The 111495-nt window shown below is 34.5% G+C and overlaps 7 protein-coding genes, 2 long non-coding RNA genes and 1 pseudogene across 9 annotated transcripts; 5 read left to right on the forward strand and 5 right to left on the reverse strand.

The window, feature by feature from the left end:
• Positions 1-3476: 3476 nt before the first annotated feature.
• On the reverse strand, positions 3477-4205 carry LOC106373156. Its single transcript, XM_013813373.1, has one exon. It carries the CDS (start codon positions 4203-4205, stop codon positions 3477-3479), a length of 729 nt encoding a protein of 242 aa, XP_013668827.1.
• A 19342-nt stretch (positions 4206-23547) lies between these two features.
• On the reverse strand, positions 23548-25174 carry LOC106374462. The gene is made up of 3 exons (XR_001274960.3): positions 24049-25174; positions 23913-23969; positions 23548-23832 (listed from the first exon to the last, which is right to left on the reverse strand). It is a non-coding gene; the product is annotated as an uncharacterized LOC106374462 (long non-coding RNA).
• Positions 25175-32585: 7411 nt separating this feature from the next.
• On the forward strand, positions 32586-35945 carry LOC106374463 (indole glucosinolate O-methyltransferase 1-like). Its single transcript, XM_013814481.3, has 4 exons — positions 32586-33352; positions 33445-33817; positions 33908-35321; positions 35382-35945. Exons 1-3 carry the CDS (start codon positions 32904-32906, stop codon positions 34205-34207), a joined length of 1122 nt encoding a protein of 373 aa, XP_013669935.1. The 5' UTR covers positions 32586-32903; the 3' UTR covers positions 34208-35321; positions 35382-35945.
• A 221-nt stretch (positions 35946-36166) lies between these two features.
• On the forward strand, positions 36167-47379 carry LOC106376053 (annotated as a pseudogene).
• On the forward strand, positions 38234-39622 carry LOC106376052 (indole glucosinolate O-methyltransferase 1). The gene is made up of 3 exons (XM_013816093.3): positions 38234-38676; positions 38765-39137; positions 39232-39622. Exons 1-3 carry the CDS (start codon positions 38240-38242, stop codon positions 39529-39531), a joined length of 1110 nt encoding a protein of 369 aa, XP_013671547.2. The 5' UTR covers positions 38234-38239; the 3' UTR covers positions 39532-39622.
• Positions 47380-48545: 1166 nt separating the features above from the next.
• LOC106374464 lies at positions 48546-50499 on the reverse strand. The gene is made up of 4 exons (XM_013814482.3): positions 49991-50499; positions 49793-49908; positions 48907-49302; positions 48546-48804 (listed from the first exon to the last, which is right to left on the reverse strand). The coding sequence occupies exons 1-4, from the start codon at positions 50151-50153 to the stop codon at positions 48739-48741; spliced, it is 741 nt and encodes a 246-aa protein (XP_013669936.1). The 5' UTR covers positions 50154-50499; the 3' UTR covers positions 48546-48738.
• Positions 50500-70262: 19763 nt separating this feature from the next.
• On the reverse strand, positions 70263-71455 carry LOC106374465 (protein MIZU-KUSSEI 1-like). Its single transcript, XM_013814483.3, has one exon. It carries the CDS (start codon positions 71185-71187, stop codon positions 70435-70437), a length of 753 nt encoding a protein of 250 aa, XP_013669937.2. The 5' UTR covers positions 71188-71455; the 3' UTR covers positions 70263-70434.
• Positions 71456-78374: 6919 nt separating this feature from the next.
• LOC125589911 lies at positions 78375-80938 on the forward strand. The gene is made up of 2 exons (XR_007326095.1): positions 78375-80533; positions 80610-80938. It is a non-coding gene; the product is annotated as an uncharacterized LOC125589911 (long non-coding RNA).
• Positions 80939-96449: 15511 nt separating this feature from the next.
• Positions 96450-97348, reverse strand: BNAC07G14690D. Its single transcript, XM_013814484.3, has one exon. It carries the CDS (start codon positions 97249-97251, stop codon positions 96628-96630), a length of 624 nt encoding a protein of 207 aa, XP_013669938.1. The 5' UTR covers positions 97252-97348; the 3' UTR covers positions 96450-96627.
• A 10213-nt stretch (positions 97349-107561) lies between these two features.
• Positions 107562-110774, forward strand: LOC106375193. Its single transcript, XM_048762595.1, has 3 exons — positions 107562-108318; positions 108405-108542; positions 108637-110774. Exons 1-3 carry the CDS (start codon positions 108109-108111, stop codon positions 108736-108738), a joined length of 450 nt encoding a protein of 149 aa, XP_048618552.1. The 5' UTR covers positions 107562-108108; the 3' UTR covers positions 108739-110774.
• Positions 110775-111495: the final 721 nt, after the last annotated feature.

Below are 111495 nucleotides of genomic sequence, written 5' to 3' on the forward strand. Positions count from 1 at the left end.
CTAGTAAATTGATCATAACTCCTTCATTACATCTCCAAATGACTTGAAACCACTTCCATTAGAAAGCTAACTCAATTTTCTGTGTCTCCACAAAATCTTAGCAACAGGAAATTTCTCTAAAGGCTCCATCCATGCTCATCTTTCACCTCCTTTTGGATCACAATGCTCCCAAACATCTCAAATCACTCCATGGCACACTCCAACACCTAATAAGGACAATGAATGCAAAATGCAACCTAGACATGGCTAAATCCTAATCTATATGATGAAAATGCTCATGGATGAATGGATAAAACAATGTAAATATGCAAAATATCAAACTGTGAAGAAGAAATTTGTTCTTCAGTATCCCTAAAGGCCTAAGACCATCTCCAACCCATCTCTATAATAGAGATCTCTAAAATAGAAGAAAAAATAGAGATAGTGTTTTTGCTCCAAATGTGTTCCTCTATAATAGAGGAAAACTATATTTGCCTCAATAAATAGAGGAATGCTATTTTTTTCCATATTTAGGGGAAAAAAATAGCATTCCTCTATTTATAGAGTCAAATATAGCATTCCTCTATTATAGAGGAACGCATTAGAGCATCTCTAATGTACACCTCTATATTTTCCTCTAAAATAGAGATCTCTATTATAGAGCTGAAAATGCTCCAATGTATGCCTCTATAATAGAGTTCCTCTATTTTAGAGGAAAATATAGAGGAAAATTATTTTTTGCCTCTATATTTAGAGGTAGAAATATCATATCTCTATATTTTCCCCTATAAATAGAAGAATTCTATTATAGAGACATACATTGGAGCATTTTCAGCTCTATAATAGAGTTTCTCTGTTTTAGAGGAAAATATAAAGATAGAAATATGGGTGGGTTGGAGATGGTCTTAGAGCAAAAACACTATCTCTATTTTTTCCTCTATTTTAGAGATCTCTATTATAGAGATGGGTTGGAGATGCTCTAAGAATACAATTTATACATTTTCTATATAGAATAAGACATTTTCTTTAACAAAAAATAGATTGGCACATTTCTTATCTTGTGAAACTGAGTTTCTTTGTTACGGTTAGAGCGACATGTACACCGACGAATTATGAACTCTATTCGAAAAATGAATTTGAAAAATATATCGTGTCTTAAATATAATTAGAAACACTATATAAAATGGAATTAGCGTAATGATGGTACCTTCGTGAATACTAGTATTACTATTGATATTCTTATTCTCACTGCTGTCTTGTATGCATAGACATTGCATAGAATATAAAATTAGTGTAATGATGGTACTTTAGCATTCTATATTTTTTATTTATTTTTCAAGCACTAGAATATTGAATTTAGGAAAGACCTAACCATTTTGGCACTGTGATTACATGTTTGAAATGAACAAATAAAGCTGTAGACGTAAAATTAAAGTGGATTTTCGCGCACGATCGGTAAAGTTAAAGCATTCGATACTTGGCATAAATATACCCTAAAACCGATCTCAATTGAAACTAACTACTTTTCTAGCAAAAAAACATAATCAATACAATACTGAAAAACAAATATAAGCCATAGAGGGGTCCACGTAGGATAGGAAAATAAACTAATCAGAAACTCCAAAGTTGCCATAAATATAGAGAGAGCAGTTACCACTAAACCATTGAAACTTTCTTGGACACATATACAAGAATCAGTAAGTATGTAATCACAAACTCTTATGTACAGTTATAATAATATGAATTCAACTTTCAAGACTCTGATACTTTGTTTTGTAAAAAAAAAAAAAGTAAGTGATTAAGCTAATATATTCTTTGAAAATGTGAGAACATTGATAAATATGAAAAATCATAGATTTTTGTTTTCGTGACAAAGTTACGAATTTTGTAAAAGTAAGTTTAACATATAAATTTTCGTGACAAATATGAAAAATCATAGATTTTTGTACAATTTTGACAAAACAATTCAAAACATAGTTCTCTAATGTCTTAATAAAATATTATTTAAGGGTGCAATAATTAAATATATCAATTCAATAACTTTGTAATTTATAGACAAAACAATAAAACAACAAATTTTGAGACATTTGTTTAACCTATTGATTTCTTTTCATGAGAATCCAACTAAACAAGATAAAAAAATAATTAGATTTACAAATATTTAATTACCATTTTATTCAATTTTGATTAATTTCAAATTGTAATAATGTATCTTTTTGAAGTTACAAAAAAATACTGTTCTTTCTTTATTATACTAGCATTATATATAGATTCTATATACACAAATAAATATAATATAACAACATAAGCTTGCTTTCCTCGATTCATATGAAATTTTTTTAAGTTATCCACCAAAGAAAATTAATTAAATCAATCAAATTGTTAGAATACAACAAATTAATATATAATTTTATTTTAAATTAAATTATTTAAAAAGTATATTTTCATTAAAAACAAAATAATAAATAAGTAAAACTGATTTGATGATAATTCTTATAACATAGATATATATATCAATTCTGTGAAAGAAATAGAAGCTTAATATGGAAAAAAATCTTAAATACAAAAAACTCTAAAAATTAACAAAAAAACTAATAAAAATTAAACTATGATATCACAGCTTCTTAGACAATATTAATAAAATATTTAAGCGATAATTAGACAAATTTGATTTTTTTTGCCTGCCAAAAGTTTATTATTAATTAGCATCAGTTATTTCAAGATGTTTAAGAAAGGATGGACAAAAAAATAGGATGGACATAAATGATATAAGAACTATGAATAGTACTTTGTAAAGCTGACTTAGATAACATATCGGCACATCTATTTCTAGTCCTTTTTTATGCCTAAATTCAATTTATTCAGAGCGGTTATTCCACAAAGAAATCGTATGATATATTGTTTTGATATTCAGATTTGTTTCTTGACTGTTAAGAAGATTGATAACTGTAAAAATGTCTCCTTCGAATATGATATGTCTATAACCGAATCCCCAACATGAGACAAGTTTGTTTAAAAAGTAAATAATTTCATTTTTCTTATATTATATAATAAATATATATTATTTATTGATATAAAAAATATAGTTATTCATCTATCACAAATATCTATGCAAATATGTGAATCAAGTACAACAATCAAACAACATAATGAATTCCACAAAGAAAATTTTAAAAATATATTTATGTTATGTAGTCTTATTTTATATTCTTTAAATAATATAATACAATATAATACATTATTTTTTTAGAATTGAGAAATAGATATAATATCTTATCCGCAGTTAAAAAATCTAGTATTAATAATAATTGAAATACAACGGAAAAGAAATATGAAACCACGCACTTTTTTTTTTCTGGTTTATCCTTTTTTTTTTTTTTTCGCTAAACTGTTAATATTCAAATTAATGAAAGAGTTAGATTTACAAAATCAGAGAGCACCACTATGGCAAAAAAAGGAAAAACATAATGGAGCTAGGAAAGATCTGAGAAGATCAGTTATCGCAGCCAACTCGACATGAGAGAGGCAAAATTCTTTCGTTGACGCTTTGCAGTGATGATAGTCCGAACGTCACGGTCAACAAGACGGAAGACTACAGCTGTGGAAAGGGAAATTTGGTTATGAATGACGTTATTACGCTGTTTCCACAGATGAAAAATGATGGCTTGTACTGAGATGCGACGAAGAGTGACAGCAGGTGATGTCTGCGGTCCTCTGATCCATGAAAGAAGCTCAGTCCAAGAGAACAGACCACGGTGGGCTGGATCCAGCCGTTCAAACAACAGCTGCCAAACCGCCTTCGAGTAATCACAGTTAATAAGAAGGTGGTCTCTGGTCTCTTGAAAACAAGAGCAAAGGGGGCAAGAAGTCGAGATGTTTAAGCCCCACGATGCCAGGCGTGTGCGGGTTGGGAGGCGATCCGCATTAGCAATCCACATGTTGAAAGCATGATTAGGAACAGCGCCTTTGAACCAAATAAGATCAGCCCACTGCTTCTTTGTACTCTGAGGCCTGAGAATCTCCCAAGTGTGAGAAGCTGAAAAAGATCCATCAGAGATGCCATTTGCTTCCCATGTGAATTCATCACCATTAACAGATAACCCTTGGAGAGGCAGAGTTGTGAGATGAATGTGGAGATCTAGTTCATGTTGAGAACGAGGCCCTCCAACACACCAGCCTGAAGTGCTAGCGGCCTGATTAACAGTGGCATTAATGGGAATACGCATGTTCCTTGGACCATTAGCGCCAATATGAGAAATGAGCTGGCCTAGCGGGGTTCAAACATCATACCAAAAACTTATTCTTGAGCCATCTCCAAGGTGAGCTCGCAAAAACCGTACAGCGACTGGTCTCAGTTTCAGCAAGCGTTTCCACATCCATGAGTCTTGTTGAGATTCTTGAACTGCCCAAAAACTATTCCGGGCGAGAGAGTAATGCCGGTGCCAGTCAGCCCAGAGAGACGATTTGTTTGAGAAAAGAAGCCAAATGAACCGAAGGCACAGAACCTGATTCCAGACCATAAAGTTTCTGAGGCCTAGGCCACCTTCATCCTTGGGGAGACAGACAGTGGACCAAGCTACCTTAGCAGTTTTTCTCAGCTCAATATTTCCAGACCAAAGAAATTTAGTACAAAGCGATTCAATTTGCTTAATACAGCCCTTAGGCAGGATGAAGCAAGAGAACCAGAAGTTAACCATTCCAGCAATAACAGTGGAGAGGAGCTGGAGCCGGCCCGCAAAAGAGAGTGTTTTGGTGGCCCACATCTTGAAGCTGGCCGAGATCTTTGCAATAAGGGGAGTGTACTCTGATATTTTTAGCTTCCTTGACATGAGGGGAAGACCAAGATACCTAATAGGTAGAGAACCCGAAGAGAATCCCAACCTAGAGATGGCAAAAAATTCCTGTTGATCCAACTCTGCAGTGAATAGCTCAGTTTTCTCCTTGTTCATTTCCAGACCAGACCAGCTTGCAAAGTCATCAAGACACTCGGAAATTCCGTGCAACGAGTTGCAACTTCCATCAAAGAAGATCATGACATCATCAGCAAACATGAGATGGGAAATCAGAAGCTCAGCTGTTTTAGGATGATAAGAGATCCTGTCTGCTTGGTATCTGGAGTGAAGCAGTCTCGATAGAGCTTCCATAGCTAAGACAAAAAGGTAGGGAGAAAGGGGATCTCCCTATCTCACTCCTCTGGTACTCCTAAAGTAGCCGCTAGAAACACCATTGACGGAGACAGAGAATGAAGGTGTAGTAATGCATTCCCTGATCCACATGATAAATTGTTCTGGTATAGAGAGAGCACGCAGGCCAGCAATGATGAAATCCCATCTAACCGTGTCAAATGCCTTGCGAATGTCGACTTTAAGCATTGCTCTTGGCTCTGAAACCTTAGATTTATAGCCCTTGACTAAGTCCGTAGCGAGAAGGACGTTTTCAGCTAGTAACCTTCCGGGAAGAAAAGCGGACTGAGCATTAGAGATAACACTGGGAAGGATTGCCTTTAATCTGCTTGCCAAAAGCTTAGATATGACCTTATACACCGTGTTGAGGCAAGAGATTGGTCTGAAATCAGTGGTCCTTGACTCATTGGTAATTTTAGGGATGAGGACCAGCGAGGTTGCATTTCATTGCTGTAGAATTGAGCCTGAAGCGAAGAATTCCAATACTGCCTCAGTAACTTCCGTTCCCACAACAGACCAACATGCTTTGAAAAAACTCCGGAGAGAAACCATCGGGGCCACAAGTTTTGTTTTTTGGAAGCGAGAAGAACGCCGCTTTGATCTCCTCGGCTGTGAAACGCATAGTGAATTTTTATGAGACCTCAGCTGAGCAGTGGAACCCGTAGAGAATATCCAGATCAGACTGAGCAAACAAGGGAGGATTAACAGGCTTGCCCAGTAGATTAGTGAAGTAATTGATACAATGCTGCTAAATCCCATCTTGTGAGTCATAGCGAACACCTGAGTCATATGTGAGATAATGGATGTGGTTTGAGGCTCTTCTTGTTTCCACCATTCGGTGGAAGAACCGTGTGCTACTGTCGCCTAGGCCCTTCCATTGAACTCTAGAGCGCTGGAGAAAAAAAGCCTCTTCAGCTTGTGAGAGAATGACCCATTTCCGCATAGCTTCAAGCTCAGCCTCTGCATTAGTAGAGTTAGGAGATGCAAGCATAAGGGTTTGAGCTGAGCAAAAAGCCTCATGAGCTTCACTGGCGCTTTTCTCGATACCAGAGTAATTTCCTTTACTGAATTCTCTAATATCTTTCTTTAGAAACTTAAGCTTCCGTGACACGCGAAACATAGCTGATCCAAAAACACAGTAAGTATGCCATTGTAGCGTGACCATTGGGAGGAAGCCAGGGTTTTGGAGGAGGAAATTGAAGAACTTGAACGGCCTCTTCTTGGAAACCAACTGCGCATTAAGAACCACCTTCATACTTGCGTGATCTGAGAAATCTGGCGAGTCAAAGAAAGCCACAGAGTTTGGAAACAGATCGCTCCAGCCGTCATTAACGAGGATTCTATCCAATTTTTTAGCAAGAGGAGTGCTCTTCTGTTTATTCCACCAAGTGAATAAATTGCCCCTATAGTTCAGATCATTTAAACCCGACTCCAGCAAACAGTCATTTAATAAACGAGAGTGAGCATCAACATTCAGAGAGGTTGGTGCAGAATGTTCACTAGGCAGGGATGTTTAGTTGAAATCTCCAAGAACGATCCACGGCACGTTTAGGACATTTTGATCTTCCGCAAGAGAGACGAGCTCCGACCATAATTCAGTCCTCTCCTCATGACAGTTTGAGGCGTAGACTATAGAAACAAAAATCGTATAGAGGGAGTCAGGAAGAGAACGTCAGGTGGCCTAGCGGCAGTACTGAACGTTTCTCACACACGACTACCCGAGGTCGCCAGTTCGATACTCGGGGAAAGCGGGGTGGTACTGGGTTAGCTAAAAAATCCCTACGGGGATTTTTGGCGAGGTGGCCCTTCGGGGTGAGCCCAGTCACTATAAAAAGTTCAACCTATACAGTTTATAAGAAGAGAAGTGGGTTCACAGTGACTCTCTCAGCGGAAGCGATATTAAGCGACAGTGACTCTCTCAGCGGCAGATCGGCGCCGGAAGCTCCGGCGTCAATTCCTTCTGACCTCTCCCCCGAAAGGTTCTCCTCCCATGGGAAAGAGGAAGCCGTCCTCTCGTTCTCCACCAAAACCCTCCCCTTCGACCAGCTCCGGGAATCATGCTAAAGCTCCTCCTGCAAAGGATCTGTCTCCAGCAACGTCTACGCCGGCTTCTGATGCGTCAATCGTGAACCCCATTTCCGATTTGGCTGCTCAGCTAGCGTCCTCCGTCCCCTGCTCGTCGACGGAAACCCTAATTCTTAAGACCGCGGCACCAGAGTTCGCTGCTCCTGCAGCTGAACCTGCGAGCACTCCGGTCATCAAATCAGCAACCTTTAAGGCTCCTGCTTCAATCGCCCAGACCTCTCGCTCTGGCACTAACGGCGGCGACCTTCCCGTAACTGACAAACCGGAGTTCGCGCTTGCTGAACCCGGTGTCTCTCTGGTTCTTGAACCTGCTATGAAGCTTGGTGTGCCCGTAGATGATAAAGCTGGTGAACTCGTGGACAAACCAGTAAACTCAATCACTGACAATCAGGTCCCTCGGTCTTCCCCGACTTGGTGTGACAGAGCTAAAGGATCAACCAAGCCACTGCAGAAAAAGGGAGAACCTTTTGTCCTCCCTTCAGGCGAGGCTTGTATCAAAATTCCCAATTCGGTTATCGAAAAAAATCGAAAGTCTTGGGATTGTTTTGTCCTTGGACAGTTCTATCATGACCCTCCTTCACAAAGTACCATCTTCAGCATAGTGAATGGAATTTGGAGTAGGAGATTCAAAGATATCTCTGTATCCAAGATGGAAGGAAACTCTTTCCTTTTCAGGATTCCAAACGCGACTACTAGACACATGGTTATCCAGCAAAAGCTATGGCAGATTGGAGGTCGTACGATGTTTGTGGATAAATGGGAGCCTGGTGTTGTTCCTCTAGAGCCGGAGCTTTCCTCTGTCCCTATTTGGTTAGAACTTCGGAAGGTTCCGTTCCAGTTCTTTAATGAAGACGGCTTAGAGAGAATTGCCGGTCTGGTCGGAGACCCCAAATTCCTCCACCCCTCGACAGCTAGCAAGACTGATTTGGAGGTGGCAAAAGTCTGGACTATCATCTATCCTCGGAAGCCTCTGCCTGAGGCAGTAAATGTTCAGTTTGAATCAGGTGAAATTTGCAGGGTCTTAGTATCCAGCCCATGGATGCCACCAATTTGTGAGCATTGTAAAGAAGTGGGCCACTCCATTAATAGATGCAAGACAGCTCCGATAACGTGCACGCCTTGTAACTCCTCTGGTCATCTCGAAAAGGACTGCCCCAAAACCAGAACGGCTACGGGGAAGGCTAAGAAAACTCGTCGTGGGAGATCTAAATCAAAGGAGAAGTATTGGAAGGTTGTTTCACCATCCTCCTCTCAGCCTCCCAAGAATTCTCGATCTGAGCTGATTGCCTACCCCAACTCTTCTCTTGGCAATGCAAAAGACTTTGAGAAAGGTTGCACTAGCTTCCAGCCTCCTACAGTTTCCGAGAATCCTTCTAAGCAGCCTTCGGATGAACCTGAATCTTCGGGCGTTGAGAGGGATTCCTCAGATGTGGTATCTTCAGATTTTGAGTTTGAAGAGGGCCAGCTTATACCTGACTTCGGTGATTTCACGCTTGTCAAGCCTAGGAAATCTTTTCGCAAGAGTAAATCTAGGGGCAGCGGCCCCTCCCTTCAATAATATTTATGTTGAGTAACATTTTTTGTTGGAACGTTCGCGGATTTAATAAATATAGCCACCGCAACGGTTTCAAGAAGTGGTTTAAGGTAAACAAACCTATTTTCGGAGGTCTTATTGAGACTCATGTCAAGCAACCCAAAGGCAATAAATTTATTAGCGAAATTATGCCGGACTGGTCTTTTGAAGATAACTACGCGTTCTCGGAGTTAGGGAAAATCTGGTTCTTGTGGCATCCCTCAGTTAAGGTGGTGGTCGTTGGGAAGAGTCTTCAGATGATATCCTGTTTATCCTTTTCTTAGGGATTTGTGTGTTTTGCCACTTTATTTTATTCGCGAAGGTCAAAAATAAAAAGACACGTGAGACCGAAATGGGTATGCATACGTACAATATGAATTGTTCTAGCGTCTTCATGATTCATAGCCATGCACATGTTTCTTGAGAGAAAATAAGATACAGATTAAATAAAAATGAAATCCCAACTTCTTAAACGGTGACCTACCGGTGGTATTAAATAAGATACGAAGTCTGCTGACCACCTATTCAAAGTTTTGTTAAACTTATAAGGATTTAGTTCTTCATCTTTCCATATACTACCAATACAAATATGACACTTTTTTTTTTTTTTTTATAATCCAGGTATCCGGACCTCTCACTTAGTCCGATTATCCCACCGCGTCCAACCGGAACTGGCGAGGAAAGTCCTGGAGGCCAAACAGAAACCATGTTAAATCCGGTGTGGCCGGGGCTCGAACTCGTGATGGCGGGCACCTCAGCCGAGGTTCCTTTACCACCAGACCACGAGGCCAGGTTAAAACTATTGTGGGTAAACTTTTTATAGTGACTGACCCCACCCCGAAAGTCTCCACATCCAGGAAAACCCCGTAAGATTTTTTTGGAGAGGTTTCAGTACCACCCCGCCGACAGAGTGTTGAACTTTTTATAGTGAATGAGCTCACCCCGAAGGGCCACCTCGCCAGAAATCCCCGTAGGAATTTTTTAGCTAACCCAGTACCACCCTGCTGTCCCTGAGTATCGAACTGGCGACCTCGGATAGACGTGTGTGAGAAACATTCAGTACTGTCGCTATGCCACCTGACGTTCTCGAAAACTGTATAGGTTGAACTTTTTATAGTGACTGGGCTTACTCCGAAGGTCCACCTCGCGGTATATATTATCATATTGACACATTAGGTTTTCTTTTTGGCAGTACATATTATCATATTGACTCAGAGTACCATATTCAATTCGAAAATACTTTAATTAATTAATTTTTAAGAGATTAATTGAGCAAAAAGATTCAGCAAGTGTGTATCAACGTAAAATAAAAGAGCTTCGTATTAAAGTTCTTACTTTGTTTTAAACTGTAGAATTTCAGTCGGGGGTTTGATTGGTGGTTAATCCATTTCTGCCTAAAATAAATAAAGAGCTTTCTCAAAGTTTCAGATTTTCTCATAGTTTAGTAAATAAAACAAGTGCTAACATTTTATTCCTTCGTTGTTTAATTCTTAGATTATTCATTGTGATGCTTAATTAATACAAACTTAAAAAAAAATAAGTGGTCGGCTGATTTATTTTCTTCTATTATTCTTTTTATTCCTTTTTCTTACTACACGGAACCTGTGAAAGCGTTTTTCTATTAAAGAGAAAATAAAAAGAACTGTCTTTTTTTCTTTTTTTTTGCTAAAAATAAAACAACTCTGTCTTCCTTTTACTTTCTGTTGGTTGATTATACTTTTGTTCTCGACTAAGAAATGACCCAAACAAAAAGAGATAAAATATCAAGCACGCATACTCTCTGTATTATTTTTTAACCGTTCTCTGTAAGTTTCTTAGTGTTTGACCAAATTTAATCAATGGATAATATACACATACATTTTGATAGGGCGCTGGTTGATAAGTGTAATCATTATCTGAATCTTCTGTTCATTATATATTTAATAAAAGATGGATTCATTAGGATAAATGGATTAATATATACTGCACCACTACTTAAAGACGGACACATAATGGACAATTTAAATATTAAACAGTATAATCCAACTAGCTTATGTATACGAAGGGGATCAAAGTTGAATCAGATGCTTTTCACATTATCATTCTTAAACCCAGAGAGCCGTCTGCAAGCTAAAATCATAAACAACAAATTGATAGTAGATAATGAACAAAAAGATTACTTTTTCTTGATTATATAAAATAAATAAAATAGATGGATTGATGAATTGGAGAGCACTGAGAAATACATTTTATATGGGGATAAAATAATGGAAAGAGTTGGATATATAACATAAAGAAAGAGGGAGAGTGTGGTTGCCACACGAATAGCACTACACATCACCATCATCATCACTTGTTACAAATCTACGTATTATGTTTCTTCAGATGAATGCATGCATACGTAGTCGCCTACGTACATATATGCCAGCTCATTTAAACATTCACGAATATTGAATTTGTATAACCCAAAGTATATAATACTAGTATTGCCTCCCGTGCTATGCACGGGTAAACTCCACTATCATCTAATTATTTGATTATAAAGTTTTAGTCAGATATCTTCTAAACCTACATAGCACATTGGTACATAAATTTAAAAGTATATGCATTTAGTTTCTGTGATTCTTTTTCTTTGAGAAAAGGAATACATCATCATACATGTTGGAAAGCTTGTTTTTACTAAAAAATTAAGACATATATTAACTCACAAAATATGGTATAAATATTATATTTGATATGGTTACTTTTAATTTTGTAAATAATACTTCTTTAAATATAAGTCTCTTTATGTATACCATAGAAAGACATAAAACAATGAAATTATTGACCAAATTGAAACAAAAGAAACAATAAAATTATGATAACTTCTGAAAAAATCCCAATTTAACTGAAAATATTTTAATATCAACAGAAAGATAAAAGTAAAAAATTACAATGTTAACAAAACCATGAAAAAATTGAATTATATTTGACATACGCTTGAATTTATCCCCTTGTTATATAAGAAATAGCCACAAAGCTCAGTTTCATTTATTTTAACAGATATTTTTTTTGAACTGAGGCTTTTTAACAGATTTATAGATATCATGGTTTTAAATATAAATGTGTTTACCTTTTTCCACAAAATTAACTTTTCAGGCCGAGACTGATTTCTGAGAGTTATTTTGTGAACAAAACTCTATTTTCAATCTTTTGTAAAAATTAATCTGCAAAATAGAAGTTCACTATGATAAAATCTTCTACTTGAATGCAAAAAAAAAATCATAGAAAATTATTAAGAAAAAGAGAATAATAACTTTTTTTTTGACACAGAGAAGTACAACTCGTAGTCGTTGCAATGCTCAAAATCAGATAAAACTAAAAATGAAACTATTGAGAAGAAGAAGACAAAGAGAAAATATAGAGTAAGATAAAAAAAATTGATCGAATGCAGGAAATGGAACAGTTGATATTGGAAGTCACTGATCGTGTTATTGAACGTGTGCATGAGTCATGTTGATAGTTTGAGAAAATATAGGAACTTGTTTTTTTCTACGGTTATAAAATAATTTGAAACGAATAGAACGTCCTTTAATATTCATTTTTAGGTTTCAATTTTTTTTTTAAACTGCAGAACAATGACACATGTCAAAATTTAATTGGTAAAATGGCTTGTGTTTTACTATATAAGGGATATATATATCAAGGAACCCAACGGCTAATGGTAGTTGATTTGATAAGAGGACAACGCGGTAAACTCATTCAACTACTACTGAATACAAAAACACGCTAGCCCTTTCTAAAAAACGTTGTGGGCATATATTCATAAATCTTGTTATGTTAAAGAATATATAGATATTCATATCATCATTTACCTATGTGAGCAGTAATTTGTTATTTATTTTCTCTCACATACCGCGCGCATTCCAATTAATTGTGGATAATTTTCGATATATATGGTAAAAACCACTAAATCATAAAACTGCAAGATTGCATATTTTTATTTGAATCTGAATTAGGACGATTTTTATACTTTTAAGTGTTATTAAAAGAAATGTTGAAAATCACGTACAGTATGTACCAATATGGAAAATATGAAACATACCGATCCAAAATAAACATAATGTGAACCTGTACTGATTCCTTAGAGCCGTTATAAACCATATGATGGATGTTCATAATCGACCTGGTCCATAAGCCGGCCCAATACCTAGAGAGAGAGAGGCGGCCGCAGCAAGAGGAGAGAGAGAGAGGCGGGTAGGAGAGACAGCAAACCCTAGTTTCTTTTTACTTGTATTTGTATACTTTCCATATTTGTATCTTTCCATTTATCTCTTTTGTAATTCTCATATATAAGGGCATCTTATGTTATAAATAATAATAAGAACTTAAAGATTCTAAATCCTTAAGTTTACAACATATCAGCACGAAACTCTAAACACCCTGAGCCAAAACCAAAATCGCAAAACCCTAAACCTAGCTGCGACCCGACAAACCCTAATCATCCGATCGCGTCTCTTGTTCCAGTTCACTTCCCCGACCAGCTCCAGCCCAAGACGTTCCTGATCCTAGACGAACTCAGCCTCAGCTACCATCCAGGACAGCTCGCGTTCCCGGACAGCAAGCGTCCTGTTCGCACCAGACGATCAAGCCGTTCACGATCCGACATCAAACAGCTCGCGTCCCCGATCAGCCGCTCGCGACCTCAGCCTCAATCCGTTTGCAGTCAGCTCGCGTCCAGGCCAGCTCGAGGTTCATTCTTTGGTGGTCCGGTTTCAACAATCAACTAAGCTAAAAGGTAATTCGAAATCTAAGAACATATGAAGCGAATTTGGATTGTTTGATAAAGAATGAAACCATAAAACTTAATCTTTATGATAAAAGCCATAGGATAATAGATCAAACCCTAATGAGTACATCGAAGCTCTAAAGTTCGATACCCTAAACCCTAAATCATGTTCCTACATGATTAAAACCCCAAATCGGATTTTACAAGTTAAAATCCGATAAACCCTAACTCTATATCTATAAACCCTAAATAATATAACTATCAGAATTAATTATACTATAATTATCAAATCACATATTAAAACCCTAATCGAATATTTTTGAAATCGAAACTGTTTTCGGTTTTGATCATTGAGGTTTTAAATCTGATTGAATTTGATGTTATGTTGCTAGAATTGTTTGACAGTTAAGTTGCTAGATTTATATTCTCATCCTGCTAGTTTAATAATTCTGATATGTTTAAGTTTTGATTAAATCCGACATGCTTGTTTTTATTAATGTTTTGATCACAGTTAGGATTGATAGATTTATTTTCTCATCCTGCTTGGTTAATTGTTCATCTGATTTTAAACTGATTAAACCGACCAGCCTGTTAAAGCATTGATTGAATCCGATAGGTTGCTAGCTTGCTTTGCTTATATAATCCGATAGGTTGATAGATTCATGATAAAATCTAATGTCTTAAGGTTCAAGATTGTATGCTAGGTTCGATTTTATTGATTGATTTGATTAAAAATCATGAAACCCTACTTCTAGTCCTAACCTTAATCCTCATATCTGAAACTTGAAACCCTAAATTCATTATGCTTATGAGTTCTATTAAATTGATTGATCTGATTATATGTTTTTGAGGTTTAATAAATTCGGATACTAGATAGATTATTTACACACGGTTTATGCTAAATACCAATCAGCCTTGAAACTAATTCATTGAAATTCATGCTTGAAATCTATATTCTAGTATTGCTAAAATCAGCCTTGAAACTGATTGAGTGATTAATTGAATCCGTTTTTGCTAGTCTTAATAAACCATAATATTATGAGCACATAGAAATAGTATTGCTGAGACTTGCTAGAAATTGACTGATTGATTAAATACTTTTAAGATTGATAGTTTCATTGTTCTCACAATATTGAAATCCAAATTGATTGTTTTTAAGAATAAGGCCGCATGAAAAATTATACCTAAATATTGAGTGATATATGATTTGAGATGTCGAAAATCAACCTGGATTTTGCTGCCCTAAATCTCTCTGGGGATAATTATTTACAGTGGGCATTGGATACAAAGATTATCCTAAAGTCAAAAAGACTTGGTGAATGTATCATAGAAGGCAATAATGCAAATGAGAAAGATTGATACAAGGCAATATTAATTATTCGCCATCATCTTATTGAGAGTCTCAAAGATCAGTATTTAACAATTGAGAATCCTCTAGACCTTTGGACAGAATTCAAATCGAGATATGACCACCAAAGAAAGGTGTTATTACCAAAAGCTATGGAGGAATCTCATAATCCAGGACTACAAGTCTGTGGATGAGTCTATTGCTAGCTAAGCCTCCAATACTGATGCGAAACAATGAATTGAGACCTCCTGGATCAACCCTAGCCAATAAGGCCGCAAAGGAATAGAAGGAATCCAAAGAATCTAACCACGTCCAGGATGATAGACCACACGGACATGGCCGTGGAGGGTAGAAAGAACGTGGCCATGGCCACTATTATACATTTGGCCATGGAAACCACTATGGCAAATGCCGTGGGTATCAACCTAATTTGATACCATGGCCAAGGCAGAGACCGTGGTATATCCTTTAAACCACAAAGCTCGACCAAATCAGTGTGCCATAGATGTGGAATGAGGAACCATTGGGCTAAGATATGTAGGACTCCCAAACATCTTTGTGACCTCTATCAAGAGAGTCTGAAAGGCAAGAATCCTGAGGCCCACTTGGTATATAAAGATGGTAAAGATGATTTTGATCATGAAAGAGATGATCCTACGGAATATGAAATTTCTGATTGCCTAAAAGAATAATGTTGATTTCGATTTCTGTGTTTGTTTTGCTTTTATACTTGCTTTGTTTTATCACTTTGAATTTATTTTATTGCTTTGTTTGCTCCGAACTTAATAAAAGGAATGAATGGTTTTTTCAAATATATAAGTTTATAAGAAATATAGTTGCGGGTATAGTCACTCTCATGATAACTACAACCAGACTAAAGAAATTTAATGATTTATATTCACTCATAGAAGCCCATTGAGTTTAAAAGATATAACAATGGTTTCCATATTGAAACAATGGGCAAAGGAAATAAAAAAGTTCTTTTTAGATATATAAAATTCGCCCAAGACAATAGAAAAATGGTCGAAACTATACCTGCATTCTCTACTGGTCTTTACTATGCCAAGATCAGGATGATAGAGGCTAAATGCCTGCGAAAAATATTCACTTTATGGCATAACCGGATTGGCCATCCTGGTTCAAACATGATGCGAAATTGATATACAAATGGGCACACATTGAAAGAAAGAAAGAGTTATCCCAAAGAATCTCACGTGTGTAGCATGTACACAAGGGAAACTCATTGATAGGCCATCACCAGTCAAAGAGACTAAGTAAATAATAAACTGGTGAATACATGTCTCAAGCGTTTAAATGATTATGGTATGTCCATGGGGGTAAGTGTGGACAATTCCGTGATATATGTCTATATCAAGTACGGCTTGGCCAAAATCTTTTATCAAACGCATACATGTGATTGCTAGACCATTACTTATGAGGTCAAAACTCCCAGTCAAAGCTTGGGCCACACAAAATTTACATGCATCTAAATTAATACAGATCAGGCCATTTAGTGAGCATAGATATTTCCCATCGATCAGATAACGGGTCAAGAGCCAGAAATATCTCATCGTAAGACATGTGGATGTGCCGTCTATATACAAATTACTCCACCACAGAGAACTAAGATGGGACCTCAAAAGAGGATGAAGATATATGTTGGATATGATTCTCCCACGATTATTAAGTACCTTGAGCCAAATATGGGTGATCAATTTGAGGCCAGGTACACGGATTAGGGGGGAGAAAGTAATAAGCTGGTAAAAGAGTAAAAGAAATTACATGGAATCATACATCCTTATATTGGCAAGATCCTCGGACTCAAGAATGAGATTTAGAAGTCCAAAAGATTATACAAAAGCTAGCTTAAACAATTGCCAGATTCCGTTACTGACCCGAATAGAATGACTAAGTCATATATACCAGCTGTAAATGCACCAAATTCGAATTGATGTTCAAGAAGGACACAATCAAGTTGCTACTGAGTCTAAGGCACGTTTGAAACATGGTAGACCAATAAAGTTTCAAAGATAAGATCCCTCGGATATTAAAGAAAGGTGCTAATGAATCCGTGGACGAGGGAATCCTAGACATGGTCGATCCTAAGATGGCCAAACTTAAAAGCCACGGTCGTGGATGAGGAAACCATAAACATGGTTGTACCTAAGGTGCCTAACAATGAGGCTTGGGACGCCAAGCTTCAGGGTACTGAAGGTCATAATGAAACCTCAATAAGTTATGTCATGTCCAGGGCACAAATGGAACAAGAGAAAGAAAGTCGACACTGATGATATATTTGCATGCAGTATAGCACTTGAGATTATGAAATGAATGAGGATCATGAACCCACGTCCATGCATGAGTGCACTCAACAAATCAGATTAGATCAAATGGAAAGGGGGCGTGGAGTTAAGTTCATTAAGAAAAGAGAGGTTTTGGTCCCATAGTTCGGACACCTCTAGATGTGAAACTAGTTGAACAAAAATGAGTCTTTGTGAAAGAAATGATACATGGCGAGATAGCAAGATATAAGGCACGGCCATATGCACAAGGATTCCACAAAGACCAGAAATCAATTATGAGGAGACATACTCCCCTGTGGTGGATGCAACAAACATTTAGATTCCTAACAAGTCTGGCCATAAAAGAAGAAAAATAAACTTGCGGTTAAAGGATGTAGAAATCGCCTACTTGTATGGTCCACTAGATAATACGATATATATAAAAGTCCCAGAGGGTATTGAGTTGTCAAATGCAACAGGTTCTCGAGAACTAAAGTATACAAGTATATGTTAATGATCTAAAATATCGTAGGAACCTCTGGAGAGACTTTCAAACGATTATCTAAAGAAAGAGATTGAAATGAAAATTTGGGACAAACAAAGTTTTGTTTAGGATTACAAATTGAACATCTTAAAAGATGGAATCCTTGTGCATCAAAGAACTTATAGAAAGGTATTCAAACGGTTTTAACATGGACCAAAGCTCGCCCATTGAGTTGTCCCATAAGGTCCCTTGGTCCGGACACAAACCCATTGTAAGTCCCAAGAAGGACATGGTCGTGAGTACCCCTGACTTGGACACGGATCCTTTCGTCCCAAGAAGGACAAGAAATATGTCCTTGGTCCCGTAAAGCCCCTTACCCAAGTGCCATTGGCGCCTTGATGTAATAGGCAAGCCATACTAGGCCGGACATGTGTTCTTGCCGTGAATCTCTTATATATGTTTAGCTCATGTTCGGCAATGAAGCACTGGAAATAAAGACATACACGTCCCTTACCTTAAGTACTATTGGCGCCTTGCCTTGATGTATTTGTCATGTCATACACATCCGGACATGAGTATTGATGTAAACCTATTGTCTAGGTTTAGGTCATGTCCGAACATAAGGGACTGGGACAGGATAAAATACATCCTATGTTACCTACAAGGAACTAAGAATTTGAGATTACATTATACTAACCAAAACCCAAAGAAGGGTTAATATGTTTTGATTGATACATGTTATCTCTCGGATCCACAATGATAGATCCCATGCAAGTTATGTCTTTGCAATGCGGTAGCACTACTTTACTTGGTATTGAGACCATTAGTCATTGGCGTCCATGAAGCTCAACCATCAGGTTGGGATGCGCCAACTTGAAGGACATATACGGAGGTACACATCAGGAGAGTAATACGTGTTGTACTTTTTTTTTCTTTCATCATGGTTTTGTCCCACTGGGTTTTCCTGATAAGGTTTTAATGAGGCAACATCCAAAGCGTATTACAAACTCTGAATGGTTATGACATCCAAGGGGGAGTGTTATAAACCATATGATGGATGTCCATAACCGGCCTGGTCCATAAGCCGGCCCAATACCTAGAGAGAGAGAGAGAGGCGGCCGCAGCAAGAGGAGAGAGAGAGAGAGAGAGGCGGCCGCATCAATAGGGAGAGAGAGAGAGGCGGCCGCAGCAATAGGAGAGAGAGAGAGGCGCCTAGGAGAGACATCAAACCCTAGTTTCCTTTTACTTGTTTTTGTATACTTTCTATATTTGTATCTTTCCATTTATCTCTTTATAATTCTCATATATAAAGGCACCTTATGTTATGAATAATAATAAGAACTTACAGATTCTAAATCCTTAAGTTTACAATAAGAGCATGATTAATGGATGGGTTCTTAGAGTGGAGTTCTTAACGGAATATAAAAAAAACTTCTCTTAACTTTTAAATAAAAAAGTTAAGAACCAGCTCTTAAATAAGAACCAGCTCTTAAATAAGAACCAGCTTAACTTTTAAATATCTTATTTAAGAGCCGGTTCTTAACTTTTTTAGTTAAAAGTTAAGAGACGGTTTTTTATATTCCATTAAAAACCCCACTCTAAAAACTCTTCTATTAATCATGCTCATAGAGCATTATTAATAGAGAATTCTTAGGGTGGGCTTTTAGCGGCATATAAGAATCCCCCGAAAACTCCCCGTTAATCATGCTTTTAGTCCCTCCGAGGTAGTGAAAAAAATGATGTCATTGGGCATGCCTTTAATATTGATGCCGATGGATATGGATTCCAATTTTACTCGTGTGGTCCTTCCGAGCTTACTCATGAGACGCTAAATAATCACATAAATCTGTATATTTATTGTTATTAGTTAAGACGACACTAATTAAGTTGCGTTTAAGTCAATAGTTAATACTCCCTCCGTTTCATATTAAGTGTCGTTTTAGAGAATTTTTTTAGTTACAAAATAAGTGTCGTTTTCGATTTTCAATGCAAAATTTATTAATTTTATGTAAAATTTATTTTTTTATTGGTTGAAATATAGTTAGGTGTATAGTTAATAGTGTTTTTTTTTATAGGAAATGTACAAAATTAATTGTTTCCTTAATCCGTGTGTCGAAACCTAAAACGACACTTATAATGAAACATAGATAGTATGTGCTTCACATATATGAGAATTGAATAGATCAAAATTGTAGGCTTGAAAGGAGTTTTTGCAATGATTAACAACATTTCTATTAGATCTTAACTAATCAAATTTACAGTTCTTCTCTGTCATTTCATGTCGACAGAACACTTGAAACTTATTTGGGACTAACACAAATGAGCTTTATTATAAATGGGCTGAACTTATTAGGGGGCCGATAATATACGAGCATAAATTAAGCAACGGGCTATATTACTATTTCTACAAGATTGACTAATCGAATGAGATAATCATTAAGGTATCTTTCATACTTAAAACTAAATAAATAAAACAAGGGTTGCCGGCCTATTCCCCCCTAGACACATTAACCCTACTTATTCCCCCCCCCCCCCCCCCCGAAAAAAAAACTATCAAGCTCTTCATAAACCCACCCAAACATAGACTTTTTCTTTAAATCTCCCCCTAAACTTTTTTTTACCGCCCTCTCTGATCAATTTCGAAATCAAAATTAAAAGAATTAAAAATGCTACCCAATTAAGAAAACCAGACCCGATCTGACGTTTGAAAACCCGACCCAGACTTAACTTTAAAAAAAAATGGAGATCCTCCTATACATTAAAAGAGAAGTCACTTTAGTGATTTCTGCTGACATGGCATTAATATAGAACTTTTCAGAAAAATTGTTATAATTCTATTGGATGGTCGATTTTTTTGAATTTTATTTTTCATTTATTTTAATCAATCACTTATGTAGACAAGCCCAAAACTATTGTCGATTTCGTTAAGCCCATATATAGCTAAGGAATAATAATTATCGATTTCGTTAAGCCCATATATAGCTAAGGAATAATAATTATCGATTTAGTTTAGCATTGGCAAGATTTAGAACTAAGACAAATATTAAAAACTTTCCTTATTATTCAAATAGTAAACTTGCGCATGTTGATATCATATTAATTACATTTCCTTATTATTCATTATAATGTTTCTAATTAGTAGGGGTGGGCTTTCGGGTACCCGTTCGTGTTCGGGTCTGGTATTTTGGATTTTCGAGTATTTCGGTATAGAGGTGTAGAACCCGTTCGGGTATTTCTGTACTTCGGGTCGGGTTCGGGTATTTTTAGTTCGGATTCGGTTATTTCAGATCGGGTTCGAATATTTAGATTTTGAAAAAAAAATTAAAATTTTCATTTCTCAAGTTTCTTATATTTAAAAATATAACTTTCAGTTAACTAATTTTTTATTTTTAATAGATTGAATGGTTAATAGATTTAGACATAAAAATTTAAAACTAAAAAGGCATAATTTAGTTATTTTTTTAAAAAAATTGGATGTAATTTTTTGTTAATTTTTTAAATAAAAAACTTGACATGCATTTTCGGATCGGGTTCGGGTGCCACTTCGGATATCGGGTAAAGTGCCCACCCCTACTAATTAGGTTGTTTGTTTTTAATAACTTACCTTTTTAATATGGATTACTTGCGCAAGTTGAAATCATTAAATATGCAAATAACTTATTGACAAAATTTGTTTTTAATAACTTACTTTTCTAATATGGATTACTTGCACAAGTTGAAATCATTAAATATGCAAATCACTTATTCACAATATGGATTACTTGCGCAAGTTGAAATCATTAAATATTATCGATTTAGTTTACCCTTGAGCAAGATTTAGAATTAAGACAAATATTAAAAACTTTCATTATTATTCAAACGGTAAACTTGCGCATGTTAATGTCATATTTATTACATTGCTTACAAAATATTTTAATGTTTCTAATTAGTTTGTTTGTTTTTAATAACTTACCTTTCTAATATGGATTACTTGCGCAAGTTAAAATCATATCATATGCAAATCATTTTTTGATAATACACATTTAATATCTTTCTTTAAACGATTTCATTATTTATTGTGCAAAATATTGTGCGTCAATAATATGAAAAATAAATCGACTGTATATATATATGAAACACCCAAGGTCTTAAAATACAAACATTCTCTTTTTATTTTTTAAAGTATTATTCACAAATTTCTCCTCTCATACTATTAAGGTATTACGACGATGCTGCTTGTGTGCTAAGAAAAATGTGTTTAGACCCAAAGGCTCCTCATCTTTCATCGACTCTGCCACCCACTTTGCCTTGGAAGTATTATATGCTACTTGATGAATCGACTCTGCCACCCACTTTCATCGACTCTGCCACCCACTTTACCTTAGAAGTATTATAGAAAGATTAATAATGTTTTATTTATTACTTTTAATATTTATAAACTATAAAATACAATGAACGAAATTTTATATAAGATAATTATAATAGTTTTATACTCGACTTGATGAATTATGTTCGAATATAATTATATAATAACTATTTTAAATATTACAAAATCCAAAAATATTTATTTATATTATTTTTAAATTATTTATCGTTGTTTAAAGAATAAATTTATCATAATTTTAAAATAATTTATAAAATGCTTACAAAATGCAAGATAAAGTTTCACTTTCAAGAGTTAAGTCGAGATCTGGATTAAAAATCCTAATAACTGGTAAAGAAGGGAAGCCGGAGACAAAAATATTGAATGTTGTCTACAAACAAGTTTTTCAGAATATTTCGTAGTCACGGTACGTAATTTTAATCTATTTTTTTTTTCAAATACAAATTTTATAATGAATAAACTGTTGCAATTATTTATTTTTTTTGTATTTGCTAGATGGGTTGTGATGAGTTAGGAGACCGATGACTATATGTCAATTTAATATTATTTCATGTTCAATAAAATTTAGAAATGTATAAATCTATCAAATAATGTTAACCCGTCAAATTGCTTACAAAATTTATTTAATTTTTTGCAAGTTTCTAATTGAATTTGCTTTCTTTATCGAGAAATGTACTTCATAATTTATATTATTTATGGATAATATATTGATTTTTATTATATTTTCTTTTAATATGTCTACATAAATGTTTGTTTATAATTTATGGAAAAATAATATTATTCACCTAAAATAAAGAATTACGAAACATATACAATACAATTCTAATTAATGATAATATAAAATCTGTTACTTCTAAAACTATACACTATTTATTCTATTTTTTGAATGAAAGTATCTTCGTAAACACACAAAATATTTTGTGACGTTGCAATTATTCATACACACAATATCTGCCTCTTCGTACTGACGTTACTGTGTTCCCTCTCGTGAAGTACGGGCCGAAAAGAACATAGGGTGCGGACCGATCATGTTCTTATGCCCGCATAGGGGTGCGGACCGGTCACCTAGTTTAATTAAAATCAGAATCAAATTGGAGCTTACTGTTTTTTTCTATTTTTTGCCCCGACACAGAACAACGACTGGAGAGACAAATTGGGGATACTGAAATTAGGGTTTGTTGCAGTACTCACGACACAAACGAAGAAGATGACAGAGAAAGAGAAGAGAGAGACAGTGAGGAACGACGATGTTGAAGGGGCTGTTGTTTTTAATGTGTTTTGTACTCATGTTTGGTTTTGTGGCAGGGCACTTCTTCTCATGTCCATGAAGAGATCAGACTTACACAACCTACTCAATCTACTCAAGCTCAAGACTAGTAGTTCTTTTGTTGTAGTTTAAAACTCGAAAATTCCTTTTTAATGTACTTTGTGGCTTTTCTTGTTCTTTAAATCTCTTGGTCGAATGTACTTGGTGTCTTTTCTTGTGGTTAAAACTTGTCCTACTTACGAGTTAACTATGAATATACAAACTTCAACAGAAAACAGTAGAAGAAAAGACATCTCAAAAATGAAGAGACAGGAGAAAAGAAAAATAAAAAACAGAACACAATTACATAAGCAAGCAAATAAAATATTTGATATCTTCCAAACCAAACTTACGAACACCTTTCAACTATGTACCTTGAACAAGCATTCAAACCAAAAAAAAAAGAGTTGATTGAGATGTGAAAACGCTTCTCTGTTCTTCATTCAAACTTGGATTTCTTCTCCTGCACCAGCAGCAACAACCTGCAATGAACAAGCTCGTCTTAGTCTCTTTTAGTTACAGAAGCGATTCGATCCTCTGAACTAAAAGAGAGTTTACTCACCGTGTTTTCTTTGTTTTCCATTTTTTGCAGCTGCTTCAGAGATTTTAACTTCTTCACCTATACAAAAAAAACATTTAACACCGTATAGATGAGCAACGCAACCTTTCAAAAACACTGAATAATATAATTATGTTACCTTCTTTAGCAACAAGTTACTTGGTGGACTTCTTAGTCTCTTCTTGAATTTTCTTAGTCCTTGGCTTACTGGTACTTTCAGGTTTCTTCGGAGACTTAATGTCCTTGTTTTCTGGAACTGTTCTCCGATTGACAGAGTTGGTTGCTACTGCTTTCTTCCTCCTCACGGGCAAACTATTCTTAGAAACAGTCTCCTTTCTATTTGCACGTTTCTTCTCTGGAGGTTGAGCAACAATTATCATTGGAGTCCATCTTCTGATCCTTGAACAACCTCTGGAACATCAGCTTGGTTCACATCCAAAGACCTCCTGGTTCTATGCTGTTGGATGCTTTCTGAGACCTCTTCCGCCTTGGCTTCTTCTGTGACAGCTGAATCTTGCGAAACATCCTCTTTCATAATCTCTGATATGATCTTCGAATCTACAGGAGTGGAGAGTGAACTCTGGACATCATCGTCGTCTTCGTCTCTCTCGGTTCTTCGTCATCGTCTCTATCTGTTCCTCATCGTCATTGTCTCTCTCTGTGTTCCTTGTCGTCTCTTTCTCTGCGTTCCCAGTCATCTGTTCTTAGTCGTCGTCTGATCCCCAATTTGTTTTTTTTTTAAGTTAAGTCGGGTCGGATTTGTTTTAATTTCGGGTCGGATTTGGTTTTTAAACGCGTTTTTGTTTAAACGGTAAAATCACTGTTTTCTAAACGCGTTTTTGTTTTTTTTAATTGCGATTTGAAAATTGATTAGGGAGGGGGATTAAAAAAGTTTAGGGAGAGATCTAAAGAGAAAGTCTATCATTGGGTAGATTTATGAAGAGTTTGATGGTTTAGGGAGGAATAAGTAGGGTGTGTGAGTTTACAGGGTTTTAGGCAGCCAACCCAAGACAATTCCAGTTGACAATTCCCAATATAAATCCAGTTTGAGTGAATTTTTCGTGAAAATACATTCTATGTGTAAATTTCGGCTTGCCATGGCTATGACTGTCTTGAGTCTCTCGACTACGCAGATACTTGCGCGGTCAAAATGGACACAACCATAAGAAACATCCCCTAGTGGTACATTTATACGAAAATAATGAACAACATTTAAATAAAACACATCTCAGATTCTCTATATTAGTAGGAAATATTTCTCTTACAGAATATTTATGAGAGAAGAAGATGAGAAGTTTTTTTTTTTGTATTTAATTGATACTCCCTCCGTTTCATATTAAGTGTCGTTTTAGAGAATTTTTTTCGTTACAAAATAAATGTCGTTTTCGACAATGCAAAATTTATTAATTTTATTCAAAATTTATTTTTCTATTGGTTGAAATATGGTTAGGTATATAGGTAATAGTTTTTTTTATAGGAAATATACAAAATTAATCTTATATATTAAAAGAGAAGTCACAACCTTGATTCATGTGTGATTTTTTTTTTAAATGGACATTCACTAGAAATCAGTTATCATTCATTTATTACTAATAATAAGGATTAATAATATATCATTCCTAATATAACATCGACTCCTAAAAACCCGGATTGGTTAACAAACTCACCTTGATTCATGTGTGATATTTTTATTTGGATCATCATTTAAATTTTTTATTAAATGTATTTCATTAATGCTAATATATAATCTTTTAACTACTTAAATCATAATATAATTTGATATATTTTAATTTAAAATATAAATATATATATTTAATTTTCTTAACAAATGTGTTGAAAAACATTATAAAAATATCTTAATTATCAAAAATTGTATATAAATATTTTCACTAATTTTTTAATGAGTGATGAAATTAATGTTATTATACATTAATATATATACTCAGTTATCTTTTATAAAATGAAAAAATCATATCAAATTTTACTATTTTATAGTTATATCTATCATTTTAAAATAAAACATTGTATTTAACTAAATATGATAAAATTATTTTAAACTGATAAATTAATATATTTTATTTTCACAAACATTAAAAATTTATGTTAGAAATATAATATGTTGGTAGAACGGGTTAACATTAGTAAATTAGATAATTCGTGTATAAAATTAACTTATCTTAAACTTTTATATATATATATATATAGTTATTATCTTAAATGAATAAACATAAAAAATATGGATAAAGGAAATCTAACGCTTTGAATTACGGATCATGACCATAATAATTGAATAAAAAATAATTTAAAAAAATATATACCAAATATATGTGATGATTTGAAATAATCAATTAACTTACAGCATGAAAACTATCAAGTTGTTATATTTAAAATATTTATATATAAACATTTAAATATATAAGTAACTTTAAAAATATATTCTAATTATGTAAAATATATATAAACATGAAAATTAATATCCGCACGGTTATGCGGGTCCAAATCGTTGTTTTCTTAATTCGTGTGCCGAAACTTAAAACAATACTTATAATGAAACAGAGGGAGTATATCTGAAAGGTTTGAAACGATTTAAAAATAATAATGGATGTTCGAAATATGCAGGGCGTATACGTTAGAGCTTGTGTCAAAGGACCTGTTTTTAAGAAATATTTTTTTATTTAATTTTTAGAAATATTTTCTTATATTTATTCGTGAGATTGAAGGGAAATAACACAAAAATAGGAATAATAGAAGAAAATAATTAATAAATTAATTTAGTATCCAAGAAGAACTGGTCTTTTGCTAATCTCACTCCGTAGTTGTCGTGATCAAGTGGTTGCTATAATATGCACCGTTGTAGTATTAAAATTAATTGATAAGATCACCATGTCGATCAAATTGAATAAATACACAAACAACAAAGCAGATAATTAATTTAGAATAATTGCTGTTTATAAGAACTAGTTTGTAGACTTGGAACAGATGATTTAGAAAGGATATATTTTTAATAGCCCGCCAATGGTAGTAAATTTTAATTGAATCTCAGCTTTGAACTCTGACTAAATCCACTGACTTGAAAGTTGACACAAGATATCACAACCAGAACTGGTTATTAGACCATCATTATCGCGGTTCCTTAATGACGTCTCATAGGGTTAATTTAATTTTAAAAAAAAACAGGAGATACGGCTCTTAAGTAAGGCCACGAAGGAACGCCTCTTAGTGGACATGTGTCAACAAGTGAGAGGGTCTTGGTTCGGTTACGCGTTAAACGCGATCAATCTTGGCTCTCTCTCTCTCTCTCTCTCTCTCTCTCTCTCTCTCTCTAATCCTCTATTCGACGAAAGACAATTTGTATCCTCACGGTTTCTCTGATCTAGTCGGCGATGTTTCCCTCGGTGGCTCGAGTCGGCGACCTCTCTCGGTGGTTCTCCTCGACGGCGACGGACCTCTATCGCGGTGGCTCTCCTCAAATCGAAAGGGAAGCGGTTGTTGTGTTCTTCGATTCTGCATTGTCTTTGATTATGCATCTTCTGGTTCTGATCGGTTGTTTTTCTATGTTATCTGTTGGTTCTCGTCGAATATGTGTCTCGGTGGGTCTCGTCGACGGCGACCGAGCTTTCCCTCGTTGCCTCTCCTCCAATCGAAAGGTAAACCGGTTCTTCTGTTGTTTCATTACGCATGTGCTTGATTATTTGTTTGTTTCTGTGTTTGTTGTGTTCTCGTCGAATCTTTGTCTTGTAAACCGGTTCTTCTGTTGTTTGTTTCCGGTTATCTGTTGGTTCTCGTCGAATCTGTGTCTTTTTTTGTTTCTGTGTTTGTTGTAAGATCGATGTTCTGTCTTTGATATAAAGCAAAGCTTGTTTCAATTTGTTTTTGATATGTTCGGACTTTCTGTTTCAATTAAAGCAATGGATCATTTTTGATATGTTATGGCTTTCTGTTTGTTTGTATGTTTCAATCTTTGCAAATCGTTTCTTTCTTCTCTTTCTTAATCATGTGATTGCATCTGTTTCATTTTGTTTATGTGCTATGTTTCAATCATGTGATTGCTTCCGTGATAAATATATTAATCATGTGATTGCTTCTGTGTGTTTCAAATATAAAGCAATGCTTGTTTCATTTTGCATATGTGCTATGTTTCAATCCTGGCTCTGTTTCCTTTCTATGATTTATTTTCGGTTTTGATTCTCGTGAATCATAAACTAATTTACTGATATGTGCATGTGTGTTTGTGTGTTTAACTGTGAGGGTCGTGAACGGAACAAGACGAAGGAACCTCAAAGCAGAGGAGTACATTTGGTATCGCAATAGAGGTAAATGTCTTCAACTTTTGAATTGATTGATAGCTTTATGGTTGAGTTAGGTAGTTAATGTTTTGCTTAGTGTTAGATTGTGGTTGTGTGAGTAATAAATACGTGTAATGGTTAGATAGAAAGCGCTGTTGGAGTGTGATGAATGTGTTAGGTTGATGTCAACTCCATTTGGTTGGTTGCGATGAATGCTTTGATGAATTTAAGACCATGTTCTTCTCTTTGTAGATAAATGTCAACTCGTTTTAGTTGGTTGTGATGAATGCATCTAAACTTCGTTTCTTTTCTTCCTTCTCTGACGATATAAACACACTTCTTTCTTCTCTTCCATCAAGTAAATACATTCTTGTCTTTTAATCTTCTTTCTTCTCCCCCATCTTGTAAAGACATTCTTGTCTTTTATTCTTCTTTCTTCTCTTCCATCTTGTAAAGACATTCTTGTCTTTTAAACTTCTTTCTTCTCTTCTATGACATTTGCGGATATGGATTATAATCCATATACGCAGACACCAAGGTTTGTTGAGCTTCTAAATAGTCAACAAGACAGTGTGTTTCGTTTAGTTGAAGAGAGTCAAGGTACTGAAGCTTCATCACAGTTACGTTTAGTAGAAGAGAGTCAAGCCACTCCTGCAGAGCGTAGAGAACGAAGGAAATGGACTCCAACAGATGACATTGTGCTCATCAGCTCGTAGTTAAACACGAGCAAGGACCCTGTTGTGGGGAATGAGCAACGATCCGGTTCTTTCTGGAAGAGGATTGCGGCATACTTTGCGGCCAGTCCCAAAATTGCAAGCCTTAAACAGAGAGAAGCTAGCCACTGTAAGCAGCGATGACACAAGATCAATGATCTTGTCTCCAAGTTTTGTGGATGTTATAAAGCGGCAACAAGGGAGAAAAGTAGTGGGCAAAATGAGAATGATATTCTCAAATTAGCCCATGAAATCTTCTACAACAACCATAAAAAAAAATCACCCTCGAACATGCGTGGAAGGAGCTTCGGAATGATCAGAAATGGTGTGACCTTTCTACCTCTAAAACCGATGGCATCTCCAAAAATAGAAAGTGTGAGGACAGTACACAATCATCAAGCTCACACGCCACAGGTGAAGCTGATCAAGGTACCATTCACCCCCTGGTGTTAAGGCAGTAAAGGGTTCTGGTAAGAAGACTGCGTTGGAGGGCAAAGCGCTGTCTGAGTTTCAGTGCATGTGGTCGATCAAACAGCAGGACTTGGCTATCAAAGAGAGGCTTTCCAAGATGAGTCTACTAGCCAAAAAGGAACCTCTAGCTGATTACGAAGAAGCTCTTAAAAAGAAGCTGATTAATGACTTTTTGTCTAGTTAGTTTTAAGGTCTCAAGGTCGTGTTGTTTGTTTTCTGTTTCTGTTTCAAGTTATTGTGCTTGCGTCTGTATCAGTTTCATTTTCATGTTCATCTTCTGTTTCAGTAATGATAATGATATGCTGTTCTGTTTCGTGATTCGTGTTGTAATTGACTCATGTTGTTGTTATTAACTCATGTTGTTGAGATGGAACTTGTGTTTGATCTTGTGGTTATTGACTCATGTTGTTGTTTGTTTCAGGCTTGGACTCTCGGATTGTAGACACACAAGTCACATATCTTGGGAGCATCAGTGACACGGACTCACGGATTGTAGACACACAAGTTTGTTGTTTGTTTCAGGCTTAGCCTCTGTCAACACACGTCTAGTTTGTACTCTAGTGTCTTGTAGTCTCATGTCACAAGGTCTTGTATTTTACTGTCTTGTTTGTACTCTACTGTCTTGTAGTCTCATGTCACAAGGTCTTGTATTTTACTCTCTTGTTTGTACTCTATTGTCACTGACTCATGTTATTAGAAAGTTGTATAAATGGAAGTGTTTTCACGATTGTAGAATTCACCAAACGATCAAACACTAGTTCCATCTTCATATTTCACCAAACTATCAAACACAAGTTCCATCACAAGTTCTTTATCTCAAGTTCTTTTATCTGAAGTTCTTTTATCTCAACTTCTCAAGTTCTTTACCAAACCACAAGATCAAACACAAGTTCCATCTCAAGCTATTTCTTCAATCTCAAGTTCTTTAACTAAACACAACTTCCATCTCAAGCTATTTCTTCCATCTCAAGTTTAAAACAAAAATTTCATCTCTTGGTTTCTTCTTCCCATACCAGTTTTGAGGGAGTAGATGATGAAGCTTTTGATCAATATTTTGATCAACATTTTGATCAAACATTCGAGAATATTTTTGTTGATTATGGTGGTCAAGAAGAAGAAACGAAGAGATGGAAAAAATGAGTTTATATTGAGAGAAATCGTGAACAAGGCCACACACGGTTATGGAATGGTTATTTCAGTGATACTCCAACATATCCTGAAATTTTTTTCCGACGCCGTTTTAGATAGAACAAGCCATTGTTCATGCGCATTGTTGATCGTCTCTCCAATGAAGTTAAATACTTTCAGCAAAAGGAAGATGGTCTTGGAAGGCTTGGTCTCTCTACACTCCAAAAATGTACAGCATCTATTCATGTCTTGGCGTATGGTCATGCGGCTGACACGGTCGACGAATACCTCTGGCTCGGTGAAACTACAACTCGGTTATGTGTGGAAAATTTTTTGGAAGGAATAATAAATTTATTCAGCGATGAGTACCTAAGAAGACCAACACCGGCTGATCTTCAACGTCTACTTGGTATTGGAGAGCATCGTGGATTTCCCGGGATGATAGGAAGCATCGACTGTATGCATTGGGAGTGGAAGAATTGTCCCACCGCTTGGAAAGGGAAATATTCTCGTGGTTCGGGTAAACCAACAATCGTTTTAGAGGCGGTTGCTTTATATGTTCTCTGTATATGGCATGCGTTTTTTGGACCTTCAGTACCTTAAACGATATCAGTGTTCTTGATCGCTCCCCTGTTTTTGATGATATAATAAGGGGTCAAGCTCCGCAAGTCACTTACTATGTTAATGGAAGAGAGTATCATTTGGCTTACTATCTCACCAATGGTATTTATCCGAAATGGGCAACATTTATCCAATCTATTCTAATACCACAAGGACCGAAAGCACAATTATTTGCTCAACATCAAGAAGCTGTCCGAAAAGATGTCGAGCGTGCTTTTCGAGTCTTGCAAGCTCGCTTTGCCGTTGTTAAAAATCCAGCACTTTTTTAGGTTAAAGTCAAAATTGGGAAGATTATGAGAGCATGTATCATACTCCATAATATGATAGTAGAAGACGAACGAGATGGATACACGCAATTTGATGTTTCCGAGTTCCAACAAGGAGAAGACAACGGAAGTTCGCATGTGGATCTCAAGTATTCTACAGATATCCCTACAAATATCGCCAATATGATGGGTGTTCAAACTAGAATTCGTGATAGACAAATGCATGAACAACTGAAAGATGATTTGGTTGAATATGTATGGCGTAAATTTGGACGTGATGAACACAACAATTGAGCTCGGATGTTTCTTTAAAATTATTCTCTTTTTTTTACTAATCTTTGTTTTTATGTTTTTTTTTAAATTCCATGTTTTAAATGTTATCTTTAAATATGTATTATATAATAAATAAATTTTATCTTAAATCAGAAAATATTTATTTATTTTTTTTATTTTAAGAACTCCTAACTAAGATACTTGCAATGGAGGTCAAAAGATTATAGGTCTCTTACATAAAGTTCTTAACATAATTTTTTACTAAAAAAGTATTAAAAAATGATTAAGAGCCCCTAAGTGTCTCTTAGGGATAATGATACTCTTAGTTTTCTAACAGAGACTATTCAGGGCCCAAGATGGCCGGCGAGCCAACAATAATTTATATGAAATTAAATAAATAGAAAAAAAATATCTAAGCTTTAGCTATAAAAGGAGAATCCAAGATGCATCAGAAATATACTAAATCATTATATCCTGACTAGGCCTAGGCATTTCGGGTATCGGTTTGGTTCGGTTCGGGTATTTCGGGTTTCGGGTAGTTCGGATAGGGGCTAGAGGATCCATTTAGTACTTGACATATTTTCGGTTCGGTTCGGTTCAGATAGTTTCGGGTTCGGTTCGGTTCGGATAGTAAATGTAGGAACCGGAAAATATCCGGAAAAAGTTCGGTTCTCATTTGGATCCGGTTCGGGTTCGGATAGTTCGGGTAGTTCGGATAATTTGGATAAAAATATCGGTTATTTAGGTAAAATATCAAATAATTAGGATGATTTGGATAAAAAATTTGGACATTTCGGATTACTTTGTATATTTCGGATAAAACTATCTGGATAGTTTCGGATACTTTCGGGTAGTTTGGATACTTTATAATAATTTAGTTATCCTCAACTATTTTCAGATACTTTTAATAGAATTTTAAATTAAAAATATATATTTAGTGATGTTATATGTATATATAATTAATATTTTTATATATTCGGGTACCTGTTCGGTTCTCGGTTCGTTCGGTTATTTCGGATATAAAAATATAGGAACCGTTCGAGTATTTGAGAGTATTGGTCCGTTTCCGGTTTCAGGTATTTCGGTTCGGTTCCGGTTCCAGTTCGGTTCTTCAGTTCCGATTATTTTGCCCAGGCCTAATCCTGACGTTACAAAACAGACACACACAAACACATACTCTCCTTCTCTCTCTGCTTCTCATCAGTGTACGGTGCCTTGAAAGAGAAGAAAGAAACAATGGGGTTCCCTTTTGAAGAAACCTTAAGCTCTAACCCTAAAATCCAAACTGTTATTGATGATGATAATGAGTTGGGTTTGATGGCCGTGAGACTATCCAATGCCGCAGCCTTTCCCATGGTTCTCAAGGCCTCCCTCGAACTCGGTGTCTTTGACACTCTCTACGCCGATGCCGCTCGCACCGACTCGTTCCTCTCACCATCTGACATAGCGAGTAGGCTACCAACTACGCCACGTAACCCTGAGGCACCGGTTTTGTTGGACCGTATGCTCCGTCTACTCGCTAGCTACTCCATGGTCAAGTGCAGTAAGGTCTCATCCGTGAAAGGCGAGAGAGTCTATAGAGCAGAGCCAATTTGTAGGTTCTTCTTGAAAGATAACATTCAGGATATTGGATCCCTTGCTTCACAAGTCATCATTAATTTTGACAGCGTCTTCTTCAATACATGGTAATTTTCAAAATTAAATGAGTAACAATTTTCATGTCATCAATGTTAGAATCGTTATTTATACGGTTATAATCTTATCAATATGTGTATAGGGTACAATTGAAAGATGTGGTGCTTGAAGGAGGAGATGCATTTGGCCGTGCACATGGTGGCATGAAACTCTTCGACTATATGGGAACTGATGAGAGATTCAGCAAGCTCTTTAACCAGACCGGATTCACAATTGCGGTTGTGAAGAATGCTCTTGACGTCTATGAAGGCTTCAAAGATGTGAAAGTGTTGGTTGATGTGGGAGGAGGAGTAGGTAACACCCTTGGTGTTGTTACTTCCAAGTATCCTCATATTAAGGGTATCAACTTTGATCTGACTTGTGCCTTGGCACAAGCACCCTCTTATCCTGGGGTGAAACATGTCGCCGGAGATATGTTTGTTGATGTTCCAACCGGAGATACCATGATTTTGAAAGTAAGTTCATCAACTTATCATTCATATTTATTGACAGCGTATGTATACTAGTATTTTGTACTTACTAATGGTATTATTTTTGTATTACAGCGCATACTTCATGATTGGACAGACGAAGACTGCGTGAAGATTCTTAAAAATTGTTGGACATCACTACCAAACAACGGTAAAATTGTTGTCACAGAATTAGTCACTCCTGATGACGCAGAGAATGGTGACATCAACGCAAACATTGCCTTTGATATGGATATGTTGATGTTCACACAATGTTCTGGTGAAATAGAGAGGTCACGTGCGGAGTTTAAAGCTTTAGCTGCAGCTGCTGGCTTCAACCAGTGCAAATTCGTTTGCCAGGCATATCACTGTTGGATTATTGAGTTTTGTAAATAAGATGTGTAAAATATAAAACTTACTCTTCAAATGTTATCATCTTGGTTCCAATTCTTTGTTTGTGATGATCATACATTTGTGTGTGTGTGTATGTTCAAGAAATGTTAAATAATAATAAGCTTTTTGTTTACTTTGTACTCTTTAAGAACCAACTTTGTCTAGTTAATTAGCCACATGAAATTCTTTTTGGAGAGCTCACAAGACTCACACAAAGGCTACTTCTCTAATTTAATGTTTAATTTTTCTAGTATTGTAAAAAAAACATGAGATAATATTTTTTGGTTTACTTAAATTAAAAAAAATATTTACATATTAGAAGTAGATGTTATCTTCTTGTTATTTCATAAATTTAAGGATATATATACACATATATATGTTTTTTTTTAACTGAATCATATATATGTTTTTTGACTAAAGGCATTCATATTTAATTACAGAAAGAAATAAAAAGTTTTACAAGCTTATAGCTATAGTCCACCCAACATATGACAATCCAGCCCATAGTTTTAAAACCCATAATTGAGATCAGAATTATAATGAAATATGGTAGATGGTAGAGAGCAAAGCCCAGCCTAGTTAGATGAAAAGTCAGGAAACGAAGGAGTTCTCGTTTACTCCGTTAAGAGCCACAGCTGCATGAGGGAGGAGGAGAGCGCAGGAGAGGAAGGTCTGAAGCTCAGTAATCGATCATTGACTAGCCGATTCAAGGAGGAAATGATGGAATCCGCAGATTGATAACGCTGGGAGTGAAGCCGCTGATTTCTTTCACGCCACAAGGAGTAGATCACCGATTGCCAGCAGAGAAGAATGAGGCGCTTACTCAGTTTGTTGCCTGTGAGAGTAATCAACTGGTCCATTACATCTAGCCAAATCGGAGACGGGGTAAATGAGCATCTACGTGCAATCTCCGGCCATATCCTCCAGGAGAAGGGACATCTGAAGAATAAGTGATCTCTTGATTCAGCCTCTCGATTACAGAGCAAGCAGTTTGCATCGACAGACAACCCCCAAGAAAGTAGACGATCTCTTGTAGAACACCTATTCAACACAAAGAGCCAGACAAGAAAGTTATGTTTCGGAATATCTCGCGATGTCCAAACAATTTTCGCCCAAGGTACTCTTTGCTCTTCCAGTTTTAGTTTTCAGTATACTAAGGAAGTTTTGTATTTTATAGTTGGTGCTCCTGTAACATTCCATTCATAGGCGTCCGCAACCTCATCTTCCAGCGTTATGGAGGTTAGGAAAGTTTGAACCAGCACCATAGCATCAGAGCGGTCCTGAGGAAGCACTCAGTTACCTGAGCGATGAAGGTCAGCTAAGGTAGAGTCAAGAGATATTCCTTGCCTAGATGATGAGGAAGCAGCAAAGTAGTCTTTAAGAGAACCCAAGGGTGACCAGTTGTCAATCCAGAAGCGGCAGCTAGCTCCATTTCCTACTCGCAATTTGATCCAGATAAACATTTCTCCTCGCATCATAATTAGTTTGTTTGCCAACCAAGAATTAGATGCACTTGTTTTCACTGTCCAGTAGTTAGATAGGGAACCATGTAGGCATGGTATATATGAAACCTTCTTATAAACCGTATATACTACACATGCCTTTGTTTTTCTTCTTAAGAAAAATAGAGTCAATATCGTTTGGACATTTACCAACTTAATTTGTTATTTTATACTATGTTTTTTCTTTGGTGAAATCTTTTTATATGGTTACTTCAAACAAAATAGTTCAGTTTTGTACATGCTGACTGAGTCCAACATGGCATAATTAATGAAGTTTGACAGCAATTTGTGAACTTCCTCGAAGGATAGACAAATTAAGATGTAGGCCATAAAGGACACTTGTGATGTTACACTCACTTCGATGGACCAAATGGTTGTCCCCTTCCTTAGTCACACTCGTCCTCGTCCTGATAAAGTTGGAGTCATGCATAGTTGCATACGCATGTCTCGAGTATTATAATATTATCATGTTGATCAAATTGAAGAACGAAATACTTAGCAAACTGGAGATTTCCCAAGATTTTCTTCTATAGGTTAATGTTAATCTGCAAACATGTATAAGATGAACTTATATAGTCACTTGGTTGTAGTGGTAGACACGAATCAAATATCTAAATTTCTGGAAGTATACATGATTTGATTCGTTCTATTTGAATAATCAGTTATTTGATTGGATCCTATCTGATTTGTAAATACACAAATATTTAGTGTCCGGATATAAAAACATCTGATTTGATCCTTATAATAAAAACAGAGGAGGAGAAGGAAGTCCTAGAACCGAGTATCACAAAGCTTCAAGCCTTCGCTTGGAAATTAAAAGCACCTTCGAAGATATGTCATCGTATATGGCAGTTGTTAACCGGTCATGTGGCAGTGACGAGGAACTTAGCAAGACGTAATATGAGGTGTGATAACTACTGCCCAAGATGTGGAGAGCTAGAAGAATCTGTAACCCATGCTATATTCGAGTGTCCGCCAGCTCTACAAGTCTGGCCCTTATCATCAACTCCGTCAAGCCCAGACTTATTTCCAGTACCAAGCGTTTACGCAAACATGAATTACCTATTCTGGAGAAAGAACAGCATTATCGAGCCGGAACATGACATGGGTCCTTATCCCTGGATAATTTGGTACATTTGGAAGGCTAGGAATGACAAACTTTTCAGGGGGATAGACAGAGATCCTTTGGAGCTAGTTCGATATGCAGAATGTGAATGTCAAGCCTGGTTTAATGCGAACGAAGTGGTACAACCTGTGGTACAAGAAATCATTTCTGAGGAGCCCCAAGTCATAAGTTTGGGTAATATTTGCTTGCTAGATGGATCTTGGACAGCCTCGGCTCCGTTTAGTGGATGTGGATGGGTCTGGTGGAACAGTGGAGGAAACATTCAATTGCTGGGGTCAAGAAATTTTAATCGACGGGAATCAGCTTTGCATTCGGAAGTAGAAGCTCTGCGGTGGACAATGGAGAACATGCTTCAACACTCAACCTGCCAGAGCTGTTGGACAGAATGCAAGGAGCTTATAGCAATGATAAAGGAAGCTCATGTCTGGCCTAGCTTTGCGACGGAATTGGAAAGGATAGAGACGCTGATGATTTGCTTTACGGATTTCAACATCATTCATGTTCCACGAGCGCGCAATCAGTTTTCAGATTTTTTAGCTAAGACTGCTAGATCATTTCATAGGAAGTTACATTTTATTGGTTGTTCTATTCCGGTCTGGTTACCCAGTCCACCTCAAGCTTGAGTAATAGAATGGCCGTTTGACGTCAAAAAAAAAAATTTATAAAACTAAAAATAAATAAATAATCCTGAAATAAGCTAAAATAATAATATGCTATTGCTAAACGAAAATTATATTTTTTTAAACTCTAATATCTAAAATAATCATTTTAATAAATATAACTATTCTAAAACTTATATAAATATAGTAACTATATAATTTTATATATAATTATATATATATACATATAACGAATAGGATCGGATATCTATTTTAAAAAATATCAGTATTTATTATTTGCTTCATTTTTAATAAATATTACATATTAGTATTTGATTTGCTTCATAGAATTATGGATATCCATATTTTTTTGTTCGAGTCAAAACAAATAACAAATTAAATGGATATTTTACTTATCCCGACTTGGTTGCATCATAGTGTTGAAATTAAGATGCCTTGACATCTACTACAAAAATGCCAACTAACTTAAAACAAAATCTAATTGTTTCAGCCGCCAAAACTGGCTCTTACTTTTCTACATAAGACTCAGACTATTCAGCCAGCCAAATGGATCGGCAAGCCGACGATATAATAAAATAAATTATTATAAAATAAATTAAAGAAAGAAAGAGGAGGCTGAGCCTTTAGCTATAAAAAGGAGAAACCAAGATCCATCATTTCATCATCCTCAACACTACACATAAGAAACAAATACACACACTCTCTATCTCTCTGTTCCCTTGCTTCTGATCAGTGTAATCACCAAGGTACCTTGAAGGAGAAGAAAGAAAGATCATAAAGAAAAAAAATGGGAATCCTTTTTGAAGAAACCTTAAGCTCTAACCCCACAATCCAAATTGCTACCGATGATGATAATGAGTTGGGATTAATGGCCGTAAGAATAGCCAACGCTGCAGCCTTTCCCATGGTTCTCAAAGCTACCCTTGAACTCGGTGTCTTTGACACTCTCTATGCCGCCTCTGTGTTCCTCTCACCATCTGAGATAGCAAGTAGGCTACCAACTGCACCACGTAACCCGGAGGCGCCAGCTTTGTTGGACCGAATGCTTCGTCTACTCGCTAGCTATTCCATGGTCAAGTGCGGTACAGACCAAGCTGGAAAAGGCGAGAGGGTCTACAGAGCCGAGCCAATTTGTAGGTTTTTCTTGAAAGATAACATTCAAGACATTGGATCCCTTGCTTCCCAAGTCACTGTCAATTTTGACAGCGTCTTCCTTAATACCTGGTAATTTTTTATTCATAGATTGAAAGTTATTACAACATTCAGTTTAAATATAATAAATCTTACCCTTATTGATACGCATTTTTCTCAGGGCCCAATTGAAAGATGTGGTGCTAGAAGGAGGAGATGCATTTGGCCGTGCACATGGTGGCATGAAACTCTTCGACTATATGGGAACAGATGAGAGATTCAGCAAGCTCTTTAACCAGACCGGATTTACCATCGCTGTCGTAAAGAAGGCTCTTGAAGTTTACCAAGGCTTCAACGGTGTAAATGTTTTAGTTGATGTGGGAGGAGGAGTTGGTAACACTCTTGGTGTTGTTACTTCCAAGTACCCCAATATTAAAGGTATTAATTTTGATCTGACATGTGCCTTGGCACAAGCACCTTCATACCCTGGGGTGGAACATATCGCCGGAGATATGTTTGTGGATGTTCCAACCGGAGACGCCATGATCTTGAAAGTATGTTTAGTAACTCTCTTATCATAACACATATTCAAGTACGTATGTATGTAGTACTTTGTACTTATTTCTTTTGATTGTTTTTGAATTACAGCGTATACTTCATGATTGGACTGACGAGGACTGCGTGAAGATTCTTAAAAAATGCTGGAAATCACTTCCTGAAAATGGTAAAGTAGTTGTCATAGAGCTAGTCACTCCTGATAGTGCTGAGAGTGGAGATATCAACTCGAACATTGCTTTTGATATGGATATGTTGATGTTCACACAATGTTCCGGTGGAAAAGAGAGGTCTCGAGCTGAGTTTGAAGCGTTAGCCGCAGAATCTGGCTTCACCCATTGCAAATTCGTTTGCCAAGCTTACCACTGCTGGGTTATTGAGTTCTGTAAATAAAATGTTTAAATTAATGATTAATCCCATGTAATGTCTCAATTCGTCTTTTGATGCAATACAGCTTCAAGCAATAAAAATATTTAATTTATCATTGTCTCTCTACTCTCTAGGAACTAGTTCTAATTAACTGAATTCAGATTTACCCACCTTTTACTCTTACAAATGTATAAACAATCATCGTCCTCAAAAGCAATGCAAAGCTAGTTTTTCTCCACATATACTATTCAGCCACCGAGCTGGACCCACGAGCCAGTGATATACTTAAATTGAATATTACAGAATAAAAATTAATAAATTAAAAAGAGAAGAATCTAAGCTTAATGAACCTATAAAATGACAAAACACTAAGACCACCTCCAATGGTGGGTTTAGGGTGAGGTTCTTAAGAAAAAAAGGGAAAAAAAAAATCAAAAATGATAAAATTAGACAGAACCGCTTCTTAATTAAGGGGATATAGAATCGGTTGAAACCCCAAATGTGGCACATGTGTATTGGGTCGTTGCTTTCACACGAAAGGGAAAAAAAATTTGTCTCTTCTCTTTCTTCGTTAATCTCACTTCTTCGTCATTATCAAATCCTGTCGTCGATGTTGTCGAAATCTCCAAAGGAGATGATGTTTGATCTGATTCTTTCATCGTCGATATTCTCCTCCAAATCCGTCCATGCAATCACCATGAAGGGTCGGATTCTTTTATTTTTAGAAAAGCTTTGTTTTCTGAAGAGAGAGAGAGAGGAAGAAAAAGAAGAAACAGCAGCCATGTTTTATGGGTTGTGGTTGTCCGCGATGTTCCGTACGTCCTCTCGTATTTCTCCGATTCCAAGGATGAGCTCAAGCTCGACTTCTAAGACTTGATTTTCAGGTCAATGGAAAACTTGATCCGACGATTCCTATCAAATTGTGTCTCCGATTGATGTAATATTTAGCAAGATCTCCGCTGATAACGATTATAATCTGATTGGATCCTGGTTCGAGCTAATGTTCTAGGATCGAGTTTTGGTACTTACTTGAGTTTGATCACAATTGTAAACTTTAAAGTTTCAATTTTTATTTATGATTGATCTTTTAACGTAGGTTTCACAAGGCTTGTTCATGTGATTATGTTGAGAATACTTTCATTATGAAGAAGCTATCTTTGTAAATGAGGTATTGACTATATATACTTAGGCAAGCTAGTTTGCACCTTTTGTGTGCTGGCATGAGAGTCTTCTTGAGGAGAGCCTGTTAAATGCATCATAGCTTCTCTGTTCAATGCAAATGTGTTGTTGTCTCTGATCATTTTTTTTTTGTGTGTATTGTGTCTGATCATTTTCTGTTCTCTTTTTTCATTTTGTTTCTTTCTGTTGCTTCTCCTCTGATCTAGCTTAGGTGATGAACCCCAAATAACATGATACAGAACAGGCTTTGTATCCTCATAACGTCAAATATTTGGGATGCTTTTTAGTACATCTAATGTTGCATTTCACATTATAAACTGTTGATCATGTGTACTGTATTTGCAATAACTATAGAACTAGCTTCTTTTTCATGAGTTTTATATGCATGTTAGTGAGCTCTGCACTGACCAAAGACGTGGTTTTGATATTGATTATGGTTTATAACCAATTGATCCTTGTAAAGTTATGTGATTTCCTCAGACCTCCTTGAACAGGATTTTACCTCCCATGGAAGGGAACTTCTTCAGGCCTGATGCTCAACAAGCGCATGAGGACGGCTTCTTAGTTAGACAAGAAGACATCTCTGGAGCTAAGGCTGACTTGAAGATCAATGAACCGGACTAAAGCTGCAGTGGTGACAGGAACATAAGCTGAATGATATTTTAGAATACATAAACCATACGGTTAACATGTGACACAAGAAGACATGGGAGTAGACACAACTGTATTAAGTTTAGATCAGTACTGTGATTGCATTATATGAGTATTGTATATCTTAACTTGGTCCTTTTTTTCAAATTGAAGATGCTTGATCCTTTTTTTCAAATTGCCATGTTTTTTTTCCAAATCCTCGTTATAACACAACACCTTTCTTTATTTGGTTACTAGTCTTCCATGTGACACAAATACAAGTCTTTCATGTGACATAAGAAGACACTTGGGATGACAACTAATCAGTTTTTTCTCGTTTATGATTTGTATTTGTATCTTTTAATATGTTTTTATGTCATTTTTATTTAAATTTTTATGTTATGAAATGCAATCATTGAACTTCTAAAAAAAAAAAAAAATTTAAGAACCTCTGAGAAGTTCTGATCCCATTGGACCATGAAAAAATAAATTACACTAACAAGGGTTCTAAACTTTTCAAATCACACAATTAACTATTAAATTAGTCATTAGAACCCTTAATGGGTTCTTACCATTGGAGTTGCTCTAAATCCTGGAAATTTTCTATTATTGAAAATGGTTGAAGAATCTAAAGCTTGTTCATAATCATAGAATGTTATCAAAAAAAAAATATCTGACCAAAGATATATTTAAGTTAATCATTGTTAGCCAATTTCAAGAACAATCTCTTTGGAAACAAAGGTTGTACCAAAGAAAAAGAGCATATACAATTCTCATACAATCTATATTTATGAACCGAACGTTTTATTATGCACCACATACACAATATAGTTAAGAGATCTCGAAATTATGAAATCACGTGGAATATATTTCATTGTAATTATTAGGAAAATTAATATTTGTGTGTAAATTAGATTTTTATTCTAAAAACTATTTAGATAATTATACAGTTAGTATAAATAACTCTATTCGTTCGCTAATGAATAAATCTGCAAAACAGTTATGTTTCCTCCATACTTATCATTTTATTATTTTGGCTTCTATGTTCGTAGCATGAATCTTCTTATGTTCATAACGAAATAATTTAGGATGTGTATCATGTCTTTAAGTTAGTTGATAAGGTTGAGTTATATAAGTTGAAATTAATTAAGATAATTAAAAATTAAGTATATTAAATCATATGTTTAAATATGAAACAAAACCACTAACTAAATACCATGCTCGCATGTGGTTTTGGAGGAAAATAAAAATTAAAGTTTGTTTTGGTGTGATGTCATTTATTTGAATTATTATCTTTTTGCAAAAAAAAAATGCAACTCATTGCCTCCCTTACCACCACCATATATAACCATGCGAAAATAAAGGCAGTTTCGGTCGCACACGTAACGTTAACACCTTTGTAATTTATTTATTTTTGAGTAATATGTTAAATTTATTCAAAAAAAAAGCTTTGGTACATCATGTGTAACTTGATTTTGTTTAACTGAACCTTCTAACTAAAAGATAACCTTACACCCGACAATTTTTTTTGAAATTTATGCCTGTGAAGCAAACCATCGCTGCAAAAGAGCTCGATGCTTTTTGACTCCCCATTGCTGAGATAGACAGACAATTGTTCTTGACGCGGTCAATAAACCGGACCAGGGATGCGACTGGCACTGGTACTGAACCATTGTAATTTAATAAGGCTGCTTTTAGAAGAAAAAAAAACTCTAGTATCTTATGATTAATTGGTGTAACTAATCCTATTATGTTCTGATCATTGAGTCCTAGATAATATAGTTAATGAAGCTTGACAATCCAAATTCTTGTGACCTTCCTGGAAGGACAACTCATGATGGAGGCCATAAAGGTCAACGTAATGTTACACTCACAAACTGAATAATCAATATTTATATTGCCTTCCTATGTCGCAATCGTTCTAATCAAGTGGCAGCTTGCGTATTCTCGAGTATATTATAATACTAGGATAAGACATGCATCTTGCGCAGGGTAAATTTATTTTTATATATTATCGATAGTTTCTTTTATATATTTGATCATTTTATTTATATATAAAAAATATTTTTTGTTGTTATTATATAATTTTTTTCCGATGGATCGGATCAATTTTTATAAAAATAATGGAACAAAACTATAATTAATACATCATGGGTTAATCGGAGTGGACATTAAACAAATTATGACATAAAAACCTTATTTTTTCCATCGAACACATTCTTGAAAAAAGTGAACAGTATTGTTTTCACATTTGAATTATTTTGACTTTTATCTTCCATATGGTTTTGAAAGCTTTCAAATCAACCATCGAATTGATACATGTCATTTTAATGTTTTAGTCGTATACTTAAGGAAAACTTACATTTTTGTAATTTAAAGTCGTTTTAAAAAAAATCAAAATATAACATATAAGAAAAAATCTAACATATAAGAAAAATATAACATATAAGGTGTCCTCATTTTTGTATTTTAAAGTCGTTTTTAAAAAAAATATATAACATATAAGGTTTCCTCATTTTTATAATTTAAAGTCATTTTAAAAAATTCAAAATATAACATATAAGAAAAAATTCAATTTTTTTATTATATGGTTAATGTGATTGTTTATTTTTTTTAATAATATAAAATTAAACAAAATGAATAAGGATGCAAAAGTTGTTATCAAATCTTTATTATTCGTAATCATTAATTGTCATATATATGTAAATCATATTAGGTAATTTTGTAGCTTTTATTTAGGAAAATAATACACACTTCTTATATTTTAGATTAATATAATGTTCTCAAGGGGACATTAAACAAATTATGACATAAAAACTTTATTTTTTTCCCTCGAACACATTCTTAAAAAAGTGAACAGTATTGTTTTCACAGTTAAATTATTTTGACTTTTATCTTACATATGGTTTTGAAAGCTTTCAAATCAACCATCGAACTTATACATGCTATTTTAATGTTTTAGTCGTATACTTAAGGAAAACTTACATTTTTGTAATTTAAAGTCGTTTTAAAAAATTCAAAATATAACATATATGAAAAAATCTAACATATAAGAAAAATGTAACATATAATGTGTCCTCATTTTTGTATTTTAAAGTCATTTAAAAAAAAAAAATATAACATATAAGGTTTCCTCATTTTTGTAATTTAAAGTCATTTTAAAAAATTCAAAATATAACATATAAGAAAAAATCTATTTTTTTATTATATGGTTCATGTGATTGTTTATTTTTTTAATAATATAAAATTAAACAAAAATAAAGAAGGATGCAAAAATTGTGATCAAATATTTATTATTCATAATCATTAATTATCATATATATATATGTAAATCATATTAGGTAATTCTGTAGCTTTTATTTATGAAAAGAATACACACTTCTTATATTTTAGGTTAATATAATGTTCTCTAGTGGACATTAAACAAATTATGACATACAAACCTTATTTTTTCCATCGAATACATTCTTGAAAAAAGTGAATAGTATTGTTTCCACAGTTAAATTATTTTGACTTTTATCATCCATATGGTTCAAATCAAACATCGAATTGATACATGTCATTTTAATGTTTTTAGTCGTATACTTAAGGAAAACTTACATTTTTGTAATTTAAAGTCGTTTTTAAAAAATTCAAAATATAACATATAAAAAAATTCTAACATATAAGAAAAATATAACATATAAGATGTCTTTATTTTTGTATTTTAAAGTCGTTTTAAAAAATTCAAAATATAACATATAAGAAAAAATCTAATTTTTTTATTATATAGTTAATGTGGTTGTTTGATTTTTTAATAATATAAATTTAAACAAAAATGAAGAAGGATGCAAAAATTGTTATTAAATCTATATTATTCATAATCATTAATTGTCATATATATGTAAATCATATTAGGTAATTTTGTAGCTTTTATTTAAGGAAAGAATACACACTTCCTATATTTTAGGTTAATATAATGTTCTCTAGTGTTATATAATTATGGAATAATGTGACACTATTAGATTAAACTATACTTTATATTAGATGCTCTAGAATTCTTTGAAATAGAATTTAGAATGCATTTAGAGTGTCACCTAGGATTTGAGGTTTTTTTTAATTAATACAAAACTAAAGTTCTAATTTTTTAAATGCTTCTCAATTAATATATAGGGGATTATGTCTATCAAATTGAAGAACAAAAAAAGATACATAGATACATGTAAAGATTGGGTTGACAAGAAAAAAAGATACATGTAAAGATTGTTGTCCAAAAAAAAAAGATACATGTAAATTTTTTTGCTACAATTAACGACCTACCATTCGAAGCCTAAAACATACTCTTTGGTTGACCACAGTGATTAATTTAAGTAAATCTCTCCTTTGAACATTGACTTTATAAACCAACTGACTTGAAACAAAGACTGGTTCTTACCTGTTTCAGACGCTAAGAATGGTTCTTAGTTAGAGAGACTATTCAGCCAGCCAAATGGACCGACACACCACCAGTACTATTAATTGAAATTAAATAAGTAAGAAGAGGCTAAGCCTTGGTTATAAAAAGAAGTAACAAAGATCCATCAAATCATCATCATACTCAAACACTACATAGAACAAAACACACAACATCGGCCTCTCTCTCTCAATATATTTGCTTCTAATCAGTGTGGTAACTGACGGTGAAAGAAAGATCATAAAGAAAAAAATGGGAATCCTTTTTGAAGAAACCTTAAGCTCTAACCCCACAATCCAAATTGCTACCGATGATGATAATGAGTTGGGATTAATGGCCGTGAGAATAGCCAACGCTGCAGCCTTGCCCATGGTTCTCAAAGCTGCCCTTGAACTCGGTGTCTTTGACACTCTCTATGCCGCCTCTGTGTTCCTCTCACCATCTGAGATAGCAAGTAGGCTACCAACTGCACCACGTAACCCGGAGGCGCCAGCTTTGTTGGACCGAATGCTTCGTCTACTCGCTAGCTATTCCATGGTCAAGTGCGGTACGGACCAAGCTGGAAAAGGCGAGAGGGACTACAGAGCCGAGCCAATTTGTAGGTTTTTCTTGAAAGATAACATTCAAGACATTGGATCCCTTGCTTCCCAAGTCATTGTCAATTTTGACAGCGTCTTCCTTAATACCTGGTAGTTTTCTATTCATAGATTGAAAGTAACTATAACATTCAGTTTAAATACAATAAATCTTACCCTTATTGATACGCTTTTTTCACAGGGCTCAATTGAAAGATGTGGTGCTAGAAGGAGGAAATGCATTTGGCCGTGCACATGGTGGCATGAAACTCTTCGACTATATGGGAACAGATGATGAGAGATTTAGCAAGCTCTTTAACCAGACCGGATTCACAATTGCGGTTGTGAAGAAGGCTCTTGAAGTTTACGAAGGCTTCAAAGATGTGAAAGTGTTGGTTGATGTAGGAGGAGGAGTTGGCAAAACCCTTGGTGTTGTTACTTCTAAGTATCCTCATATTAAGGGTATTAATTTTGATCTGACTTGTGCCTTGGCACAAGCACCTTCTTACCATGGTGTAGAACATGTGGCCGGAGATATGTTTGTGGATGTTCCAACTGGAGATGCCATGATCTTGAAAGTAAGTGTTCAACAACTCTTTTATCTTAAAACTTTTTTATTACTTTGTACTTACTTTGGGGTTTTTAATTGTTTTACAGCGTATACTTCATGATTGGACTGACGAGGACTGTGTAAAAATTCTTAAAAACTGTTGGAAATCACTACCAGAAAACGGTAAAGTTGTTGTGATAGAATTAGTCACTCCTGATGACGCTGAGAATGGTGACATCAACGCAAACATTGCCTTTGACATGGACATGTTAATGTTCACCCAATGTTCCGGTGGGAAAGAGAGGTACGAGCTGAGTTTGAAGCTTTGGCTGCAGCTTCTGGCTTCTACCATTGCAAATTCGGTTGCCAGGCTTATCACTGCTGGATTATTGAGTTCTGTAAATAAAATGTATAAGAATACAAACCTAAATCTACATAATAACCAAGTTCCATCTTTGTTTCAATTATTTGTTTGTAATGAATAATAAGCATATACCCTTTTGCCTTTTGTATTCTAGCAATTTCATACAAAAATGAAGCTTCTTATCTTATCTCATTGTACTCTTTAAGGACAAAATTTAATTAAATTTTGCACATAAAATTCAAATGGTTTCCTTTTAAAGAGCTCACAAGTCACAAGTGCATATTCATTACTCAACGGTCGGCTACTTCCATTTGTTTCCTTCCTCTTTGTCCTGCGTCAACTGCTTGTCGTCTGCATATTCACGAAATATAACGGCTATTTCTCTAATTTAATGTCTTATCCATCCCGTTATTGCAAAAGATCAATAGAATCTTGTTCACATTAATCTTCATATGATTTTAAATCTAATTTCCCTCTATATCTGTCTATATTCTATAGTCTGAAATTAAAATTCAAACTAAAAGGAAATGTTAGTGTATAGTATAGCTCGACTAGCCTTGATTGGTAGAGCATTAGCATTGGCGGTAGCAGTATGCTATAGAAGCAATATGCTGCAGGAGCTGTATGTTTTTTCTAAACTGTTTAATAAGATGATTGGTAGAGCAGTATGAGTATGCTATTTAAAATTATTATAAAAATTAGTATATAATATATAATATATTTATTTTTAATGAATATATTTCTAATATATATATAAATATATTTAACATATAAAATTAAAAAGATATATAATTAATTTATTTTATTTAATAATTTTTAAATTATGCTTATATCGAAAAATATTATTTTAAAATAAGTTTTATAATTAAAATATATATTTTTAAAAATAATATTTCACATTTAAAATAAATTAAATTATATTTTTAATGTGAAATACTCTTTTTTTTGTAAATATATATTTTTATTATAAATTAATTTTAGAAATCAAAATTTTATTTTCTAGATATAAAAATAATTTTATGATATTATTAAATAAGATAAATGAATTAATTATATATTTTATTTAATTTTATAAATTTTAAATGCAAATGTTCTTCTAAAAGTTTCATATGAGAGCATTGGCCAGAGAGAATTTGTAGAGCATTAGCATTTAGTAAATGCTTTTTTTAATATTTTTCTAACAATTGTTGATTGGATAATGTAGAGCATAATGCTAATGCTCTACCAATCAAAGCCTAAAGCAAGCTATGCATTCTGAAAAGAAATCTGAGACATTTTAGTGAGTAGCTAGTGGAGACCACAAAGAGATTAGAAAGAAACAACATTGATTTATAATAGCACATCGCCCTAAGATTCTCACAAGAGACCACCTAACCATAAGAGCAAAAAGGAGAATGCATGATTACAAGATTAACCTTGAGTTGTAATTAGCAATTAAGATCAGAAAACGTAATCATTCCTCCCTTGTAAAGCTACTGCTACAGAAAACCTTCTTCTCTCTCTAGAATAGATAAAACATGGCTACACAGGACAAAACTAGCTTCAGCTTTACTGTGATCATCATCACCTGCACACACACAACATCAAACATTCCTATAAATAAATTCAATTCGTATTGAAAAGAAAATATAGTATTTATGTGTGTTTATTGTTGTTGCACTGAGTGTACCTGACGTGCTGAATTTGTGGAAGTGGTGGTGGGCAAAGGGTTAATGGAAGTAGAGTCGACATCTCCGGTGGGAAGTGGCACAGCCGGATTACTGTTGATGAACGGAACTCCGTCTCCTGGTACCGAGACCGACGTGATCTCTGACGGAGATGGTCCCGGAGAGATAGCTGAACCTTCCCTTGGACCTAATGGCCATGGGTAAGAAGGAGAAGATGAGACCACTCCTCCTTCCGAGACAGGAACAGGAGCCACTGCTGGTGTTGGTGGCTGCGACGGCGGAGATGCATTGGCGAGAATGACTTGAACTGAGAGCTTCTGGTTGAGTTGGCAGGTCTTGAGGTGAGATGTGTTGTTTTTGAAAGAAAAGTAGTAAGAGCCTGTTCTTGATGGGTACCACTGCGTTTGAATTAAGGGACAATAAAAAGATTACTAGAGTGAAAGTTAACATGTTTAGGTTTGAAACTTCGAAATTTAAGAATGTAAAAGGAAGATTTGATTATCATTGAGCCTTGAACATATGACTTTTTGCGTCTAAAACTATGACTTTAATCAATTTAACGGTGTGTTAAAAAAAAAATCAATTTAACTTTTTTTTGTGAGAACGAAGCATCGGATTTAAGTTATATTTAATACTAATCCACTTAAACTATTAAATTAATAATGAAAAGAGGGTTTCAGACATAAAACAGAGGAAAACAGAGGAATAGTCTTTCTTTGTCAATCTCAAGAACAGAGAGGAAAAAGGCGAACTTGTAAATATCAAAACTTTATGAAATTTCAGAGAAACCCATATGAATTTCAGACCCTCTCAAGCAATTAACCAGATTATTTTCAAAATTTGTAACGAATTAAGAGAAATGTGAATGTGAAAAAGAAATATATATACCGTGAAGGAGGTGGAGTTATGTTTTGTAAGAAGAGTGGCTTGAGGGAAGTTGCAGACATTGAATGCATCTTTAGTCCTGAAGATGTAGAGATCGTATCCGTACTTGTGTCTGAAAACTGGGGGAAAAGAACAAATTAATTAAGAGAAAATCTAGCAAAATAGGAGAAATAAAAGGACTGTACTTGAAAATACACTTACTAACGGAGTCGCCGACATGGACAACAGGAGTTTTCCAGACAGAGATACCATCGACGAGAAAAGTGGCGGAGAGAGAAGGACGAAAGAAGAGAGAGAGGAAGCAGAAGAAGAAGAAGACCAGCATTAAGGAGGAGAAAGAGAGATGTTTCTGATATGAAACCATTATTTTTTGCTTGAAATGGGGAGAAGCCTAGGTTAAGAGATTGTGAAAAAAAAAGAGGTAAAGAACTTCAATGATGCCTTCCCTTTTTATCTTTGCAGGCAGGCTTCTCTCTCACTCGCAGTAGGTCAAAAGAGAGGTTAGTGTGCCTATGGAGCTTAGGGAGAAGAGATGAAAGAAAGAGAAGAGTATTTTGAAAAGTGTGCAGTGAGTGTCTGTCTGTTTTACGTTTATGTGTCTGTGTTGAATAAATAGAGAAGATTGAGAATTTTGAGGAGTGTTTTTTTATTTGTGAAAATTTTCCATCACTATACTGAATTAACAATGAAAATGAAAATTATTTGAGTTTGAATTATGAGTACCAGGTACAAGTTTGCATATAAAAAAAACATTTGACTAGTTAAAGTCTATAACTACTTTTCTTTCTTGGATTTGTTTAACTAGACTCTTACACTTATCTTCTATCTTGTATGCTTCAAGAAATTAATATAAAAACAGTATTCTTACATATCTAGATTTTTTTTTTTTTTTTTGTCAACTTCGGGCCACAACGGGCCGGCCCGTTAGCCCATTGGAGCAGAGGAGGGATTGAACCCTTGATGCCAAGGTGAACTTTTGTCACAAGGCATGGCCACTGGGCCATGACCATCTCGGCTTGATCAGATTGATTAATCTCTTGTTTGAACCAAACTTATATTGGAAGAAGGAAATTTATAGAAGAGAGGTATAAATCTCATGGTTTATTAGTTCAAGAATAAGATTGGAAGACAGCTGATCTATAGAAAGAGAGGTTTCTCTGTAAGCAAATAAGCAACTATAGTAAATGGTTTAAGAAATATAGGTGCCATCATTTTTATCACGGGAAATAATGCTGTACCGATAGAAATCTGACAAAAGAGTGTGAACCATAAAAAAAAAACTTACAAGTATAAAGAGGCATATAAATAACAAAGAGTAAAAGCAATAAAGAGAGAATTATATAACGAGATAATGATGGTGATTGTGATTCTTAAATCATTAAGCCTGTGATTTAACCCCCAACATGTTTCTGATGATCCCTAATTTCCCTTTGATCAAAACGAATAAACTCCAAACATAACTGTTCCAAAATCCAACATTCTGCTCAAAAACAAACAAAACAACAAACTTAACTATTGGTTTATATAGCTTTTACATTGTATTTGGTTTAGTTAGTTTCACTTATCACACCCGATTTGTTCCGGTTAACTGATTCTATCAAGTGTATATAGTGACTCATTTGTCAAAACGTTAATACTAACAGAAAAGTATTTCTATCTTGGCTTCTTCTTCCTCTCTCATGAACGTCCTTTTTTCCCATGTTTACTTGAAGAAGAATCCATATTTTCTGTTCATTTGATTCACTAAAATGGTATCAGAGCGTTGAGCTCAGCTCAACATTGTTTCCTTCTCACGATTTGTGTTCGATCGAGCTTAGTTTTGGATTTTCCCCTTCGGTTCTCTGTTCGTTCGAGCTTTGTCGTTTTCTGGGTTTTCTTTTCCGATCATCGATTCTATCGCGATGGTGGTCAATCTTCGTCGCAGTCGTCGTTCTGGTCGTTTTACACGTGCTGGTAGCTCGAATCATCCTCCTGGTGGCTCCGCTTCTCCTGCTGAAGCCGTTGCAGCCCCATCTCTCGGAGATTCGTTCGCTCTCTCCGCCGTGATGAACCCCGACAACGTTCACTCTCCGCTGTTCCTTCATCATGCGGATCATCCAGGCTTGCAGATCGTTTCCGTACAGCTGGATGGATCCAACTACACTCAGTGGTGCTCTGCCATGAAGATCGCTCTTGACGCGAAGAACAAGATCTCATTCGTTGATGGATCTTTGCCTCGTCCTGACTTAGGTAATCCTCTGTTCAGAATATGGTCTCGCTGTAACAGCATGGTTAAGTCATGGTTGCTTAACTCTGTCACCAAACAGATCTATGGTAGTATCTTAACGTTTGCTGACGCCACTGAGATTTGGGATGATTTGCACAATCGTTTTCACAAGACAAACCTTCCCCGAACCTTTCAACTGATACAACAAATCCAAGACCTTTGCCAAGGTTCTATGGATCTCTCTAGCTACTACACAACCCTCAAAACACTTTGGGACAATCTCGATGGTGCTGAACCCTCAGAGATGTGCTTGTGTTGTAACACATTCAACTGTGTCAGTCAACGTTCTGCTAAGGTAAAGGTTGAGAGGGGACGAATCATAAAGTTCTTATCTGGCTTGAATGAGAAGTATTCTATCATTCGCATTCAGATAATCATGAAGAAGCCCCTCCCTGATCTTGCTGAGATTTGCAACATCCTTGATCAAGATGACAGTCAACGTCAGTTTAGCTCTGTGATCACTCCTACCGCGTTTCATGTTAGCCATGACTCCTCTCAGTCTTCCGTACTGACCTCGTCTGCTAACACACCGGCTCCTAGTGATCAAAGCAACCCCTCATCTGGTGTGTTGAACGCCTTTCACAAGAAGTCTACTGCAATTTGTTCTCACAGTGGTAACACCGGTCATGTCATCGATCGTTGCTACAAATTGCACGGCTACCCTGTTGGTTGGAAGAAAGGCAAACCCGGCTATGATAAACCCAAGTCTACTGCAGTGGCTGCTAACGTTTCTGTTCAGTCTTCTCCTATTTCTGGCTTGGATAATCTTGTTGGTCAGTTGAATAAGGACCAGATTCAGAACTTCATTGCTTACTTCAGCTCTCAACTACATATTAAACCGTCTGATTCAGCTTCTGTCTCTGCAGTCCAACAACATGATCCTTCTGGTATCTCATTCTCTTCCTCCACTTTTCGTTTTGTTGGTCTTTTGAGCTACACTAATTGTGTCACTGATCAGCAAACGTGGATAATTGATTCCGGTGCCACACGTCATGTTTCTCATGATCGTAGGGCATTTACTTCTCTTGATACATCTGTTCATCCTCTTGTGAATCTTCCTAATGGTTCAACAATCAAAGTTGGTGGTGTGGGCAGTATAACACTTACTCAGACCCTGACCCTGCAGCATGTTCTATTTATACCGGAATTTCGTTTGAATCTCTTGAATATCAGTTGTTTAACGTCAGATCTTGGTGCTCGCGTGATCTTTGATGCTGGATGTTTTGAAATACAGGATCCTTCCAAAGGGTCGATGATTGGCAAAGGTAGATGGACAGCGAACTTGTACGTTCTGGATCTTGAAGATCATAGATCTGCTACTTCGGATACGTCTATTTTTCATTCAAATGTTGTTGTTGATGCTTCTGTTTGGCACCAACGTTTTGGTCATACTTCTTTTAAAAGACTAGACCTTCTCCATGATGTACTTGGATTTTCGAAAGCTAAGAATAAAGGATCTTTACATTGTGATATCTGTCATCGAGCTAAACAAAAGAAGTTAACGTACACATTGAATCCTAAGCTTTGCTCCCATCCTTTTGATCTACTTCACATCGATGTTTGGGGTCCATTTTCTGAGCCAACACAAGAAGGTTACCGTTACTTCCTCACAATAGTCGATGACCACACACGAGTTACCTGGATCTATTTACTCAAACTGAAGAGCGACGTCCTTACCGTGTTTCCAAACTTCATTACAATGGTTGAAACTCAATATTCAACTCGAGTTAAGTCAGTACGCTCAGACAATGCGCCTGAAATACGTTTTGAAGCTCTGTATAAAGCCAAAGGCATCGTCTCTTATCACTCTTGTGCAGAAACTCCGGAACAGAACTCCGTTGTTGAGAGAAAACACCAGCACATACTCAACGTAGCTCGTGCACTGATGTTCCAGTCTGGGATTCCATTAAATATGTGGGGTGATTGTGTTCTTACTTCGGTCTTTCTCATCAATCGAACACCTTCTCCAGTAATCTCCAACAAGACGCCTTATGAGATGCTTACTAACAAGCTTTCAAATTACTCCAATCTAAAGACATTTGGCTGTCTCTGTTATGTAAGTACCTCTCCTAAGCAGCGTCATAAATTTCAAGATAGAGCTCGTGCTTGTGTGTTCCTTGGATACCCTTCAGGATACAAGGGTTATAAGTTGTTTGATCTACAGACCAACAACGTATTTATATCTCGAAATGTGGTATTTCATGAGACATTGTTCCCATATCTTCAATCTTCTACGCCTACTGGTTATGAAAGGTTCTTCCCACGGATATTCACTCCTACAGAGCCATCTGAGCCTGCATCCTGCTCTACTCCTCCTGTTATACCTCAACATGTCAATGTTCCCACCAAGAGGATCTCTAAACCACCACGTCATCTTCAGGATTACCAATGTTCCTCTGTAGTTTCTTCAACAGAACACCCCATCTCCAACGTAATCTCCTATGCTGCTCTCTCGGATCCTTACATGATCTTTATTAATGCTCTCAATAGCATACCTGAGCCTTCTTCTTATGCTCAAGCCCGTAAGATCAAGGAATGGTGTGACGCTATGGGTATTGAGATAACGGCTCTTGAAGATAATAAGACATGGATTGTATGTTCTTTGCCAGCAGGGAAGACAGCAGTGGGTTGTAAGTGGGTTTTCAAAATCAAGCTTAATGCTGATGGAACACTTGAAACTGTGAACTCAGAGACTTGGGGACACTTCGATATTTCTTGGGGCTTGAAATTGCTCGCTCATACTTTATGTCAGCGGAAATACATTTTGGATCTTTTGACTGAGACAGGATTACTCGGTTGTAAACCTGCCTCTATTCCCATGGATCCTAGTGTTAAATTGTCTACAGAAGATGGAGTTTTACTTGAAAATCCTGAGGTGTATCGTCGACTGATAGGAAAGCTTCTGTATCTGACATTTACTCGTCCTGATATCACATTTGCAGTACATCAGTTATGTTAGTTCACAGCTCTTCCTCGTACTCCTCACCTTCACGCAGCGTACAAAGTTCTCCATTACTTGAAAGGAACGGTTGGTCAAGGTCTCTTCTATTCCTCTACCTCTGATCTACGTCTCTCTTCGTTTGCTGATGCTTCTTGGAGTTCTTGTCCTGACACCCGTCGCAGCGTTTCTGGACTGTGTATGTTTGTTGGCTCTGCTCTTATTGCTTGGAAGTCAAACAAACAAGATACAGTCTCATGTTCATCTGCGGAATCAGAGTACCGAGCTATGTCTGAAGCTGTTCGCGAAGTGATATGGTTTCGTAACCTCTTTGAGGATCTTTGGATTGATCACTCAGGTCCTACTCCCCTCTACTGTGACAACACCGCAGCAATACACATCGCCAACAACGCCGTCTTTCATGAACGGAGCGTGATTGCCATATTGTACGCGAGCGAGTTGTCTCAGGAATGATCAAAACTCTTCATGTGCGTTCGGAGAATCAGCTTGCTGATATCCTAACTAAACCTCTATATCCAAACTCTTTCCGACATATCATAAGCAAGATGGAGTTTATCAATATCTATGCTCCATCTTGAGGGGGAATATTGGTTTATATAGCTTTTACATTGTATTCGGTTTAGTTAGTTTCACTTATCACACCCGGTTTGTTCTGGTTAACTGATTCTATCAAGTGTATATAGTGACTCATTTGTCACAACGTTAATACTAACAGAAAAGTATTTCTATTTTGGCTTCTTCTTCCTTTCTCATGAACGTCCTTTTTTCCCATGTTTGCTTGAAGAAGAATCCATATTTTCTGTTCATTTGATTCACTAAAATTAACCTTAAGATTTGTCTTTGCTTGAAGTGTGTGTACCTTATGTAAGATAATTAAATTCACTCATTTTAATTCGCAGTGTTTCAAGAAAATGAATAGAGCAAATCGGTATAAACAAATGAGACGAGCATGGTCCAGCTTTTCTAATTTGTATTAGAACCATACGGATGGCACAGCCTTTTGTTCACACGTCTCGTCGTATTTGTGTTTAGCTTTATGCATATGCTAAAACGACAAGTACTACGTGACAAAACGCGAGCTTCGGCCAGACCCCCAAAAATCCGTTGCCGTTTCTTTTCATGGACTTCATGTTTATAAATTTTCTTTTAGATAATCAACATGGTTAAAGCGCAAAATACAAAGAGTACTAGTTTGCAATTCTTCATAACGTAAATTCAAAATAATTAATGTGAACCTGGACTCTTCAGATATATGAATGTCTAAAACATGTGATCATAAAAACGTACTGAAAAGTATATATAAGGTGCGAAAGTGGCTTATTGAAGTCATGATTTAGCTTACGTGATCTCATTTCGCTCTGAATGTTGAGAGATCGTAGAGTGTGCATTTGGTTGAGAGATGTTTGAATGAGTTAACAAAGACAACATTCACATTTGGTTAATTAAGGCGTTTCCAGGAATTACGAATATCAGTTAATATCTTGTTAAGAGAATCAGTACATGTGATTCTATGTTTTGATGATAAGAACATGTTGGAAGTCAGGGATTCCAACGTAGTATATTTTATTTGTTCTCTTGTGATAGTTCCAAGAAGTGACTCAGCTGTTTGCATCATATGGAGTTTGGGACATGGATATTCATCATGTCGCCAAAGAAATTGGTTGGTTTTTAGTTCTTACTTGTGTTGTTCATTCTTGCAGTGAGGTCATTGATCCCGCGGCAATATTTTCTATGCTTTATGGGAGTGAACATTTTGAAGAATACATAGGGCAGCTTGATGTGGTGTCAATGGCTTCACTTGATATCCTCTCTGAAAGGGATCAGACTGATACTAAAATGATCATAGAAAAAATGAGGGTGAACTTATATATCATCTATGAATATGTCCTGCTTAATGAAAAGCCTTTAACTACCTTCCCTTACTGACATACATCAACCATGAAACATAAGAAACCATATCTAAATTTTGTTAACTCTTCTCACATGCACGCTGTTGAGAAGGTTAAAAATCTCTTCCTGAGAGACAGTTGTTTAGATTATTAGAAGGGATAAAAGAATTGTGCTTGACATGTCACCTGGACATAGAGTACATATTCATCCTTTTATTCTTATTTGCTAACCATGTTAGATTGCTTTTGGTTGCAGGCTGTTGAGAAGAAAAGAAAGAGAAGAGAAGCTTGCACAAATTCTTAAGGACCGCCTCAACGGCTCAACCTATATGTCACGAACAAAGACAAATTTATTAGCAATGTTAAAGCTGAAGTAGGAAGACTCTCAAATGCAGGTAACATGTTATGTAGCATATTGTTCTCCTTTCATAATTCATACTTCCTCTTTCAATCAATGCCACTTCTGTGATAAAAAAAGCAGACTCACCTCCTTATGTATCTATTCTTCAACAGCATACGGTGTGGAAATGTTGAACACAATCAGAAATATATGTATATGTAAGACAAGCAGCGATAGAGCTTGGGAAGAAAGATATAAATTTCGGTGTACCCTTTCTTGCTGAATGGTTTAGGACGAAAGGTCACCTCTTCAAATCCCAAGTGACAGCTGCAACAGGTTAGTGACATAGGAACTAGGAAGAAAGGCAACTTCATCAAGATCACTCATGTCAGGTCTACAAGTTGTAGTGTTGGTTACATAGTGAACATTTAATTCAGCCACTGAAAAGAAACCTTAAGAATACTTTCTTAGCCTTCTAGAACTTGGACTCAGGTTCTTCAAGTTCCCACTGCCAAGAGAGATCTTCGTGCAAGGGCCAGGGGGTTAAAAACTTTGGGGAAGATCTTCAGGTACGTATGTTGTCATTTGCTTCTTGGAGAATATAGTGCATATTTGTTTTGTTTTTTTGCTTAAAATATAGTGCATATTTGTTCAAATATTCATTAGAGAAAGCAGAAGGAAAGACTGATTAACAAGACTATAACTTTCTGGTCGTATAGAAGAACAAGATAGCTAGTGAGAGTGATCCTTTAGTAAGAGCCGAACTTCACAAAATAAACGGAAACTGTCAAGACCGTGATGCATCCACATGACCAAAATCCGATGAAGCATCTCATTCTACATTTGGGCCTCAGGTACATCCATCTCCTTCCTCCTTAATTATCCTCTCTATCAACTACGTACACACATTATGTACGTATTACTAGTATTTTCTTACATCAAACATAACTGACTATGACTGAAGATGACATTGTTTCATACATTGTGAGACACAGCTCCATGTTCGTAATGTGATTTGAGATTCAAAAATCATTTATCGTAGATGTAAATAGGACGTGATGGTATATGAGAGATGATAAGATACAGTATACTACTGACTGTGTTGGGAATATATACTATTACGTAGCCGTAGCAAACTAGTTGACTCATAGTCTGATAGTCTCTCTCTTACATATATTGCTCTGAATTCTTGGATAGCAGCAGTGTAATTGCAACTCTGAAAACTCATGAAATGCAATTTATGTAGGAATAGCGCCAGTTATGGGCGGTCAGTGCGACCGCCTGGACCCACTCCATTTTCTTGTTTTTTTTTCTTTTTATTAACATTCATTTATTTGATTTAAATTTAGATAGTGTTCTAAATGTGAAAATATAAAATATTTTAATCAAAAATAAATAAAAACATGTAAATCAACACTTTGTTTTAAAAATAATTTTAATAATCATGAAAATATTAAAAATTAATAATAATAAAGCTTAAAAAAATCTGTCCAAGGACCCATGATAATGTTGGAGCCGGCCCTAAAAACCCTTATGTGGAAACGCCTAAGCTTGGAGATGAGAAATTCAACTATTACCTTCCGAAGGACCGCGCCACCTCCAAGAGCGCATAGACACTCTCAAGTCAGACAAGAGATTGTGAGAGGTAATTTCCCTTTTGTGTTCATATAATATTTACAAATGTAAGCCATTTTGCATATATATAGCGGTAAACATTATGTAATTTGATTATTGTTAGTAGGAGAAATTATTGGATCTTTGAAAAGCACATGAGATCTCATCTTTATGTATCTTATCTATTAAAACAGAAGTCATGATTTCTTTAATGTGTGATATTTCATTTTAAACCATTTTTTATAAAATCATTACATTTAAAGGCATTTAACTATCATATCATTCATTTTTATAATAATTATAATCACAAAAATATCATACTAATATCTTAACAAAATCAACAATATACTATTTTTAAGGAGAATCTCAAAATTGTTCACTATTAATATATGCTAAATTCAAAAATTTGTAGTCAAGACCAATCAATTAAATATAATTAAATATACCAACTGATTTATAAAAAATATTTTAACCCTTTAATCTAATAATTGTTAACAACATTATTAATTATTTTGTAAGCCATTAACTATTTTTAGATCACATCATTAACAAAAAACAATTCAAAACATTATAGATACATATGATCGTGTATACTATTTTTAGTATTATATTATGCAGCCATAACATATGGTTATTGTTATTACTTTGATGATTTCAAAAAATTATCACAACATGTGATTGTTCTTTAGTATAATTAACAATCTTTATCAAATTAATACCATTCTAAAACATATAATATAATTTTTTATAATCATATAACAAAATTTAAAATATATTTAATAATTATAATCTATCAGACGTATTTTATATTGTGGTTCTAAATTTTATTGATTTTACCAATAATATATTTGTAAATCACAAAAAAATTATTTATATAACAGTTATAACAAAAGATCTTAAAATTTCTAAGAATATTCTACTTTTTAAATTAAACTAACCACACAATTATGAACTCCTAAAATCATAAAGATCACTTATATCTCATTTTAGTATAGTTTACAAAAACTATAAAAACTTGCTAATAAATAGTAAAAATTATATTAAAATTACATCAAAATAGATTTTATTAAATATTTTGATGATTAGAAAAGTAATGAATACAATGTTTTTATACATTTAAATTACTGTTAAAACTAATCAATTATCAGCTGAAATAATATCTAGAGTTTACAACACATATGTTAAAACGTCATCAAGTTCTCTCTAGAATGATGTTCAAACGTTAAATTTAAATTGAAAAATAATTTGATATATAAAATAAATTGTAATCTATATAATAGAAAAAAATATAGCATATTTTTTTTGTCTGTGAAACAAATGTATATACAAATATTGATGTACTAATATATATAATCAACTAAATGATACTATTTTCATTCTTTTACTTTGATATTTAGATTTGTTCACACAAATTAAAGAAAAATAATAATTTTCTAATTTATCTAACCAAAAATTCACCTAATCATAATTCAATCAATGAAAAAGCTAACTGGATAATATAAAAGTTATATAAAGATAATAAATAAATAAATTTGCATTTAAAATTGAAAATATCATCTAATTTGGAGTGAAAAGAATTCTCTAAAACGTCATATATTAAAAACAAAGTGAATATGTTCTACAAAAAAAAACACTAGAAATTTTTCGCTTTGTATAGAATTATTAAATTACAAGTTACTTATCAAACATATCAATTTGATTTTTCCACCATCCAAAATCTAAATACGCAACTGACATAACTTACAATTTTTTCAATTCAATTTGAAAAAACACATGCGCAGTTGCGCGAGTCAAAATCTAGTAATTGTTTTAGTTAAATATGAATGTGATCTTTGGAGATCATATGTGTTGGGATTCTTATTCTGATTAGTCATTTATGAAGAAAAATCTTTAGAGAGAGAGAGACATATGAAGCACTTATGTAAAATAACTTTAACTTACCTCACTACAAGAAAACACATGCTTTACGAGGAAATTTAACGAGGAAAAACAATCCTCGTAAATTTACGTCTATTTTACGAGGAACTTACGTGGAAAACCAAAGTCATCGTTATTTTCTCGTAACGTAACGACAAAAGTGTTTCGTCGTAAAGTGGATGTAACTTGACGAGTATTTTACGAGGAAAAACTATTTCCTCGTAAATACGACGTAAACTTTGCGTGTTATTTACGAGGAAATAGTTTACGTGTATTTAGCGAGGAAATTTTGAATCCACCAACTTTGTAGGTGTTACACGTTTTTTTTTTGCCACCTAATTAATTTTCGTCGTAAATTCATAGGAAAATTACAACTACCAGATTCGAAATTTCCTATAAATATGGATGTTTGAACATCATTTTAAACACACCAACAACAAAAAACGTGAAAGAAAAAAAAATGGCTGGCTCCGGGACTATTTACAAGTTGCGGAAGTGGATGTATATGCATAGAGATGCTAACGGGAGAGTGACGAAAGAATACCTTGCGGGCCTGGAGACATTTATGCATCAAGCAGATTCAACACCGCTCGCCCAAGAAAGTGGTAAGATGTTCTGTCCTTGTCGTAAATGCAACAATTCGAAACTGGCAAACTGTAAAAATGTTTGGAAGCATTTAATAAATAGAGGTTTCACGCCAAATTACTATATCTGGTTTCAACATGGAGAAGGTTTTAATTATGATCAGAATGAAGCTAGTAGTAGTAATAGCAATTTTCAGGAAAAAGAACCGGTTGATCATCATTTGCATAATGAACATAGTTACCATCAGGAGGAGATGGTAGATTATGATAGGGTTCATGATATGGTAGGTGATGCGTTCGTAGCTCATGATGAAGATGAAGAACCTAATATAGATGCAAAAAAGTTTTACGAAATGTTAAACGCGGCGAATCAACCACTTTACAGTGGTTGTAGAGAAGGTCTCTCTAAATTGTCGTTAGCTGCTAGAATGATGAATATTAAAACTGATCACAATCTACCTGAAAGTTGCATGAACGAATGGGCGGACTTGTTTAAAGAGTATTTGCCGGAAGACAATGTGTCTGCTGATTCTTATTATGAGATTCAGAAACTGGTTTATAGTCTTGGGTTGCCTTCGGAGATGATAGATGTTTGCATCGACAACTGCATGATCTATTGGGGAGATGATGAGAAGCTAGAAGAATGTCGATTCTGCAAGAAGCCACGATTCAAGCCGCAAGGACGGGGACGTAATAGGGTACCGTACCAAAGGATGTGGTACCTACCAATTACAGACAGATTGAAAAGATTGTATCAATCTGAGCAGACTGCTGGAAAGATGAGATGGCATGCCGAGCATACTCAGACGGATGGTGAGATGACTCATCCATCAGATGCAAGAGCCTGAAAACATTTCAACAAAGTACATCCGGATTTCGCTAGCAATAACCGGAATGTGTATCTCGGACTATGCACAGATGGATTTAGTCCTTTCGGAATGTCAGGGAGACAATATTCATTGTGGTCAGTCTTTCTTACACCATACAACCTGCCACCGGAGATGTGCATGCAACGGGAGTTGCTATTCTTGACCATATTAATACCTGGTCCGAACCATCCAAAAAGGTCCCTGGATGTTTTCCTACAACCACTGATAAAAGAGTTGAAGGATTTGTGGTCAACAGGGGTGAGGACGTATGACTGTTCAACGAAGACGAATTTTACGATGCGAGCGATGCTTTTGTGGACCATAGGTGATTTTCCTGCCTATGGGATGTTGTCTGGATGGACTACACATGGGAGATTAGCTTGTCAATATTGTAATGGAACGACAGATGCGTTTCAACTGAAGAATGGTAGGAAGACAAGTTGGTTTGATTGTAACCGTCGATTTCTTCCCATTGGCCATCCTTACAGAAGAAACAAGAATTTGTTTAGGCACAAAAGGTTTGTGAAAGACACTCCTCCTCCATATCTAACTGGAGAACAAATTGAAGCGCAAATCGACTACTACGGAGCTAACGAAACAGTTCGTTGGGGTGGTAATTGGCATGTCCCTCGTAATATGCCTGATACTTACAGTGTTCATCACAACTGGCACAAGAAGAGTATATTTTGGGAGTTGCCATATTGGAAGGATCTTCTTCTGCGCCACAACCTCGATGTGATGCGTATAGAGAAGAATTTCTTTGAGAACATCATGAATACAATATTGAATGTCCCAGGGAAGACAAAAGACAACATAAAATCGAGGTTGGACTTGCCAGATATTTGCTCAAGAAGCGAGTTACATAGTAAAAGCAATGGACAAGTTCCCGTTCCGATATTCAGATTATCTTCAGAAAAAAGTCGGTGTTGTTCAACTGGGTGGCATCAGAAGTGAAGTTCCCTGATGGGTATGTTTCGAATCTCTCTAGATGTGTTGAAAAGGGTCAAAAGTTCTCCGGGATGAAGAATCATGATTGTCATGTCTTTATGCAACGACTACTGCCCTTTGCATTTGCGGAGCTACTTCCAACAAACGTACATGAAGCACTTGCAGGTACGTAGTGTATTATATCACAATAATTTACAAAATAATATATGACTAACAATGTGTTTAATTTTTTTTGGAATATAAAAGACATTGGAACATTTTTCAGGGATCTGAGCACACACACTCTTAAAGAAGAAGTTGTGGAACAGCTTCAGGAGAACATTCCCATCTTATTGTGCAACTTGGAGAAAATATTTCCTCCCGGATTTTTTGACGTCATGGAGCATCTAGCTGTCCACCTCCCATATGAGGCATTGCTTCGAGGACCTGTACATTACGGATGGATGTATCAGTATGAGCGAGCCATGAAATATTTGAAGGGAAAAGCAAAGAACCTCACCAAAGTTGAAGGTTCTATAATTGCTGGAAGTTTGACGGAAGAAGTTTCTCACTTCACATCGTACTACTTTGCGTCAAAAGTACGTACCCGGAGAAGAGCTCCAAGAAGATATGATGATGGTGGTGTTGCACCAACATATGCAGTTGCTGGTGTTCCAGACATCTTTAGCCAGATTGGGCGACTCGGAGGGAAGTCTAAAGAGGTTTGGTGGTCGAGTGAACAAGACGCTCATAGTGCACACACCTATATTCTACTCAATTGCGAAGATCCATTGATGCGTTATTTTAAAAGGTAACATATATTGACACTTCAAAACACATATAAGTATAATTAATTGTATAATTGCGAGAGATTCATTCCTATAAAATGTGATTTTACAGCCTATTTGTTTCTCAAGTCGAAGAAACATTTCCTGGTATATCCACAAGTGACGTAGACAAAAGGAAAGATCAACACTTCATTAAGTGGTTGCGGAATCAGGTATTAACTCAAACTCTTTTTTCATACATGATCTGTATTTCATTAACATTCTCTTTATTTTTGCAGATTGATTATGACGACGACGATGCGGATTATCCTAAGTGGTTACACGAAGTAATTCAATCTCCACTTGTAAAGGTCACCACATCACAGATGTATTTCACACGAGGCTATACTTTTCATACATATGAGTATGGTAGACAGCGGGTGACCAGTAACTATGGAATATGTGTGAAAGGGGAAACAAATTTCTACGGGATCTTGACGGAGATTATTGAAGTCGAATTTCCAGGGATACTGAAGCTGAAATGCGTCCTCTTCAAATGTGAATTAGAATACGTAAGTTTCGCCCACATGAATTCTAATATCTTCTCCTTTTCCTATTTTTTTCAAATATTTATAATTTGAATAGAATTTTGCTGAGGAATGTGATTTGAGATAGGGTGTGATTTGGGAGTTTGTGTGTGGTTTGAGAATGAGAGTTGTGGGTATATTTATAGGAAAGCAAGGCTCGTTAATTCCATGTAAGCAAAATCGTCGTTAACATCGTATATAAAAACACGGGCCTTTGTAATTCCTCGCTATTTCCTCGTACAAAAAAACACGGGCCTTTGTAACTGCTCGCTATTTCATCGTAACCTTACGAGGAATTTGCGACGATATGTAATCTTATATATACCCCCGAGCGCTCACTCTTTCTTTCCTCTCTACTTCCTCTCCACTTCCTCTCCATTTCGTAGCAATGGTAAGCCTCTCTAAATCCTCTCTAATTTGGTTAATTTAGGATAGATTAGGTGGTTAGTATAGGGAATTTAGATAGGTGGATAATGTTGGGAAATATATTGTTGATGTTAATTTTAAAAAGTTAATTTTTTTCTCAGGTTCGAAAAGGAAGACTTACTGCCCATTACAGAGAGATCTTCGGTGAGCCGGGTAGTCGTTTAGACCCGGCCTCTTCTTCAGCTCCCGGTTCTTCGGGTCAGGAGACTGTCCCCGAGACTCAATACACTCAGAGAGTCTCTGGGTCTACTTCTTCAAGTGCACCATCGGCTCCTCATGTGCCTTCCCCGATGGCTCATCTGACGATGCCTCCTCCTGTGCCTCCTCCGATGGCACCTCCGATGGCCGCCGATATTCATCCCGATTTGATGGTGCCTCCGAGTGCTCCTTACTCGCAGTACACTGTAGAGGACATTCTCCGTCTGCCAGGCAGAGAAGGTTTACCAGTCATCGACCCCGACCGACCGGACGGAACTTTGTGGTTTGTTGCATTAATTTTTTTTTAATTCGTTTAAAATTCTTTTATAACATTAAAAAATAATTTATATTTTAAATTTGTATTTTCCAGGTGGGGGGGTTGACGGATGTCTTGCATCGGACGTAACCGACACGATCAAAGGTTACTTCTCCATGGCACATCCGAACTGGAGTAAGACGCCTCACTACGTCAGAAAGACGTGGTTCAAAATTTACGCTGTAAGTTTCTATTAATTAATTATATATACTTTCATTTTTTCATGATTTATATATATACTTTCTAAAAACCTAATTGTTAATTTATTTTTTACAACAGCAAAAATATAATTGGGCATTGGGGATCACTGAGAGGGTGAGGAAGAAGTTTAACGCGAAGGCGAAAGTTCGCTTGTTGGACACGGTCTCCAACTGGAAGGGTGACTGGATCATGAAGGGATATGAGCGTGGCAAACCCGCTAAGCTCACCACGGATGTGTGGGATGGCCTCATCCGTTATTGGCGCCTTCCTGATTCTATTTGAATCGCCCAGGCTTGCTCTAACTCCCGTAACACGGTCGATGAGCACGGAAACGGGCCGATGCTTCACACTACGGGCCAAAAACCCCATGCCGGTGTCCGTTTGGAAATGGTAATTAAATATTTTATTAAATGAATTTTTTTAATATATATATTTTTATTCTAACTTTCTTAAATGTTTTTTAGGCCAAAGAGACGGGACATCTCCCGTCTCTTATGGAACTTTACGAGAGGACCCACAAGAACAAGGTGAGCGTATTTGTAGATGGCAAGTCCGAGCAAATCTACAACGACGTGGTTGCTCGGGTTGAAGACCGCCAGACCCAGCTGACCCAGCAGTCTACCGACGGATTACCCGTCACCTTATCCACACTTGAAGTAGATAAGATTGACGAGGAGGTAAATTTTCAAAAATTTTAATTTTTTATTATTCATTTAATATAACTTTAAATTTTTACTAACAATATTTATTTTTTGTTTTTAAGGTTGTCCCTAAAAAAAAGGGACGGACGTTGGGGATTGGTTCCGTCAACGATGTTCCGAGAGCGACATCGTCTTATGGTCAGCGACGGGATGATGAAGTCACTGAGCTGCGTAACGAGTTGGCCGCGACAAAATCTCGTATGGGTAGAGTCGAGGGCTTCTTGGACGTTATAGCGGCCACAAATCCGGAATGGGAATCCATGTTGAGGAACATGCGACAACAACATCCCATTCGAGGCGAGTCATCCGACGTACATAACGAGGCAGATGTTACGAGAAGGAGTGATGAATTCTACCAGGCGATGAACGACTCTTAGTTTTTTTTTTCCGGTTGTTGTAATATAAATTCAAAACTTATTTATATATAAAATATTTTCGTATTGATTTATTTTTATTTTAAATTATAATTTTATTAATAAATTAAATAATTTTAATTATTTTTTTTATATATTTTTAAATTCTGTAAAATAATAAAAACGAAGTAAATTTGTAGCTAATGTACGACCTATATACGTGGAAACCTTACGAGGAAATGACGAGAAATAATAAACGAGTATTTTACGAGAAAACATTTACGAGGAAATAACGAGGAAAGATAAACGAGTATTTTACGAGGAAATATTTTCGTGGTCGTTACGTGTAGTTTACGAAGAACTCGTTTCGAGGTATTTACGAGGAAATATAGCGACCTCCTTACGTGGAATATTGACGTGGTCTTTATGACGAAATGATCTACTTCGTCTTTACGACGAAATATATTCCTCGCTAAGTTACGACGAATTAGCGAGGAAATATGTGTTACGACGGATGAGTAACGAGCAAACGTGGTTCCTCGCTAATTCGTCGTAAAACCTCTTTTACGACGAACTCACGAGGAAAACCGCCCTCGTTAAGATTATGTTTTCTTGTAGTGCCTCTGGTCTTATACTGTCTCGATAAAAAAGAAGTAAATTTTCATTATACAAGACCATAGGCTATAATTAAGATATGTGAAGATGAAGGAAGATCTCTAGATGCCATTGAGAGTGAATGTAGTAATGTGCAAGTCAGAAAAATGAATTGAATACCTGCCAAGTTTCCATGTTAAGTTTTCATTTTGTTATCAGGATTCTGCAGAGATAATATTAGGGATAAGTATCCCACATCGGAAATTCAAATGGACTTTAAGTAATATATAAAGGGTCAAAGCCAATCCACTAATCACCGATTAGTTTTAAGTTGGAAGCCCATAATTAACCCGAATGTAATAGATAATAAACTGTTATCAAGTGAAAATCCACCTGACAATAAACTGGACAAAACATAGAGTTATTCTTGGGTTCACCCCCTAGAGTGAACCTCTAGGTTCACCAGCCAATAGGATTTCATTATTTCAAATTCGATATTTTTTTAAAAAAGAAACAAAATATTATCAAGTTATATTATGTTTTTTAAAAAAAAAAGTAAAAAAAAAAATAGAAGCTACAGAAAAAAGAATTGAAAAAATATTTTTAACGTCGTCAACAAAACACTAAACCCTAAATCCTAATCCCTAAACCCTAAATCCTAAACCCTAAACCCTTGGGTAAACCTAAACCCTTGGGTAAACCCTAAACCCTTGGGTAAACTCTAAACCCTTGGGTAAATTCTAAACCCTTGGATAAATCCTAAACTCTAAATAAAAACACTAAACCCTAAAACTCTAAACCCTAAATCCTAAACCCTAAACCCTTGAGTGTTTTAGTGTTTAGTGATTTTGATTTAGAGTTTAAGATTTATCCTAGAGTTTAGGGTTTACCCAAGGATTTAGGGTTTAGGTTTTAGGGTTTAGGGATTAGGATTTAGGGTTTAATGTTTTGCTGACGACGTTAAAAATATTTTGTTTTGTAATTACTACTATTTTTTATTTATTTCTTTTTACTTTTTAATTTTAAAAAGATAATTTAATTTGACAATATTTTGTTTCCTTTTTAAAAGATATCGAATATGAAATAACACAATCCTATTGGTTGGTGAACCTAGAGGTTCACCTTAGGGGGTGAATCCAAGAATAACTCCAAAACATATTACAGTGCTCACTCACTTGAGTTGACATCCAAATATTGATGCTTTTATAGTTTATACACATGAAAAACGTAATCATAAATGTCATATGGAAACGTATATCAAACGATTTTTTGTTGTTAACAACATGCATTCTATCCGGTTAGATCGGGATGATATCAATTGCACTAATACATACATGCATATAAATATATATCATAAAATTTTAATTTAATAGTGAGAAAAGGAATCAATTGGGGACGAGAGTACACGTGAAAATAGACTAAAGGAGATGCGTTGTGGAGCCAACTATGTTTATATGTTAGGTTTATATTGCACCCTCGTGTGCATCTCCCATTTTTCATACCTTCTCACTCACCTATCCTTCCTTAATTTTATTCACTCTCTTCTTTTGTCATTATTTAATCATTACATATTACAAAAATAAAAGCTTTAAGGATTTTGAGAATCTATAATGGAGAACATGAACAATCATACAAACAGTACTAACTCACACAAAAGAGGGGACAAAAGAACATATCAATAAGAGAATAAGACTAAGAGTCTAACATACCTTGCTGGATATCACGATTTTGCATGCCTCTTTGTCATTTTCTGGGACGTCGGCTTCTATATAAGTATTAATTATAGTGTGTTTATTTATTTTTCTTGCTATCAATAATATTAGTTATGTCGAATTATTTAATCAGTATTTGTGTACAATGAATGTATCTCAATATATCGATCAACAGAAGTGACTCTATTGTTTTTCTTTTTCTGACGTATCATGTGAAATAACTTTCTTTTTTTGTGGGAGGATAATTCCATGATTGTATACTGATGTTCTTTGTTTATTGTACATGCTACAACTGATAAAGTCCTTGTCTACATTCTCTGAACAATACAATGTATATTATAAATTAGACGAGCGAGAGCGTGCGTATATATTATAGTAATAAGCCAAATATTATACTATTGTATCCAACCAGAGATTCAATTGACAAAAAGTAAATGTGTTTTTTCTTTACATAATAAAAAAGGGAATGAGTGACGTCGAAATGAAGCTCGGTGCGATCAAAGAGACAAGAAACAAACAGAAAAACAAAAGCAAAAGAGAAACGAGGTCCGACAGTGGCACATCACCGAAGCTAAAACAAAGATACTCGATCATGTGGTTCTCTGTTTGGTCCCAATCGCACATTGCTTTAGCATGAAGTTCATGACGCACCATACGTTCAATTGACATGCCTACGGTGTGGTCCCTTGGGAAATTTTCAACGAATTACATATTCATGATGATAAAATGTAGCCGATTGAACGCAAGTAATTCAACCATATTGGTATTAAAAATAGTATTGTCGTAGTCTTTTCTACAGTCTAGTTTGTAAATTTTTTGGTTAACAAAAATGGTACAAATTAATAGATGCGATAAACGTCTAGCCTCACTCCCTTTCAAAGTTAACCTACCAACAAATACACCCCAAATCTTATAATTATTGTTATTATCATCATTACCTTATTTGCAGTTTTGATGATCTTTAGACTAGTACTCATTAAGGTCTCCAACATCAAAGCAATTCAGTTTTTGAGGTAGTAGCTAACTAGCTATGTCTCTAGTCTCAACAAAATTGTAAACCGTTATTTGGTGAGTGGAGTTGGTAGTCTTATTAACCAAAAGAATGAAACTATAACAATTGTACCCGGCATATCGTAAGAATGATAGCTGCCTTTAGTTGATTTTAAGAGGTTTAAATTTTAGCTAGTGATTTGAGGAGTAGATGCGATAAAGGGACGTTTAAGGGCGACACCTATACTTTTAGAGCAAAAACATAATAATAACCACTATGAATTGCACATATATAAATTAGATATTACTTAATGAAAAATATGCACATATTACTCTTTCGGTAGTTTTACTTTACAATGTACACGACTAAAAAATGAAACACGAAAATGGCAATAATCTTATTAATTTGTAACTACAACATACTCATGAATATTTTCACGATCTCAAAAGAAATATACTAAGCTCCTGTCCATAACTACCTCCAGGATTCATCATATGAAACGATTCCGAGTCACTCGACCCAGTGACTCGTTCGAACCTCGCTCTCAAGTACAGCGTCTGCTCCTCTTTATCCACCGGCACAACTCCAGCTCCGACTGAAACAGACTGCATCATCCTCAAGAAAACAGCGTCGTTCTCCGTCACCTTCCTCCTCACAGCAGACCCCATTTTCCTTCCGTTGCAATACATCGACCACACCGGAACATCAAAGATCGACGAAGGGCCACTGTTGCTGCTTCGACGACGGTCACACTCGAGGGCTATGCGTAGAACACCTGCTTGATCCATCTCCTTGGCTAACTTCGCCGTGGGAACAGCTAGTTCTAGGAGGAGAAGCGGAGGAGATCCCACGGCGGTGTCTTGAAGGCAGAAACTGACTCTTCCACGACGGTGCCCGAAGAAAGTTCCACTTATGATGCTGTTACTACGGGAAGAAGAGGATGAAGAAGAGGAGGAGGAGGAGTGGTCTGAGGAGGAAGAGGAGGAAGAAGATGAAGAGACCGAAACAGTGTCGTTTTGGCACGAAGGGGAAGGTTGTTGGTAAGTGCAACAGTATGGGAGTATGCATTCGATGAGTGAGCGGAGAGTTCGTCGGTGACGTAATTCACGAGCGCAGTCCACGGTGGTTGGAGTGGTTATGAGTTGCATGTGATGATGATGCTTTCCTAAATCGACCATCGTTCTCATGCTTGTTTCTCTTCTCTTTTGTGAGTTAACTTAGTGAGAGTCGAGAGGGAAATTAAAGAAATAAAGACTATTGAGTTTGTTTTTGGTGTGAAGAAGAAGAGGAAGTTTAGTGGCATATATGTATAGGAAGGTGGTGCTCATGGAGAGTGGCGACTTTTAAAAAATATTATTATAGTATATGCTTTATATCTTTCTTTAATCTAGCGCACATTTCTAGTAATGCGGAAAGGTTTTTTATTGAACAAAACTTCGGTTTTTTATTGCAATAAATTTAGTATTCTTTCAAAAAATAAAGCGAAAAGATTTATCATATTTATATATTGATTTACTCTCGTGAGTATTTGTGCATTTAGAACCAACCACAAGATCATCACGGTTTATATAATTTGAAAGGGAATTTGATATGCATTTAACTTTTTAATTTCATGAAGAATTCTTCCTTTTATGTGTATGTTTTGTGCTAACAAAGCTCTTGTGTTTTTAAACCTAAAACTTTAAGGCAAATCATGTTATTTCAAAAATAAGCTCAAAAAATCTTCCTCTTTTTTTTTTGTAATCGTAAAATCTTCTTGTTCTAAGTTCTTAATGATCTTAATAAATTTTAAATAATAGTGATTTGGGTGCTCGCCAGTTCATTGGTCACTGGGATGCATTTATGAACTCGCTCAGTGATACCGGCTTCCTGCTACTCTGCTCAAGTATGTGGTCTCACAAGCTACAATCTATCTGCTTTGGCGTGAAAGGAACTCACGGCTCCATGAAGGCCTATATCTCCCAGCTTCTGTTCTGTTCAAGCAACTAGACAGATGTGTTAAGGATGTTATTCTGGCTCGTATTCATCCCAATGGGTCCAAGGATCTCTTAAATCTATGGTGTTCATGGGTAATTGATCTACTATCTGATCTTTCTTTCTTAGTTTCATGTAGGTTTTTCCCACTTTTTTTTTGGTCTTATGAAACTATAATAGCTTCGCCGAGCTGATGCGAACTAATTAAACTGTTCTTTTTGGTATAAATTCACATTTTATCAAAAAAATAAAAATAAAATAAGTCTGCAGAAATTTGCTTTTTTTTTTACCAATTGTTTTTCTTCGACAAACTATAAACTTTTATTAAGTATAAAGCGTGAGAGAATATAATCCTTATACAGACATGAAGTGAAAGAGGAAAATAGGAGGCAGTGGTGGAAGGGAGGAGCAGAAGTGGGCCAATTTGTTAATGTAATATCCAACCGGTGCGTTTGGAAGGAAGCGAATGGTGCGCGTGCGTCACTCCAAGTGTAGTCCCACGCCCACTTGACACTTCCAATCATTTTTCACATTTTAATTTTTTTTAGTTTGATAGTATTATACTTCGTCTTTTTAACATCTTTGATATTCTATTTCTTATTTCTTTCATAATCAACTTATTTAGCATCATATAAAACTAATTCAAATCATATCAAGAAAAAAATCACCCTAAAAGTCGGGCTTTATTTGCATCCATTTGCTTTATATAATTTGTTGATGTTTGGAATACAATTCCAGTGGCTGGCACTAACTCACTTTTTCTTATATGATATCTACATATATAAATATGCACATATTAAATCGAACGAGCTAAGTGGAAGCATTTGTAGGGAAAAGAAAAGTTTAAACAGTTTTTCTCAGGTGTTAAAAAAAAAAACATTTTCCTCATTTTCTTATTTTCTACTATTCATATGAAAATGGAATTTAATGTTCTCGAAATGTGTTGTATTGTTTTTTTTCTTTTGCCATCAATACTATAAGATATGCTTTTACCAAGAAAATGTAACATGAAAATAATGATGTAGGGCATGAGGCCTAAGAACAAAGCATGCATAGAGCAATGATTAAAACCCAATCATGCTCCGCTATTTTTTATAGCATTTCGTAAGATGTTTTATAAATCATTGATTCTAAATTACATATTTATTGATTATAGTGCTTGTGTAATTATGGAATTATGATATTACTGGATTTTTAACCTAGAATTTAAGAAATGCTCGTAGCATGGTACCTTGAGAAAGAAAAGTTCAGAAATCTTTATCAACATCATCTTTAGCATTTTTAATAAGAATTAATTGGCCGCTTCCTTATTATTTTCTTTTCGAAGACATCACTTTTACAGGAAATCAAACCATGGTTCATATGTCATCATAGATTCACACAGTCGAATTTGCATTTGATATTCATATATATAACGGCAAAAGATTATTAAAGTATTGACGAAAAACATTTATATTTCTTCATGTCATAGCTAAGCTAGAACACTCGCTTTATAATCATTTAGAAAAAAAAACACTATTGTTGCTTTTCAAAAATAGTCGTTTGTCACTTGAATAATGATATTTTCTCTGTTTCAAAATTCTTGATATTTTAGGTATATGCACAAGAATTAAAGCATATACCTTTTTCTAAAAAATAATATTAAAAATATAAATCAAAATTAATTTAGTCAATCCTTAAAATAAGTATAAAACATTATTGGTCACACACTTTTCAATAAAATAAAAATTAGAAAAATTAATATATCATGTATAAAATTATGATGCATGAACTATATACTCTCATATATATATTTAATAAGGTAGAGCAGTAAATGATTATATATAAAATTATAATAAAAATTAATAATAGACAATATATAATATATTTATTTATAAATAATATAAATATATTTATATTTATAATATATAAAATATATTGTTCTATGTTTTTGTTATTAAAAATAATGAATCATAAATAATTATATAAATTCTATTATATTTTAAATGTGAAATATTATTTTTTTTTTAAATAAATATATTTTAATTGTAAATGTGATTTTTAAAAATTTAAATATAATTTTGGATATAAACATATTTTTCAGATATTATTAAATAAAATCAATTAATTATATATAATTATTTAGTTTTTATTTTTTTTTATATATGCAAATATTCTACCAAAAACTTCATCTAGGAGTATTAAGCAGAGAGCATTTGGAGAGCATCGACATTTTGTAAATGCTTTTCTAAATGCTTTTCTAAATGCTTATGCTAATGTTTTACCAATCTAAAGCCTAATTCACATAATTAGTATACAAGCTTTAAATAGATTTTTGATTCAATCGTGTTTTGATTTCTTAATTTTTGTTTGCTTTTTCGAAGTTATATTTTTTTATTCCCAATATTAAACTAGTAATATATTTGATTAATTAGCTACAAAGGGGTGACTGGCATTGGATTATGCGAGTTGAATTTTACCACATCTACAAGTTACCTTACAACCAACTTTTTCTTTAATTTCATACAAACATTTAGATTAGGGTTTGAAAGTTTTTTCTAACAAAAACATTCAAAGTACTCATTAACAAAACATATATGACACAAAACTTTTTTCGGTTTTGGATCATATGAAAAAGGGGAAAACATGAAAAGCCAAATATTTATGTGAATGCTTTGTTCGTATTATGATTTTTTATTCTTTCACAGGAAATTGTCGGCTTACGTTTCCAAGTGTAGTATCTCCAATTTCTCTATATCAACTGAGGTGATAATCACAGAATCAAGAAATTTCATGATGTCCATAATATTCTTTATTATATTTTTCAAGCAAATCAAGAGATTTATACGACATCAGTTTTTTGTTTTGTATGGCTATGCTAACTACCTATTTTAGTATGATCATCATTATCATTCGTAACAGGTCTTCTAGCACTACAAGAATAAGTTTCCATGCCAACCGCGAGATACCTCGGAAAGTCGTCGAAATCCTTGAGCTCCAAAGCATTTTTCAACTAGCAATTCGTCAGAGTTTGGGTCTTAGAATTTTTTTTATTAATATAGTCAATTGATCACTGGAACCATCCACTTATAGAGGCTAGAGCTAGTTAATGTGATTAGTGAGCAATAATATAAGGTTAATGTTTATGACACCATATACTCATATAGAGGCTAGAGCTAGTTACGATTCAGTTGTATAAGTATTATAAAAAGGTGATCAGTGGGCAATAATATAAAGTTAATGTTTATGACAATATAATGGATTTTATGATGGCATGCATTCTTAAGCCGTTTACATGTGCACTGAGCTAATGACTGGTAATTAAAAATTAAAATGACTGGTAATTAAAAATTTAAATATTAAAATATATTTATTTTTAAGTAAACGAGAAGTCATTTTTTTTTTTTTTATATGCAACAAATATTCTTATATTATACAACATTTTTGACCAGCTAAAAGCTAATTGACTGGTACTTGACATACATTCTGGTGCTATGATAAATACATAAAAGACATTATAGTAATCAAGGCACTAGTTAACAAAATTTTGACTGATAATTAGAAACGTGTCCCCTACTAAATCCACATAGCCTAAGAACTTAATCCTGTCCATAATCCCATAGATTATATAAAATTATTTATTTCTTTAGTCTATGTTCTTTTTGCCACCCTATCAAGTATCAAAGTTGCTTGACTTGTGTCTGACCAGGGGATGATCGAATACGCTATTCAGGGTATCTCCAACTCAAACCTATTTTTTCTTCTATAATTCCCAAAAAATAGAGTAATTATATTATAACGTAAATTTTGTTCAAATGGTTTATTCTATTATAGAGTTACTCTATTATAAAGGAAAAATAGAGAGTGAAAAAGTGAAATCCCTCTATTTTCTCTTCTATAAAATTTTGTTGAATACAAGGATGGACCTATACAGTGTGATTATATGCGTAAAATTTACGTAGATGCACAGACAAAGTTACATGTTTTGTCACTTTTTATTCGTGAACAACATATGAAATTTAATTATCCAGAACCAAGTCGATATCAAGGTTTAACTATGGAAAGATCACAGAGATTTGTCAATATCTATTGTTGGTTTATGAAATCTAGATTTTTATAGATATTGATATACTGTTCACAATTTTGTATTAAATTGCCATACTAATTTAATATGAGATTATTCAATTAAATCTTTGATCTCTAACCGATAAGATTTTTTAATTTTGAGTTTTGTATCGATTAATTTTCAATTTATTTTTTTAATTCTTTATATATGAATATAATGTTTTATATAAGAATATGGAATCATTATATCGATTTCAATAAATTATATTCTACTAATTATTTTATGTAGTATATAAATATAAAAATAATTAATCAAACATTATTACACTTTATATAATTTTGACAAATGATTTGCCATAAATTATTATTTTTAATATCATTTAAATTATTTGGTAAGTGATATTAATTAGTTTTACACTTACTTTTTATTTTAGATCTAATTAAAATAATTTAAAATTGAATATCCTTCAACTAATCAAATTATAACAATTTTTCTTAAACTCTCTCTATGATTGACACATAAACTAATAATCACTAAAGTGACTTCTCGTTTTTATAAGTGTAAATTCTTAAAATACAATAATATTTTTTATTTGTATTATATAAAATTTGTTTTTTTTTGAAAAAATGATAAGATGATATTTTTATAATGTTGATATATGTAAAATGTTTGATTTCTTTTCTTTAAATTTACTCTGGCTTTAAATAAATTTTCATATTTACTCTTTTTACTACCAAAATTGTATCATATTATTAGATGTGTTTAATAATAAATTTCATAATATAATTTTCATTCCTTATATTATTTCGTTTGATAATTAACAAATCAAATTATATGGTTTTTTAAGGTAACTAATTGATTATCATGATTTCTTATCAATCTTTTAATTAGTTAATTTAATTCAATATATATATATAATTGGGTTATTGGCATCTAACATTAATTAGTTTTATACTTTCCTTTTTTGAACATAATTAAAATAAATAAAAATTAAAAGTCATCAACCAATCAAGTATAACATTTTTTCAAATTATTTATATGAGTGACACCTAAGCAAACGTCACTTAAATGACTTCTCAATTAATGTATAGTAGAATTAATGTTTTGCGAAGCAGAACTCCATATTTAAAGTTTCACTATTAAAACTTCAAATGTGAAATTTCATATTTTGTTTACATTTTGGTCCCTACAGTTACATATCACATTTATGATTTTTAAATATTTTTTTTCTTATCGATTTAATGCATAAAATTTGTATCTCATAAATATATATATTTTTTTATAAATTTAAGTTTTACACATACAATTAAATAAAACTTTAAAATAAGATTCAAAATATTTTAAAACTAGATTTAGACAACAATAATATACAAAAAAAACTTAACAAAAAAAAGTTTATAAAATTTACATGAAAACATAACTATTACACAAATTTAAATATTACAACAACAATAATAGTTAGGTAAATTTGATCTGGAACCTCCAAAAGCCCCAAAGTATTGTGCAAACAAATTTTGTGTAATTGAAGATGGTTGTTGTTGTTGTTGTTGTTTTTTATGTTTTTTGTACGATTCTTTCTCGTTCAGATCGAATGTATTCACGAGTATTAATATCATCGATATAAGTTAAGTTTTTTTAGAAATATTTTATTTTTTTCTTTTGCTTTCTTTTTTAGATCTAAAATGGTCTACATATTAAAAATAAAGAGAGTCATTTTACTTCGAAATGCACTAAATGATCATATATGCATTACAGAAATAATTTTATGGAATATTATGGTATTTAGTTTATATTTTAATATTAGTTATGTTCTTTATATTTTAAATTTTATATGTTAATATATATTACTAATTATGTTATTTATATTTTAAAATTTATATGTTAATATATATTTTACAAATTAATATTGTTGTAATATTTTTATATATGTGCTAGTAAAGTTTTATAAATCTAAATTAATTATGACAAATATAATGATCCTAGTATAAAATACAAATAGTTTTAAAGTTAAATTTAAACAAAAAATTCTGGAAAACTACACGTTTAAATTTAAATACGAAGTTTTAGAAACTTCAAAATAGAATGTCTCTTTAGAAATGTTCTTAGAAATCTAAAAAGATCTCTCGATAATGAAACGGTGACTTGGGGATAAGAACCCCAGTTTTTGCGATTCGTATAAGATAACAGTATATATTCATTTTCAACATCAAGGCCCAGTTTGAACGAATTAACGGAATGCACGATTTGTTTTAAAGTCGCATGTGAGCTCTCTGCTCATTAATTATAAGTTTGAAATTATGTTCTTATAAAAAAATTTGAAGCTTATCCAACAGCGACAATTTATTTATACGTAGCCATATAGGGGCATATATATAATAATATTATAGAGGGACATATAAATACCAATTGGAAAAGAAAAAGGTGTCCCCAATTGAAAAGTATGAGAAATTTTGTTATATAACCATAGAAAAACTAAAACTAATAAACTAACTAAACTTCCTCTTCTCTCTCTCCTCATTTTTTTTTATAGGTCTTTAGCTGATAGTTAGTTTTAGTTTTTCTCTTTCTTTTATTTCACCGTATCACCATCCTAGTATTAAGTATTCCCTAAGACGGAGACCGAGACTTCTCTCTCTCCTCTTTGAGATGAGTTGAAGCTTTCATCGGTGCTCTATCAGTTCTTTGATTATCTTTCTTTGGGTTTTGCCTCTGTGAAGCCGTGCATCTTTAAGCAGGTTTCGCCGGCTTTGTTTCCGGGAGAAGGTGACTCCTTTAGCATCCTTCTCGCCGGCTCCTTTCCCGCGTCGTACGATCTTCTTGTTCGATGGCGGCTCTGTTTCTTTAGTTTCTCTGGTTTCTTGACTGGTGACTCGGCTTGATTTCGTAGTTGATGGCTTGATGTGACGGATGAGATCTCGATTTGTTCGATTGATGCTATCCGATGATCTGAAATCAAGAGATGAGCGTGTATGAAGGGTGAGTGAAGGATTTCAATCGTCTGGGTGGTGACTTTGTTTCTGGATGAGGTCTCGACTTCTCGTGTGACGCTCTCCGGTGATAAGAAGCAAAGGTGATGAAGTGGTGAGTTTGGGTAAGCGCTTGCTCCCGGCGAGGTCCGGTGAAGCGCCGTTCAGTTTCCGGCGTGATTCCCTTTGGTGGTATCGGTGTGGGATCTTGTGACGCGTGTCATGCCTCGTTGTGAGGTTTCAACATGTTTCTTTTTCGGCGTGACAAAGCAGTGGCACATCACAGGTTATGGTTTGGGCCTTTCTTGAATTCGTTTGAAGTTTGGGCTAGTGTTGGGCCATTAAGTTTAGTTTCTTTCGTTTGGATGTTTGTGTTTCAACCTTATCGCTAGGTTATTGTTTGTATTTGGACTTTTGTCCTTTTATAATAATATTATCAGATGGAAAAAAAAAAGTATTCCCTAAAACTTGAAATTTACGTATTTATTGAATCACTCAAGTCTTGTATATGTTTCTCAAAAAAAAAAATGGAAGTGAAAAAATATGATCATTGAAGCGAAAAATTCTCTTTTTTCTTTCTCTTTCCAGTAAAACTCTCTCGAGCTTTCTCGTCGGCATGTACCATCTCCAACCTCGGTGGTTTCCGCCGTCATCGGAAGGGTTTCTCCTTCCCCTTCCTTTTTTCCATCTTGCCTCTTCCGTCACTTCGACTCCTTTTCAAGATATCAAAGCTCTAGCGAGGCTGTTCGATTTTTGATCCCTAAATTTGGGACGCCAGTGACGGATCCTCTTGACAGCAGCTTTTCCCGGAGTGGCAATGAGTCTAGGAGTTGAAGGAAACGGTCATGGTTGGCGTTTAGGTTGGCTTCAAGCTTACGAGGGTTTTTCAGATCCTTTCCTTGATCTGTTTTTAGGCTGGTGGTAGTGGCGCGTCAGCTCATGATTGAACTCCCCCGGTTCGGATCTATTTTCTCGGGTCTTTGTCAGTGTGGTTTGATTGTGATAGGCGTCCTATCATCCGCCTTAGAGTCTCGGTGAGGAGTTGCTTACCATTACTCGGTGTGGACCTAGGTGGATGCTTTTCACTAGGGTGTGCGTCGGATTAGATATCTTGGCGGTGTCATGTGCTATTTCTCGGAGCGCGTGTAGGTCATCGACTTGGTGGCGCATGGATTTTTCCATGCTTTGTTGTCATCCTCTCGATCTTCTCTGTTTCATTTTTTGTTTGTGTCTACTTGCGGGTTTTTCAGGTCTTGCACCCTCACTGAAGGTAGCTCATGTTGTTTTTTGGGCATAGGTTCTTACTTCATAGTTCCGCTGAGCCTATTCTGTCACCTTAGCTCTTTTATTTGGCTTTCGGAGAATCTGTCTCTTGTTATAAGAGAAGAAGTGTGTGGATGTTTAGTGAGCTCAGTGGTCAGAAACGCTCATTTACCATTTCGTGATGGCGCGCTCGGATCTCCTTCTTCCCAGAATCAAAGCCTGTCACTTGAAAGTTCTCGATTGGAGGAACCCTTTTTCTTGCCTCTTGTTTTGTAGCAGCTCTTGGTAAGACTGCCTCTACTCAACCCATCTTCTCAAATCTGCGTAGATGGTGTCGCGATGTTTGGATTTTCTGATTCAGGTATGGGTTCATAAACCTTCATCTTAGTAAGTGCTAAATGAATGGAGCAAGAACGGCGAGGAGGAGAAATTGGAGCTTTGCTCCTAACCGGATTAACTTCAATCAATTCCAGAAGAAGAAATTGGGCCCGGGGTTGTTGAAAAGCAGCCTGACTGTGTCATCTCCCCGACGTTACTAGATCAATAGTTGTACTGAATTTTGTTTCGATCCCTTATTGTTTCTTGTATTTACTGACTAATTTTAGGATTTTTTAATAAATATAATTATTTTTAAAAAAATGTAAGTGAATAAATGAAAAATAACAAACGAGGAGTTGACTTTATATACTTTTTCCAAAGTGCATTTTTTTTTCTCATAAACAAAAGGTAGTTTACTCAAACCATGTCTAGATAATTAAAAACCTAGATATTTGAAAGAGCCACAATTTGAAACTAGGGTGACATTTTTGGAATCCCTTTTTTCTCTATGAAATTTTTGAAACTCTCATTAAGCATCAGTTTCTTCATGACTTTGCAATTCCTTAAAAAGTGTATTGGTAGTTTCATCTCACTTAATGTTCCTTCGACTCTGATTGGTGTCCTCAGTCCATCAAACTGGAGAGATGATTGGAAACATTGCGGCACAAATGAAAGTTTAATCTTCTGGCTCTGGAAAAGAGTCCAAAGTGCATATTTTATAAATGAAAAGTTGACTTTATAGATAACAAATGAGTAGAATAAGATAAAAAAAAATGAACACGCGGTCCAATAAGGCGATTTGGTCGTTCGTCTAAACCTTCACCAACTTTTTGGTTTACTCCAATTGTCTAATCATACGTTGCAACATAGAACTATTTCTCTTTTGGGAAGACGTTTGAGTTGGGAATAAATCATATTTCTCCGATAGATATTTGCTTGCGGCTACAATCTCCAAATTTCTTCTCCTACAATAGTCTACCAGTTTGTAATGAGAGAATTTTTTGTTACACTCTACACTTTTAGAGCATGTCGTTCAATTGTTCGAAACATTCACCAAACTCTCTAGAATAAACTGATAGATATCAACCGGTGATATATGGTATTTTTGACATCATAGTAAATATGTTTTCAAAGGTTTTCAAGTCTTTTGTGGGAATTAGGACCTTATTTTGTGATGACTTTTTAATGACCTTGTGCTTCAACTATCTTATTCAGTGACCTTATCAGTGATAAAAGACACCATCTGAACCTGGAACACCCTGACACATCTCACTTGATTCTCCAGAAGTTCTCGTCCGGTCAGGTTACAGTGGGTAGACTTAACTCAATCTAACTTGAACCTAATCTTGACTGAAAATCTTCTTGTTATGGGCACTAGATCATGTAAACGAGACCTACACTCATAATTTCATACTCTTTCTATCCAACTTGCTGATCCTGAGTGGCTAGCTCATCTTTAGCTAGTTCCCACATTGCGCCTTAACCATGGTTTCAACCCCTTGCATTTGCTTTTCAGTTTCATGTGCAAATAGATATGTGCAAAAAGGTTGGAGAGGACAGGATCGACGCAGCCTCTTACACGTTACTGATACACACATTCAGAATGCGAGAGGAACAACCGGAACCACAAGAAAACAGGAGCGACTATTCCATATCTAGTGCACCTGCATAGGACCAAGGGTGGAGAACCAGATTAAGTGCTAATCAGAACCACCAGTGGCGCCCTCAACATAACATGTTGCCTTCTCCTTCGTCACCTCACCATCTGCTTTTTTATTATTCAAAAAAAAAAAGAATCTATCTTTTGTTTTATAATACATGGTGATGGAGAAGGAGATGCATTTAAATGGCACGAGACACTGGGAAAGTCAAGCAAGGAGTTGGTACCAATTTTTGAAGAGTATGTAGAGGAAAGTGGGGAGCGGAATAATAAGTTGCATGTTCCCGCATCGGAACAGCCGCTCCAGATAGAGCAAAAATGAGTAGAGGTTGTGGACATCAATGGATCCGTCCTCTTTGGCAGTTTTGTGTGATATCATGCATCCTCTAAAAATGATATCCCCTAAACACTCTTGAACTCCACCATTGAAATAAGCATGTTTGACACCTAGCCCAGCTACCCTGAATAGTGCTTGTAATGAGAAGCTCACGCTGCTCTTAATGAATATAGGGGGTTTTGTCTCTATAGTGTTGTTTTTTCAGGTTAAGATGTAGAGTATGTAGCTGATTTTCGAACAGCAGTCAGTGAAGGTTTCGGTAAAGATGTGTTATCCCAATTTATTGCTTGTATGGTTCAGAGATTCGTGGTTATGGTATGGTTACAGAGAATAAGAGAGTTCCCACATTTTCAAACCCTTCTCCATGTTCTTGATACTTAACATTGTTTGAGGAAAAACAAGGATCTAAGTCTGGGGAATAGATATATGATATTTTTGACATCATAGTAAATATGTTTGCAAAGGTTTTCAAGTCTTTTATCGAGTCTGTTTAGTCATTTTTAGTCGTTTCAGGTCTGGAGTAGGTTGCAGAGTCGGAAAAGGGTGCATGAAGAAAAGATGTCATATTTGAAGTATTCCTCGCAGAACAGCCAAGCGGAGCAGTTTGACGATTGTTCCCCCCAAGAAACAGCCGAGTGATTGTTCCCGACATTTAAGGAAAGTTTCAAAATGTTTCGGGAGTTTTCCTTAGCCACCCTATCTCTTCCTTAACCTAATGGCACCTACATATAAACGCGTCTCTATCTTTATTTTATTTTATTTTTTTACGCTAGTTTTGGCAAGAACCTAGACTTATTTTTGGCGATTTGCAACATTGTAAGGGAGAAGGTTCCATCTCTCATCTAGAGAAGATCATCCTGAACTCTTTTGTTTCTATTCGATTTTATATGCAGTGTTATTTAGAAATCATGTCTTTGGTCTCTTGTGTAATGGCTGAGTAGTCGGATAGCTTGTCAAGGGTTCTAGGGTATTGATCGCATGAGATAAACATAGATAAAAAATTCATTATGTTGTCTTCATTCATATCGACTCTTATTGCTTGCATTAATCTGATCATTTAATGCTTGAACCTAGGTATAATCAGCTCGCTAACCACGTAGAAGATGACTTGACACCGTATGAATGAGCTTAACAACCCTAATCAGCGAAAGTAGATATTAGGGTGTTTAGTGAACTTATCGGACTTGATCTCTAATGGTTGATATTAGGGTGCTTAGGTATCAAGATCGATTCGCATAGGGGACAGTTCCATGACTGTGGGCTGTTCTACATGAGTGATCCGAGTTCTAGATTGTGCTTAACCGTGCTTGAATAATTGTTTGGCTCGGTATTAATACCCGATGAAGTAACCCTAGGCTGGCTTCTTGTTAAATTTGCATACTTTGTTTAATCTTGTTACTTGTTTCTTACGAAACCCTGAATTTAAACCCCACTATTGTTTTAGCTTAGCGTTGAACTAATAAGATAAAGTGTAGACTGGTCCTCCGGAATTGAATCTCAAATATTACAACAACCACCGTTAATTTGACATTAGCAAAAATTCATTTTTAGTGTATGACATCCTCACTTAACATAGTCCCTTAATATTGGTTACTTCTATTTCACATTTCTTTAGTGTCATTGATTAATGATTTTTCTGTGAGTTTCTCTCTTTTGGCATTGTTTCTACCAGCTCTTCGATTAGGTATCTTTATTATCAGATTGTCCTTTGAATTGTGTATCTCTGAAGCATGCATTAAAATTAGTTTTCAGTACCGCTTACCATACTCGAACAGTCCATGTATGTAGAAGCGATTATTAAATATGCTATAAGCGATTATCAGTTCTCAATTTTTACAACACATGTATGGAGTAATTTCATCACGCATGTACAATCTGTCATTCTCGGAGAACTACCGGTCAGGTCGGAGGACTTGCTATTTTTAGAGTTAAAGAAAAGAATATTGAATTCTTAACGTTCACGCCAATCACCAATTCAGCACCCGCCACGATGTTGGGTTCTTTCGAAGATACCGTCGAACCTAGATGTTTTTCCAACAAAGTCGCTTTTCACAAATATAGATCATCTATTTTGGAGAGTTTTACCACAAATGGAGGATCATCAGTTTGCCTGGATTTTATGGTACATTTGGAAAGGACGTAATAACAAAGTGTTTAGTAATTTGGATATTGACCCTATGGATACACTCAAGTTGGCAGAAACAGAATCTAAATTATGGGCGGAGGCCCAGGTTTTAAACGAGCAGAGAACAGAACCACGACCTATGGTTACGTCTTTGCCGAGAATTCCGGGTAGATGGTGTTTTATAGATGGTTCTTGGAAAGATAAGGATATCTTTTCAGGGCAAGGATGGCTTAGTACACTAGTGGGTTTTAATGGTTTATTGGGGGCGAGGAATGTTCGGGCTAGTCTCTCTCCTCTTCATGCGGAGATGGAAGCGCTACTCTGGGCAATGGAATGTATGAGGAACATATGTCAATTTCAGGTCACATTTGCAACGGATTGTTCTCAATTGGTGAAGATGGTTTCTGAACCAGAAGAATGGCCGGCTTTTGCAGATTATTTGGACGATTACAAGATCCTGAAGGAGAGTTTCACAAGATCAGACATCATCCATGTTCCACGAACGCTAAACACTATGGCGGATAGTCTAGCCCGTAAAGCTAGGATGCAGCTGTCGTATGTTGTTCATATGGATGTAGATCACCCAGTTTGGTTTACAGAGTCAATATGAGTCTGTAAAAGTCGATGACAAAAAAAAAAAAAAAAAACCCATATGATATAAAAGATTACCGCCTCTTTCTTTACAAAATCGGTGGTTATGGTGGAATCTTTATGCTATTCATATCACATATCCGTTTAGGATCAATCAACACACATTTGAATTGTTTTTTATTTAACAGTTGATAACCTTAATATTGACTCAATGACTCATCATATTTATCAAGTATATGCATTAGACAGGACAGCCTTATAACTCGCCAGTATGTTGAAATTTCTAAAAACTGACTTCTAATTAAGAACTAACAGTTATAATGTATTACTAGATTTTTGACCCGCGCTTAAAAAGCGCGGGTTCTATTTTTGTTGTTTTATCAACAAATAGATCGATAAATCTTTTATTTTGATTATATAAAATGTCACATGATCAATTTTCAATTATGCGGGTCAGTTATTTGTTACTTAGTTATATAAAAATGGTAGATATATGAATAGTTGAATATTTCTATAAATTAAATATAAGTCATATGATTTGATTATATAGAATAAGAAACTTTATAGTTTGTACAGTATGAAGAAATTGTGTTTTTTAAAATGTCTCACACAACCGTTTTATGTTTGTAAATAAGTTAAAGAATGGTTGTATTTTTAGACATATAAAGCTGTCCAATTTTTTTTTAGTTTTATGATAAAGTCTTAAAATCATTTAGTTAGAAAATTTCAATATCTAATATTACTTTTTAAATTATTGGAGATTTTAATTTATTTGTTATTATCAAAAATGTTTATAGGCTATGAAATGGATTATAAATAAACATAACCCATTTGATTAATTAACATATTTGGCTATCAAAAGTTTATAGGCTACGCTTCTCAGATTACCAAAACAGTTTGATATCGCAAATATTGTGGAGTTAGAAGAATATTCTGATTATAAATTTGGAATAATATCCTGGGTGTACCTTCGTTTTAGATTATAAACGGGTATTAATAATGGGGTATATTCGCTTGCTTAAATCAAAGGTACGTGTAAATCAAGGTAACATCATAATCCTTAAGCATGAATTTAGGTTTTATCTAAGTATATTGTTGTAGTTATATAAGCCCAAAGAAGTTAATTATTTAAGCCCGATTGTAGATTTCATTTAAGTATATAATTCTCTTGTTTTAAAAGTGGCGGTGAAACTAATACGTCCAAATCAAAGTCCATTTAAATTTAATGATAAGCCCAAATTTCGAATGACAATAATGCCATTAATGATAATTTTAATTTGTTCATAAAAGTAAGGTCAAAATTGGAAAACTTAAGTATTTCATTAAGGGTAAAAAATGGGAATGATCCCCTTTTAATGGTATTGATAAATACTAAGGAAAGTTGGTTTTTAAGACCCAAAAACACCTTCTTGTGCCATTTGTGACTGTATTACCTTTTTATTTATCAAAGTTAATGAAACAAATACTTATACAAACCCAAAAAAAATTATGGAAAATATGAACAATGGAAGAAATAATCATATCAATGTAGTAGTATTTTTACTGGGTTCCAAAACTTTTTAAATAAAATTTCGTATGTTAACCAAAAAACAAGAACATAAACACATATAATAAACACTAATCTAATTGCTTTTCACAGAGATTAATCATGATTTAAGAACATTCAAAGAAGAATGCAAAGAATGAAAACAAAATTGCAAAGAGTTTCTAAGCCTTTAACAGATCGAGAGAACAAAGAGAATATCAAACACGAGATTGCAAAGCATGTAAACAAAATAGAAAGGAGAAGAGTCAATGTTACCTTTACGTCGGAGAAGAAGTCTCGTCTTCGTCGCTCCACCGTGAGAGAGAAACGATCTAAGCCGGAGCACACCCTCTTTACACCGGAGAAGAAGTCTATTTTTCGTTGTTCCACCGTGAGAAACGGAAATAACGAGATTAGGATTAGGAAAAATTGATTTGAGAATTTTTATGGATTTATTTTAATTTTAGTTAGTTTATTTAAAGTATAATATTTAATATATTATAGTTACTTAATAATTGTATTTTCCAGTGAAAATTTGGATTTTTGGTGAACCTTAACCTAATGAGACAATTCCATGTTGGACTTATCCTATTAGGATAAAGAGGGTGTTTTTGGGGTCTAAAAACTATTTTTCCCTAACTACTATGCTTTTGTTAGGAAAGTCAAAAGAAAAGGGAGGAGCCGCTTTCGTTGAAAATATAAAAAGATATGGAGCCCGCTGCACTATTTGCACAGTAAATTTCTTTCTATATATACGAACGTTTGCGTTCGTTTGTAAACACACCGAAAACTCTTCTCTTCTCCTTAATAAGAAACACTCTCTCTCTATATCAGTGTTATTAACTCTACGGGTATAATATTTTTTCCTTATTCAAATTCCCGAGATACAATAAAATTCCAGTTCCTTTTATAACACGTTATCAGCACGATCACTCTGCGATTCGGTAAAATTTATTTGTATCATTTATACCATGTTATAATGGTCGGTATACCGCCTCTACTATTATTTATATCATGTTATAATGGCCGGAATACCGCCTATATTATTTAGTAGTAATTTAATTTATTTATTGGTCGGCCGAGCCGCCTTATATTCTGTTTATTATTTATTGGTCGGCCGAGCCGCCTTATATTCTGTTTATTATTTATTGGTCGGCCGAGCCACCTTATATTCTGTTTATTATTAATTGGTCGGCCGAGCCGCCGTATAATTTATTTATTACTCTGCATTGAACGGATAAGCCGTCGCATGATTTGTTGTCATAACATAAATATTTCATTGCCATAATTTTTACTTTTATGAAATTTTATAGATTTGATTGACCGTTTAATACGATATTTTCAGACTGATTTTTAGTGCACTCGATTTAACCCCAACGGTCACAAAGAAATTTTTTCAAAATTTCTCCTTTCTCCAACGGTCATGAACAGTAATTTTCATCTATAAATACAACTCATTTTCACTCCATTTCATCATCCAAAACATTTCATCTTCTCTCAAAAAAAAAAAATTTCAAATCGCTCTCCTCCGATTTTTCATTTCAAGAAAGATGATTCGCGCACTTTTGTTTTTATGTGCCATTTTTATTTGTGTTTCTATTTATGGTTTATTCGTTGGAGAATTTACTCCGAGTGAATTTAAGATGAATATCGGTTTAATTTTCTTTACATCGCTTCTCCTTGTAATTGCTTGCTTGATTAATGTAAACGGTTCTTTTAATATTAATAATATTCTAATAATTTTTATTTATGTGCTTTAGAAATACAAATGGCAAAAATCGAGAAACTTCAGTTTCCGGCATTGGAAGTAACTGGGACAAACTACACGGCATGGGTTACAAACATGGAGCTTCATCTAGATTCCGAGGAAATACTCGGAACAATAAAAGACGGCAATATATCAACCTCTCATGAAAAGGCTAAGGCCGTGATATTTCTGAGAAGGCATCTAGATGAAAATCTTACGCATGATTATGCGAGAACCAAAGATCCCTTAGATCTTTGGAAAGCTCTGAAGGAGAGGTTTGATAACCAAAAGAAAATTACTCTCCCCCATGCACTCGATGAGTGGAAAAATCTACGATTTCAAGATTTTGAAAAAGTGGAAACGTACAATTCCGCTATATTGAGAATAGCGGCGCAATTAGATTATTGCGGTAAGCCTGTCTCGGAAGCAGAAATGCTCGAGAAAACTTACCAAACGTTCCACAAAAATCATTATGTTCTACAAGAACAATATAGAAATTGTGGGTATACGAGGTTCTCTGAACTCGCTGTGGCGCTTATAATAGCGGAGAGAAATAATGAACTCCTCATTAAAAACCACAATGCCCGACCCACGGGAACCAAAGCATTTCCTGAGGTAAATGCAACGGATATAAAAAATCCGGAAAAAGGAAATTATTCCTATCGTGGGCGTGGTCGTGGCCGTGGTCACAATCGTGGTTTTGGTCGTGGTCGTGGTTATCGATTTAACCGCAACCATGAAAGGAGTAACAACCCAAGAGGAAGGGGATCCAACACATGGAATCGATCTGATCGGGTAAAAGGAAAAGAAACCCAAGAAAACCCTACTCATAAAAATGAGAACGTCTGTTACAGATGTGGATCGAAGGGACACTGGTCTCAAGTATGTCGAACTCCTCGGCATCTATGCCAATTGTACCAAGAATCTATTAAAGGCAAGGCAAAGGAAGTAAATCTCAATGAACACCTTGTGGGTACAACATCGACATACCTCGAATCCTCTGACTTTATGGGAGATTTCGACGAGGCCACTCATCAAAATAATTGAAGTGCTTGTACTGATCAAGCTTAATAATGCCTAGTGATGCCATAAAATATTATGTATTTCACTTTCAAAATAATGTTGTATTTCAAAATATCTAATGTATAATTATTGTGTACTTGTTATTGATGCATAATATGTTTACTTATGAAAGTTTATTTTCTTTATTGATATTAACTGTGTGTTACAGAAATGGATAAGAAAGCAAATGGAACAACAACTAAACAAATTGGTAGAGAAGTTTGCATACCAGATAGTGGCACAACGCACACTATACTGAAGGATAAGAGATATTTCTCTACTTTAAAGTCAGTAAAAATGACTATAAACACAATATCAGGTCCTACAGACCTGATCGAAGGAATTGGCAAGGCGAACTTTATGTTGCCTAATGGAACAAAGTTTTCCATAGATAATGCCTTATATTCTCCAAATTCTAAGAGAAATTTGTTGAGTTTCAAAGATATATACCGTCAAGGGTATAACACTCAGTCTGCAACTGAGAATGGAAAGAAGTATTTGTATATAACTTCTGAAAAATCAGGCAAAGGCCTTGTACTGGAAAAATTTCCAGAACTTCCTTCTGGATTGCATCACACTTATATTGATGCTATAGAATCACATCTTGTGATAAAAAGAAATCCAGAAGATGTTACATTATGGCATGATCGCCTTGGTCATCCAGGCACTACAATGATGCGAAAAATCATTGAAAGCTCACATGGTCATTCAATAAAAACCCAAGATATATACCAAAGTAATAAAATGACATGTGATGCGTGTGCTCTTGGGAAATTAATCATAAGACCATCACCAACCAAAGTTGACAAAGAATCACCAAAGTTTTTGGAAAGAATCCAAGGTGATATTTGTGGACCAATACATCCACCGTGTGGACCATTCTACTACTTTATGGTATTAATCGATGCATCGAGTAGATGGTCACATGTTTGTTTGTTATCATCTCGAAATATGGCATTTGCGAGATTTCTAACTCAGATAATCAAATTAAGAGCACAGTTCTCAGATTATCCAATTAAAAGAGTTAGATTAGATAACGCTGGTGAATTCACATCCCAAGCTTTTAATGATTATTGTATGGTATCAGGGATTGAAGTAGAGCATTCTGTTGCTCATGTTCATACACAAAATGGTTTGGCAGAATCATTAATTAAACGGCTGCAACTAATTGCAAGGCCATTGATCATGAGATCAAAACTCCCAACCTCTGTATGGGGACATGCTATTTTGCATGCAGAAGCACTAATTCGGATAAGACCAAGTGCATACCATAGATATTCCCCATTACAGTTAGCATTTGGAAAAGAACCAAATATCTCTCATCTAAAAATCTTTGGTTGTGCGGTTTATATTCCAATAGCACCACCACAACGTACAAAGATGGGACCGCAAAGACGGTTGGGAATATATATTGGCTATGATTCTCCATCAATAATAAGATACCTAGAACCACAAACTGGTGATGTGTTTACGGCACGATTTGCCGATTGTCATTTCAATGAGAAAGAATTCCCAACTCTAGGGGGAGACAATAAACAAGTAGGAAAAGAGATCAAATGGAGTGTACCATCGTTATTACACCTTGATCCTCCTACGAAACAGTCAGAACTAGAAGTTCGACGTATCATGCATTTACAAAATATAGCAAATCAGCTACCTGATGCATTTGCTGATACCAAAATGGTAACTAAATCACATATACCCGCTGCAAATACTCCTGCTCGTATTGAAATACCACAAAATGGTGGAACGGCAGTTGATACACGTGAATCAGGAACACGTTTAAAGCGCGGTAGACCTATTGGTTCAAAGGATAAACTTCCTAGAAAACGTAAGGAATGTGAAAAGCATGATACTCCCAAAATAACAGAAAATATTTTGGACGAAGAAAATTGTGAATCTAACGACAATATAAAGCATCTTGAATCTGAAGGAAATCATGAGATTTCTATCAATTACATCCATAATGGAAAGATATGGAAACGAAATGAGATGGATGATATTGATGACGTTTTCTCATACCTTTTAGCAAAGGAAATAAATGAAGAAAACGAAGATCCAGAACCAAAGTCTGTATATGAATGTCAAAAGAGACATGACTGGATAAAATGGAAAGATGCAATTCAAGTCGAATTAGATTCGCTTAACAAACGAAATGTATTCGGACCTATTGTGCTCACACCCAAAGATGTAAAACCAGTTGGGTACAAATGGGTGTTTGTCCGAAAAAGAAATGAGAAAAACGAGATTACAAGATACAAAGCTCGTCTCGTAGCCCAAGGTTTCTCTCAAAGGCCAGGAATTGATTATGAGGAAACTTATTCTCCTGTCATGGACGCAATCACATTTAGATTCCTGATGAGCCTAGCGGCCAATGAAAATTTAGAAATGCGTCTCATGGATGTCGTTACGGCATATTTATATGGATCATTAGATACTGATATCTATATGAGAATCCCAGATGGATTTAAAATGCCAGAAACGTTAAGTTCCAAACCTAAAGAGTTATGTGCAATAAAATTGCAAAGATCATTATATGGGTTAAAACAATCTGGACGAATGTGGTATAATCGTCTCAGCGAACACTTAACAAAAGAAGGATACACGAATGATCCTATATGCCCTTGTGTTTTCATAAAGAAAACAACATCCGGATTTGTGATAATCGCGGTGTACGTTGATGATCTTAATATTATTGGAACTCAAAACGAAATCCAAAAGGCATCAAACTATCTGAAAGGAGAATTTGAGATGAAAGATCTCGGCCAGACAAAATATTGTCTAGGATTACAAATTGAGCATTCTCGAAAGGGTATATTTGTACACCAGTCTACATATACCAAACGAGTATTGAAACGCTTTAACATGGATAAAGCAACTCCTCTTAGCACCCCGATGGTCGTTAGATCACTTAATGTTGAAAATGATCCGTTTCGACCATCTGAGGAAAATGAAGAAATACTTGGTCCTGAAACTCCATACTTAAGTGCAATTGGAGCTCTTATGTATCTTGCAAATTGTACTCGACCTGACATATCTTTTGCCATTAATCTTTTAGCGAGATTCAGTTCGTCTCCTACGCGAAGACATTGGAATGGAATTAAACATGTCTTTCGTTACCTTCAAGGAACAACTGATTTAGGCTTGTTTTATCCTAAAAGTTCAAAAGGTCAAATGATTGGTTTTGCAGATGCAGGTTATTTGTCAGATCCACACAAAGCTCGATCCCAGACAGGATATGTTTTTACAATTGGAGGCACCGCCATATCTTGGCGTTCTCAGAAGCAGACACTTGTTGCTACTTCTTCAAATCACGCTGAGATCATTGCACTCCATGAAGCAAGTAGAGAATGTGTATGGCTAAGATCAATAAGCCGACACATCTGTTCAAGCAGTGGGATTGACGAAAATACGGAGCCAACTATTCTATATGAAGATAACGCGGCATGTGTTGCTCAAACGAAGGAAGGATATATCAAAAGTGATAGAACCAAACATATACCTCCGAAGTTCTTCTCATATACTCAAGAGCTCGAGAAGAATAAAGAGATTGAAGTAAGATATGTTCGATCATGCGACAATGCAGCCGACCTCTTCACAAAATCACTCTCTACCTCGGTATTCAGAAAACACATCCATAACATTGGAATGCGTCATCAGAAGGATCTATGACTGCTTATTCGAGGGGGAGCTTACGTAGTTGTACTCTTTTTACCTTACTATGGTTTTTCCCATTGGGTTTTCCTGGAAAGGTTTTTAACGAGGCAACAAAGACGTTAAGCGAGAGCGGATAGTGACACCGGCCCCCAAGGGGGAGTGTTACGAAAGTCAAAAGAAAAGGGAAGAGCCGCTTTCGTTGAAAATATAAAAAGATGTGGAGCCCGCTGCACTATTTGCACAGTAAATTTCTTTCTATATATACGAACGTTTGCGTTCGTTTGTAAACACACCGAAAACTCTTCTCTTCTCCTTAATAAGAAACACTCTCTCTCTATATTAGTGTTATTAACTCTACGGGTATAATATTTTGCCCTTATTCAAATTCCCGAGATACAATAAAATTTCAGTTCTTTTTATAACAGCTTTGAAATTTTAACCTTAGACTCAATTAAAAGCACATTTTTTAGTCAAACACCGGAGTTATTAAAAATAATGAGTAGTACGTCCAGAAAGTTAATCTGACCAACCGTTTAAGAAGAAAATAGACCTTATGAGCGCCACAATCTGTTGTTCAAAAAAATAAAGAGCACCACATATTTATATTAATTCCTATAAATGTCATTAGTTTTATGAATGCACCATCTATGACATTTTGTTTTTTCTTAGATCTAGAATTTCAAGGAAATATATCATTCAAAATTCAAACAGCTTTATAATTTGATGAATGACATAATTTATAGCGTTATGAACAGCAAAAATTTAATAATAATAACTATGTTGTATCTAGATCCGTATAACATAGTTTTTTATAACCTAACCTATTTTGTCTTGCAGTAAAAAATGTATCAAGCAAAACCATATATAGTATTTCTTTCTGGATTGGGTTTTGCTGAATAGCATGTCTAATAAAGTAACATATAAGTTCGAGTTTTTTCAAAACAAAGTAAGAACCACATATCAGTGCAATCGCAGACTAGGTATGGACTCGGCCTTTTCTGAAGCCACCACCCATGTTTATAATACAAGCACCATTTGTAGATATATAATTATATTATATATATAAGTAAACGATTAAGGTAAGAAACACGTATTAGGTTTTCGAAAAGTTAAAAACTAAATGATAATCCATGTGTTTCTATTCACAACTTAGAGATTAAAACTCTCTAAGAACACTCCAGCAAAATTTATTTGGTTTATTTATAGCAAGTAAGCAAACTAAGAGAGGACCTCCTCAAGAACTAAGTTGACTCTACTTAGATAATCCGATTGATAACTTAGTCATATATATACTTCGACTTCACAATGCTATCTAGCTTTTCGACGATATAAAGTAGGTAATATAACTCTTATCTTTGAAAATATTATAGCCGCTAATAAAAAATATATTAAGAGATTCTTTGAATTCTAAAACTGACTAGCACAGAATTTCAAAGTTTGATTTCTTAACATGGAATAACTTATTAATAAAATCAGATACGTGAACAAGTACCAGAAATATTTTAGTAATTTTTGCGTGGTTGTCAATCGAAGATTTAATTTTGTTTACTACAATTTCTACTATAAATTTAATTAGCTGTTAATCTTACTCGCCAAGGCAAAGCAATTATACTACCCACTTGATATACTCAGTTTAAATTTGAATTACAATTAAACGTTAGAAGTAATTTAGCTACAGATTATACTATTAACGTATGGAAGACGACCAATGAAAAAAACATTTCATACAAACAACCACTTTAAAGGTTTACATGTTACCACAGTATGATTAACGTAATTTAGCTTCAGATTATACTTTCAACGTATGGAAGACAACCCATATTAAACATTTCATATAAACAGCCACTTTAAAGGTTTATATCTTACCACAGTATTATTAACGTAATTTAGCTTCAGATAATACTATTAACGTATGGAAGAAGACCAATAAAAAAACATTTCATACAAACAACCACTTTAAAGGTTTACATGTTACCACAGTATGATTAACGTAATTTAGCTTCAGATTATACTTTCAACGTATGGAAGACAACCCATATAAAACATTTCATACAAACAACCACTTTAAAGGTTTATATCTTACCACAGTATTATTAACGTAATTTAGCTTCAGATAATACTATTAACGTATGGAAGAAGACCAATAAAAAAGCATTTCATACAAACAACCACTTTAAAGGTTTATATGTTACCACAGTATTATTAACGTAATTTAGGTTCAGATTATACTTTCAACGTATGGAAGACAAACCCATATAAAACATTTCATACAAACAGCCACTTTAAAGTTTTATGCTAGATCTCGATCCGCGCAACCACGCGGATTTTTGTTTTCATTTATTTTTATATAAATATTTTGTTTTTAATTCTAAATTGGTATATATTACAATATATATATGTGTGTCTATCAATTTTTAAAACATAATAAGTTTACTGTATATTTTTTCATTGAATAGATTGTTTCAAACTTTCACAAGTATTTGTATCTTCTTCTATATATATATTTTCGGATTATTATTTCATTATTAAAATCGTAACTATATATATAAAGATTAGTTTATAAAGATTAGTAAACTATTGTTTTATTGTCATATTCAAAGATATTATAACATTTCACAAATTTAGAAAGTTTTTAAAAAATTAAACATTTCGCTTCATAGATTTATATTATCGAGTAAATAATTAAACATTTAGTTTTTGTTTAATTTTTAAAATAAACTATATAGTTTAAAAAATTTTTTCATTGGTTTAAGCTGGTAAAGATTAATCATTGTTAGATAATATGATTTTTGTTATTTTAAAAAAAAAAATCTTTAAAATTTTAAAAGTTAACATCGACAAATATTTAAATATTTAGCATATAGAGGTATAGTATTACAACATTAAATTATATCTATTTAATTTATACTATTTATAAACCTAATGAAACATCTATTGTTTAAATCCAATTATTGATAGCCCAATAAAAATTTCTGGTATGCCCAAAATTTAAATGATAAGATTAGATATTAAATATAACATGACTTTATAGGAATATAGTCCATTAAGTCCGTTTTTAAAAAAAATCACGCATGAATCAAAGTTGTGAATTTTTTTTTAATATATAAGATGTTACCACAGTATTATTAACGTAATTTAGCTTATACTTTTAACGTATGGAAGACAACCCATATAAAACATTGCATACAAACAACCACTTATAGGTTTATTATATTATCTTAGCGCAGTATTATTAACCTTACGTATAGTTGTAAACTATGATTGTCTAATTATAGAAACATAGCCAATCATGTGCATACTTTGTTTGGTAACATATTCTATACAAACAAACAAAAGTTTAAGAGTTATATAACGAATCTAAACGACGGCGCCTTCGTGTATGGTTGAAAGTTTCAACCTAAAAGATCGAACCGCCCACTTTGCTCGCTTAGAAGTATATCTTCTCAAATTACGCACCGAACCGGACCGGTTATAACCGCTCGATGCCTTTAACGGAACCGTTTTATCCCTAACCGTCGATTCGCTTGCTTTCCCGTTAACAGCGGCGACGGAATCGTTAGGCTGAGTAAGCATCATCATCGGCGAGATTCTCCCCTTCTTACGCCGGCGAGATTCTTTCCCCACGGAGTTCTGTATCCCCACGCTTGCTTTCACGGCGAGAGCCGCCATGTCCGACGCCGTTAAACGGCTCTGACGCTTAGAGATGGGGAGGACGAAGTAGATATGCTCGGCCTGAAGCGGTTGCTCCGATTCAATCGCCGGAATGAAATCGTCGTAGCAGAGAGAATCTGAGTCGCATATGAAGTAAGAGGAAGGTCTAGAGGAAGAAGAAGATGATGGAGCAGCTGCTGATTCGGCTTCCAGGGCTTGAGATGCTAGCACCGGAGCGTTGTATTCTCGGAGATCGCCGTTAACCGTCACGATCTTCACCGTCGGTGGAGAATTGGACTCTCTTCGGTTAGATGACACACAGATTCCCATTTTCGAGTGATGTGAAAACTCAAGAAGATATTTGAAATCGATTGTATTGATACGACGCGTGGAGAAAAAGAGTCGGTCAGTGTTGGGTTATTTATAGGAGAAGGAAGAGAAGACGTAAGTAGTATTCCAAACCGGATGATTAAATTCGGAATTTACTATTCCGGTTACCGTTCAACTGTCAAAAAACCGGTAACTGACACGTAGGTCCCCTAGCTTGTTCAGTTTGTCTGTCCGTCAGTAGATTCTTGCCACGCATAGTAAAAGGATATTCGGTGGTTTGACCAAGGGTTCATTAATGCTTGTACACTAAGAGGTATTAGGCCTGGGCATCCGGGTCTTCGGGTCAGGTTCGGGTCGGGTATTGTCGGATCTGGATCCATCGGGTCCTAGCAATTTAGACCCATATAGATACCTATAACTTTTCGGGTCGTTCCAGATCGGGTCTTGTCGGATCCGGATAGGTTCAGGTCTATAATTTCAATACCCGTAAAATACTCAAAATTTTCGGGTATATTTCGGATCCGGTTCGGTTCGGGTATTTAGGACCCGAAATAGACCCGAAGTACCCGAACTGGACCCGAAAACTCTAAAAATACACGAAGAACCGCAAAAATACCCAAAAATTTATCCAAAATCAGACCCGAAAACCCAAAACATACCCGAATTTTACCCAAATACCCAAATTATATTTTCTAAAAATCTAAAATTTCACCAAAAACCTACAATTATACCCGAAAATTCTAACCCGAAATTAAAAAAAATCCGAAATACCAAAAATATACCCAATCACCCATATATACCTAGTATATACAATTATTTGCGGGTACTTCGGGTACCCGAACGGGTCTCGGGTAGGACCCGGACCCAAACCGAGACCCCTGGGTCCAAAAAAAAAGATCCAATAGGTACTTAGCATGGACCCGGACCCGGAACCGAACCTGTATTTTCGGGTCAGTTCCGGTTCGGGTCTTCGGATCCGGGTAAAATGCCCAGGCCTAAGAGGTATAAGTTTCAATTTTCGGAAAAGACGGAATTATGCGAATTGAAAGAGAAAAGGCGTACAAGAGATCTGCAGCATAGCGCAAGGAGTACCGTCAAGCATGGATCCCATAGGGCGGTTCAGGTGATGCAGTCAGACGTGAATCTTCATACGGCAGGTAAAATTGTCGGCTGTAAAATCGTTTGTACTATTTCTCATAGTTGTAATAGCATAATTATCCAGAGTCAAAAAAAAAAAAAAAAAAAAGTAAAAGGACATTTAATATTTTTTTCTAATCGTGACTAACTACAGTATGTCTCCTAAGCCCTAGCTAATTAACTTTATTTCCATAACCTAATCTCTTTGAATGTCCATATTCATACCAGTGAATACTAATACAGTTATGGTCGTGTCATGCAAATACTAACAATTGATAGAACCAATTTTGTATGGATTAAGTTGTGAATGACGCGTGGTCAGAAAAGCATGGCCGAATGGCCGACCAAACCGGATATGGGAAGGTTAGCTGCACGGTACAGTAGATAAGGCCCACTTAGCTCAAGTCTCGGAAGGAGTCTCACATGCAACCAAAGAAAAATTGAATAACCAGGCTTCACGTGTTCATGCGGTGACTTACTCAATTGATCAAGCTATTTACACACTCGTGATTTAGTAGTTTAATTTCAACATTTAATATCTGGCTTACATTTTCTGAATGTGAGGACCGAGTAACTTGCCAAACTTCAAAGTTTGGAGTTGAACTTACACATATACGGTCAAAGAAATAATATCGCCCACTCTACGACCTATGGTACCATGTTCACATTTTCTTTTTGGTATATAATGTGCTAATAAACCACGTGTCAGTGGTCGGATGGCACAAAGTGTTCTGTCGATCTCCAAGAGAACCGAATTCGAATCCGTTGCCAACCCAGATAAACACAGCGCGTGGCTATCGAGACTTTTCACGTTCTCTCCGGCGAAAGATTCATCGTTTTTTTAATAATGCGCCAATATTCTATCAATTCTTTTTCTTTCTTTTTTGACATCCGCCAATATTATATCAAATCACAAATCGGATAATTGTTTAGCATATATGTGTATTATTATTATTTAGAGCATAACTGAATAGCATTTACAACGATAATCTTTTAGCGAGAAATACTTTTTCTCTCGGTTCCACTTAATGTTTGCCATTAAGGTGAAATCAATTGTTATCTTTCTTATGCTCAATACTGTTTAATTAGAGGTATATAGTTTACTTTTCTCTCTCACTGTTTTTGAAGTGAAAATTTAATTACACTGGATTTTTACTTTTTGAAGTTTTTATTACTCCACTATTTTCTCTCTTAATTACTCCACTTCCCATTGCACTCGGTTACTCTATAATTCACCAATCACACTTCTAGAGTGTTATTGATAAACAAGTGGTGTAATTAGGTAGAAACAAAAGAAAAAGATGAAAAATGGAAAAATGTATTAGGCTCATTTTCTCATTATTTTAGTAGAGAGTAGTTCACCAAAACCAGGACAATTTTTCTTATTTTTCATTTTCACTTGATTGATGAAGAAAAGTAGAAATGGGAATAAATTTCAAATCCAGAATAAAATTTTACTTTAATGAGTATATACAGTCACACCCTTAATAAATGAAGGTTTTTCGGGGTTTTTGTCTATTTTTCTTGGGTTTCTCCCTGAGTAAGTTAGTTTGGTTCTTCTAAATCTATATATGAAATATAGCCATAACTATTTCATTTCAGTTATAATTCTCAAGCTTGTTACAATGTGTTTCGGTTGGATGACTTGGATCTTATACTTTTAATTTAATTCTTAATTTCTAATTCTAGCTTCCTTATCTATGCATTAGAAAATTATAGAAGCTATATCAGATATGTGCCATGGTTTTCAGAGTTTCATGTGGTTTCAAGTGTTTACAAGAAAAAAAAGTAACAAATATATTACACTAGACGCAACAAAACTGAAGTCTCATGTTTTCATCTGGTTCTGTTTAGTAAATCTGTTAAAATTATAAGTATATTTCTAGTTCAGTGCAGTGCAGTTATACGTTATAATGTTCAATCAACTCATCGTAAACCTATTTTAAAAAGAGCAAGAAATTACTCAGGAAGTATAACTTATTCTTATTCTATTTCCGTAGCTGTTCTTTTTTCCTCCATTCTCTTAAATACTAGTGATGTTAAGTAAAAGGTACTTATCGAATTCATTTGTCTTCGCAGAATTAGTTTTTCCTTTCGTCGGTGTTTAATTAGCACATTTCTATAATTAGCGAATCAAAACATACAATCAATATGTATCTAAAATATCAACAAGAATCTAAACTAAAAAAAGATTAGCTGCATCTGCAAATAATTGTCAGTCACACATTCGAATACGGACATTTTATAAACAATGTAAGATATAAATTCAAATAAAGAAGCTCGAGTGTACCTAAGACTAATTAATAAGTGTATTTTGATTTGTTCGACAGTTTGATTTTTTTTTTTTGCTAAATTGATTATTGGAACGATCGATCGGTTATATATGCGTAAATTAATCTGTTATGCTCTTGTGTGTATGACTAGTGGCGGCTCTGAGGGGTAGCATTACAAGCATCCGCTTCCAGCCCACAAATTTTTTTTACATAAATCAGCATTTTTAAAAAAAATTATCTACAAAAGTTATAAAAATGACCAATTTTTTAAAAATTGTTCGCGGTATTTTTCATTTCAGGACCGGTACTCTTTATGACCATAGTTGCTTTTATTCTTGTGTCAGTGTGTGTACAAATGCGGTCACACCTGCCCAACGACTAAACAATCACGTTCTCACGTTATTCCTAGCGTCTTCGTGTGCATGAAATCATTCTCAAGAAATATACGAGAACAGATCTTCACCTAGTCAAATCAATATGCAATATAAAAATTTCATAATTAGGGGCCATGAAAGTTAATGTGATTTGCTATATGTCGTATGATTAAGTGTCGACGTTCACATGTTTTCGTGTGCATGAAATTATTTACAAGAAATCCACTCGAGAAAAGATCTTCACCCATATCAAGTCAATATGAAATATTAAAATTCATAATTAGGGGCCAGAAATTTAATGTGAATCGCGATATATAAGTCGTGTGATTAAGTATCGATGTTCACATGTCTACCTGAGAAATTCGAATATATTAACAACCATATATCATCCAAACAAGGCAAACTAAGCCATCCTGTGTGGACAGAACCTCTTCACACGTCGTCTCTTTCCTTTACCAAATGTATTCCAGTTCTGCCTTACATAATTCGTGTTGAGTTGATAGCTTGCTCTTAGTCATATGTTCCGATCTTTTTGTTGTAAACAAGCCCATGATGGAAGGAGCAAGGAGTTCGGCTCATTAGGGCCCATTAATAACTTTGCTTAAATTAAGCCAGCTTATAAATGGCTTAAAAAATTGTCGATTGAAAACGATATTATAAACAAAAATAAATAAATAAAATTCAGAGATCATGTTATTATTTTTAATTAATATTTTTGAACTGAATTAAAATGACAGTAGCTTTTATTATTCTGTGAAAAATAATCTAATATAATAAGATTAATGATGTCCACATATAATTATGCAATGATCATGCCAGAGAAATATGTTAAGGAAAAGCTTATATTATCTAAGCCAAAACATGTGAGTAGTTTGGTATGTGTATGTTTTAATTAAAATGTGATAGTTTTCTCCTAATGAAAGTCATACTTCAACTTCCATGCCACTCTTTAAATTGAATACGGTCTATCGTTATTAAATAAGTTTAGAATTTATTATATAGGTTTTACTATTAATTTAGAAGTTATTAATATTGTGGAAACTTGCGTTATAAATTAACAGTATATTTAAATTAAATGATAATCTTGCATGAACGTTTTTTTTATAGAATCCATGGTCGTATGTAATAAATAGCTTACGCTGAAGATGCGTATAATTTTCTTGCAAAATATATTTTTGCATTGGTGTATTAATAATTTGAAATAAAATTGTTTACCGTACAAAGGGAATCATTCAAAATATTCAAGTATCAGAATGTTTGTTTATTCAAATAGCTAAGTAGGAGTAATATATAATAATATGTTTGCGCTATTTTATGGAAAAAGAAAGTTAAGAGCACTATATATCGTGAAATCATGGATCTTAAAAAATAAATTGATGTAAATGGGTAAAGCAAATAATTATAGGAGCACTATTTATCGTGAAATCATAGACCTTAAAAATAAATTGATGTAAATGGATAAAGCAAATAATTATTCCTATGGTTTTTTTTGCTAAAACATTATTCATATGTTAAATGCTCAGTATATGTATATCAAATTAGTAAATTCAATTTTGCATTCACTATATAATATTATACATTTTATATGTACGTTCACTAATATACTATAAACCTATTGGTTCATCTAGTTTTTTTGTTTTTACGGGTTATTTTACACATTAAAATAAATAAAACATTTTATTGTATTTTCGACACATGTAAATCCAATTAAAATCATCGTACTCGATTCTGTTGATTTACATTAATTTGTCATACCGGTATGATCGCATTGAATATCAACAATATTATAAGAGTTGTTGTTATGATGTATTCATAAGACGAAGAACAACATTATTTGTTTACTAAAATATAAAAATATACTGTTAAAAATATTGTTTTTAATTTGATCTAAAGTCCACACGACAATATTCTCGCATGTTTATGAGTTACACCAAAAGCCCACACGATCTTCAACTCCAAGTTAATGAAACGCTGCGTTTTGAACGCATTGCCAACCAAACACCTAATTTCATTTATTTAAAAATTGTATATAAAGAAAGAAACATAATTAAATTTATGTTAGGGAATAATTTTTTTTTTCAGAAAACATTGTAAATTCATTTCTGATCCTTTTTTTATTATTTGAGGAGTATTATTTTAAACTAACCTTGACCTCATGTGTTATTAACCAAATTGCCATTTCTTAGGTGTCAACACTAAAATCACTCTCACACCCTTTAATTAAAAGCCCTCTCCTCATTAGACTAATTACATATATTGCCATTATTCATTACAATATAGCTTAACATAATATATTATATGATTCCTATCTACATAATCGATAACTCATTTGATCATTCAATACCCATTTCTCACGCGGCCTCCTTCGTATTGATAGAATGTCTCTTTTATTATTGATTTTTGTAGTCTCCTTAGGTTTCTATATCCATCAAGTAGATACAAATATATTTTAGTAAAAGTAGTATAACACAGGTTTTAGTTCAAGAAATATTTCTCTTCTATCTCGAGACGCCTATCATCTTTATGATATATAAGTACAAATAAAAATCGAATATAGCTCGAAACGCCTATCATCTTTGAGAATATAGAAATCTCAAGTATAAATTTTTTTTTGTATAAGTAAGAATGTTCGTCTCACTTAAATGATATCAACTATAAGCCAATTTCAATATTTTCAAAATTTAGAAGGAGCTATATGACTGCTTGCTCTATACGGTTTGTATTAATATTTTTTATTTCAGAAGTCCTTATTGTCCAATGGTCATATGTTAATTTTTTTTTATATCAACCTCACATATATAAACGCATTATAGGTATAGTTATATTGAATATATCAAAAGATGTATTAAGCTATAACCTTGACCGGTTAGCTACGTATGTTATTATGTTGAATTTGAAAAATTCATTAGGCCGCTTGGACAAATTAAATTAGATATCAATTCAAAATTTTCATTGATTGTCTTTTTAAAGTCATTAAGTATTTACCGGCAATTACGGTTGTATATAAAGAAAGTTAGATTATTCTGCTTGGACAAATTAAATTACATATCAATTCTTAATTTTAATTGATTGATTTTTTATAATCATTAAGCATTCATCTGCAATTACAGTTGTATATAAAGAAAGTTAGATTATGTATTCAGATTTTAAAAATTATATCACATGATTTTGTTGTTTAAATATCATCCCGAAATCGAAGGTGATATCGTTACAAGTGTTTAAAAATAAAGTGAATTGATTACATCATTTGTGTATGATAGTATTTACCTAATTTCATCTTCTTTGATTTATTATTATAGTGTATTAAGGCAAGCTTTTAAAGAGGATTAAAACGCAAGTTTTGTGATAATAATTAGTGAATATTTTATATAATTAGGGTGAGATTGATTTCAGAAGATTAATTTAACATATATAAATACGTAGCCTTGAGTTCTTTCTTATTTCTCTTTCTAGGATTGCAAACCTAGAGTTCTAAAGACATTTTTCACATTAGTTGTGGTTTTATCAGTTTTTTTAATTTATTTCTTTATAATTTGTTGCTTTTGTATTTTATTATTCTATTACATATGTTTCATTTCATATTATCATAATTTTTATTATGAAAGTAATACTTATATTCCTATGTGTTGTTTTATCTTAAATTTATAATAAATTTATTTAATTATTTGCTTACGCTTAAAGATTTATTTCTATATAATATACTTCAATTACACCTAACCAATTACAGTATATAAATCCGCATAATTTCGTTCAATTTTTTATTATATCTAATATTTGTGACTATATATTTTTACTTTATAATATCTATAGATTAAAAGTAATAATCTCTTTTAATCACTCATTCCGCGCAGGGCGTGGGTTATCACCTAGTATCACCTAGTAGTATATTATTTGAATACATATATGGGGGTATGCAGTACCAACTTTGAGGGGTTATTTGGAAATGAATTTTTGAAGAGTTTATAAATTTTAAGATTTGATAGATTTTAAAAGTTACATGTGGATTGTGAAAATTTATATACATTGACTTATTAAATTTTATTTAACTTTTTATTAGATTGGTATAGATTTTCATAAATTTGCATTACTTATTTTCTATCATTTTTTGTAAAGTAAATGTATAATTTATTTTATTTCTAACCATATAACATGATTATTTTTTTTTTTCTTTCACACTAAAAATAATAAAAGTGATAAATACAGAATTGGATAATTCTTTTAAATAGTTTTTTTATGTTTTTGTTATATAAAGAGTCCTCAATGAAGAAAATAATCAAAACAGATTTTATGGAAAAGGCAAAAAAGATTATTTTACCTTTTACTTTATAGATATATAAATAATAATAAATAATAAAGAAGAAAAAAAAAGTTTTTTAATAAATTTTGAATTATATGTTTTCAAATTCGCTTTTTCATAATTGTTTTTGAATTTTTTTTCAAACTCAATTTTTTTTTATATTCCAAAATGCTTTTTGAAACTTTTTTTTTTTAAAATAAATTTTATTATTATTTATAGATACGATTATATATTCAAAAATGATAAAATAATATAAAAATAAGTATATATTCAAAAATGTAAAAGTACATAAAATGTTATGAATGATAGTTTTGGACATATAATTTAGATTTAATTTGCAATAGATATTTGGTAAGAATAACTATTTTGGAAAGTTAATGTATGTAATTAACTATATACACCACAATCCTATAACTACAATGAATGATTCATTACTAATATGTGATTGCTTAGTAATGATTGCCTTATTTCCGATTTATTATTGAACTATATTAGGAAAAAAAGGAATAAAATAAATATACCTAATCACCAAATAACTTGCACACTAAATATGGAAGAAATATCTAATCATTGACTACAAAGTTAACATTTTAAAGCTTAACTACATCTCGATCCGCGCAACTGCGCGGGTTTTTGTTTTCATTTATTTATATATATATATATTTTTTTTTGTGTTCAATTATAAATTGGTATATATTATAATATATATGTTTACGGTATATCAATTTTCAAAACATAATAAGTTTACGGTATATTTTTCATTGAATAGGTTGTTTCAAACTTTAACATGTATTTGTATCTTCTTCTATATATATATATTTTCGGATTATTATTTCATTATTAAAATCGTAACTATATATATAAAGATTAGTAAAATATTGTTTTATTGTTATATTCAAAGATATTGTAACATTTCACAAATTTAAAAAGTTTTTAAAAAAATAAAATTTTCGCTTCATAGATTTATATTATCGAGTAAATAATTGAACATTTAGGTTTTGTTTAATTTTTAAAATAAATTACATAGTTTAAAATTCGTTTTCATTGGTTTAAGATAGTAAAGATTAATCATTGTTAGATAATCTAATTTTTGTTATTTAAAAAAAAAATCTTTATAATTTTAAAAAGTTAACATCGACAAATATTTAAATATTTAACATATGGAAGTATAATATTATAACATTAAATTATATCTATTTAATTTATACTATCTATAAATCCAAAGGATCATCTATTGTTTAAATCTAATTATTGATAGCCCAATAAAAATTTCTGGTAGGCACAAAATTTAAATGTTAAGATTAGAGATTAAATGTAACATGACTTTTTAGAAATAGGTCCATTAGATCTATTTTTTAAAAAAATCACATGAATCAAGGTTGTGACTTCTGTTTTAATATATAAGATTTTAAAAATGTCGTCTTCAAATTTTAAAATTCTTTCCTTATTTCGTTCAAGTGATTATAACGGCGGGAATCAAATTTCTCTGTTGACCATATGCGTTGCATAAATGATTCATAATAGTTATGACTATTATAATTTTCCTAATTTGAGATATGTATATTCAGATTTCACTATTAGATGGACGTACATTCATTTGTTTTTGGTAAAGTGGACGTATATTTATACTTGGGGTATTCAATTCAAAAATCGATTACACTTTGAGTTAAACAAATTATAAACATTTGCAGACTTTAGAAATATCAGGAAAAATCAACAAACAGAACATTATTTTCCAGTAACAATATAGAGAAATAAACAAAAGGAACAGACTATGCCACGTTGATGCAATTGCATGAGGTTTAGAAATCTCAGTAAAATGGAACAAACAGAACATTAATCTTATAGAAATGTTGCAGGTTTTATGAAACTTAGTTCGCTTCGCAGCATAAAGTTATCCAATTGAGTATTTAGTATTTCTATATTCTTAGCTTTAAATTTATCTTGTAATCATACTTGAAGAAAACTGTAGCTTAGAATTGTTTTTGCAAGTCTGTATGAGCATAAATCATAACTTAGCTTATTCTAAAATCGTCAACTATTGTGATTGGATTCCAATCGTATTACTATTTTTACTTTCATATTGTATGAGTAATATATGTGTGGACGTTCTTTAATCAACCTCTTCTTATACAGGTTTTATAATGTTACGCTAGTTAAAGTTCAACGAAGCGATAGATTTATAAGAGCATGCGCATCGACGTATTTAGAAGGGGTCATGGGCTCGGTATCATATGGGCCGAAATTAAAAAAAAAAGAAAAAATTGATTTAAATCGGTCATCCGGTTCATGGGAGTGAACCCGTATGATACGGGTTCATGGCACGTGTCGACGAAACAGTGGCCACGCGATATCGCGTCGAAGCGGAGAAAAATAGGGATTCGCGTGAGAGAAATCATTTTCTCTTCTCCTTTCGAAAACTAGGGTTTCTCGTTCTCTGAGGCGATTTCTCGTGCGACGTCGACTGTGGGTGATTTAGTGGTTCTAATCGACGTCTGACTCTCTCCCCGACGAGCTGAGGTCAGTATCGATAACTTTCACAGTTTGATTTAACGGATTTGGGCTCCAAAGCGTTGTCGGTGAATCTAAATCGATTTGGGGGTTTCGAGGGAGGGTTCAAAATTGATATGGGGGTTTTGATTTATTGTTTGAAATCTTCATGCGGGTTCGATTTAGGGTTTGTTTATGGGATTTGAGATCGATTTGGGAGTTTCTAGTTAGGGTTCTTAATCGAGTTTGTGTTTGCGATTTACTGGTGATTTTGTTCTAATCATTTATGTTTCTGGTACAGATGGATCCCGCAGAAGAGATAAGAGAGACAAAAAGGCAAAAGGAGTACATCGATATGGTAGGATACGTGGCTGATTCCGAAAATGGTATTCCGACGAGGTGTCCCTGTGGTGGGACAATCATTCACGAGGTTCGGGGGAAGGACGACTATAACACTCTTCCTGGGAAGCGTTTCTTCACCTGCAAAAACTACGAGGTAAGCGGTTCTTCTCATTTCACTTATTTGGAATAATAATTTGATTTTCAAACGAGATTCTGATATGTGTTTTTGTTGTAAACAAGGCTGACGGGTTACATTATCGTCAGCCTTGGGTGATAGGTGTCGAGGAGCATATCGAACGTCTCAGTAAGCGTTTGGAGGAGGTTGAGATGGTGATCAAATGGATGCCGGAGCTCACTAAACAAATTGAGAGACTGGAGGTAAAGCCACTTTTTTTTTTTAATAATTTTGTCATATTGTTCTTCAGATTTTATTAAGTGACTAACACAATGTCATTGTTGTTTTCATGTCCAGGCAGAGGTTAAAGACCTAACTGTGCAGGTTGATAACCTCAATGGAGAGGTTTACAACCTCTCTGTGCAGGTGGCGGACTTGGAGAAGCTCTGCTTCGACTGAAAAAGAAAAGGTAACACTTAACTACATTGCTTAACTACACTGGTAGCTAGGTAGACGTATTGAATGGTCGAGTTTTAAAAAATTAACTACATTGGTAGCTAGGTAGACGTATTAGAGTACAATTGCCGGTTTGGTTGGTTGCGTAATGAATGGTCGACTTTAAAAAAAATGATTTGATGTTTATTGAATGCTATATGTGTAGTACTTGTTGTGTAATTAACTATTATCAATGTTAGGTGGTTAGGGTATGTTTAATTTTATTGTCCTTTCAAACACAATACTACTTTAAAAACATAAGCAATCCACGCAATCCACATCTGAAAACACAAACCAAATTTTTAAAACTTTAATCGAAAACCAAATGGATCCTTTTTCCCTTAACTCTCCCGGTTTTGTTAACCTCCTCACTTCCCAGAGTAGTCAGCCAATAGATTTAGGGTGTTCAGAGGTTCCTAAACCTGCTGAAAGGCGAAAGTGGACAACGAAAGAAGATGTGGTGCTGATCAGTGCTTGGCTCAACACCAGCAAGGATCCAATCGTGAGTAATGAGCAAAAGGCAGGAGCTTTTTGGAAGCGAATATAGGAGTATGTAAATGCTAGCCCTCTGCTTGTTGGCTCCGTTCCTAGGGAGTGGATTCAATGTAAGCAGAGGTGGGGAAGGGTGAATGAGCAGGTGTGCAAGTTTGTGGGAAGTCATGAAGCCGCTTTGAAGGAGCAGGCGAGTGGACAAAACGAGAATGATGTCATGAAGGCTGCTCATGACATCTTCTTTAATGACTACCATGCGAAGTTCACACTGGAACATTGTTGGAGAGAGCTTAGGTTTGATCAAAAATGGAGATCACATTCTTTGTCGAGAGAGGGTGCAAAGGAGAAAAGGAAGGAACCTGCGGAGGAGGTGGCTGCGGAGGAAGATGTTAGGCCACCTGGTATTAAGGCTAGCAAAGCATCCAAACGAAAGAAGCACGGGAATGAAGCAGCGTTTGATCAGATTGAGAGCATATTAGCCGCGAAAAATCACATATCCAAACAGAAAATCCTTGACCGTTTGCTAGCAAAAAATGAAGATAAACTTTCTGCTCAAGAAGTGTGTTTAAAAAATAAACTAATCTCTGAAATGCTTTGATTTGGTGAGAGGCTACTTTGTTAATGAATTTTTGAGTAGGTTATTGGTTAATGTGAACTTCTGTTGCTTTAAGTATATTGATTATGATATATCTGAACCAAATGCTAACAGTATGTATTGCTTTGTAGGTCATGGGTTGCAGGTGGATGCGTGTGGAGGTGGATGCTTGTAAGATAGTCTCGGTTTCTGCTTGTAGGTGTAGGTAATGTCAGGTCACGGGTTGATGCTTGTAGGTGTAGGTTTGATTCACGGGAGAGTGTAGTATTTTGTCTCATTCTACACTTGTTTTAGGTTCATCGGATTTTAAGGGTGTATGTACCCACATTTTCTCTTTTGTAACTCACGGGTGTATGTACCCGTGAAACTTGAATCACTTGTATGTTAAAAACTTGTCTCTCTATATATATGAACTCTAGTTCACTTAAAGTTCTGCATCAAAACTTGTCTCTCTATATATATGTAAAACTTGTCTCACAATACCATTCACCACTGCCTTCTATGCATCTCAACCACGATCACCACTAACCATTCACCACTGCCTACTATTCATCACAACCACGATCACCACGAACCATTCACCACTGCCTTTGATTCTGCTCAACCTCTACTTGTCATCAAACATTGAGGTTAGTTTTGTTAAAAACTTGGCTTTAATACCATGATAAACACACTAGGTAGTGAAACTTTTATGCTTGCGCAAGTGAGTTAAAGAAAACCCTAAATCAAGAAAAAAAAATTGTTCATTTAAAGTATAAAACCCTAATCAAGGAAAAAAAATTGTTCATTTAATTTATAAAACCCTAATGAAGGAAATTTTTTTTATAAAACCCTAATCAAGGAAAAAAAATTGGTCATTTAAATTATAAAACCATAAATCAAGAAAAAAAAATTGTTCATTTAAATTATAAAACCCTAATCAAGAAAAAAAAAACTTTAAATACATACTATATAGAGGAGAAAAAAATTAAAAATATATACCCCCTTTTGCCTTATGTAGGAAGGAAAAGATCATCAAATTTCATCAACAATGTCTTCCTCATCATCAAGTGATGAAGCAGATAAAGCTTTGATGAAATGGTCGACGAAGTAGTTGATAATTTCATAGACACAATAGTTGATGGTCAAACCAACAAACCGAAGAGACGAGCTTATATCGAAAGAGACCGAGAACAAGGACACAATCAACTATGAAAAGACTATTTCATGGAAAATCCTACATACCCACCTGAAATGTTTAGGCGGCGTTTCCGAATGAACAAGCCATTGTTCCTTCGCATTGTTGATCGCCTAAGTAGTGAAGTTCCCTACTTTCAGCAAAGGAGAGATGCTTCCGGAGAGTATGGGCTATCTCCACTTCAAAAATGTACGGCAACTATACGTATGCTCGCATATGGTCAATCGGGAGACAGAAATGACGAATATCTCCGACTTGGTGATAGTACATCACGTTTATGTTTGAAAAATTTCACTGATGCGATAATACAATTGTTTGGAGATGAGTATCTACGAAGCCCTACACCAGAAGATCTTCAACGATTACTCGATGTTGGAGAGGTACGCGGGTTTCCAGGGATGATAGGCAGCATCGACTGTATGCATTGGGAGTGGAAAAACTGCCACGGCTTGGAAAA

Source organism: Brassica napus, chromosome C7 (genome assembly GCF_020379485.1).
Source record: "Brassica napus cultivar Da-Ae chromosome C7, Da-Ae, whole genome shotgun sequence".
Taxonomy (NCBI): Eukaryota; Viridiplantae; Streptophyta; class Magnoliopsida; order Brassicales; family Brassicaceae; genus Brassica; species Brassica napus.

Coding starts and splice junctions, on each gene's coding strand:
- LOC106373156 (XM_013813373.1), bottom strand. CDS start 4,205: ATGCGTATTCCCATTAATGCCACTGTTAATCAGGCCGCTAGCACTTCA.
- LOC106376052 (XM_013816093.3), top strand. CDS start 38,240: ATGGGAATCCTTTTTGAAGAAACCTTAAGCTCTAACCCCACAATCCAA. Junction 38,677..38,764: donor AGCGTCTTCCTTAATACCTG/GTAATTTTTTAT, acceptor CATTTTTCTCAG/GGCCCAATTGAAAGATGTGG. Junction 39,138..39,231: donor GAGACGCCATGATCTTGAAA/GTATGTTTAGTA, acceptor TTTGAATTACAG/CGTATACTTCATGATTGGAC.
- LOC106374463 (XM_013814481.3), top strand. CDS start 32,904: ATGGGGTTCCCTTTTGAAGAAACCTTAAGCTCTAACCCTAAAATCCAA. Junction 33,353..33,444: donor AGCGTCTTCTTCAATACATG/GTAATTTTCAAA, acceptor ATATGTGTATAG/GGTACAATTGAAAGATGTGG. Junction 33,818..33,907: donor GAGATACCATGATTTTGAAA/GTAAGTTCATCA, acceptor TTTGTATTACAG/CGCATACTTCATGATTGGAC.
- LOC106374464 (XM_013814482.3), bottom strand. CDS start 50,153: ATGGTTTCATATCAGAAACATCTCTCTTTCTCCTCCTTAATGCTGGTC. Junction 49,909..49,990: donor CCATGTCGGCGACTCCGTTA/GTAAGTGTATTT, acceptor CTTTTCCCCCAG/TTTTCAGACACAAGTACGGA. Junction 49,303..49,792: donor ATAACTCCACCTCCTTCACG/GTATATATATTT, acceptor ATTCAAACGCAG/TGGTACCCATCAAGAACAGG.
- LOC106374465 (XM_013814483.3), bottom strand. CDS start 71,187: ATGAGAACGATGGTCGATTTAGGAAAGCATCATCATCACATGCAACTC.
- LOC106375193 (XM_048762595.1), top strand. CDS start 108,109: ATGTTTCTGGTACAGATGGATCCCGCAGAAGAGATAAGAGAGACAAAA. Junction 108,319..108,404: donor TCACCTGCAAAAACTACGAG/GTAAGCGGTTCT, acceptor GTTGTAAACAAG/GCTGACGGGTTACATTATCG. Junction 108,543..108,636: donor AACAAATTGAGAGACTGGAG/GTAAAGCCACTT, acceptor TTTCATGTCCAG/GCAGAGGTTAAAGACCTAAC.
- BNAC07G14690D (XM_013814484.3), bottom strand. CDS start 97,251: ATGGGAATCTGTGTGTCATCTAACCGAAGAGAGTCCAATTCTCCACCG.